At 45.4% G+C, this 144,179-nt stretch overlaps 1 protein-coding gene across 10 annotated transcripts; it reads left to right on the top strand.

The window, feature by feature from the left end:
* Positions 1-46,530: 46,530 nt before the first annotated feature.
* BCL11A (BCL11 transcription factor A) lies at positions 46,531-143,632 on the top strand (the record flags this gene model as incomplete). 10 transcript variants are annotated; one of them, XM_082851801.1, is made up of 6 exons in its annotated part: positions 46,531-46,585; positions 53,526-53,855; positions 128,418-128,519; positions 133,761-133,903; positions 134,441-135,503; positions 143,531-143,622. In XM_082851801.1, the coding sequence occupies 6 exons, from the start codon at positions 46,531-46,533 to the stop codon at positions 143,620-143,622; spliced, it is 1,785 nt and encodes a 594-aa protein (XP_082707927.1). The 10 variants fall into 10 exon arrangements, with proteins under 10 accessions (XP_082707927.1, XP_082707928.1, XP_082707921.1 ...); XM_082851802.1 differs by lacking the exon at positions 134,441-135,503 and having other exon boundaries at positions 143,531-143,632; XM_082851795.1 differs by having other exon boundaries at positions 133,761-135,655; positions 143,531-143,632.
* Between the last annotated feature and the right edge of the window lie 547 nt (positions 143,633-144,179).

Raw genomic sequence — 144,179 nt, 5'->3', positions numbered from 1 at the left:
CATTTCCCCTGCCATCAGTTAAACTTTGACATGCTTCAGAATTCCATCCTTGACCCCTTCTCATCTCACTCTACACTCTCCCTGGGTGGTCTCATTTATTTCCATGATTTCTATGGTGATTCTCGAATTTCTACTTCCGTCCTGCTTAAGACTGCTTAAGAGCACATCCAATCTGTCTCTGCTTCCTGCTGCCTCTAACTCTTTCACAACTCTAAATCCATTGGCTTCTCATCATCTGCACTGCCACTCTCCGATTTCCAACCACCACCATCCATCATCTCTTGCCTGAATTACCTCAAAGCCTCCTAACTGGTCTCCCTACCTCCAAACTTGCCTCTCTCAAATACACATAGTTTTCCCGAGAGATTTTCTACAGTGTGAATCTGATCATGGTGTCCCACACTTAACAACTGGTTTTCCAGTCACTTCAATGTGACTTCTCTTGCCCCAGGGTCACCATGCATGCTGCTCCTTCTGTTTGAATGTTCCTCTAAAGCCCCCTCCACACACCTGGTTGACTTGCCTCTCCTGTGTCAGCTTAGACATCACTTCTTCCAGTGAGCTTTGCTCTGCTTCCCTAAGCAGGGTGGGTAGCCCATGCAGCTGTTCCCAAGTGCCTTGTGGCTCTGCTCACACCTTAATTACCCATTCACCTTTCTGTGTCTCCCACCAGCATGCAAGCTCCCTGTGTGTTTGCTTGGCACACAGTAGACCCTCAATATACATTTGCTATATGAATTTGTGATAACTGTTATCTAGCAGAGAATTGGGGACTATCACTCTGGAACCTGATGGAGTAGACAAGGTTGGAGATTTAAATGGAAACTTGTTGAGAGAGTAACTGACATATATACACTACCAAATGTAAAATAGATAGCTAGTGGGAAGCAGCTGCATAGCACAGGGAGATAAGCTCTGTGCTTTGGGACCACCTAGAGGGGTGGGATAGGGAGCGGGGGGAGATGCAAGAGGGAGGGGATATGGGGATATACGTATATGTATAGCTGAACACTTTGTTATACAGCAGAAACTAACACAACATTGTAAAGCAATTATATTCCAAAAAAGATGTTAAAATAAATAAATAAATAAAGCATTAAAAACATCAAAAAAAATGGAAACGAGAATTAATTGCATGCAGGAGACAGTTGAAGCATTGAACTATATTTGATGTTTATTGAACGTGAATATATATCTTATTAAAAATAAGTATAGGGCTTCCCTGGTGGCGCAGTGGTTGAGAGTCTGCCTGCCGATGCTGGGTACACGGGTTCGTGCCCTGGTCTGGGAATATCCCACATGCCGCGGAGCGGCTGGGCCCGTGAGCCATGGCCGCTGAGTCTGCGCGTCTGGAGCCTGTGCTCCGCAACGGGAGAGGCCGCAACAGTGAGAGGCCCGCGTACCGCAAAAAAAAAAAAATAATAAGTATATACATATACTATTAGTATATATATTATTAGTATATAATGCATATACTATGCTTTAGTAGAGTATAAGCATATACTATAAGTATATAGGTATTAAAATAAGTATATATATGTCCTTATCACAAATCTGAATATATACTTACTATATTCAGATTTTAAAGGCAATTTCAAAGAATTCTCATCTGTCTGCCTTCAAAATTTCAATATTTGTGTTTTTAAGACCAGAGTCATTAACAACTATTTGGGCGGCTCTAGATAATCTCATTTTTGAGTTGAACTGCACAGACTTGGTCAGTGCTGCAGCTTGAGTCCCTTCGAGTCTGCTGCATGCTCTGCTAAATCACCTCTACCTGTTGTCCTCTTTCTCTCTCCTAAGGCACCTCTGGCTTCTGGAGGGAATGGAGCAATTTTCAAGTTGAATACTACCTGATTTCTTTGGATCACATGATCAGGAAACAGTTGAAGTTTTGGTTTCCAATTATTTCAAACTTACCCAAGGGTGAGCTTCTTAAACACAATCAGGGACCTGATGAATAGACTTGGGACGTAGTAATGACTGAGTATAATTTCCATAAAAGAATGTCTCCTTAAACATCTAGCCCCAAGAAGTATGATGATGGTGTTGTTAAGCACTCATTATGTATATTTAGTCTCCATGAATCATTTAGGCTTCACAACCACCCAAAGAGGTAGATCTCATGATGTCCATTTTACAGATGCAGCTACTGACAGAGGTTATGTGGTTGCCCAAGGTTAGTCAGCTTATGTAGTGAAGCCAGTATTCAACCCCAGGCTGGCCAGACTCAATGGCCAGGCTCCTAAGACTTATATTCAGCTTTGTTCCTGAAGCAAAGCCAGGTGCTTGGTGTCTGAAGTCGGCACAGATAAAACCGTACAATGGCAAACACATGGAAAATATAACACGCTCCTAATTCACGATAGCTTTCTACTTCCGTCACTGCTTTTCATCTTTCTAAGAACCCCAGGTGTGCGAGGACAGGGCCATTATCCCCATTTCAGAGATGAAGGGATTGAGGCACAGGCAGGTTAAGCGACTTGCCCATTGTCTCACAGCAAGGCAGCGGCTCAGCTGATATTAGAACCCAGGTCTCCCGGCTTTTAGTTAAAAAGCTTTTTTCCATTACGGCACAACCTCGTGGCCTTCAGCTTTCAGACTCCGATTGAACAGCAGCATGTGAATTAACTGAGGTTACTATATTATCTCCTAAAACGATGGCTTCCCATTAAAAAAAAAAAATGAACAGCAAAAAATTCACCAGTGGAACATGTGCAAAATACATTTTCCAAGGTTATTCTTACCCAGAGCTGTCTTAAAAAAATTATTATTCTCCATTTGGGCTTTTGGTCCATGATGCCAGGGTGTGGGTAGTTAAATGGTAATTTAAAAATTTAAACAAACAATTTTCAGAATTGATTTCTGGTTAATAGGCCTGATTTGGGAAGTTGGTGGATTTGGAAGATGCATGTTAAAAGGAACTGAGAAATTGGTTGACCAGCACAGTTAGGGAATTTAAAGATGTTGATTTGGATATGAACAACCCAAAGAGTTCTAGCAGCAATTGGGTTTGGTGGCCCGACAGGACAGCATGATCAGCTATGTGTTGGTAATGTGGCTTTCAAGGTACGTGCATGCATGATGGATTGTAATGGGGTTAACAACCGTTATTTGGTTATAAAGTACTACATATGCACACTTAGCACACTTGTTGGGATTTGTGTTGGCTTTACCTGTAAAATATTTTTGTTTGTGGAAAATATGTTTTTAAAACACCTACAGATATATGTATTAGGTTGTAATTCAACAGCTATTGATCGGGGCCCTACTCTGTTTGAAATGAGGTGCCTGCGAGGTCCTGAATCAGGATTTTTGATGCTACCTGAGTCTGTGAGCCTCAAGGAGGCAGGAGTGGTCCTGTGGCTGCCTGTGTCCTATCCTGCCCTCTGCTCTTCAGGGGAGCCCAAGTCCTCATTTCATCCATTCAGGTGCTTGGGGGATTCCCAGTTTCTGAGCTCCCAGCAATCCAAGAAGCAGATGTTGTGAGGAGGAAGCCCCACCTACCTTTCAGCTTTGTTCCCAGGCCAACTAAAACCAGAGAAGTCTTTCTATTTTGAGAAAAGCAATTTATTCTGGACTCATGTTTTCTCCCACACTTGGGCAGGTGAGATAATCTGAATACAGTTTTATCAGCCTTAACTCTTGAATTCTTGGCTGCTATACTTAAAAAAAACCTCAAAGAGGCATAAACCTTCCATTTCCATACCAAAGAGCACTAGGCTCTTCTTGGAAAACTTTATCTCTTTAGTGGCAGTGCTTGTCTCATATTCTGTCACAGGATGGTGAGAAAATCAGCTATAAGAAGGGGAAATACTGCGCTGGCAGAAACTTAAAACTAACTCGCTGATAACAATGAACCAGTAAGCATATGTTCTTTTCTCCCCTCTTTCTTAAGCAAATATGTTGAGAAGAAAAAATATCTTAACATAAAACAATCTTTCACATCTCCACACAACAAGACTCAAAAATGTATAGCCTTGACTTCACAATTTATAGATTCAGAGCTGCTTTTGTTTTCAAGCTTTTGCTTAAGTTCTTAAGGAATGCCTCTCACGACGGATTAAAATACAAAAACAAGAAAAATTAAAAGGTGCATATGAGAAAGTGGAACACAAACCGGGGTTCATCTCCAACCAGAAATACACGGGTTTTTGTGTGTGGTGGAAGTTTTATGGATGCTCTGAAGGTCACACAGATGTTGAGGGAACAATTACAATTTCACATCTGTGCTTATGTGCTCTATGATAAATCACATTTATCTCTCCAAACATTTCAGCCACTTGTTATCATTTTTCAATTATTTTTACTCTGTTCTAGGGGGCTTTCTCAGGGATAATTTGTCTCTTAAATCTCCTGTTTTTTATTTGCCCCCAGTGAGAGAAGCAGGAAGTACACAGCAGATCTTGGAAAGGAAGAAGTTGGCTGTTCCCCACAAAACTCTGAGTTGCTCTTAACCCCTCTCCCCGCAAGAGATTTTTTTTTTTAATTTAATGAAAGAATGGCCAAAAATTGAATGAATCAAAGGACAGGAATATAAGTTTAAAAACCAGGGAACCTTCCTGAAGAAAATAGTTTATACTTAGGGAAGAATCCAATATGCCCCCCAACCCCAAAATACAATAAAACAAAATCACATAAGAGCTTATTTAAAATTTATATTTATGATTTTCTATAGATTCACAAGATTTAATTTCTATTTTAAAATATTTAAACAAAACTCTTTCCTTTCCCTTTGATTTGTGAATATCAATATTGTCACACTTAATATGTAGCAGATTAGCCAACTTTATTGAAAGTGGTAAAGTAAGGATAAAAATAGGACCTCCACAGGGCTCTTGTGAGGCTTAAAGTATGTAAAGTGTTCATAACAGGGGAGCACAGAGTAAAATGTTTAATATTTGTTTATTATTATCATTATTATATTACATATAAGTGTATCTTTATTTTCCACACAATTGGGATCAAGTTATACATACTCTTTTGTCACCTACTATTTTTTAAACATAATAGCTTTCAGACACCTTTCCTTGTTAGTAACCATAAATTCATATTTTTTAAAAAAGAAAGAACAAAGAAGAAATCGGACTATATTGGATATTTGTTGGACTCAATCCGTCTTGAAAATAAATGCCACAAACCAGGTCCTTCTCCTGTAGATTCCCATCAAACGATTCAGTATTGTTAAAGAGAGCAAGGTAAATAACATCCAGGTCTGTGAGCTGACTTGGCAGCCAGACCCCAAGCAAGCAGAGGGCAGTTGGTCTCCAAGAGCGTCCAGGGGGCTCATATGCATTAGGGCGGGTTCAAACGCCCCCTGGAAGTCTAGTCATGTCCTAGGGTGACAACATGGTAGAATTACTTCTTAAGCAGAATCAATGCTTTATTATTGTTTGGGGACTTGAATGCCCAGCTGAAGTTTCATCTCCAGTTATAAGCTGATTCTGAGTTGTGGAACCAACATAGTCTGAAAGTCGGCTGGCCCTGCTGCCTGTCTAGCCCTTGACACGGGTTTTGATCTGAAAGGGCTTCTGGAGGGAGCCCACAGTGAGGAGAAAGGGCACAGACTTCATGCTTGGTGGTAGCCACCTTCTGCAGTGGGTTGAATGGTGTCCCCCCAAAGTTAGTTCATGTCCACCTGGAACCCATGAATGTGACCTTTTTAGGAAATAGAGTCTTTGCACATATAATCAAGTGGGTTGAATGGTGTCTGCAGTGGGTTGAATGGTGTCCCCCAAAAGTTAGTTCATGTCCACCTGGAACCCATGAATGCGACCTTTTTAGGAAATAGAGTCTTTGCAGATATAATCAAGTTAAAACGAGGTCATACCAGATTAGGTTGGGCCCTGAATCCAGAAGAGGGGAATTTGGACACAAGGAGGATACCATGTGAGAATGGAGGCACAAACCAAGGAATGCCAGGAATTACTGGCAACCACCTGAAGCTAGGAGAGAGGCAGTGAACGGATTCTCCCTCTGAGCCAGGAAGGAACCAACCATGCTGCACCTTGATTTAGGATATCTGGCCTTCAGAACTGCAAGAGAATGAATTTTCGTTGTTTTAAGCCACCAAATTTCTGGTAATTTGTTATAGCAGCCCTCTGAAACTAATACCCATTCCCACAAATATATGCAGACCAAAATGGAAATATGAAAAGTATACACCCGGAATAGATAGACAAATAAGAAAGGAAGGAAGGAAAGGAAAAAAGAAGGAAAGGTAGAGAAAGAACAAGTGTCTGGCTGGCCGATACTGTTTAATCAGAGGATGCCAGCTATCGCTTTGTTAAGGTGCTAAGTCTCATTAGCTCATCTAAGAATCTGGCCCTGAATCCACAGCTGATAGAACATACACACGGATGGAAACACTAGCCAGTGATAGTCAACATATCTGTATCTGTAAGCAGCGTGCTACTTAGATGCCATGTGGACGTCACTGTTACATTATTCACCCATGGTCCCCTCTCTTGAAGACCCAGGCCCAAGTCTAGTGGGCAGGAGGAGGATTTGAGTGTCCCCCGCAAGGTGCTGATTCTAAAATTACACGAAGCTATTCTCTTTTATGCAAACCTCCGTGACCTGACTGCTGGCGAGTGTGTTCTGGGGGACCTCAGCCGTCTTCGATGTGAGCCCTGCTGCTGATGCATGGAACCTGGGTGCGTGTAACTCATCCTTGCATAAGAACAGTTTAACCCCTGTTAGTTTATTCCCTGCAGTCCTAGGATTTAAATGTATTTGAATGAACCCCAGCCAGGGTCAAATGATCACACTGAAAGAGAAAGAAAGAGTTTTTGCTAAATGTATTTTGGAGTGTCTTTGCTTTACAATGAGGGTCACTGACTGTATTATCTTGCTAGTGCTACCATGACAAAATACCACAAACTGGGAGGCTTCAACAACAGAAATGTACTGTCTCACAGTTCTGGAGGCCAGAGTCTGAAATCAAGGTGTTGACAGGGTTGGTTCCTTCTGAGGGCTGTGAGGAAGAATCTGTTCCAGGCCTCTCTCCTTGGCTTATCGATGGCCATCTTCTCCCTGTGTCTCTTCATATAATCTTCCCTCTGTGCATGTCTGTCTCTGTGTCCAAATTTCCCCTTTTATAATGATACCCATCATATTGGATTAGGGTTCACCTTAATGACCTCACTTTAACTTGGTTACTTGTGTAAAGACCCTATCTCCCGGGCTTCCCTAGTGGCGCAGTGGTTAAGAAACTGCCTGCCAATGCATGGGACACGGGTTTGAGCCCTTGTCCGGGAAGATCCCACATGCCGCAGAGCAACTAAGCCCGTGGCCACAACTGCTGAGCCTGCACTCTAGGGCCCGTGAGCCACAACTACTGAAGCCCGCACGCCTAGAGCCCGTGCTCCGCAACAAGAGAAGCCACCACCATGAGAAGCCTGCGTACTGCAACGAAGAGTAGCCCCTGCTCGCCGTAACTAGAGAAAGCCTGCACGCAGCAACAAAGACCCAAGGCAGCCAAAAATAAATAAATAAATAAATTTATTAAAAAAAAAAAAAAGAAGAAGACCCTATCTCCAGTTAAAGACTCATTCTGAGATCCTGAGGGGTGGGCTCCAACATATCTGTTTTTTTGGGGGGTTGGATTTCAATTCAACCCATAACACTAACCAAGCCAAGCTAAGAGCCTGGACTCTGAGCCTCACTGCCCAAGTTCACATCCTGCCGCTGCTCTTTCCTCTGCACCTTGAGGCAAGTCATTTCACTGGGTCTCAGTTTCCTCACTGTAAATGGGAATGGTAGTAACAGAACCTCCCTCTTAGGGTGGCTGTGAAACCGTACACATGACTGTGCTTGTCACATGCTTAGCGCAGCGCTGGTAGCTAGTAGACTCCCAATAAATAGATAGCATTAGAGGCAGACCTTGTCTTATGGCGCTTCATTGTGTTCTGCACATATTGGAGTTTTTTACAAATTGAAGGTTTGTGGCAACCTGCATTGTCAAATGATGGTTAGGACTTTTAGCAATAAAGTATTTTAAAATTAAGGTATGTACATTTTTTTTTTTTTTTAGACACAATGCTATTGCAACCTTATAGACCACAGTGTAATGGAAACACAACTTTTATCTGCACTGGGAAACCAAGAAATTCACGGAACTTGCTTTATTGTGATATTTGCTTGATTACAGTGGTCTGGAGCCAAACCCGCAATAGCTCAGATCTGCCTGTACTATTATAAGGCAGGTGACGGACTGGTCTGAGGAGCAAGACATCAGGATGATGGTACTGGGCCAGCCTGATGCAAGCCGACCTACTGTGTGACTGGCGATCTCCTAAGAGGATGGACCTGCAGTGTCATCCTATCCTGGGGCTCTCATGGCCCCAAGCCCTCCTCCCCTCCACCACCACCCTGCCCCCCGTGCTCTCTGTGTTTTTGGAAGAATCCAGCAAACATTCATACTCACGTCTCTGAAGGTTTGACTGGAGTCCATGTCTAGGCTTTGGGCTGCCATTGGCTGCCTCGAAGAACTAAAATCCCCATCAAAGTCAACAGGTTCTTTGGAGAAATAGTTATGTGTGTGCGTTTGTTCCTCTTCCTTCTCCAGAAAATGGCAGGTGCCCTGCATGGAAGTTAGAAGAGCCTTTTCTACATTGCAGCCCCACAAGGCACTCACTCCACTTGCCACTCCTCCATTTCTTTAACAATATGTATAAACAGATATAGATGCCAGGAAATGATGTGACCTAGAAAGTGAGATGACAGATAAAATGAGGGAAGGATCTCCAGGAACACAATCTTGTCGAGGTGGATCTTGTCAGAGCAGATTTTCTGTGACCATAATAAAGGCTTTTAACATGAGCTGGGTTGCCTCATTTCCGAGGAGTAGGAGCTAGAGAGATTCTTTTTTTTTTTTTTTTTTTTTGCAGTACACGGGCCTCTCACTGTTGTGGCCTCTCCTGTTGCGGAACACAGGCTCCGGACGCGCAGGCTCAGCAGCCATTGCTTACGGGCCCAGCGGCTCTGTGGCATGTGGGATCCTCCCGGACCGGGGCACGAACCCATGTCTCCTACATCGGCAGGTGGACTCTCAACCACTGAGCCACCAGGGAGGCCCTAGCGAGATTCTTAAAAAGGAAAAATAAATATTGCTCTAATTGGGGCCAGAGGTGAGGCAGGGTGGGACAATGAGTGAGCAAAGACTATTTATGTTGGAAAAAGGGAAGCATTACAAACAATTTAGCTGAGAAATTCAGGAAGATTAAGGGCTTGGTTCAAAACCAAAGCAGACCCTCTTGTTTGAGAAGAAAGGACAGAGTCTAGGAATGAAGAGGAAGATTCAAATTATAGGGCAGTGAATATAAGCTAAATGAAAAGAGAAACCACTGTTTCCTGCAGGTATTAAAGCCGGGAAATTCAGTGTTAGGACAGGTATGCTGGCTGTATCTCAAAAGACTTGGGAAAATTTCTTGCTAATGAAAAATATTCATGGTTGGTCAAGATTAGTTAACAGTGACTTGAGCAGAGACTGGGGGATATTTACAAAGATCATTATAGACAATAGTGTCCCCAAACTGACACTAGAAATTTCTAGAAAGTTGATCCAATGTCCTATATTTTCCTTTTGTATTTCTCCATTAGTGCCTGGCTCATTGGTCATGGTTACCCTTTTTTTTGAGCAGATAGTTTACATATTTCTTATACTTTACATGTTTATTTATACATAAACATTTACATTTATTTATACATACATACTTATACTTTACATATAAAAAGGTTACCCATGACCCCCTTTTACAGTTGAGGAGACTGAGGCTCACAGACCCAAAATGAGTTACTCAAGGTCATTGGAAGGCAGAACTGAGATTCACACCCAGGTCTGCCTTAAGTATGAATGAGCACAATTTCTCAGTACATTTCATGGGACTCAGAGAACTTGAGACATGAAGTAGAAATTAAAAACCATACAATCTGACCACCTTTTCTCTTACGCTTACAAATGAAGATACTAGGTCCAAAGGTGGGGAGGGATTTGTCCAAGGTCCCATAGGAGATGGCAGAGTAGCTTGAACAATCCACATCTGGGCAAAGTATATGCTCCTTTTTTTTTTTTTTTTTTGGTGGTACGCGGGCCTCTCACTGTTGTGGCCTCTCCCGTTGCGGAGCACAGGCTCCGGACGCGCAGGCTCAGCGGCCATGGCTCACGGGCCCAGCCGCTCCGCGGCTTGTGGGATCTTCCCGGACCGGGGCACGAACCTGTGTCCCCTGCATCGGCAGGCGGACTCTCAACCACTGCACCACCAGGGAAGCCCACTCCTATTTTTAACAAATCTCAAATAATAGCATTGGAGGAAGTAAAATTTTTCTTATTAACCTTTCTGCTTCTGCTTAGTCTCAGTTTACCAGGGTTCAACTTATATCAAGATTACTCTTGGGAGTAGAACCAGATTAATAATGGCATCTTTAGTCAAACAAAAGTGTGAATGATAGAAATTTTGAAAATGTTCAACAGTTGGAATCTCACTCAACCAACACTTGGTTACCAACGACTCTGCGTGTCCTGCTAGGTGGTGGGGATACTAAGTGGAATAGAAGAAGATTTCAGTCTTCAAAGATCTTATAGCTTAATGGAGAGACAGACATACAAAGATATGTCATCACACGGTCTGAAAAGTGTTATAAAAGAAACAGAATATACACAGATAAGAATTTAACTTGGTAGAGGTCCTCAGGGAATCTGTCAAATTAATAATAAATATAATTCATAATTAGTAAATCCGTGTTATAAATTAGTGTTCCAGAAGTTCTTCAACTGTATTTGAAAATTTGTGACCCACCCTACTCCAGTATGACCTCAACTAGTTACATCTGCAATGACCCTGTTTCCAAATAAGGTCATAGTCTGAAGTTCTGGGGGTTAGGACTTCACATGAATTTGTGGGGCGGCGGGGGAACACAATTCAACCCATAGCACCCCAGTGTAGATTCAGATTTTCTCCTGAGTTTCTTCTTGCACCAACCATATCGCAGGACACTACTCTTTGGGCAGCCCATTCCCTTTGACTTCAGATAAATTTCAAAGGAAGTGATGAGGAAATGGGAATTTTGCACGTGATGGGTCACCCTCACAAGGCTTATCTCCTGTCCTTGGGCTACTGTAAACACACATCACGGAATTAACAATATGAATTAATCTGCATAGTTACGGTAATCATGTTAGTTTGGAATTACTCAATGACACTTTTCCTTCCCTGCACAAAGAAAGAGTGCAGCCACCACTCTGCCCAGCCTGTCCAAAGAGACGCTGTTTCCAGAGTAGAATGCTGAGCAGCTTGGTTGAGGCACGAATATTCAGCTGCTTGTTTGCTTATCTCTCCTCTCTGCTTAGTCTGCTAGGGACTGACCGAAAGAGGTACTGATAAAACACCTTGGGGGATATGGGGAGGGGGAAGGGTAAGCTGTGACAAAGTGAGAGAGTGGCATGGACATATATACACTACCAAACGTAAAATAGATAGCTAGTGGGAAGCAGCCGCATAGCACAGGGAGATCAGCTCAGTGCTTTGTGACCACCTAGAGGGGTGGGATAGGGAGGGTGGGAGGGAAGGAGACGCAAGAGGGAGGAGAGATGGGGATATATGTATATGTATAGCTGATTCACTTTGTTATAAAGCAGAAACTAACACGCCATTGTAAAGCAATTATACTCCAATAAAGATGTTAAAAAAAAAAACACCAAAAACCCACCTTGTGGGGCCTGATAGCCTTTATGCCTTGCAAGAGCCTCAGGCAGACTGCAAGTAGCTGTTGTGGAAGGAGGCACAGCATGGCCAAATCATGAGGCCTTTTCAAGCGGCCCTTCAATGTGGTAGGGCTCCAGCAGCTCCTGCTCAGATGTCAAAGGCATGAGGACATCAGGTCCACGACGGTGTCTCAGAGAACGGGTTCTCTGTGAACACAGGAGCTCCCAAAACAGAGTAGCAGCTCTTCTCCCCACTCCTGATCAGCTCCGCTTTGCTGCCTCTATTCGGCAAACAGTGTTTTGAAGGACTTTATGATGATCTCATAGCCATGTGTTGAAGTCTGTAAGACAGAATACTTCTGCTGGTACATTGTATGCAGTTGGGCAATGATTTGAGTAGCGTAAGCCAGAAATCTTCGCTTTCAATCACGATGCTTTTGCCCTGAGTCGTCTGGAGAGTGCCCAAGTGCTTAGCTCTCCACCCTCTGTTTCTGTTTTATAAACCAGAACACAAGCGGCATTACGGGGACTAGAGAAGCAGGTTCCAAAAGGGTGGCCCACACCTCAGGTGCTGGCACTGTCCATGAGAGTAGGCATTGACTGAGGGTTCCAGCAGTTCTTGTGAACGTGAGGGAGGAAGTGGGACTTGCAGAATCTACTAAGCAACAGCAAAAGGACCCTGTCCAGTCTAGGCAGAAGGAAAGGAGGAAATAAAAGTCTGCATGGATACAAGCGATCGTATAAAAGAAGTCGGGCACACCGGCAGTCTCTGGAGTCCCGTGGTGCTCTCCACTCCTTGCTGATTTATCCCAGGCCTCTTCTTACATCTACGTGTTCCAGATGGCCCGTACTCATTTTAGAGTCACAGGAACTGAGGTCCACAAAACGCCAGTGGCCCAGAGTTACACAGCTAGTTAGCAACCACATCAAACACCTCTGAAAACTCAAGCAGGATGAAGACCATGTCAATATGACTCTCCAAAGGTATCATCCAAGTGCTACCGAGGATGTTATCTGCCATGGTCTGTCTGTTTGTGTCCCCTCCAAACTCCTATGCTGAAATCCTAACCCCCAAAGATGATGGCATTAAAAGGTGGGACTTTAGGAGGTGTTTAAGTCGTGAGGTGGAGCCCTCATGAATGGAATTAATGTATTATAAAAGAGGCTCCAGAGAGCTCCCTAGCCCCCTTCCACGTGAGGACTCAGGGAGGAGATGCCAGCTAGGAACCAGGAACCTTCACTAGTACTCGACCTTGCTGGCATCTTATCTTGGAGTCCTCGGCCTCCAGAACTGTGAGAGTAGATTGCTGTGGTACCCAGTCTGTGGTATTTTGTTGTAGCAGCCCAAATGGACTGTACAAATCCAGTACTGAATAAAGGGACCAGGAGAAGGATCGGTCCACACTGATCCTTGAGTGATTGGGGAAGACCTCAGAAACCAGCTGCTGTTTAAGAAGGGCTCTGAATGTCAGGTGGAATCGAGCATCTGTGATGAATGGGATCTGCAGGGGCTTGTTCATCTCTAAACATTTTTCAAGAGCCACTTAAAAGTCACAAATCCCTAACCATTTCCCAACAACCCACACAGAGACCTCTCAGCCTCCTATGCACATCTAAGAATAGCCCACTTGGCTGCAGTTGGCCTGAAATTCTTGCTTTTTGCGTCAAAACACTTGGCCACTATTTTCAGGCTGACGCTCCCTTCTACAAATGAGAAGAGGTGCCACTGCTCATTGGAAGAGTTCTCACTTATTTGCTGCTGGCAAAGGAACGTGTCAGAACCTGGACAGTAAGTCAAAGAGTTTGCTGAGAGGAATCGCTTTGGTTCTCTGCCTGTGGGAGACTCTTGATTTCAGTGGCTCAAAACAGGCGGAAGCAGGATTAAAGGATTAAAAAAAAAACTTTTAGTTTATTTAGCTTCCAAGTAATCCAGAAATCTCCAAGGGGGCTTCTCCAACAAAAGGAATCCTCACTTATAAATGTGGAAACACCATTAATTTTGGGGAAAGCCCATTTCTGTACAACAGAAGACAGTATGAAAAAAGAATGAGGCATACCCGGCCTCTCTTATTATAAATAAGTCACTTGGATGTATTCTGACAAATAAATTTAGCTCAGTTTTAAATTCTATTTAAAAAGATTGGTTTTTGAAGGATTTACAATAAGCAGCCAAAATGGTTGTTTCAAGATTGGTGGTCAAATGGATTGTTTAGTTCTGCATCAGATCTGTGCTTTCTTATCCTTCCAGAACTGCTAAAAGAGAGGGCTCTTCACGACCATCGCTACTTGAAGCAGGGTCGAGTCGTGGCTTTCGTGAGCCCTCAGCACTTTTGCCTTCGTGGGGCTCTTCCTCCATAAAAAAAATTCTGTTTCACCACTGCATTGGTATAAAGATGGCTATATTAAGTGTATATGTTAAGACATTTTCTTTAACCTAAAAATTCATATTTTTTCCTTCTGAAAAGAAATTAAAACATTTTTGTGTGCCCCCTGTTAGCTTCCTATGGCTGCCGTAACAAATTACCATAGAATTAGCAGCTTCAAATACCACAAATTTATCATCTTACGGTTCTGGAGGTCAGAAGCCCAAAATCTGTCTCACTGGGCTGAAATCAAGGTGTTGGCAGGTCTGGTTCCTCCCGGAGGCTCTAGGGGAGAATCACTTTCAGCCTTGTTGAGCTTCTAGAGGCTGCCCCCATTCCTTTGCTTGTGGTTCCTTCTTCTGTCCTCAAAGCCATCAGATTCACATCTTCAGACCTCTCTCTGGCTTTCTGAACTCTGCTGCCCTCATCTCATCTCCTTCTCTGACCCTTTTCCTCCTGCTTCCCTCTGATAAGGACCCTTGTGATTATTTTGGGCCCACCCAGGTGATCCAGGATAAATTCCCCATCTCAAGATCCTTAGTGTAATTACATATGCAAAGTCCCTTTTGCCATGTAATGTCCACGGGTTCTGGGAATTAGGATGTGGACATCTTGGGGGAGGACATTATTCAGCCCACCACAGTCCCTAAGCATTGCGGGGCTGAGGCACCATGCCTCCCATGACTAGTAGATAAGTTGGTCCCGACTCAAAGTGCCACTCCAGGAAGTGTTTGCACCAGAATGTAAAATGCACTGCTTCCTTCATTGAGAAAGTCTTGTTCTGAAAGAACTGTGCTTCGCGACACAGTCTATTTCCCTTTCAGTGCAAGCTCTCTTAGCAGACCAGTAACGGACAGTTAGGGGACCGGCAGAACTGCAGTAAGTTGATGAGGTCTGTGTAAAATGGCTACAAGAATCTTTCCATTATTTCACTTGTTCTCTTTTTTGATGTTGGTTCGGGCTATTCTTGGGTGCTCCTATGAGCATGCTCTGTCTTCTCCAAAGCAGATTGTGTTGGTGATAACCCAGAAGGTTGAGGAGCCGGCCTGGTCTCTGGTCAGTGCTGGCCACTCAGTGGGGCTTCCACGGAGGCTTGTTGAGTCGATGAATGGATGAGTGACTTAATTCAAATTTAATTGACTTCAAATATTGAGTGACTCTGGGCCCACCAAATAAGTGCTCTGTTTATAAGTTGGTCAACAGTGGTCTTTAAAGAGAGTAAACAAGTGAAAAGCTCTGAGCAAACGCCTTAGGAGCCCCGTGTGGTGGGAGAGGGCGATCTTGGTGATCTCCTGGTTCAGAATCCTCCGTGGGGTGGTGCCAATGTCCCTGCAGCTCCATTGTCTCCTGGGTTCTTTCTCCACATGCCCGGCAAGGGGCTCCCCAGATTCCCGAGGCGAGTGGTGGCGGCCTGGGAGGTGGTGGAGAGCAGGAAGCAGACGGCTCCACGGCGGTGGCGGTAACAAACGCGTAATTTTCTTCTCACTTCACTCATCCCTCTCCATCTGACGTGGCAGGTGTGCTGAGAAGGAACGGTGTGTGAATCGATTTGGAGAGGTTCAGTGACACAACAGCGAGCCGGGGCCGCGCCCCGGGCCATTGATCGCCTCCAAATCAATTTGCACACCGCTCCCACGTAGGTCACCTGCCATTTCAGACAGGGAAGGGAACAGTGAAGTGAGAAGGAAATTACGCCGGGAAGTCTGGGGACCCTCTCTCAAGAACGTGGGGGTCAGCCTTCAGCTGCCCTCGCATCTGCAGGCTTTGGAGGGGATGCCGCTCCCAGCCCAGCGCAGGCCCCTCTCCGACTGGCTCACCTTCAGGGAGGGGAGGCGGGAAGGCTGTAGCAAAACAGGGCCACTCTGAAAATCTATCAGCCTTGAGCTCACCTCTGGGGTTTGGGCTGCCACAGTCATAATCCTAAGAGCTATTTCAGAAAACCCAAATTGCCAACAGTAATAATCTCTCCGCCGCAGGACTGGTTTTCATTTGTGCCTCTCAATGCACTTTACAATTAATTCTCACCAACCTCTGCGTCCCACGAGCCAGGAGCCCAAGGGGAGCCCAAAGCAAGGCTTGGAAGCTTCATGGCTCCCCCATGGAGAGGGCAAAGGGCTTCCCCACTGGGAAGACAGGCACCGAGGCCCAAGTCTTCCTCAAGGAACCAACGGCAACAGTCTTCCTTTCTGAGAGGAGAGACGGGAAGGCCATATACGGTGGTTAAGGAGCTAGCTGGAGAACGTCTCTGACTCCTGACATGTTCCATCAGCTTCAGCTGAGGCAAGAGGCATCTTAACCACTTACCGAGGCTGAAGACCTGACGAGTGAACGATTTCCAAGGATGCTGTCCATCCAAACACTGATCGTGCTGTGGAACTGCTGTCTTCTTTGGAGCTGTGGAGAGAGTGGGGTTCACTGCCACCCTTGTTAGGTCAGAGGGATCCCAACAAAACGAGATGGAAGCTCACACCTGCTGGCAAGTGCCCAGCACAGTGCAGGGCCCTGAGCGGGTGCTCGAGAAATGAACCTCACTCTGAACCCACTGCGGGTGGACTTGGCCCCTTTCCCAAGTGGAGGGTTTCAATTGTAAGTGCATCCCAGTTGGCTGGGCAGATTTTCCAGGCAGTGGGCTCCTTACTGTCACGAATTTATTTTGTCTCCCCCACCAGAAGCAGGACCAAGGAAGGTCCAAGAGATACCTGGCGGCTGGAGCACAGGAAAGATGCTCCCATCCTGAGTTCTAAAGAGACAACGGAAAAACCAACGTGCTCACCTCCTGCCTCATGCCCTTCTCAGACTCAGCCACAGTGCCTTCCCTCACCGTGAAGGAAATGCTGACCAGGTTCTCACTGTCCTGCCAAGCCCCCCTCCCTTACTCCCACCTGTGCTTAGGAGATTCATCAGAGCTCCAGGAGAGGGCCAGGGGTTAGATTTTGCAATTTTTGGAACTTGTATCTGGGGAATGGAAACAAAGCCACAGAGACAATGACTCGAGAAGCTCTCACTCACCTGCTCCTCCAATCAGCCCATCTGCTCCAAGCAGGTGGGCAAAGCGGGGCTCCTGAATGCTCACTGCCTAAACCCAAGCACACACGCATGCCCATGCCCACACATACACATGCACACACACACCTGTACACACATATTCCCCTCTGCCCAGCCCAGCTAGATTCCCTCCCAGGTGAGGCCTTCCTGGCTCTGCTCTCCCTGCTCTCAGGTCTCCAGCCGATCCCATTTAGCATGCAGTTTAAGTCTTCTTTATGATCAGGAGAGACTCGGTCAGGCCCTACAGCCAGCCCTGCTGCCCACACTCCTTCCACCCCAACTGCAGGGATGCCAATCTGGCTGTCCCATCACTTTCTGTGAGCCCACAGAGCACTTCCAGGGTAAATGAAGAATCAACTTAGAGTTCAGTTCAGCAAAGTTGAAGGATGATGACATTGTCTCTGCCTGGAGGAGCCCCAGGCCTGGTGCACATGCCTTGGCTCCTTGGCTAGATTTAATGCTCTCAGGGGCCAGGAATGACTGGGTTCATCTCACAAGACCCAATTCTGCAAATATGTCACAGAGTCAAGGCTATGGGGAGTAGAAGTAGCTTAAGCGTAACCAGTTCTACCTTGGCAAGTGGCCTCAGGTTAAATTTGTTGGAATCCATACTGGAAGATGGGGTTAGATGGTTAGGAGAGAAGACTGGGTTGGAGGGAGATAGAGTATCATTTCTGAGAGCTTCAACTCTACTCCTGCCTTCTAAAATAAGCCAGAGGGTAACTGTTCCTTTTCTGCTAAATCTTCCCCATTTTCTGAGACAAAAGCCATGTAAGAGGAGTTTAGTCAACAAAGTAAGGGACAACAGACACACTTTGTATCCTCACTAAGACTGCAAGAGCCTCACGTGCTGAACAGGGTCTTTCAAGCTGGGAAAACCTGTACTTGATCACGCATCATTGAAAATGATGGTTAATTCCATTTCTGGGACTTGCTGGGTTTTCCCTGTAGACCCAGGGTCCCCAGAGGGCCGGGACACGGAATGTTTAATGACTGTATGTATTTACTTCTCTTTGGCTCCACCAACATTTGCACATGATACATACCACAGACACAGTCTATCAGACATATCTTTATATTATTAAATGCTTTGGTTTTGAACAGGAAATATGTGCACACAGTCCAAAAGTCCAAAGAATCAGAAGCCACCCTCTCACACTCATCCCCTAGACACACCGGCCCCTTAGGTCAGCAGGGCAAGTACTGTAACCAGTTTCTTTTGTGACATTCCAGAGATAGTCCACACGTATGCGAGCAACTATATTAATAAATATTTTTGATCATAGCTACTGGGTATTTTTGTTCGTTATACATAGACAAGTGTGTCCACTTCCCTCTACTTTTTCTGCTGGCAGTGGCTCAGCTGCCTTTATCAGGAGTGGTAATGTGTTTCCCTAACACACAGCATATCTAATAGTACGCACCGTAGCAATTCAGGCAGTCGCCTCCGCTGTGACACCGCGGTCCCCGCGAGGATTCCGTCCAAGCTCGGTGGTTCTGGCCGCGCTAGGGTCGCGCCGCGCCTCCCGGGGCGCAGTGCCCGGCTCCGGCCGCACGATGGCGCCCGCTTCCTGCGGACCCGTCCCTCGGCGGCGGCGCAGACAAAGGCGGGCGCTTGGCCTCCCTCGCGGGGCCGCGGAGGCGGTGGGCGCCCGGGGTGGCCGCGGCCGCCCCTGCGCGCCGAACCTGGCAGCTAACGCTTGCTAGAGCCTTTGTCCTGCTCTGCCCGCCCTTGTGCTAAAGGACAAGACGAGAGGATGCCGGGCGCAAGCGGCGCCAGCCGGGCATCCACCGGAGTCCCGACTCGGCCCCGACACCCCACAGCTCGGCCCCATGTGAGCTTGGGTCATGGTCAAGAAGCTGGAAGCGCCCGAGTGCGAACGGCCTCCAAACGCCTGCCCAGGAAGCTTCCTTTCCCTTCCACCCGTAGCAAAGAATTTGCCCCAGAATTCCGCACTGTGGAGGTTTTTCACCACTGCCCTGACCCGCCTCCCGGGTTGAAATGCTATAGGACCTGGGTGTCACGTCTGCAGAGGAGACACTGGCATTTAGATTTGAGTGGAAATCAGGAGTGACTGGGCCTAGGTCGCCCAACCTCGTCTCTGCAGGGTCCGGGAAAACTTCTTTCCACTCCTGTCATCACACCCTTTAGTCCTGCAGCCCAGTAGAACTTTCTGTGATATCGGAAATGTTCCACATCTTCCCTGTCCAGTATTTGGTAGCCATTAGTCACATGTAACGACTGCGTGCCTGAAGTGTGGCTGAAGAACTGAATTTTTAATTATATTTAATTTTAACAAACTTAAATATATGTAGCCACCTGTGCTCACATGTGTGTAGGTCTATGGCTACCCTCTTCGACATGCAGCTTTAAGATCTCAAGTTGATCTGGGCAGTTGAATATGCAGTTATGTTGTTAGCAGCAGAACTTTATAAAAATACAGATAAAGCATGGAGTGTATGCCTGTTGCACCTGAAAAGATGCCCCATAGTAGCTGGTGGGGAGAAAGAGACAGTGGTGTCAGCTGAATTTATTTTGGCTTTTTGGGGAGATGCTTTTAGAGGGCGAACTGTCTGTGGTAAGGTGACATGGCAAAGAAGGTGAAGAGGAAATGAATCCTTATAATGTCTTTCTGGTCTTGCAAATGGGACTGTCTCAGCTTTGAGCTATGTTTAGAGAAAATTGCGGGGGGGGGCATAATCACCATCATGTATTAAGTGGCTAAATATAGACATCCCACATGCTGGGCTTCCTGGGACAAGATGGTCAGACCCAGAAACAACCTTGACAGAACTTGGGTTCTTCTGTGGTCCTGGGTGCTTGCGATGAGTGCAGAGGAGGGCCTGGGTCTGCATCACCACTGGCCAGTGATGACAGTGCCTTGTGGGTCAGGAGGATGTATATCTGTGGGATGCAAGACAATCCCGGATAGGAAACCAGAGGATTAGAAGGGCTTCTTCATGAGCAGAATGTCTTAGGTTACAAGCCATCTTCTTACTCATCATCAGAGCACAGTTAAATGTAAAACTTAGAAGTTACCTGCAGCAGCAGTCAGCAGGGTTCTGGTACCTCAAGACTGACTAATCACCTGTCTCTTCCAAGACTGTTAACCAATCAGCAACTTCATTTATTTTTTATTGAAAATAAACATGTACACCTGTGTAGGTTCCCTGGTCTAGCTGATTGAATGTTTCCAATAAGCAATCCAATGATGTGACTGTTCTAAAATCTGAGGTGGATGCTCCCTTTGATCGTCTAAGTAACATTTTTGTGTGCGTGTGTATGTCTGTGTGTATGTGGGAGTGGGGTGGAGGCAAATGGAAGGAAGGGGGCAAAAATCGACCAAAAAAGCTTGTATTATCTTTGGGGATCAGTGTGCCTTTTAACCTATTCTAAAGTATCCAGAAATAGACCTGCAAACACTGATGGTTCGTTTGAACTAAAGCTGACGGAGGTGTCCTGGCAGAGCTCCTTACCCACAGTAGGCATTCAATAAATATTTGGTGAATTTTTAGCGAGAAGGGAAAACGGGCCATGATTCTATATCCAAATGATCTTTGCGGGTTGTCCATCCCTTTTTGTTTTGTTTTGCTTTTTTTCTCCTGGAGATGTTCCCGACCACAAATAAAGGACAAGGGGGAAAGTAGTTAAGCACACCTAGAGCTGCGTCCAAACAAAAGAGGAAAGAGACTAAACAAACCCAAGGTTTTCTATTTCTCCCTGAGCCAAGTAATCCCTTTGATTACATCTAATACCTGCCAAAACCCAGATGGTGTGCCCACCCATCTCCCGTGTGATAATGCCACATTGTGAAATCTACCCATTAATATTAATTGTCAGCTAGAGAATCTGTCTGAACTACTAAAGCTTGAGATTGCCTTGAGAAAGCAGGCCCTGCTTTAACAGGGATTTTAAGATAATTCTCATTCTTTCATTCTGTATCTCACATATGTAGAATGTTAAATAATAGCCCGAGAATGCTTTTCTAATTTCAGCACATGTCTGCCTCTCACAATCCAGGTCTTAAGCCACTCCACTGTTCATTTGGGGTCTACACCTGTTGACCAAAATATTACCTTAAACTGCTGTCGGCTTGCCAGCAACATGTAGGAACCCACTGTTCACCCTATAGAGAGAATTGCAACTCCCCGGGAGCTGTTTGAATTGAATGTGCCCTAGCATGCGACGCTCAACTATTTCCCTTTTATTTTTCTCCCTCTCGGTAATTGACTTGGTAATCCTTGAAAAGTCTTACAAAATCTCAGTTTTTTTCAATTATTGTGCAGGCCTTGCTGAGGAAGGAAGGCAGGGGCAGAAGAGAAGGCCTGGGAAGAGAACTTGAGGTCCAGGCATGTTTGGGGTGCCGCTCCTGCCTGATGATCCCATTGGCAGCATTTGATTTGAACTCTGATCGTGAACATACACCCAGGTAGGCTCCACAGTCCGATCTGTGCTTCCAGGTCTCCATGCTGAACTGTCTCAGCATTGCGGTTTCTGCTGTGTTCACTGAACTTTTTTTCTTAAGCCACAAAATTTTAGAATCCATTTATGCCTGAAATAGATATGAAAATTTAGTAAGTGTGAGATTGAGTTTTTCCTCGGGGGTCGCCCCTCTTATCCTCATGGGTTATGGTACAATCGCCTTTTGACAGTCATTCTTAAAGCCAACACCTTAAACTTTATGAGTACACGCAGAATCCAGCCCACACACTGTCTTTGTTTTTGCCGGGAGCATACAGGGCTGGTAAAACGAATGAATTCAATATTCTATGTCCCACGTTTCAGGAGGCAGCTCTCTGTCACCCTGAGCTTGATGTCCAGCTCTGGCCAGAGCTGCAGCCACTCAGAGTTGCTGACTGACTGGGGCAGAAGGACACCACACAAATGAAAACTGGAAACAGTCTGTTCTTTTGGGTCCATAAATGAATGTTTACTTCAAAGTCCTGACAGTTCTTTTATTAGCAAATAGTAATTTCAACTGAAAGAAAACCAGAAGACCTTCCTGGAGCAGCATGTCTAAATAGATATTGAGATAATTTTAAAAACACCTATTGGTATGTAAAGCAAACTTCCTCATGAAAAGAAGTAACTGCACAAGTGGCAGAAGCCAGTTTACACAGCTAAATATTTTGATTATTTAATTTATTGCCATTATTTTACAAAATGGAAAAAAAGCAATTGAATTGCAATTTTGTTCCCATTCCTGGCCAACTCTGCAATTCTATTTTATATGAATGCTGCTTTTGGAAAGAGATGAGGAATGAGACAGAAAATGGCTTTTTATAGAGCAAGGTGAGTCCCCTCACCTACTTAGCCCTCAGTGTGTATAGGGCTGGGGATGGTGCGTACAGGCCCCAGTGTGTGAGGAGGCCGGCCTTGCTGGGTGTTCCCTCAGAAGGAATTGTTAAACAGGGCTGCACCTCCCCTTCTGTCCCGCCTGCAGGGATTTTGCAGATCATTCTTCTGGGCCTCCTTCTTGGAAAACGTGCAAGCAGGGTGAGGGGGATGGCTCCCTCTATCCCCTCCGCCCCTCTCACTGGAAAGTTGCTTTCTGATGCCAAAGATTGGGACAAGTCGTTATAAAGGCACCCAGTGGGCAGAAATTAGCATTTTTAAACTGAAGGTGAACCACAAGGCCTACTTCTGCTGCAAGTGCTTCTGTTCAACCATTTAAAAAGACCAAAATTAACTTTTTTTTTAAACATCTTTATTGGAGTATAATTGCTTTACAACGGTGTGTTAGTCTCTGCTTCATAGCAAAGTGAATCAGCTATATGTATACATATATCCCCATATCTCCTCCCTCTTGCATCTCCCTCCCCCCCAAATTAACTTTTAAACACATCCATTCTTTACACAAATAAAAATGGGAAGTACACCCAGTCACTTTGTAAAACCCAAACGCTCTCTCGGAGAGTTTGTTTCACGTGTATATGTTTTTAAATGGCCAAAATTCAGGTTCTTATGGTGTTTAGAAGAATTCGCTCATAGGATCAGACCTGAACATTCCACGCTTAGCACTGAGCAGATTTTTATGACCTGCTTAGAGACCTTTGAAAAATACACTTAATTATCACAAGGCAGCATTATGCAAACATATCTGGGTGATGTTTACACTACCCCATTCTTGTCAGTTAGAAGAAATACAACAAAAATATTAAAGAGCAAATAAACCAAAATCAATGAGAAGAGAGATGAAAGTATGCCTAATTGAAAAAGAATGTATGCGAAAATACTGTAAAAATTGTGAAGTGTCACCACACATAAGGTAATAGCCTATCAGCAGAACTATCTCTAAGTCTTCAGAGGCGGTGCAGCCTTCCCAGCGTGCTGGGCTGTCTGATGGTCTGTATATTTATATATTTAAGTTGCGGTACGGTGAGCCATTTACACCTCTTTGTAAACCAGTTTGTACTTTCCTTTTATGCTGTGCCCCCTCAAAGGAATTTCTAGAAACCTTAGAACATTTCAGATGTTCCTCATGAGAACGCTGGATGGTAAACTCAAAATGGAAGCATAAGCAGTTCCAACTAAACCCTCCAGCAGATCTTGAGATGAGAAGGTCAGTTTGAAATCTGAGTCTATGGATGTCATTTAAAACCCCCTCATCACCCCCAGATCAGTTTGATTTCCTTTCTAGTGGTCATCTACCAAGGGGCTATGCTAACCTCTGCCCTCATCCACTCACTGTCCAGAAGCCAGAGCTGAAGGGGCACAATTCAAATGTCCTTGAGGCCTTGGGTCTTTAAAATGTATGCTTGCAGTTGCAGTCCCTCCTGTGGTTGGAACAGAACCCACCGAGGGCTTCTGAGCTGACACCCTAGGACTTCCAGGGGCTCCCCCTCTCCAGCACGGAGCTGCTGATATGTTCTTATAAACACAAATGAAATCTCTTTGGTGGCTAATCTGTAGTATCTAAAACCCAGTTTCCTTTTGCATGAATAAATCGAGGGATAAAAACTTTGAAAATAACCTACGCCCTCCCCAAACAGAAAAAACAGACGTGAAATAGGTGTCAATATCTCATCGCCCAGGACCTTGAAATTTTTAACTGGCTAGCAGAAAGTCATTTAAAAATAATGGGCAGGGCAAAATAAATAGGTAATTTGATAGTCCGTTAGCAACTCCTTTTACTTACCGCCTGCAGAACATTTTCTCATTTTCTCTTTGATTGTAAATAGAAATCTAGTTTATTAAGCAGAAACATAGATTATTAATAAATAAACCACTTGATGCCCATAGAGCACTTTGAGGGCGAAAAGCCTCTACTAAGTGGCACATGTTATTATTTTTATTGCAAGCTAAAGGGAGGAAAGTAAGCTAATGAATGCTTCCAGAGCTCCAAGTAGTTGTCATACCCAAATTGCCACATACTGTAAACTATTCAACTTGTTTCTTAGATGGAGATGCGTTTAGACTTTAAGTTGATGCTTTCTGATTTTTGCCAGCAATGAAAGGCAATGCTTATGGGTCTGTAATTTAAATAAGAATAACTAAAGGGATTAATCAGTTTTTACATTTAAATAGAAGTTGCCTAAAATATATAACACTTTTGAAAGTGCAGCTAGCAAAAAAGAAAGAGACAAGGCCAAGACTAATTTTCTGAGTTAAATCGTTGCCAAGGGATATAGCTTTTTATAAGTATCACTTCTTTTGAATATTATCATAGCCATATACTGATCTACATTAAAATCATACCCTAAACAGATAGAGTGAAACCTGATGTTTTAGGGTTCAGGCTGAATGCTTTCTTATGCTGTACTCTTTTGCCTTGACACTGTGGTATATATGATATGTAAGATGAATGAAGTCTTTTACTATCTGATATTTGAAGTAGGGAAACATATAAAAATAATACCAAGCCACAATGGCATAGTTAAGAATGGAATTATGGTGGTAAATCTGATTTTTGCAAGAATTTTTCTGAAGTCAGATCATAAGTGCTCACTTTTGATATTAAAGTGAACGCACTGTATACTTCTATATATTCTGTTAAATTTGCTGATACACATATGAATATGTGTTTACATACCTAGGGTCCGCACTTTTCGCTCATTCTTATTGAGAGTAGATTTAATTTAAACCAAAACAAATAATTTAACAGAGAAACAGATAATAATTGTAAATGTTACAATAGAAGCTACTTTGTTTGAATCTCCTACAAATATATATTTTGGCTAAATACTGTAGGAGAAATCCATGTGGGTTACTTGAGATTTTCCTCACTAAAAATGTCAAAGCAGTCTTCATTCTCAAGAGAATTAGGTTCTGCTCTAGGATCACAGCTAAGGTGTGCCGAAAGGAAAGCATTTAAAGACAATTTTCTTGTACTCTCCCCCCACCTCCACATACACACACTCCAGGCCTTTTAAAATGACACCATTATGCTCCATGTCCAAGACTGGAAAAAAAAGTCTCCTCCTGTTTGACAAGATTCAGCCTGCGGTGATTTTAGCAGCCAAAGTACGAGATTTTTAAATTAGGGCCTTCAGAATGGAATATTAGCAGACCCATATTAAAACAATGCTGTCAGCCCTTACGATCATACAGGGTAATTTTCTAATTAGCAGAAGGCTATTTGAAATGCAGCATGGTGTCCCATTTTTCATACTGTTATTTTCTACTGGGTAGAACTAGAGAAGTAAAACAAAAGCCATGAAACCTCTTAGTCAAATTTCTATAAATTGGTCTCTCCAGCCCCGTAAAGATCGAATCTAATTTTAAAGGGTTTTTAATTTACAGAACTTAGCTTTGCTGCACTAGGAGAGTTGTGCTAAAAACCAGATCACCATCCAAACCAGTTAACAGAGCACACTTGCTACTCTTCAGTTATTTGATTTTAGGTTATTTTTTAAAATTTATAAAAGCATGTATTATTCATCCTTGTTTTCTTAATATCTGTGTTTGGGTTCATTTTTCTGGAAGAAGATTCAGCAAAGGGATGTGCATATAGTAGATGCTGGATAATAAGAGGCTTAAATATCTTCAAACGTTTATTCTTAAGAGGTAGAAAAGAGGGGTTTCTTTCATGAGTTTGGGTCTTACCTTTTGGCATATTGGGTCAGGGGAAGAGGTAATGGTTGGAGGTAAAAATGTTTGGGATGCATCCAGGGAAAGACAAATTAGATTCTTAGAGATTTCAAATATAGAAGCATTCAATGAACAGATTTTTATATGTGAAGATTCCGAAAGTCAGTCATCCTGTGCATACAAATAGAGATCCCTGTTGAGAGCATCTTCTTCGGTTATGGAGGAGGAGGCAATGAATATTCCATCCCTAGTAAGGTTCAAGTCACGTCATTGTCATGCTGACCGCTTCTTCTACAGATTGGTGGACAGAAAAATAGGTTGATTGGCAGAGGACAACTTGCTTCAAGCCATCCTCTAAATTGCCTCCAGTTTTCATTTTTCCAAAGAGTGTGCTGTGTCACATGACTACTACTACTCAGAAACATCAAATGGTTTTCCACGGCTTGCAGAATTTGGTCAAGACTCTGAAGCCTGACTTTGGCACCCTTCCCAAACTTGCCCAGACTCTTTCCAGACAACTTTCTGCCACTCTGCTCTATGCTTTAGCTGCACCAGGAGACTTGTGGGCCCCCAAACTCACCAAGCCCGTTCGTGTGACTGGTCAGGTTGTTCCTTCCACCCTGAATGTTCCTCCCACATCTTCCCACCTAGCAAAGCCCGACTCATCCTTCTCCAGCAGTTGAGGAATCTCCTGCTTTGTGCTGGCTTCTTGATCTCCTCTTTATTTCCTAGCCCCAGTCTGATTGGTTTCGTAGCCAGGTGTGTATAAGCTCCCTAGAGCTTGAATGTGAACCACTTGAGAAGATGGGGACATGGAACTTTTTTTTTTTTTTTTTTTTTTTTTTTAGTTTAAGTCCCTTCCACACCTGGTAGAGGTCCCTGGGTGCGGTAGACACTCAAAAGTACCTGGCATTTCATTGACTCTAAATAAGAGGTCTGCCCATTTCACATTATGCACGGTATTCAGTATTCTCTAAATTAGAGAGATCGGCTGTGAATTAAAAGCAAAACAAAAAAACAACAGCTGCCACGTTCAAGGAATTACACTTTGAGTAGAAAGAGTGAAAGCAGCGGATGTCTAGGGTCAGCTGGAGGCATTTTTCAGCCATTTCTTCATTCCCTTCTACCCCATCCCAACATGATGAAAGCAACTTCCACATCCTTCCACATGACTTCCCTGGGGAGTCACACCCTAACTTTTACCTGCACTGAAACTGGACAGGGATAGTGGTGGGCATGGCATGAGAGCATGACATGATTTGGCCCACTCTTCCGTCTCCTTGGCATACATGATCTGTGAAGTTTCAGCTTTTTGATCATGTTGCAAATGTTTCTCTACCAAAAAAAAAAAAAAAAGGAACACCATTCCCCCCAAAACAGTTAAGCTTTTAAAAAAGAAAAAACAAAAAAGAAAGAAAAAAATGCATCATATTATTCTATGATTAACTGAATAGAATGGGATTTTTTTATTCTCAGGATGATTAAAAAGCAACATACTTATCTCTCCTGTCTAAGCCTAGGTTATGGTTTAAAAAGCAGTCTGTTTAACTTTGTATTGGATCTCTTGTTAGACTCCTCGCACTGATGACTCCTGGCTTCTTCCCTTCCTTGCTTGAATGCCAACAAGTTGGTACATCCTAGATGATTTTTCACTGTTTCTGCTGGTGGAATAGTAAATTCCACTGGGTCCTGTTTGCCAGGCCATCAGTAACTGTTTTTTTTTTGCGGTACGCGGGCCTCTCACTGCTGTGGCCTCTCACTGCTGTGGCCTCTCCCATTGCGGAGCACAGGCTCCGGATGCGCAGGCTCAGCGGTCATGGCTCACGGGCCCAGCCGCTCCGCGGCATGTGGGATCTTCCCGGACCGGGGCACGAACCCGCGTTCCCTGCATCGGCAGGCGGACTCTCAACCACTGCGCCACCAGGGAAGCCCAGTAACTGTTTTTAATAGCCATGGATGGAAGAGCTACCTACCCACTTTCTTTTTTTTTTTTCCCCCCACTTTCTTTCCCACACATGGTAAGCTAGCTTGTTTATCATACTTCTTTGTATCTAGGTATCTATTTGATGAGTTGTGCCTTTTCCTCCAAATCTGGGTTCATAGAAATGAAAAAATTTTCTCCCCACCTCCAGAGAGTACTCTGAGTGTTCTCTCGGGTCTCTGACATAGCTGGCACCTATGACCAAGTCGGGGTTACTGCACATTGCAGTCTACTTTATCATATCAATCCAGGGGCTTATAGTCTAGTAGATAGAACTAAACAGATTTGCACAATACACAGGAAAAGCACTAGAACCTGCATCTTCTGATAGAGCATATGTAAGTAATTAAGAAAAAAATAATTGCACGTTTGAGAAGGTGGACTCATCAAGCAGTTGTTGAACTATAAAAATGCGTTAAGTGCAGTCAGTTTCTTTTTTTAATTATTCAGGAATGTTGTTTATGTTATCATGAAAAAAAGAGGTGAGAAAATATATTCGGCAATTTTTGGTTTTCCCCCATTTGAGCAGATGGCGATTTGTCGTTCAAAATTTGTAACTCAAATTATTTCACATTTTTATTAATCAGTACAATATGTTTTTAAAACAACAAACTGCACTTAGAAATATCAGTGTAGGTCCCCCAATTTGCCTAGTTCCATCAGAGAGCAGTTTAAGAATTAGAAATTTTATTAGCAATATTGGGAAACATAGCGTTCTAGTTCAGCATTTCAATTGTCATTATTTTTATTCAAAGTATCTCATATGAGGGAGGGGCAGTTGAAAATAGTACAGAAAATTGCAGTGGGGAGCTGCAAAAAACTGGGAGAATCTGTTTCAAGAGGTTTGCTTTTTTGGTAGAACAAAAAGTGCATTTTGTTAGAGACAAATATTTTTGTGATAAAAAACATTTTATGTGAAATGTAGATTGGACTTTTAATATAAAAAAGAAATGTTAAGCCATTCTATTTTAAGAAGGTTTGGCATCTTAGAATGAAAGCTGTTAGAACTGCATATATTGGAATGTTCTCACAACTGTTGTCATCCTATGTTCCTCTGCAAACCTGTTAAATTACATGAGTGTAGAAATAAGGGAGCTTTTTTATTATTATTAATTGACACTCATTTTTAGCTGGCATGTGCTGGCAGGTCTTTCCAGACAAACCTCAGACCGTACAAGGCAGAGCTTCAATCTGAAAGTTTGGGGAGTATTCTAAAGCTCTGTAATATGGAAGCTAGGAAGTGTAATATTAAAGTGATAAACATCTTATATTCAGTGTAATTCACAGTTTCTTTCATTCTTTTTACTATCTATAGATCTAAATCAAAACAAATTCCATAAAAGAGGGGGTTATTTTCAAGCACATTTTCCTTCAGAGAGCTCTTGAATATTTTATCATATCTATTTCTATACATATGCTATACATTTCTAGATCCCTCTTGAACAAAATCCAAGGTGATGATTAAAAAAAAAACTATGACATTAGAATTCCTAGGAGATGGAAAGTTAGCCCTTGTAAATAAAATAAACTTTGTTTTTGGCAATTAAAGAATATACAGGGATATTAAGTCAAAGAACAGTATGTCTGAACTATTAAACTGTTTTTTCCAGGAGGTTATTAAAAATGTATTTCAAATTACCAGAGTGGCAGAAAAAAAATAAAAAATAATAACTTAAAAACAGTTACATTTTCCTGTGCTCTTGAGAAGGAACATTGGATTTCACACGATGTGATTTCCACGTAGAATTTTGCAAGCACCAAATATCCACTTTAGGACATGTGAGAGGTTCATCCTCCGTTCCCATAGTAAGACCTTTTGAGCTGTCACTGAAACAAACTGCGAATGGGTGGGCACTTCGATTGTCATCTGGTAATAGGAATCTATGGATTTTCTGGGTGTCCTTCGAATTGTGCTGAACCCCGGGATTTAGACAAGCTCTTCACGAGGTCAAACAAAAAACCAGACCCGGATCACGGTGCCGCCCAGGATCAAAAGGGGCAGGAAGTATGTATAAGCTTATGATGTGAGGTGGGAATCTCTGGTGTGTGAACAGCGTCTGCGTCCTCAAATGGTTAATTCCCCCAGGCTGTCATATTGCATAAACAGATCCTCCTTTAATAAAATTAATTAGGTTCCGAGCTATATAAGGTGATGCCCACTGACCCTTTACATGCCTATTGTTCCCAGATCCAAGCGAAAGAAAAAAAGAGAGGCTGCCCAGTCGACACAAGAGAGAACCAAGTTGAAAGATTAGAAATCTCAAGTAGGAGCAGGGAGAGGGGATGGAGGAAGCTAGGTAATGTTTGCTTCTGCACGGAACTTAAAAGCAAAAACAAAAATCAAAACCCCGCAGCGCGGTGATGGGGTTTTGTTAATTTCGCTTTTTGCACTCGCCACGAAATCCAGGCTCCGTGGAGCTCCTGAGAAACATCCAGAGTATTTGCAGATTTCAGGGACTCGCCGCTTTAGTTTAAAAAAAAAAACAAAAAAAGCCGAGGCACAGGGGCAGGGTTAGGTGGAGGGCACCAGAGGATCTGCAAAAGAAAAACAGCATCCCCGCAAACCCATTCAGATTCCCACTACGTCCCTCCCTTTTCCCTGGCTGTCCACCCAGCGCTATCCCGGGCATTTCATAACACGAGTTGCTTCTGATATTCTTTTAAGTTTGCTAAGGGAACTCCTCGAGGGTGGCAGCGGGAGCTGGGATGGGGAAAGGTGAAATGAGGACCGCGGTCTTTTTCTTTTTTCTACATCACAAGGGGCTTGAGTTCCCCTGTCCTAGGGATTAAGTGAGCGCATCCCGGGCGCCTCTGGTCGGAGGAAATCTGATGCACGCCAGCAAATGCTGCCCGATTTTGTAAGAAAAAAATTTTAAAGGGAAAGAAAAGAAAAGAATCGTTCTCGACCGGATGTTTCCAATTACAGGGTAGCCAGAGAACAGAAAGGGGGGGGGGCGTTTGGCGAGGCTGGGGCCAGATTCGGAGAGGGTGGGGGTCGGAGGTGGGAAGAGACACAGCACGGAAAAGGCAAGAAATGAGGCTTCTGTGAGGAGAAGAGGAAAATAGGAAAATGAAGCAGAACTAGAAAAATGACAGTGTTGAGTGCTGATTTATTGCAGAAGCCTCTGGTCATTTCCATATATTGAAATGCGCCCAAGCGGCCAGTCAGTCAATTTCTTTTGAGCTGCTGCCGCCGCTGCCCACGGGCTGCCCACGTGACTCCCCCTCAGTCAGCCTCTTTACCACCCAGCCCCAGAAACAGATAGAAGAGGAAAGAAAGAGTGTGAGGCACAGGAGGCATCTGTGTACTGTAGTGGGTGATTTGGAGAAGGAGACATTTGTGTGGGTCTTTGGGAAAGAAGGAATGTGGCCTGGGGAGGGGAGAGGTAGGTTTTCAAGCTCCATTCAAGTGTTACATCCAGTTACCTCTCTCTGGCATCTTTCCATCTCCTTCTTCTCTCTCTTCTTCCCTCCCTCTCCTCTCTTCCTCTTTATCTCTCCCTCTCTAGGCGGTTAAGAAAAGGGGACAGAATACAGAGATAGAAAAATCTATCTATGGATATATAATGGGGATGGTGTGGAGATGTAGGAGATTCAAGTCAGATTTTATTTTGGTGTCTTTGGTACTATCCATTGCTTTGGTAGATTTTTCTTAAAGAAAGGCACACACACACACACACACACACACACACACACACACACACACACACACACAGATCCTAGATAAAAGCCAGTGAGTTGTTAAAAATGAATTTGCAGCATTAGAGCTGTTAGCATCATTCAGCAAGCAGCAAGCTTGATAATTTCCAGGTGTTGGGGAAAGCCGTTGTCCGGGAGCTCTTACAGAGCTTATAAATCCCTGTTGGGAGGGAGGAAAAAAATCTTTGGAGGTGAATGAAATATCAAATCACAAGACTCCTATGTAGATTTATGATTGCATAAGAAGCTTGATCATTTCCATATACTGAAATGTGCTGTCCTCCTGAGCCTGCCCAGCCCTTCCAGGAGACGAGGCGCTCCGTTCTGCCTTGATCAATGTTGACTATGAAGCAAGAAAGGAGGGGGGGTGGTGGAAAGCAGGCTGGCACCAGATGGAGCGGGGTCTCGGGAAAGGTCAAGGTTAGCCCAGGCTGCTATTGAGTCGGTAGCAGCCTCACAGATAGATCTCTGCCTCGAAGGCACCCACTGGGGCTTCTCAAAATCAAATCTAATAGAAAAGGCAGTCACAGAATGAAATCGCTTCATCTGAATGCTAAAATTGTTATTAGGCTACATTAGAGAGATATCAGGCACGTGGTTACCAAAAAAGGGAGCATGCCTAGCAGTTTGTGTCTGAAAGAAAAGCTATGAATATGTTGATAACATCAGTAATGGGCAAGAAGAAGAGATGGATATCTTTTTTTTTTTTTTGTCTGAAGAGCAGATTAACATATTAAATGAACATGTTTTTCTCTTTTTAGCAGGTCTACCTTATATTTTGAATTGCTTGGAATTATTCTTTGGTGGGGGGAGTGAAAAAAATCACTCAATCCAGAAATAGGTGATCTTTATTGATCGAGAAGTTTGACTCACTTAAGGAATTTTGTTAGCATCTTTCACCAGGTATGTGCCTCTGGAAATTCATCCCTCAGGCATTACATTGGGGGTTGACACTGCCTTGGAAATCAGTCTTTCTGGCTCTGGACCCCTGGAAATCTGTCAGAGGCCTTGCTCTTTTCCCTCTTCTCCCCCCTCCTCTTTTTCCTTTTGCATTCTTTTTAGAGACAGAACTGTTTCTGGAATAAATTTCATCCCACTGGCAAATGCCAGCCTAGGAGAGTGCCTGGGACCAGACACATACGTACATCGCCTGTTAGGGTAGTCACACTAGCATTTTTCAGACAGTGTCCCCCCAGTTATCATAATGAAACTCACATTAGCTCTTTTTAACCTACAGCACAGCCATATCTTAAAGAAGGATTTAATCTTGTAAAATAAATGCGGGCTACACCAGATTAAACATGATGACTGCACTCCAAGGGTTAATAAATTTAGAATTAACAGATCATCTCAGCTTGATACAGCTACTATAGATGATTTAATATGCAGCCTAAGCAGGTTGACAGTCAGCTCACAGATGCAGATAAGATCAAACAGTCTCTTGATTCAATAGATTGAATGGTTGTACTGAGTGTCTAGAAGGTGAGTGACAGAACATATATGGCAGGGGTTCTGGTAAAACGGGGCTTCAATTCCCAACTGCTGTTTTGTGCACCCGTTTTCTTTTTGTAACAGTTCACCTTCTGTGGCAATGAAATCCAGAGTGCTGGGGGGGGGGGGTTTAAAAATTCTCATCATATAGAGTAATGGGGGACTTGTTTAACTTTGGAGTAAGGAAAAGATGGATACCTTTAATATCACGGTCTATTTCTAATTAGTTCTGCCTGGTAACTAGTATCTACCAGTCCCCTTGCCTCTCTCTCCTCACAGGCTCTCAGGTCAAGGCTCCACACACAGGATGCAAGATTCCTGGATGATGCAGATAAAGACAGGCTCATTGCTGAAATTATATAGGTAATTTCCTCAGTCCTCTAACTTTGCTCTAGCTGCGAAGATCTGAGTATGGAAATGAAGTGTGAAGCTAAGTTGGAATTCAAACTCTAGTACGTAGCCACTGTGAGATATTTACACTAGGGGAGAGCATACATTTCTGAAACTGATGTTAAAAAATGGCAAAACTGGGCAACTTGGGGCATTGGGTGAGATTGGGGAGGGTCCAACAGAAAAAGTTAGGAGTAGCTGTGCCGTCAGGCCTTGCTTTGGTGGCCCTATGTAAAGTTTCTAATACCTAACTGAGCTTTTTAAAAAAAGGTTTAATTTCCTTTATCTATTCAGACTCTAGTAGTATTTAAACAAGAAGACAAAAACAATTTTAATAGAAATGTATGTGATCTGATGTGATAGACAAGTTTATAAGTTTTTATGATTTGATCAAGAACAAGGGCTCCTCCTAAACCCATTAGATTCTGTCATGTGAATATATATTCAGGCAATTTAAAAATGCATATTATGCATTCAGTAGACCGGCACAGGTTTGAATTGTATCCTGTTATTCTATTCTATCGCCACCACTGCCCCCCTCCGCCCAAGTCTGAATATGGAAATCTGTAATGGAGTGACTTTAGAGCTACAGCAATCAGTTTTCCAATGTTCGTAACTTGGTGGTTTCACGTATTTATTTTATTTCATTTTCTTTTTTAATATCAAAATGTCCAGTCCACCCCATGAGCTAATGGGCCACAAAATTTTTCTTTAATAAATAAAGCCATTTAAAACTGAATAATAGCTCTACACGCTGTTAGCACTTTAACTTTTCCCTTCCTGCTCTAATGTCCTAGTGGGTAGCTGGATATGCTTCTAACTCAACATTTATTATAGTTAGGTAACCTCTAAAAAATTCTTAGAATATTCCACTCTTTTAAAGTGCTGTTTTGGGTCTTGATGTGCTGTGTTTTGTTTTGTTTTTTGAGAAATAAAATCTATCTCTATGTAACCTGCATATTTAAAGGTTTTGAGCTAAAAGCAGGTCTTCCCAATTTTAGGCTGAGCAAAGTGTTTAAAGTGAATTTGTGATGGGCAGGAGGAACTCTGAACTGGGTATGGCTGTTCCTGGAGCAGAGGTAGCGGGCATTTACTTCACATATTAACCAGATCTAAATGCTTCCGAATTTTATTCTCCCTTTCTTGGACAACCTGTGATTGCAGCAGGGGGCACTACCAACATATGAATTACTTGGAAGTAGGAAGCTCAGGTTCTCCTGTTTCCCTGACTACTTGGAGGCATAACCACTGAAAACAGTTATCTCTCAGAAATTTACATATTTATGGTGCCTCCTGCAGGTTCCTGTGATTGCTTTACAGTCAAGAAAGGTAACAGAAAAATATATATCCTCCTTTAACACAAGAAACAGGATCATATAGGAACCGTGACTCTAATAGGAGACTAATCCTTGCAAAGCCGGTAGCATGAAATTTGTTTCTGGAACATTTTTGTTTTGGTTTTGTTTTAGAATTTGAAGGGAATATTTTGGAAGTTACAGGACTAAGTCTCTGATTCCTTGAAAATAGATCTAGGAAAATACTTAACATTTTGAGAGAAAAAAAAATTAGCATAGATTTACTTATTCATTGAGTGAATGCCTCTAAAGAACAGAAAATTCCTTACAGACACGGAAAAGCCACCCAATGGATCACTTAAAAGCCTAGTTCCGTGGCACATATATTTTTTTAGTCCTAGTCATAAGCAATGAACAAATGTGCATTGTAGCTTTGGATATAAAAGGTAATTAGGTCTCAGAAGAGAATAGTTTCATTTTTATTGGCTCTGCGTTCCAGGGATACCTTTGATACACCTTTCCTCTCAGCCCCTTTTGACCTTCTTTGTGGAAACTGTACAGGGGCCAGACACTAGGGCTTGTTTGCTTGTGGATGCCAGATTTTTGTTACTCTGCTCACTGTCTTGAAAAGCATTCCACCAAAGTAAGCATCATAATTGAAATTACACCCAGAAAAATCTAGTCTTATCTCCACCTTAGGACCAAGGTGCAGTTAAACTCCAGTTTATCAGGGGTTTTAGTTCAGGGAGAGAGTTCACCCACTCTGCAGCTGGCAACACCTGAATGCAGGAATATGGGGGCTGAAGCTTTAATTCTAAGTGGTCCAGTTCCCTTGTGTCTTCATCAGAACCTCATCCTTATTTGATCACAAGTCTATTGTACTTAATTTCCTTCCCTCCTAAAAGGCCAGTGTACAGTGCTTATAGCACTGTTACCAGCAATCATCAGCAGACATCCTGAGTGATGGTGGAACTCCACAATACACAGCCTTCTCTGTATTCCATCCTTTCTTTGGAAATGCCTATCAAAATCAAGGGGATGAAAATAATTTTTCCTGCAATTAGACGTTACATAATAAAGACACAGGGTAGTAAAAATAACATAGCTATCAATAATACGTGGTGACATAAATGCCCAAATTGTGAGCAGAGGATTCTCTTATCACACATTAGTCACCACAGCAGTATGTGTACTTATGCACTACCTTTCAGTGTAACATTAGGCAATATATCTGTTTGTTATTTTGGCTAGGGAGATTCTCATTAAAATAATTACTGCCATCATCTTATTATTTCAGTGCAATGTTTAGGCCTTTGGTATCATGTTGGAAAAAATATATAATTCAGGATTAATGTTTGTTTATTTCCTTGCTGCTGGTCAATCCCTTGCTCCTAATAAAATGAAGATACCACCTGAAATCAGGGGCTCTTTTGTCCCCTTCATCTCCCATAATGAAAAGCTTCTTCCTTCTAGAATATTTAAAAATTGAAAGTAATGAATCACAACTTTTTAGTATTGTCAGAAATGTATTAATTTTGAACGCTTCTACAAACCAGATATCATGTCAATCTTACTGAGGGTAAAATATCTGAAAACACAGGCCTGGGCTCAGCATTTAACATTTTCTCTTTGTCACATTAATTTTAAGAGATTGAAACCCTTAAATATGAAGATCAGTGGAAATACAACAATCCAGCTTGGAATTCTAAAGATGTTACTATAGCTAAAGTCTTATCAATTAAAAAAAAAAAAAACAGTTCCTTTTTAGTTTGAGGTTGCTTTTCAGTTTGATTTATTTATGCTAACATAAAAGAAAAAAATGAGAGTTGCAAGTTCCCATTAAGGAGAGCTTACTTCCTGTAAAACATATGTTTTAAAATGAGCATATTTTTAATTTTCTAGAATCTTTAAATCAACGAACGCAAAAGATCTACAGTCTTTAGCAAAACCCCTTTATGTGCTTAATATTCGAATAATTAACATATTTGCCTTTTCCCCCCTCATATGTTTACTTTCATAAACTGAGTTTATTTTGAAAATCCACTAATCTTGAATTTTCTCCTACTAATTAAGCTCAGAGTTCAAGATTCAATCTTTTGAGAAGAGAGGGTCGGGATTCCCTTTCCATCATATTTGAAGAGCACATACTGATATTTCCCTTGTTCCCTGAGCAAGGCCACAGAAATCACTGTTTGGGGATGGGTGGGAGAGCAGTTGCCATTATGAGGCTCTGTGAGCCTTGCCTCTTTCAAATGAGAACCAGCTAGAACAGGCCTTGATATTTAAAGAAGGTAGTATCTGGAGAATCAGGCTTCAGAAGTAATCTCTCAGAGTTACTCTGTGTTGTAATGTACTTGGATTTTGGCTGTTTGAATATTTTATTGCTTTTCAAAATCTGAGAATTGAGAACAATAAAAAAAAATTTTATCTATGGTAGAAAGGATTTTGAAGTTCCCAGGAATCTAAGTGGTCTACTTCATAAGTCTTTATTCATGTACCAGACATTTCCTAAGGTCCTACTCTGTGCTGAGGGGTAAAAAGATGAAAAGTATGGAGGCTCTGCCCTATAAGAACTGACAACCCAGGACTTGTCAGGTGATAGCTTTTATGACATAAGTTACTATATGAAATATACACAGAGAAACATGCAATTGTTTCCACCTGACACAAATGGGCTTGCGGTTTATAATGTATAGTTAGATAGCTGTGCAAATGGCCCATACTTCTTAACTATTTAAAAAGTGAAATAATGTAATTTTCCACTATATGCACATTTAATTTCTTAGTGAGCAGACACAAATACCTGTGTCTTTTTCACCTGCAGCAGCAACAGAAAATGCATTTGTAGAATTCATTCCTTGATTTAACAGTGTTAAATGCCTACTATGTGTTAGGGAAGTGAAATGATACATTCACAATTGCATGTTAGAAATAGTCTCTAAAATTGCCTACAAAACAAATGTAATACGGAAAGCTCATTTCTCAAGAGTAGTTAAGATATTTAATGTCATAAAACAATAGAATTATCACAGATATACCCATGACCAAACCTCATTATTTACCATTTTCATTTCTGAGAAACCAAGTTCTTTCTCCAACTGGTGTCAGAAGTAACTAGAGCTGTGTCCCCTCAAACTGGTCCTTGCTAAAGGCTTAGAACAGTTCAAATCAGCAATGTGAAGCCAGGGCTACCCAAAGCAAGGATAATAGTGTGCATCAGTATGGCTTTGGCATGTGTGACTTGTGAACTTTATACGATGGGCTTGTGCCTGTGTATGTGTATCTTAGTGCCTTAAAAATGAAAGCCATCCAAGAGCAGAAGCCATGTGTCATGTCTGTTCAGTGCAGTGCTCCATAAAGAAAGAAAGAATAACAGTTCTTAGGACTAGATTCTTCATTTTATAGGAATCTGGAGGCTTAGGTAACTGACCTTGTGCAAAGGATTTTTTTTTTTTAAGAGAAAAAGAAAACAGGCAAATTGTATACAATCAGGAATGGGAGACCAGAGAGATTTGTTTATCTTCTACCAAGCTGCCAAAGAAGATGAAATAGAGACAGGCTTTTTCTACCAGAAAAGTTTCCTTTGCTGGTTTTGGCAGGAAAAAAATACTGATGATTAACTATCAGGGAAAAAAAGGTGTCTTAAATTCTGGAAAAGGGACCAGAATAGCCGCAGCTCTTCAGTAATCTCTGGGAATGATTGGCGCACATCTGGAATGGTTGTGGGCCTAGGCATTTGTGGGGTTTATGAGAAACTGGCAGAAAAGGAACTTGAGCCTGGTGATGTGTTTTGATGACTGCTTCTCTTTTGTCACCTAGCTAATTCGAGAGGATACCAACCAAAGCTATTGTGAAGTGAGAATGATCAAGGCCCTATGGTCCTTGATGGCCTGATTTGGTGGTGGTCTGATTTCAGACAGAGAGAACAGAGAAAAGGGACTGTTCTTCTGAAAGTGAGAAGGTTTCTAAATGCAGATATGTTTGCTGCATAGTTCTTGGTGGGTCTTTTTTCTGTATGAAGTCAGTGGCCTTAGGGCCTGCCAGAAACACCCACCCAGGGCCACGTCTTGCTGGGCAGGGGAGGGACATAGAGCAGTGTGCATTTGAAAACTTCGTTTTAACTCATCGAGCACCTCATCTTTATGGAATGGCTTTTCTGAAGGGTCAAGAGGTGGAGAAGCAAAGGTTTGAGCTTTTTAGCTTCATCTTTCATCCTATTTCTACTGCACTCTTATGGACGTGTTAACTAGGGAAACCACCCCCCTCCATCTCCAACCCCTACCATCACTACCATCTCCACCATTGTCACCTCCATTAACACAACTACCATCACCATGATCACCACCACCATCTTTGTTTTCCTTATGATAGAATCAGTATCAGCCATATCCTCGCTAACAAACATACATTATGGTGATGGTATATCAGGTTAATAGAACATATTTCAAAATTCTGGTCCATTAGATAATCCAAGATAAATTCTTCATCAAACTGTCAATATTCAAAGTCCAGCAGAGACATACATGGTGTTTGTGTAGAGTCCTTGGATAGTCTAGTGCTGACTGCACAGTGCTAGCTGTTGCTTTTCTGAACAAACCAAATGATAACAGGAAAGCTACAAATTTTTGAAATAAGATGGTAATACTTCTCTTGTTTTTACTACACAGTTGATAGACAAGATAAAGATTTCAATAAAGAAGATTTCAAGCACTTTATTTCTCCTCTTCAGTAAATTTATACTTTTTCATCAGAATGTATACCTCTGCGTATGTGTATGAGGTTGCATTCCTTGACATACAGTCTTGATTTTTTTTTGGTTTGTGTGTGTGTGTTGTCTGTATGTATTCCAGGATAATAACATAGTAAAAAATTATAATAATGGCAAAGAGTACTTGTCCAAATAAAGGACTAGCTGCCTATAAATTTTCCTTTTAGACAGTGAGTGAATTCATAGCTGGAAGTTGGCAATAAGACCATCTGAAACCAGTAAAAATCATTTCTGTGATGTGTAAGGAGGGGAGGGAGGAAGGGAAGGTGGGAGGGAGGGAAGAAGGTGGGGGGAGGAGGGAGAGAGAGAGAAAGGGAGAGAGAGAGGAAATATCTCCGAAAGCTCTTCCTCTACTGAGTTATTCTTTTATAAAACAACTTCACATCTGGACTGATAACTTGAATTCCACCCAGTGCCATTTAAATAGCCCAAGTTATAAACCTCTTAAACTTGGGGTTTATAATAGAAACACTGACAGACCCCTAACTATAGTGCCTCTGCAGTAATGAAAGCACAACTATTTCATTATAGCAGTGTCTGGCAGGGCTGCTATAATTAAGAGTCTGTCAGTGTTTCCATTATAAACCCAAATTTTAAGAGGTTTTTAACTCACATTGTTTTAAATCACATTGGGCTGAAACTTGCTGTACAAAATGTCAGACCAGATGTGTGTGTGTGTGTGTGTTGCTTTTCCTCTTATTTACCCTCTCCCCACAAAAAAAGGGAAATAGGTGAAGCTTGTTTTTAAGACTGGGTGTGAAAAACATGTATTTAAAAAAATTATTCCCTTGTTAAAAGCAAAAGATTTATTGGGGGAGGGTGCACAGAAAATGAAGTTTGAGATATTTTTCATTTTTGTTTTTTCTGATTGTATTTTTTCCTTTAGAAGGGCTCTCATTTGGGAAACCAGATTTGAACATATCCAAAAAGCAATGTTACAAAAGTGAATCTTATGATACCCGGTTCTTGACACTGATTTATTTGGAAGATAATTGATTATGTAGGCTGCTGGAGGTGATGAAAATATCTTGCATTGTATTCTTAAGTGTTCAGCCGTTTTGATCTTTGGGGTAATCTTTTGGAGCTCACCATCCTTGGTGGGAATCACTTTTAGGCTAAAATGTACTCTTGTAACAGAGTTGCCTGATGAAAGCCTTATTGGCTCTGGGGGAAACTAATAGAATTTGTATGGTTATGTTGGTTTCATTTATGTGGTGTTAGGATTTATTCACTTATTCACTCAAAAACCATTTATTGAGAATCTACTGTGTGCTAAGCATTGCATTTGGACGTTTCTAATGCGGTCCATCGGACTGGTTTCACTGCCCAGCAAGTATGTGTCTTTGATGTCAGTGTTAGGGAGCTAAATTTCAGTGTTCTAACCAGAACTCCTTGCTGTCTTCAAAGGAGCCTCTTACTTAAGTGGTGAGACTGCTGCCCACGCCCCCGTCCACACACACATTGTTGACTCAGCACACAGCAGCCCAGTCTAGAGGTAAGTATAGACTTATTTAGAGCAGATTCAGCTTTTGACTTCCTACTTTCCCTCCCTTCCTCCCTCCCTTCCTTCTTTCCTTCCTTCCCTTCTTTCCTCCTTTCTTTATTTTTTTGAGGGGCTCCATCCAGGTATGTGAAGTAGCCTGCCAGTCAGCTAAAGGCCCAGGGAGCCTCTGGAGAAATGCCATACTAACCGTTCCCCCGGAACCCCACTGGAGGAAGTCTGCCTTTTCAGGTGTAGACACTGCCCTCCAGGGGCCTCCTTAGGTCCCAGGCTCTGGATCACACTGTGAGCAGAGGAGGAAGAAATGTTATAGGGGGGTCAGGGCTGAGGAAGGCTGGGGAGAAGAGGGGACTGTGGCCCTCATGCTCACCTTTCAATTTGGGGCCCCCACACAAAGCCCACCCCCTTCCTCAAGCACAACCTCCCTTCCTTTTTAAAATTAATTTTCCTTTGTCTTAACAACACCCTAGCACTCCCACCCTTAAGAACCCCAAAACCTATGCCAAGTGATGAACCCAAACCTAAGTTTTATTTTTATCAAGATGACTGCCCATTCTTTATTTTCTGAAATTACATTAGGAAGAAAAAAAAGAATGAAGTAAAAGCAAGGTGGGAGCGATTGTATTAACCATTCATTCAGTCATTCATTTATTTATCTTTAAGGCTATAAAGGTGTTTCCTGCTAAAGGCAGACAGTGAATATTTTATTTGAATCTTGTAGTTTCCATCAGACCTTTTAACCCTTCATTCTCCAGCTCAGCCCGAGTCCCCCGTGCCAGGCGATCCTCCACACGAGGGCTGGGACTGTATTAAGTCTCCCTCTTGGAGCTGTTTGTTGACCACATTCACGTTCAGAGCCCTGGAGCTAAAAGCACTTTACACCATAAAATAAAAGCACTGTCTTTTTTTCTAAAAGGTTACGTCTGGAGGCCACGCGGCTCATACTTCATACCGAAAACTACTGAAAGGACTATGAAATCCTCTATGATTTACAGTCTCTCACTGCATTAGGGTATAGATCTACTCGACTCTAAAAATACGGTGGGTTTCTAACCGACGTGAATATATGTGCATTATTTCAGAAAGTCTGTTAGAAAACTTGTCAACACATTATAAAGCATAAAACAGGACTTGGCTATTAAGTACGAGATCAGAGGCAGAATATATACTGCAGGAAGTCCTGGGGAGTCTCCTCCGCGGGCAAGATAGAAAGGGGGAGGAGGGGAGGGGAGGGGTCGTCTGTTGGCCTGGAGTTTACACGCAGTGTCGTCACCAAAGGTTTGGGAAAGAGCCCACAGAGCGTATTAGCTCCTCAGTGGAATCAGCAAAGGTTCTACAGCTCCAAATGAAGTTAACCGAACGGCCATAAAATAATTTTAACGTTGTCATAATTTATTATTTTCTGAAAGCTACTTTTGGAAAGTAAATATACTTATTGTGTATCCAAGTGTGCGCGTTTAAAGTGACCTTTCACCCCTCTACAAACCCACCTGCATCATTAATCAATACTTACGTAATATTTTCAAAGCTCTTAAAACAACACATTTTTATTTCTTTAAACACACATACAAACGTTCCCCCTCCCCCAGTTTTGGGCGCTTTAGCGAGCATCCAGTAGCAATGAGGGAGGGGGCGTCACTCGTAGGGGCGAGCAGGAGGGACCGCGAGTGGGGGTCCGCGACGAGGAGGGAATCAAATGCCGATACACAGCCCTGGTTTTCTGGACTGGGTGAAATCAGGCTGGGGGAGGGGCGGGAGTGGAGGGCAGTTCCTATTTCACTCTGGGCATTTTATGATGGTGAAATTAAATATATGTTAATGGTGGAAACGTCGCTACTTACCTCTCCATGGGTACCCAGGGAAAGCAGCTGCAAAACTGGGTTTTAAATGTTATGTTTTAACATGTGGTTTCGGAAGGAACCCCCTGGAATCTGAAACAAGTGCAGGAACATAGCAGACCTACTTGTAACTAAGTGCCTAATTTGCTATGATTTTTTTAAAAAAGAAAATCAATAAAATGTTGCCAGTTATTTATTGGAAATAACCACAGATAGCGGCCCTGATAGGGTGCCGGTTTTAGAGAGCACACAATTGTGTAATGAATTGTAATTCAGAAGACTGTTAAATGTGAACCACAGAACCTTTCAGAGGTAATAAAGTCATTACTTTTTACACTACAGCCAACCCTGAAAAGCTTCATACACACCATTATATATAAATCATACATATATATTTCCAGAACACACATTCACCCATTTATATACCTTTTCTATATATGGACTTTTATGGAGGGATGGGAAAAATATTTAAATTTGAAAAGCTCGGTTCCGAAAGAATCTGACTCACTATTGTTACCTGAAGGGGCTTTTATTTTATTTATTTTTCAAAGGCCTCCAGTTGTACTTTTTTTCTCCCTCTCCTCACCTTCCCTCCAACCATTCTCCTCCACGTCCCGCTCCCCCCACCCCTGCCCTGCAATAACATTCTTTTGGTCGCTCCAAGGCTAGTGGAACAAGACAAAAAAATAGACAGTAGTGGAAAAGAGATGCTGACCTGCTCTGAAGAACTCGTGAAAAAGGGGAAATGGTGAAACGCACACGCTACCGTGCTTTACTGCAAGTGAATCTTCCTGCTTCTTAAACAGGGTTTTAGTTTCTCCCCCCTTAAACTGGAGGAAAACAATAACAACAAACCATATTTACACAAACCCAGTCCAGCCCACATCTCTCCTAATGTTGAGCATCAAAACCTCCTTTTCTTCCTTAGAGGGGCCCGAAGCTTCGCCGAGCTAGGCAAATCAGTTATTTTCTAATGGGTTTGAAACTTTATGAAGGCAACATATGAATAAACAGCCGCTGGCCGGCGCGGCTCGGAGATGGGTGCGCGCATGCAAGCCCGGGGCCCTAGCTTAAAACAATAAAGCCCCGCGCCGGGTAGGTGAATTTACGAAAACGACGTCCCTTAGACTGAGGAGGGGGAAGAGAAGACACAAGGGGTTGTGGAGCCGCTTGGAGGAGAGCGAAGGAAGGCTCCTCGCTCTGCAGACACACACTCACACACGTCCACCTGCAGCTCGGAGTGTCGCGGGCCGCGGCTCTCCGCCTCCACCCTGCACCCTCCGCGCCTCCCTTGGACCTGAGTCCATTTTCCTCTCCCCCAGTGCCCTTCCGGATCTGGAATCGCAGCGCGGTCTCGGCGTCGGCGTCGGCTGAGGCTACAGGGTGGCGCAGGCAGGCGGGGAGGCTGGGAGGCGGGGGACGCCGGGGGACTTTGCGGGCACGTTTCTGAATAAACTTTCCAATCGCAGGGGGTGCTGTTGCTGTACATTTTACGTAAAACTGAAAGTATCCCACGCCAGAGTGAAGCCCGCTTTTTGACAGCAGTAGCGCGCGCGCGCGCGCATTAAAGAGACAGGGGTTTATTTCCAACAGGTCTTCCCTAATTTCCTGGGAACGTCTGCAGAAAGGCCAGAAGGGGGGCTGTGGGCTCCGGGGTGTGCGGCTCCGCCCGGGGCGTCCGGGGAGCGTGGCGCTGACCCGGGGCTGTCACCCCATCACTGTGGCTTCCCCGCTGCTCCCGCGAGCCAGTCGCTCTTTCTTCATTCCCCATTTTCTTTCCCCGGGTAACAGCACTGGACTAGTTGTGCTCTGCCTGTAAGAAACACTTTCTTGCCATTCCTCGGTGCTTTTGCAGTAGCTCTGGAGTGGGAGGGGGTGTGTCTTTCCTTGGGACCTGGCTTGGGGACCTCCCGCGGCCCCGGGAGCAAGTTCCCAGGGACTGGCACTCCCGGGACTGCCCGGGCTTTGTCCTCTGGCCGGCAGCAGCTCCGTTGAGGTGGACGCCTCGGCGGCTCCCTCGCCCTGGGTCCGGGCACTCCACTCCCGGGGCGGGAACCTGCCCCGAGTCCGGCTCCCTGTTTTTTATTCCTCGGCCTTTCTCTCCCTTTCCGCGACCGTTGAGAGCCTCGACTCCCTGCTCCCAGTTGCATTCAGACCCTATCGTTTGTCGGGACGTTCAGATCCCCGGCCCCCCTGCTTGGCCTGGGGGGCGCCCTCCCGGCCCTTCGGCCCTGGTCTGCACCGCTTCCCTCGCCCTTGCCCCCTCTCTCCAGGCCGCTCGGGCTCCCGGAGGCCCCGGCGCTGCCCTTCCGGACCCGCAACCCTCCAAACTTGAGCTGGACTCTGCTTCGCCGCGCGCTCCTTCCCGCCTCCCCTTGCCTGCCGCGTAGCTGTAAGTTGGAGGCTCAGCTCTCAACTTCGGGTGATTTTTCTTTGCCATTCTCTCCTCGGGCAAAGTTTCCCGAGCGCAGCCGCGGCCTCAAGGCTTTTGCTTCGGCCCCTGGCGTCCGCACGCGGGGTGCGAGCGCGGCGGCGGCGGAGAGGGGAAGTGGGTGTGCGCACGCAGGAGGGTGTCCGGGAGCAACTCTACCTGGCTTCCCTCCGCCCGCGCTTCCCCGGCCCCTGCAGCCTCCCCGTACACTCTGTTTTTGTTTGTTTGTTTGTTTTGTTTTTTAAATTTTAAATAATCTTTCATTTTAGGGTCCGCATGCGGGGGTGGGGAGCAGGGCGCACGTCTTGCTCCCCACCCCCTCAGCCCCCGCCACCCCTTTCTTCTCTCCCGGCCACGCCGCTGCCTCGGCGCTTGCTGCGGCCACTGGTGAGCCCGCGGCCCCAGCGCCCCCTCCCCTCGGCCCGCCCCTCCCACGGGGGCCGCGTCTGGCGTCTGCGGAGCCCCCCGCCCCGCACCTCCCCCGCCCCGCACTGGCCATTGGCTTGTCCTGGTCTCTTTTTCATGTCCAGCCCCTGATGTGTGTCCATTGGTGTGAGCTTCCCCTTCCCTCCTCCCCTTCTCTCCTGCTCGCCCTGCCCATGTTTTGTGTGTCTCTGTCCATCCAGACTCCTGACGTTCAAGTTCGCAGGGACGTCACGTCCGCACTTGAACTTGCAGCTCAGGGGGGCTTTTGCCATTTTTTTCATCTCTCTCTCTTTCTCTCTCTCTCCCCCTCTATCTCTCCTCTCTCTCTCTCTCTCTCTCTTTTTTTTTTTTTGCTTAAAAAAAAAAAGCCATGACGGCTCTCCCACAATTCATCTTCCCTGCGCCATCTTTGTATTATTTCTAATTTATTTTGGATGTCAAAAGGCACTGATGAAGATATTTTCTCTGGAGTCTCCTTCTTTCTAACCCGGCTCTCCCGATGTGAACCGAGCCGTCGTCCGCCCGCCGCCGCCGCCGCCGCCGCCGCCGCCCGCCCCGCAGTCCACCATGTCTCGCCGCAAGCAAGGCAAACCCCAGCACTTAAGCAAACGGGAATTCTCGCGTAAGTAACCCAATAATAGTAATAATAATTATTAATAATCACAAGAGCGCGCAGGACGAGAAGCAAGAGAGAGGGGGAGAGAGGGGTGTGTGCATGCATTTAAAATTTTTTTCACGAGAAAAAACCTCCGAGCGTCGGGATAAAAGAGATTAAAGGGAGAGGGGGAAAAAAAAACCCAGTCTCATCCCATCCCGAACCATAGCCTTATGTACACTTTTGGGATAGCACGAACCTTTTAATTTTATTTAATTTTACAACAATTTGACTGCTCCTCTTTCCTGCTTTCCTCTGCTTTATTTCGCTTTTCGAAAAGGAATGCAATGATTTCCCCTCCAGTTTTGCAAAATAATGGACAATGCTGTGGATGCTAACAACTCTCATGCAAACCTAGGGGAGGGAACTGAAGGGGAAAGGGGGGTTGCTTCCACTCGCCGTAGGAAGAAAAACGGGGGGGTGGGGAGCCCAAGTCTAAAAAAAACAATTCCCAGGGAGAAAAGAGGTGAGACTGGCCCTCGGACATCAGCGCGCTCACGGTCAAGTGTGCACCGGGAGGAAAGTAGTCATCTCCACAATAGTGAGAAAGTGGGATTCTGGGAGGGGGCCCCCGGCGTTCTGGAGTCTCCCGAGTCTGGAGAGGGGCCGCGGCGGCAGGGAGAGCTTGGGCAACCGGGAAGGATGGGAGCAGCGGCCGGCGCTGCCGCCTTTTGTTCCGGCCCGAGGTGGGTGTTTGTCCCGCTGCCTTTTGTGCCGGCTCCTCGCGCTTGCCCTCCCGCGCCGCCGCCGCCGCCGCCGCCGCCGCCGCCGAAGGGCAGGAGCAAGGGACGGGGGCGAGCGGGAGAGGGAGGGAGGGCGCTCTGGCCGCTGCCGCCCGGTTGCCGCTGCCCGCCCCTCCCGGCCGAACCTCAGTGGCGGCGAGAAAACGTGAAAAATAAATAAAATAAAACAGGGCAAAATTTCTTGCCCCACAACAGAAGCCTAACGCTCCGCCGGCCGTTTTCTGCCACGCTCTCCTCTTTGGCTCCCCCATCGCCCCCCTCCCCGCAAAAATCTCACAGTCTCTAATAGAGGGGATAAAATACAATTATCCCCTTCACCAAAACCTCTTTAGTTGCAAACTTAGAGCGCCGGCGGCACAGAGAGGGAGCGAGGAACTCCCTCCTCTTACTATTTTTTGGAAGATTTTCAAAAAAAGTGGAAGTGGATTTTGATTGGGAAAAATCTCGTGTCTGAATGTTTACAAGCACCGCGTGTGCGGGAGCCTCCTGCCAACAAACAGACAGAGGACCGAGCGCGGCGCGGCAGCCCGGGAGCGGGCGGCGGCTGCGGCCGGGCCTCGCCGGGGCCTCGCCGGGCCTCGCCGCGCCCCCGCCCCGCCCGGGATCGCCCACCCGGCGCCCGCCGCCCGCCCGCTGGCACAGCGGCAGGCCGTGCAGCGACTCAGCGCCAGCCGGGTCGAGGGTCCTCTCTGACCCCCCAGCATAATGCCCAGACCTCCTCCCTGCCAACCCTACTGCGAAATCGGCTGGGGAGAAACTCGGCTTTGCAAAGCATTTTTATTTTGCAGAGCAGCCGTAAAAGCGAGTTCTGTCCGCCCCCTACCCCCGACGCCTCTAGCCCCCAGCTCGGGGAGGCGGAGAGGTCACCACGTGCTTTCCTTGCCCCCCTCCCACCGGGACAGGCCACCAGCCCCCAGCTCCTGAGCGCGGCCAAGCCAGGTGGGGGTGGGTGGTAGGTGGTACGGGAGTAGTATGTTCGAGTATGCTTTTGGGGAGTGTTCGACCCTGGGACTCCACGCACCCCTCCCTTGAGTTCTTGTCCTCTACCACGGGCCTGTGTCGGTCAGGGGACCCTTGTGAGTCTATATTGGGGGTGGGGGTGGGTGGGTAAGTGGGTTGCTGTCTCTTGGCTAACAGAATGCGCCTGGAAAGGCAGGCGGTGGGCACTTAGGAAAGTTTGGCTGCAAGGGAAAGAAAGGAATGAGAGGGCCCACCTCCTTCCCCCTCCTCATTCATGACCCTTATTTTAATTTTTGCTGCAATTTTAAAGGACCACCCTATACCCAGTTCTGTATTTTTTTAAAGGGGTGTGTGTGTTTGAGGGGGGTGCGCAGAGGGAATTGAATTTTTCACTGGGCCCTGGAACTTGTCACACACTTCGAAAGCTCCCCCGCCCGGGCACGTTGCGGGGCCCTCCCTCTCCCCACCCCCGCGCATCCCTCCCTCGCCGCTCTCCCCCGCCCCCAACTCCCCCGGCCGCGCCGGATGCGGAGCAGACGCGGCGCGCGGCGGTGTGAAGTTACAGCCCGGCCAGGTACCGGCGGGAAGGAAGGGCAGTGTTCGCAGCACTCGGGAAAGCTGGGCCCTTCTTCGGAAGGATGCATTGGGGGCTCAAAGGATGGACTAAGGCGTGCAGTCCGGGCTGCTCCCCCGTCCCCCACCCACCCTGGGCCCATCCGGAGGTATCCCAGGCTGGGTGGGTTATCCCCCTCTCGCCGTGTCTCAGGGCTGGCTTTGCGTTGAGGAACCAGTTTGAAGGGCGTGCGGTCGTCTGTCCTTTCTAATTTTCTGGGTGCGCAGGGGGGAGCGGGAGCCATTCCGGTCTTCAGGACCCCCTTCCCCTCCCCGCCCCCATCCTCCGCTTCTTGGGCTGGCTGAGCCATTCGGTCGCTAGGAGGCAGAACAAGATCAAGAAAGCTCAGCGAACTTGAACCTGTACCAGAGCCTCCCCCACCCCCGCTCTGCATTTCTCGGCCGGGAGGGAAGAGCTTTGCGAGGGTGGGGGTGGGGGAAACGGACGGTTAGGCAGAATTCCCTTTCTCCCCCCTCCCTCCCATCACCTCTTATGTCTTTGTTCTTCATTTTGACTTTAAAAATGCTTCTTGCCAGGGCTGCAGAGAAGCGCGCGGCCGACACCCCCGGGCTCCGGGAGTGGAGCGGGGTGCAGTTTTCGTTCTCTTTCGGGCGGGCATTTTTGGTAGGGAGGAAAGGGGAGTGCGCGCTCTCCAGCTTCGGGGCAAGGCCAAAAGGGCGGGATCCGGCAAGTTTGCACTTAGTCTCCAGGTTCACTTCTTCCACCCCCTCACCCCCATGCAAAGCACGGACCGAGGCGGCCACTGCGGGCTTGCAGGGCTGCTCTGCAGCCCGACCCCCCCCCCCCCAACCGGCTCCTCCGCCTCCTGCAGCTCTCGCCTTGAAGCCCGAAATCACAACAATAGTAATAGTTATCATCATAATGATGCGGGCAAGCGGCGTCATTAATAATGAATAACCGCAGCAGCCGACGCCGCGCTGCGCACACCGGTGCCGGGAATTGCGGGAGAAAGGCATTTGCAGAGATCCCTCAAAGTAAAAAGTGTGAGCCTCTGGACACAGAATGAATTTCAGGACCCGCGCTTTTGGTGTGTGCGTTGATACCGAGACAGCACCAGGTTAACCTGCCGAGTTTTCCAAGCCTCACTTCCCAGTTCTCCAACTGGTGGTCCTGGGGAACCGTCGTCACCCCGCGGCTACGCAGGACCGCCGTGGAGGCAGCAATCGGGTCCCCAGGCTGCCCGCCGCCTCCCGCCCCGGGTTCCCGGCCCCACGGCCCCGCGGCAGCCGCTGCACGTGTTCCCAGCGAGCGCGGCCGGAGCCTGCGGCCAGCACGCTGCTCGCTTTGTGCCTCAGAGTCCCGGCGCCCAACTTCACTTTCCGCACTGCCCACCCCCGCCGGCCCCCCTGCCCCCGGCCTGTCGCCCCTGCCTTCGCTTTTGTTTCTTTGCTTTTTTCCCTCTGCATTTCAGCCTCGGTTTGCTTCCTTACCCTGTTAAGACAATCAAAGGGAAGGACTTGGAAAGCAAACTTGAAGGCAGAGCTCTCTTTCCCCCTCCCCCTCCCCCTCCCCAGCAGCCCTCGTTTCGCTAGCTCCTTCCTCCTTCCCTACATTTCTTCTAAGGCTTTTTTTTTTTTTTTTTTTTTAATTTATTCCTTTGCAACTGCAGAGAGAGGAAGGAGATCTCAGTCAGCCGCTGGGGCATTGAGACGTTTCAGTCAGTCTTGCTGTTTGAACGCAGAAGCATTTTATTTTCAATTTCTTTTTCCCCTTGTAGAGAATTCGCGGCTAATTATTATGATTATTTGCCCACTCCTTTCCACTTCAATCCTGGACTCCCCGCTTTGTAGCCAGAGCTTAGGCCGGAGCTTAGAAACGGTGGTTGTGTGGGAGTGAAGGAGGATGGAATTGAATTGAGGGAGGGGGTAAAATGGCTGAGGCTAGGAATGTTTTTAGGGAAAGGGGAATTTGCATTAAAATACAGAGAAATTATCAGAGCCCAGAAAGGAAATGTTGATTGCCACTGAGAAAAGATGTCAATGCAAATCAGTAGACTACAGCAAGAGAATTGTATTTTCATATTTTCTTTGTGCCCCACTTCGTCTGATTTTTAATAATATAGTAGCAATGATAAAACATTTTGGTATTTCTCTGAACATCACTAGCCAAATGTTTAGCAGGGAGCCTGATGTTAACCGTATTTCATACATTAGGATATAATTCTTGTTAATTAGCAATAATTTATGTTAAGAGCATAGAAAATGTTGAGGTTATAGGTTTTATATCTGTACATTTGATCATCTTGTTATTTTCAAGAACTTTGCCTCCTATAAAATTAATTAGGTGAAATGTGGAGGTGTAATCAGCAACCTCTGAATTACCACTTCATTTCCTGGTTTTGATTGTAAATCAGTTCAGTCACTACATTTAGAAGACTTTAACCAAGTCTGTTTTGTACCACATTACCTTTAACTGTTTGATAACTAGGGGAATATCTCCTTTTGCTCCCAAATAATATTTCCATTTTCAGAAATGTGTCAGGGCTTGGGAATAAAAAACAAATCTTAACGGTGAAGTTTAAAAACATGTTTTTGTGCAAAGGTTCTATGTACTACTAACTTTAATAAAATGAAGTATTTTTCCGGAGTCTTTCTTCAATCTGTAAACCTCAGAACTTGTAGTTAATGCTGAACAACAACAACAAAAGCCACATTTGTTAATGTGTACTTAAAATTCTTAATTCACATAGGCGGGATCTTGGAGAATGACTTCCTTATTCAGTTCCTCACTTGGTCACAATGAAAGCAAATAGGAGAAAAATGATATAGAAGCACAATGCAAAAGCTTTCTGTTTGTCTCCTTTTATTTGAAACGTATGCATGTGTATTTATCTTTTGGTCAGTATGTTGGGCACAGAAATATAAGTGCTTACTTTGCTGTCTTTATTAGTAGGAATATAACCTTCATATTCCTGTGGTGACCTTATGTTAAATTAGGAGGAGTACCAGAGGCTAGAAATTATGACATGTCCTACTTGAGCACAGGTGCAGCTAGGCAGGGCTCTCTCAATATTATTTCACCCAGCACATCTGGGAGTTACTCCAGATCTTCCCCCTCAATATTCAGTCTGGATAGGGTTGAAATAAATTTAACCTGAGTTCACTGGATTTTTGCACTTTATCAAAATCTGTTCCAATATTCTACACTCAAATTAAAATCTATTTTTTGATTCTCTGTGGCTTTAAGTTCATTAAATGTGAAATTGGCAGCTTGCTAAAGAAGGTCAGACTGATTAACTGTTTAAGACTTGTACATTATCTGCTTCAGTTTTATTAACTGGCAGCATCCTGGATATGTTTCATATTTTGTAATTTTGTGTGTGTGTGATAGAGTAAGCATAAGGTTTCAGGAGCAGAGACTTACCAACTCTCTTTTCCCCTTTGGAAGTTTAAAAAAATGATAGAAGCTGTTCAAATAGATGCTGGAGTATTTTGGTGCACGGTTTAAAAAAAAAAAAAAGGAAACAGGAATGAAAGACATATCTACCTTGTTATACCATCCGCTGGTGATTATGTGTGCAGAAATAGTCCCATAATGAAGCGTTCTGGAGCTCATTCAGAAAATTAGACAACTTTGACAACATTAGGCAAAGTATTTCAAGTCTAAAGAAAGGACTTCTCAGCCTTGATCTGAAATGTGGCATTTGCTTGACCATTCTGATTTTTACGTGATGGGGGCCACCAACTGCAAACATGTTTAGAATATTTTAGACATTCCTTTCTTCAGAATGAAAAAATGACTAATTGGCTTATTTTCTTAAGTACTCAAAAGTATCCCATTTAGCTAATGTGTCTGAGAAGAATTGCCAGTGAATTTGGTATTTCTTTGATTTTGTGGCACTGCTGAGAGTGAGATCAGAAAGGTTTTTGGCACTGTGAATTATGCTGCGTTATGATTATTATTTAGATCTGTTTCACAGGTGAATGCAGTCTTTTTCTTATTACGGCAGTGTAAATGTGGCACATTTTCTGTGTGATGTAGTAGCTTTCTAATTTATGAAGCCATGTCTCTGTATATTTAGAGTATATATGTTCACACACAAAGGGTGTGTGTGTGTGTGTGTGTGTGTGTGTGTGTGTTTATTCACCTCTCCTTTTATTCTTGGGCACAATAGACAACTTACTCTATACGAAAAAGAAACAAATTTGGTTTCAATCCATGTTTTTACCAGGTTTTTGGGGGGGTAGTTATTATTTAAGCTTACTTTATGTTGCCGCATTAACTATTTATTTAACAGTCACATTCTTTCTAAACTTACAAACCAGACACATTTGGGGTGTGTGTGTGTGTGTGTGTATGTGTATGTGTGTGTGTTTTCTCTGGAAGTATGCAAGTCAGGCAGTTTTCTTTAAATATATGATGATTTGCCTCATTGATAAATTTGCTTTCTTGTTGACAGTTTCCACATCCGTGTACATTTTATACGCTCACATTTTTCTGGGCATTAAATGGAGGAGGCTAGAAACCCTTTACATAATGTGCTGGGATGGAATGGGGTTGAGAATGTATTTCCCCGTATTCTTTCCTTTCTGGCACTCTAATAATTGTGCTTTTGTTTCTTCAACCACAGCCGAACCTCTTGAAGCCATTCTTACAGATGATGAACCAGACCACGGCCCTTTGGGAGCTCCAGAAGGGGACCATGACCTCCTCACGTGTGGGCAGTGCCAGATGAACTTCCCATTGGGGGACATTCTTATTTTTATCGAGCACAAACGGAAACAATGCAATGGCAGCCTCTGCTTAGAAAAAGCTGTGGATAAGCCACCTTCCCCTTCACCAATCGAGATGAAAAAAGCATCCAATCCCGTGGAGGTTGGCATCCAGGTCACGCCAGAGGATGACGATTGTTTATCAACGTCATCTAGAGGAATTTGCCCCAAACAGGAACACATAGCAGGTAAATGAGAAGCAAGGAGAAAAGCTGTTTGCATGTTTTCTTTTCATTTTCAGAGGCGCTGTAGCCAAGCACTAAGGAGTGGTGAAGTGCTTTCTGTATTTCTCCATGTGACTGTCCATGACAGCCCTGTAATGTTAAAATAAGCATTCTTATTGCTTATGTCCAGAACACATAAAAATAAATATTTTCCACTTCACCGAATCAAATGTAGGCAGAATAGGTTACGCACACCTGATACCCTCTCTCTGGATCTGCTGATTCTGAATTTCTTTCCTTTTCTCTCCCCTTCTCATTTTTAAGTGTTGAACCTTACTACACCTAGCCCAGTTTCCAAGGTCCATTTCCAGCCTTGGTGACAAGTCAGAAGCAAAGTGGCTGTATAGGCATTTGTAGTTCAGCCAGTGACCTGTTTGAGTCAGAATACCTGATCAGACCTCCCTAGGGGTGCAGTTTGTTCTCGATGTTTCCATGAAGTTGGGTGGGCTGGAAGGGCATTTTGGAGGGGCTGGAAAGAGTTAACTGAGTTTCAGGGCTAGCCTTGGATCCATATTGGCTGTCAGCCCGTATGGGGCTGTAATTAAACACAGCCCCGTGGTGGGATGACACCGTGACCTTGACTTTAAGATGCCATTTTCGACTGGCCAGGCCAGAGTAGAGAGGGCAGTTGCTGAAGCGCACAGACATGCTTACTCGAAAAGTTTAAGGGCATGTTGGAAATTTCAAAAGGTTGGTTTGACAGGAACGGCTGCTCCCTGCAGCCTGCCTCCTCAGCTAAATGATAAATGCTTCTCTGTGCTCTCTCTTGTCTCTGATGTGGTTTTGACAGATGTATCTTGATTTTGTTTGTGGTTTACACAACCACATGTCACCCTTACAAATGTCCAGTGCAGACTTCCACTGTTTCTGCTATAACATAATGTAAAAATTCTCTTGGAAAAATATATACACACGTTGAACAGCTCTGCTTCCTTTGGTTAATTTTAGCAGAAAGGTAGCTAGGGGTGTGGGTTTCTCAACAGCTCAAGGGAAAAGGAATTAATGGCTAACAGAGGGACTTAAATCCCCACTCTAAGTGATAAACAGCAACACTATACAGCGACCCTTAAAACATTTTTAAAAATGAAACAACGGTGATTTAATGTCCAAGATGAAGTGAATGCAGATTCTGTGGTAACAAAACCGGCATGCCTGTCGGTTGGTCACTCCCCTCTATTTCCCCTGCTGCTGCCCCCAAAAGGCAGAGGGTTTGTTCAGTTTTAGGAAGGGTAGTGCATAGAATCAATTGATTCATTGGAACTTGTCCCTTCAACCTAGTTTGACCACAGAGTTGAACTGTAGTGGGTCAGTAGTCCAGAGGGGATTAAATGTCGTATTATTTCTCCTCCCCCCCTCTGGAATTTGATCATTAAAATCAAACGTGGCATTTTTTCTTTCTCTTTTTTTTTTTTTTTTTAATGCTGCCTGCAACAACACTCAGATACTTTTCCTTTAGTGTAATGAGAAATCTGCTGCCAGGGAAGGTGCATTCACAAAATATTTTTCTCGAATCCACCACATGTAGCTTATATGACATGCAGGTTAAGATTTTATCCACCCCTCCCTGCCCCCCAGCAGGATATGGCAATGACCATTTCCATGTGCTGTCTTGTGACTGGAAGGAAAATGAACAGAAGTGTAAGGCATGATTAATGAAGCAAGAGCAAGCGGAAGGGGATTTGTCGTCTTAGGAGATCCAAAGCCTTTCTAAATCACCAAATATGGAGTAACACTTGCGTGATGTAACATCGTATTTACATATCGAGCTGCTCGTTTAAAAGACAAAACACAGTGTCTGTCAAGCAAGAATTAAAACCACACTCCTTACTGAGGTCCCAAGTAGGTTACTCAGTCTCAGATTAACTAGCTTGAAAATTCTGTGCCTCTGTACTTAGAGGAGAAATCTAAAAGCTGGGGGGAAGGCTCTCTAGTGAAGGCTTTTCACTGTCCCAGTTGTAAATCTACGTAGGGAAGAAGAAGAGATATTTTCCTTAACTCTCTGGTTGTCATAAAGGTTTTTTTTTTTAAGGACTAGTGCAGTAAGAGAGCTCAAAGAAGCCCCCCCAAAAAGCACATTTAAAATATGTTTTATAGGGCTAATGCTAAGTAATTACACCGAGATGAAGAGCTACTTAAGCTATCTGAGATATTCAGTGGGTGCACCAGTGCTGCGACCCAGGTGAGGTAAACCTTTCATTCACGAATAATTACAAAGTCTTGATTCCTTTCATTGTGTGTAATCACCTGTTCCCACCCTGGAACTGGCTGAACGTAAATAGCGTGGTCGCATCGCAAAGCGAGATGTCAGTAACTAGAGTCACGACTTTTCATAATTCACGGTAATGAATTAAGGAGTTTCCTATGGTGAAATTAACGTTCTGCCATCGCACGTAAATTAAGATGCCCTGGCCCTTAGGTGCCTCTGAAGCGAAGTTCTGGAAGACGGCTGTGTATTCCCAGCCCATTTCTCTAGAGCACGTCTTCACAACTCCCAAGTCTGCTTTTCTTTTTACGGTGAGGAGGGAAACAATAAGAGTAATCATTCAGTAGATATTTGAATTGTGTCACAAGAAGAAAGGAGGAGCAATGCTCTGTGTTAGGAAAGAGGTATATTGATGAATCTCTAGAAGAATATGTTTGGCAGCCATATAAGAGGTAGTTATTTAAATACGCTGTGTAGGAAAGGCCTTATTAAAGTGCTGTAAGTTGGATGTGAGCTTACTGTGTGCTCTGTGCTGTTTTATAGGCAGGAAGCTGGAATCAAACAGTGACAGATCTTCTTCCTGAGATAAATAAAGCTTAGAATTTGGGGCTTTCACACAGGAGATTGAGTGTCCTTTAAAACTTCAGTAAGATGGTGTGGGTTTGGGCTGTACAGAGGCCTCTCAAAGCCGAGTATTTTTTAGAAAGGATGATTTTTACCTGATTGAATACACACGTATATGTTGATCAGGTTTTTTTTTTTTCATTTCATTCAAAATATTGTGTGACTGTGATCCACTGAGACCACTGAAGTCGTACTGATTTAACTGGAAATGGGCAGGTTATATTGTGCAGGGCCCAGTTCATCAATGTTATGTGTCAGATATCCACCATCAGATATCAGCAGCCTTTGACTGGCAGTCAGGGCTTTTAATTAGGGTTTTGTTTTGTTTTCTAGACTCCTGTTTTATGAGGGGGAAATATTCACTGAAATTAGTGACTGTGGAGCTGCTGTTCACTTATAGAAAAGGCCAAAAAATATTATCCCACAGTGTCAGCTTTGAGGTTTTGGCTGTTGCACATAGAAATCTTTAAATTAGGGTTGGGCTGTCATAAAGTTAGCTTTTTGAGAGAATGGGAGAAAATATGATTAGTCCTGTAAAGTGTAGTGAAGTCTCTTGCTATTGATATATAACATTTTTTCTCTTTAAAATCATGAACATAGACATTGATGTCAGGGCATTGAAAAATTATTTGCCTAGACAATACACCTCATACCCAGATAATAATATGTAAGCCAGAAGCTCTGTGAGAGGAGAAATACTAATTCAATCCAGAAATATATAAGCATGTTACTTAAAGGTAAATCAAGTATAACATACTCATGCTTTTTAGAATTTAGAAACTCAACTTGCCTTTTCTTTTTGTACCCATTTGAATTCTTTCTTATCTCAGACTGAACTGGAAGATGTACTTTATGGTATAATTGTAAATGAGACTATAAATTATAGTATCCTATTATAACCTCTTATTTTTCATTTCTCTTTATTTGTGTGATTCTGAATAAAAACCACTGACTTCTGAAGTGAATTTTTAGCATGGCAGCTAAAACAAACAAACAAACAAACAAAACCCCAGTTTACTGGTGAACATTTTATTTAACCTTCACATCCAGAGACTAAAGAATATTGTTTCCTAATAAATACCTAGGATTTTCATTGGGAGCCTGTGTTTGTGGGACCATTACCCAAAGGCTCATGTTCATGAGACTGGGAGTCCTATATACAAGATGTATTTGTAAATAAGACAGAGAAAGGTTGTGAACTGGCAGCTTGGATGTTTTGTCAAAGTACAATGTGAGAGAAACTCTTTCTAAGACAAATTGTAAATAGAACTGTCACAGCGATTGCATGATTGAGCCGCAGAAGTGTCTTACAATTGTTGGCATTGTCAGAGGACTTTTGAAAGCTTAATTAAACACAGTGGCCCGCATGGCTGCTAAATTTACTTCGGCAAGCCAAAAAGAAAAAAAAATCTACAATGTGGAAGATCCCAAAGATCCCAAAGTTCTTCCGACGTTACCCTTTCCGTGACACAGAAAAGATGCATTGTGCATTTTCCTAGTTGTCTTTTATAAATAGTTTTGAGAATAGGGCCACGTGATATGAAGATCGTCCTGTGTGTGATGTGGAGATTGTGTTAGTTTTTCTGTCTCCTGCTGTTACAGACAGTTAATGTAAAAATGGCCTTCTATTGGAAACACAAATATGTATTCACTTCAAGAACAGGAGCAGAGGGGGAAAGTTTCCCTCCCATTCTCTGTGTTTATTCTAGGAAAGCTTAAAAAACAGTGCTGTAGTTTCTCAAATCACCCAGTTCCTCGTTGTATTGCAAGTTGTGCCTTTTACTTTTAAAGGATCTGAAATCTGTTTTGCACACCTTTCTCCTGGTGAATGTGGCATTTAATTGTGGAGCTGCCCATGGGCTGGAAAATGCAAGTGAGTATAGACACGTGCAGGCAGCGTCAGGACAGCAAACTTTAAGCTCAGGGAAGAGGTGAATTGGATGCATATTAATGGCACATTTTAGAATCCTGGAAAATCATTGTTGTCACACTGCAGCCTTAGTGCAGTTTGGCTAATGTGTGTGTGTGGGGGGGTACTAAATTGAAGTATGTAACAAACGTGCAAATCCTAGGGAAGCATTTTTCAGAATTTTGTGATTTCTTAGTGAAAGTATTTCAAAAAGGAGAATAGGTGAATGGTGGCCTTGTACACTAGTCAGTGAAAAAAAGAAGATAGTTCGGCTTTCGTTTGGGGGGAAAATATGAAATTTTAACTGAAGTAGCACAGCTAGGGAGATGCACCGAGATTGCGTCACTTGATGTTAATTTAATCTACTCCGGTTGCTCTGTTCACACCCTTATTGCACAAAGAAATCATTTGACAAAATTTACCCGAAGCCCAAATCTGTTTTTACATACAGTAGTACCAGCTTTGTGCAATAAAAGTCACTTAGCATCAAACTGGACCCAGCCTGGCACCTTGCCACTTTTTTAGCAAGAGATTTAATCACCAAGGATCTTTAGTACCTTTCTGCTTGTTCAGATTTCATTTGGGTCATGGTTATGTCAGCAGTGTTGTTATTACAAGGATTAAAAAAAAAAAAGATTTAAACGTAGGGCCCATTTTTAACACTATCTCAAATCGAACAGGTTTTAATTTTATGTGTCAATTTGGAGGATATTAATAAAGTTCATAAAATATATTCAGACTGTATAATTTAATGGATAATGACTAGTATTTTTATTTGTAATACCAATAGAAAATTGGCATCGTATCCCTCCCTCCTCTGTTCTGTCCTCCTACCCAGGTAAATAAGCATCCTTAAACTGCTTCTCCCCTTTACTCCCAGGGGTTAGAACTCTGGCCAATATCAGTAAATTTACCTTTGTAATTTGCCATGTAGTTTTTACAACAATGACCTAATTAATTTGAGCACGGACCATATTATTGCTAGTAGAGTCATTTTCTGTCACAAACTTAATTTCTAGGAAATGTAACCTGATGAATAAGAATGCTTGAGCTCTCCACATGTGCTCCTAAAGACCAAAGGCAGATTTAAAATAATAATTAAAAAAATGCCAGCATTATTAAAGCTAGTATGCTTGATGCCAAACTCAATTTGAAGCCAGTAAACATCAGACTGTATTTCTAATCAGTTTTAGAATGTAACGTATTCCATATTGGGTTCACTGGAATTTGTCTCTCTGCTTTTTACTGGCCAGCTGCACTCCCTATGCATTTTTAAAACATTTCAGCAAAGGCTTTTGCTGTTCTTAGCAGGGTTAGTAACTTAGGGTCTATTTCTGAGCTCATTCGTCATTCTGCGATGGCATTGAGTTAGGTTGGCAAGGGAAGGATTGGAGGCATGGGGGGGTGGTGAGGTCACTTGTGACCCCAGCAGGGAATAGGTGAGCTTCATTTGCCTTTACAATAGGCGCACAGCTACTGCACCTTGGAAGATCTCTCTCAGGTGCCGCTCAGATGGGCGCATGTAAATGCCCTGTCAGATGCGGAGCTGGAATATTAATGCTTCTTCCACCAGCGCACCATAATAAAGCTGTACACAGCCAGCTTAGTATGCAGCTAGTCTGGGGAATTGTGTAAACTTAGATAGCCCAGTGTGAAAGACAGCAATGTAAAAATGCTGGATATGCCACAGTTTCCATTCTTGTTCTCCTTTGATCTATAGCAAAATGAAAACATCATCCTTTCCTCCTCTTGGAGTTGTCTCCCCGACTCTGCCACCTCCCAATCCCCCACCCGAATTTTTTTTGCATGTTCTGGTATGGAGAAATGTGACATAATTTGTTTCATATGGTTAATTACAGGCATTTGAATATTTAAAATTTTAAATAGCCACAGTTCCAGGTTTTCCTGTTAAAAGTATGTGATTTGAACAAAGGGAGTACAGTGTAAATATTTGTGGTGATTTGCAACACCCCTCTTTCCCCATTAAACACACACACGCACACGCGCACACACAGACATTCAGTTTAAATCTAGCGCTGACTTAAAGGACCTCTGTACCTTCATTTGTACTTTTTTTTTTTTTAACCAACTCTCAACTGGAACTCCATTAAAATATTTTACCATTATTTTTGAGTCCACTGTTGCTTGAGGTTTTAAAGAGGATTTTTATAATGTGTTCATTTAAGAGTATCAACAGCTGTCAGAACCAGTTGTGGTAAATCCACAAAACATACAAAGAAAAATACACACGTTTCCTGAAACAAAACACTCTGGAAAAATAAGCCGCCAAGAACTGGCGAATGAGAAGTTTGCAGACAGGGCACCGGAGCGTTTCACCTCTCGGTTCACCCTGGAGACTGATGTGATCGGATCTGATGCAATGCCGCTGGAAGTCTTACCTGCACAGGTTGCTGCTCTGAGCTAGCACCCTGCACAGGGGCTAGGCCAGGCCACAGCTTGCTCCCACTCTGCCCTCCTTTTTTCTTTTTGATCTCTTTAGATAGATAAAATACCAAGTTCTTGGTGTGCTAAACAGCAAATTATACCCACTGAAGGTGAGATGATTAGGTTTAAACTTCCTCTAAAAGAGGCGAGAAGACGCCGTGCACACCCTTTTCCAGATAGGGTTGTCAGCCTGTTATTCAGAATTTAATCGGCCCCGCCAGGGAATTCCCAGTGGGGACCTGGAGCAGGCATGTTGGTGAAGGGGATACCTGGGGACCTGTGGTCACTCACAATGAGTTTCTGTGTGTATCTTTGCTGTTGTTAGCATTGGCAATGAACAATTACACCTACCATTTGATTTTAGTTTTAGATAGAGGTGAGTCCACTGATTAAAAACTACCATTAAAATGAAGAATGGAATTATTGTGAAACCTGCAAAGGTGCTTTCAAAAAGAACACAGGTGCTGTGGTGTCCCCCCTTTCTCCACTTTCTATTTTATTTTGGAACTTTCTAAAAAACACAGGGAAGCCTTTTGCCGAGCATGGGGGCATTTACATTTATATTCATCAGTTCATCTTCTTGATATGTAATGATGCATAAAAAGCTGCAGAAAAAAAAATCACATCTGTCAATTTTTAGGGAAATAAGGTGTAGCTTGGATTCTTACCTTAACTGGAGCACAGGGTACTACATGCCACGTCTGCTTTTTAGGTTTTAAATATGGAGTTTCTCTTTGGGTCAAAAAAAAAAAAAATATGTGAAGCATTTCCTTTCACCGACTCAGGGGATACCACGATTTCGTGATTTATTTACATTTCGGGGCAGCTTACAGTGAGCCATTTACTGCTCATTTTAGCCCCCTCTCCCGAGTCTTTGAGTTCATCGTTAAAACAATGCATTACCCAATGTTAAATTTTAAATTTCATGAGTTTCTCTCTCCTACTCCATCCCATTCTAAGATTTAAAAAAATTATTCTTTTACATTTAAAAGTGAACACTGGCTACTGAAGAACGATTTAAAGGCTGAGAAAAATTTTAATAATAAATCGTAACCTTCTCACGTTATGTTTTTGTTATGTTGAGGGGAAAAAATCAATAAGGAAAAATTTAATTCTGATAAAGATACTCTTGGATCTTTGAAAACAACTGCTGTCCTTTTAACTAAAACATTTGAGCAGCTTCAAAGACTATGTATTTCTTCTGATCTTAGAGCTGTGTGACTGGTAGCAAGAAAGAAAAAAAAAATCTTATTCTACATACAAGTGGATTGCTTAACAAGTCTGCACAGACACGTACTTGTTTGTACAATAGAGATAAAAATTCCTGTATAAAAATAATTCAGCTGCTGACAGCAGGCATTGTTGTTGGACCTGTCTTTTGTGCTTGTCCCAGCTCCGGGCCCCCTCCTCCACTATCTGCTTGGGGCAACTTGCTGCCTGCAGACTCCTGACCAGAAGTTAATTGCTAAGTATTAAATATATGAGTATTGTATCTAAAGAGGAACGTCTCAAGCCTTCCTATATGCATTCCACTCTACTTTCTGCTGTGACTGAGGCACTGCCAGCAGAGGGGTGGCAGGCAAACGCTCTAATAGGGAAAATGACTTGAAGGCAGTTAGGGGAAATTTGGCCTTCAAGTCCCATTTGCTCTGCAGTGTAGCATCGGTTTCTAAACTTTTGTTTTTAATCTAGTTCTGATTTACTCTGTCACATCCCATATCAACCCTCATTGAACTCTACTCATGTAGAGTAACATTAGTGTCAGATGGAATTGGTCAGGACTGCAGACCTGTGGTTCCTACAGATGGTCGTGAATGTGGGTTCTGTGCAGCTTTGCATCCTGTTCTTTCTAACAAACGTTAAAATGTGGCACATTTCTGAGCAGGTCCCATGGGTAAGACAGTCAAGGAATCGGGGATAGTACCTGAGGTTTTCTCCCTTCCCTCTCCTCCTCTTTCCCACTTCCTTGATATACGTACATTTTGGGTAAGATCAACTCCAGGCAAACACCTGAGGCTGGGGCGGTGGAGAAAGGGGGAGAAGGGTGGCAGAGAGAAGCTACGGGAATATTTTCAGTGGGGGTTCAGACACAGTCACCAAAGCAGAGAGCCCTTTGGGTCCGGCTTTGGAGCAATAAGCATGGGCGCGTGGCCCTCTCAAAGCTGTTGTTCTCAGTCTGACCTGTCCGCCATCTGAGAAAGGGTTTACATATCACCTCCGTGCTTTGACCTGGATTGAGTGTTTGGGATGGCAGTGGGGGGGGACTTTCACTGGGAATGCTGTCACTAGAATTTCTTGAATGTCCTGAGGGTAGTAAGGTATGTGTTAGCATTCAAGGTGTGAGTTAGTTAGGTTCTTCTCCAGACTGGTAACTGGGAAGCGTGAAAATCCAAATTCCCACGATGCTCTCTGACGACTGGGGGTGGGGGGTGGGGTGGACACCCTAACTTTCTGAATGTCAGCTGATGTCTGTCTGACCTGTTCCTCTTGGGTTAAATGCTGCCAGTGCAGGAGGGGGGAACCCCCAGGAAGACACATACCCAACGACAAGATTTTCACTCCTCAGAAGTAAACCAGATCTCGTTCCTCTGCCTCATACCCTCTCCCTTGCTCTTTTCTCTTTGGAAGCAGAAACTTCTAAAATGAATGCCACTCCAAGCCGATGAAAAAGCTGTTTTTATACCATAGTGGATGTTTACACAGGAGACTCAACTTGAGGGGAAAAAGGCTTTTTGGGAGGGTGGTGGGACTTGCGTTAATCTGTTTTGTTGGAGGACTGTGCAGTATTGCCTAGGAGCAACTCTGGGCTGTTTTTGATAAATTACCATGTTTAGAGATAGGTTTGGCTCTTAAGGGCTTAGTTTTATGAACAAAGTCCGTAACGATGTTTGCAGCCTCTGTTTGTCTCTTAGCCCCTTGGCTTCACTAGAAGCTCAATGTTTAGTTTAAGCTCAGTCTGGAAGATATAACAATTTTGCATTTAAAAAATGAGGAAATCATAGGAAGAAAAACCCTTTGCTTTTTGGATGAATCTTACTGATAATTTGCTAAAGCTCATTTGAATTTTAAGCACTTCTTTAATCTTCAAAGGCTAAATTGCTTTATGAATATGCATGGTGTGGGCAGACTTCAGTTCATTACCTAGTTGTAAATTCTAATGACCATTAGGTCCTTCCAGTAATTGCGAATTGTTTTGCATTTTTGATTGGCCTATTAACATGTACATTCGGTGCACATCAGGCTGGCCTGTCAGCCTGCTGAAGGAGAAAAAAAGGTGAAAATTGTTTATAGCACCAAGATTCTTAGATTTTCAATCTTGCAAAATTGATGATGTAAAAAAATTAAAGCCGTGTTTTTTCTTCTCAAGATTGAAAGTTCACCAAGAGATTTGACATATTTAATTTACATGATGACTTTGCACTCCTTCATTAATGCAATTTGCATATGAAGCTGTTGTTAATCACTTTTGATCATGTTTTGTGTATTAGCTGCCTCAGTGGCTCTCCTCCTCAGATGCCCCAGTAGAAAGGAGCAAAATGATGCATCTTCTTGCCAAGTTTCCTTTAGTGAATTGAGGAATTAGATGTCTAACCTTGAGTAATTACATATGTTTTATCCGTTTTCTTTTAACGTTAAGTACAGTTTGTGGAAGTGTTGGCTGGAAGTCGTTCTCATTTGGGGAGAAGACTATAAAATTTAGGTGTATGATTGAGGCACATCCAGATACGTACAGAGATATGTATGTCCCTGTTCCCTCATGCAAGTTGTCGGGCAGTTTCACTGTTAGCAGTTTGATGGCGGAGAGACTTGACTATTCCAGTGTGTATTAAGACATCAGGCTCTTTTGGAAGAGAGACGCCTACAAACTACAGACCTTTCTAACAATGCTTTGGGTCTCTGCTTTGAATAGATGGCTCTTGCACCTCCACGTCTTGGGCCTGGGTTTGCCTGACTTCTTTATCTCTTAGCTCAAGTAAGTTTTCCTGGGGCCTTCTGCTCTCAGCTGCTCTCTCTGTGTCCTCCCCTCGTCACTAAAGTAAATCGTGGTCTCTGGGCTACCGGGTACCTCCCTCAAGGTACACAAGTGCCCTGGCTGTGAAAACAAGGTGCTAACGAACGGTTTCCGATTTTTGAGAGCCTGTGATTTTGGTGTTTGCCTTTGCTGTTGAATAGCCTGTGCTGTATTATTGATGTTCGTCTTTGGTTTAGCAGTTTATCACTGGTTAACAAGCAGAATCAGAACATTGAAACTGATATTCTGATTAAAAGGAATGTTTAATGAAAGAAAATAAATTGTGATGGAAAATGAACAGTGTGTAAGAAACATAACTACAGTTTTAACCTCCGAGGGACCCTAGCACTGCCCTACCGTGACTTCTAGCCATACCATGCTAAAAGCATGCTTCAGTTCAAAGTTGTTAATATTCAGCTGGGAAACAGTATCCAGAACACAAATAAATTATTAAGTGCATGAACTTTTTAGGCAGTAAGATGAACTGATGGGGTCCATCTGTGAGATCCAGGGGCTTTTTATTTGTGTGTGTCGAGCGATTCTGCCCTCTCCGACTTCACAGCCTTTGGTCTCCGGCCAACTGCATGCATAATTGATTCCACACGCACTATCATTTTCTTGATGTAATTGCTTTACTAAGATATGATGAAATCTAATGGATAATTTGCTATTTGAAAATGGGCAAAAAAATGTTCATATTTTTTATTGGAGGGAAGGTAGTAGACAAGGGGGTTTTCAAATGACCCGGTATTTAAGAAAACAAAACAAATCGAAAAAGGCAAAGCTAACTTAGGCAGGCTGCTTCGTTCTCGTGGGTTGTGGGTAGGAAGGTCTTTGTGACATATGGAAGCCAGTGTGTAAATCTCTCTCTTTCTATCATATCACACCCCGACCCCCATTCCTCCTCTCTCTGTCTCTCCCCCAAACTTTACAAGAAAGGGATCCTAACAAGGTAAAAAGTAAACAATTTAGTCATCACAAGCCTTATTATTCAGTCTATCCAGGAGTTTTGCCATGTCGGTTTATTTAACTTCCAGGAATGTAAACACTGACACAGCCCTAGAAGCAGCAAGAAAGATTACAGTATTAGAGTTAAAAACCCTGAGCATGGAGTAGCTGTGCTTTATACTCAGCTATAATAACACTTTACATTGAAACATAATGGTAAGTCAAAACCGACTGGAAACTTCTGCTTATATGGAGTACAAATTTCATTCTAGTAGATTGGCATCATCTAGTGTACCCAGAGTAGATTGTTATATAATGGAGAGACTGTATAAATGTCAAGTACACAAATAACCCTAGAGGAAGTCAATGAAAAGTATTAGAATTTCTTAAATCACCATTAAATTTTGTTGGTGGGACAATCTCATTAGCTTCTTCAAAATCATGTGTGGCTTTGTCTAAGTCTTTTAAAAATGTATTTTGAGGGAATTTACAGACATTGAAACATTGTTTTAATCCAAACCAGTTCAGGCTTTAGATGTACCTTAAAAAAAGTATACTGGTTTTCAAAGTACTTAAAGGGAGTGGAGGGGTAGAGAGCATATAAAGGGAATCCATCTCACTGTGGTAAACTGTTTTTCAAGCAAAGTCATAATAATGAACAACACATGATCTGAAATTTGATCAGCAAACATACACTTATGCCAAGGAATTTTCTTTCTTTTTTTCCTTTTCTTTTCTTTCTTTCTTTTTTTTTTTTTTTTTTTTTTTTTTTTGCCGTTCACATACCAAGGTTCTGTAAATCAGTAAACCAGGCAAAGAGTAACTATTGTAAGGGGGTGACCAAATCGTAATATACAGAATGGCACAGCTAAGCTGTCTTTTTGGAAGAAACATGAACATCATCACCACTAACAACAATGACAAAAAAAAAAAACAAAAAAAAAACAACCCTTTTTACAAAACTGGAAATGACAGAATAGTTTTAAAAGGAAAAAATTTAAAAAACCCACCCTACCTTCTGATGCTCAAAACTTCAAACTATTAATAGACCACCAGTGAGATAGACTGTCTTTGTGCCTTGAAATGCAAAATGAGGGAAATAATTAGCAGAGGAACAAAATTCTCAAAATTTGAAGAACTTCTGTGATTACTGGGGGTACAGTGAAAAGAAAATGCAAATTTTCTCCTGATCTTAATTAGATTCGATTGTGTGGTGGGTGTGTTGGATTTGGGGGGAAGGGAGGGGGCAGGGCGTGCTGGGGGTGAAGCGAGGGGCTTCGGGATGTGGAGATAGGTTAGCAGGGGCCTGGTGGTGTGGCAGCAAGGCAGCTAACAGCGCTGGTGCAGTAAATGGTGCTGATGGGGGCACGAATCCTAAGCCCTTAATTTAGCAGGGCTCATTTCTCTCTGGGTCTAGAGGATTTCGTTTGTCCTTCCAGGGGAGGAGTGGGCACTGAAGTAACAGCTTGGGCTGCCTTAGGAAGGGGAAGCAGCCTGTGGGTAACTTTTCCCAGCCACACGGGAAAGCTGTGTGAGATGTCATGGGCCGTGCTTTGTGCACTGTGGCCATCAATCGGCCTCTCAAGGTGGCATCTGCACAAAACCCCCAGCACCAGGGCACTGCTGTAATTCCCCCCCACCCCGCCCTGCAGCCAAACATGCTCTTTAGAGTTCGGTGGTGATGGTTGGCCAGAGTCCTGCCAAAGTATGTGTAGCAAGTTTCACTGGCTGGATTTCCCCTTGTGTGAAATAATAAAAGCCCTGGCTAAGGCTTCTGAATCTATTTTTGTTTCATTAATATTATTTATTATGTATTTTATTAATATTTTTAGGAGGGACTGTGCTCTCATTTGACCATTTGTAGTTGTAATTAATACATTCAGTACCGGTTGTAAAAAGTGTACTTGCATTTAATTGCGAGTCAGGATAAATTAATGGATATGATTTGAAACAAAATTCACTTAAAATGTTCTTGCAGGGAGCAAAAGAAGGGGCAGTCCCTGAATTTCATTTATTTTCTGGGTGTCTGTGCTGAGAGGGTCCAAAGGATTGTGTGGGTCTAACGGGATGCATGTATGTGTCCAAGGGAAGAGGGGGCCACAGGGGGAGCAGGAAAACCTGGGCAGGAGGAGGGGCAGCCAGGAGCTCCATTCTTTTCTTTAATTTCTGAGGTTACCGGGACGGCCTTAAGCAAAGTGGTCAAGTCCATATGCTCCCGAGAAGGTGGTAAAGAAAAGAGGTTAGTAGCAAGAGGGAAGGAGCACAAAGGGAAAATTGTACATTGGGAGCATTGCTCTCCTGGCTGTGGTGTAGCCAGACTGGTTTAGCAGACAGAATGATAGATTGTTTTGTCAAGGGTCCCAGGGTGTGCCCTGAACTTGAAGCACTTTGTTTATCTTGAATAGAAAGGGAAAAGTGCAGACATAATCGATGTCTAGTTTTTAGGAGCTCGAAAGAGGTAGGAGAACAGAGAAGAGTCGGGGAGGTGGGGGAGGTGCAGGCCTTGGTTGTGGCTGTCCATTAACAGATGAACTTGGCCGAGGGCCAAGCTTTAGATGAGAGCGTGTCAGGGCCCCAGTGCAGCCAGGCCTTTTCAGTGGTGGGTTTTTTTTTTTTTTTCCTTTTCTTTCTTTCTTTCTTTTTTTTTAAATACCTGCCGACTGTACATCAAATGCTCCCAGGTCTTTGGCTAAAGGCAAGAAAAAAAAAACATACACAGCTCAATTTTTTTTCCCTCTGAACCAGTTGAGGCTAGTCTTTTGGCTACATACACAGCTTCTATCATCTTTCCTGGCTTGCCGTTGGGAAAAAAAGAGTTGTGATAACGCCAGTCACCCAAGGGCTGGGGATCGGAAGGGTTGGTGTGTTCAGGAGACCAGAGTGTGTGAGTGCATGTGCCGGAGTATCTGTGTGCCGAGCCAGAGAGGGGCATGGCAGGTGGGCCTGCGTGTGCAGGTAGGAAATCGGTGGGAACCCATTTTTTTAAATGGCTGCAGTTAAACTCCTCGTTGGAAAGGACCTGTGAGCTGATCTGTTGGTGGCTGAGCAATATCATATGCAAGCAAGGCCCAGGAAAGGCCAGGATTGGGGGAAAAAATGCCCTGTTGGAAGCACAGCATTTCCCAAGCAGGGCTGATGGCAAACCCATGTGTCTGGGCTTGTTTTGTTCTCGATCATCTTATCTTCTTTGGTGTGTTTCTGTGTTTTTTAGTTTATTGTGACACTATGTATTCACTTATGAGAGTTGGCAAGCAAGAGTCATCAGCCCAATAACTTCCTGACATTTTTGGCTCTTTTAATGTGCATCTTTGCCCTCTTGCCGCAAGTGGCGAGGTAATTGAATTTCCCTGTTACTCACGGGCAGGAGGCATGTTCTGGCTCCCAGCAGAGGGGCTGCTGGGGCTAACGCTGGGTCCGGAGAATTCCACGAAGGGGACACTGGGGTTTTCAAGTGGTCTGGAGGCCTGTCCAAAGTGCAGTTCACACAATAAAAAATATTTTTTCCCATCATGGACTTGAAAAGGCACCATCGTGAACATCCACGTAAAATATGATAAAATCATGTTTACTTCCCCAGGCTGAAGCCTCACGAGGTGGATTTTCTTCCCCGTCTTCATCTGGGAACCTATAGAAACTGGGAAAATTTGGAGGTCCCTGGGCTCATCCCACAGATAACCCCCAAAACTCAGCCAAGCCCTTAGATGCTATCTTCTCTCTCACCGAGGTTGTCTTTGTAACCTGCGTGGTAAGAAAAGGAAGAGGGCCTGAGTGAGGGGAAATAAACTCTTAAAAATATGTGTATGTCCTTTTTTTTTTTTTTTTTTTCCCTTTTTAGCCTCTGTGAGTACATAGAATAAAGTGGCAAAAAAGTGCTGCCATTTCTGGTTGTGTGAGCTTGGGCACATTTCTTCATCTTTCCAAGCTCCGGTTTCCTCATCTGTAAATGGAGGCGGGGGCGGGGGGTGCGTGTCACAGGACCCACCTCATGGGACGTTGTGAGCATTATATGAGGATGCTTGCCTGTTTCCCCAAGTGAACACTTGAGGAAAGCTAGTTACTATTATGATTATGACTCATGGCTTACAACTTTTTTCTCCTTTAAGGACTGGGATCTCGATGTAGTTTCTCCCTGTGTGGGGAGAGCAGGTTGGGATGAGAGAACAGGGCAGGGAAGTTTCTAAAGCGCTCACAGCCTCTTTCTGCCTCAAGGTAGGCTCCTGTGGGAAAGGGCCCTTGGGTGGAGAAAGCTCAGGAACCCTTGCAGATCTGGTGTGGTGGGGGTGATTGGTGTGGGGGGGGGGCTTCTCTCCATCGGCAGGTCCCTCAATGCTTGGCCTTTCTCTCTGCAGACATGTGCTGCCTCACCAGGAGAATGTGCCTGGGTGTCTGACATAGTTGCTGTGGGTTCAGTGTCCTGCTTCACCACTGACTGGTCAGGAGGGTTTGGGTGAAGCACTTAACCTCTGTGAAATGAAGACCACTCAGAGAACCTCCCTGCCAGGGTCTGTGCAAGGGGTAAATGAGAGAAAGCATAAATACACAGGATGCACACCGAGAGTTGCCAGTGCCACACCGTGGATCCAACACATTGTTACTCTACCCCGTAGCAACCCCAGAAGGGAAGTCCTGTTAGCCCCATTTGATGGAGGAGGAAATCGAGGCTCACCAAGGGTTAAGTAACTTCCCTCCTTAAGGGCTCACGGTATTAAGGGTTCTGTCCTTTAGCCTCTAGTCATTACCGTCGGCCACCTCCTCACGAGGTCTGCCGCTTTCTGCAGTGGTGCTGGGGCACCAACTGGGCGGGAAGCTCTGGTGCTGGACGGTTCGCCCTCATGTGGGTTCTGTGGTTGAGTTTTTCAGTCTTCTGGGAAGGAGAAGAATGTTCCCATCCAGTCCCTGGGCGGCTGTCCTGGGCGTATTGGAGGAGTCTTCGAGCTAGCTGTTGGGAAGAGCAGTAATGTAAGGAATTCTGCTTTGCAAGTAGCCACTTCTCCATCTGTCCAGAGTGATGCGCAAGTGGGGCGAGGGTCCTGAGAAGGTGAGGGAGGGGGTTTTACTATGTGTGTGTGACTTGGTTAGGAGACACTAGAAGGCTTACCAAGAAACCCAGCTAGCGCTCTTAAGGAAGGGCTGGTGGAGTCTGGCTTTCAGCAGTTCTGTTCTGTTGTCTCTTTGGCATTCTCTTCACTCACTGCACCTTTAAAGGGTCCGGAGAGTCAGAGTTACACTGTGAGGGAGAGAGTGCGTGTGCGTGTGCGTGTGCGTGTGTGTGTAGGAGGTCCTGAGCGGTAATAATCTGCTTCAAGGCGGTTTTCATTTCTGGCCAAACAAGCGCTGTGGTAAGGCGAGTCCGGAAAGCAGGCAAGGAGACTTGAGGGAATTTTTGAATGGAAACTGCAGTCAACAACCCCATATGATCCACATGTGGCTTTCCCCGAGGCAAGTTTTCAGCTGCATGGTGGCCTCCCCCAGTCACTCCGCAGGCTACTCTGACACCATTAATATTTGCTGAAGCAAGACCTGAGGTTCGTTGCAGAGGGATTACATAATGTATTCCAAAGCCAAATGGCAGGGGTTTCCTTTTATTACCCATCCTTTCAGATTGGCTGGGCCACCAGAGACCACCATTTATATAATTTTAGAGTCGTGGGGTAGTCAGGAGGTGCCTACTGTGTGCGGAGGCCCCATGGTGGAGCTGAAGTGTTGGCCTCGGCACCGACAGGTGTCACCTGGGACCTCTGCTCACTCGGTAACCGTTCTCTTGGAGCCGAGGCAGGCTGTTTAGGTAGACCCACCACCAAGAGGTTGCCGTTGGCATGGATGCAGGCGGTCTTCTGAGTGGGCAGTGGGGACGGAGGTGGCTGCTGAGAATACACGTGGGTGGAGAGCTGCAAGCCTTACATTTCAGTTCTTACTCAGCCCTGGGACGAGATCCGTGCTTCCTTCCTTCCCCCTCACCTCTTCTTCGCCTGGCTCCCCACATCTCTACATGGCCCAGGTTGAGGACTGAGCACCCCAGAAGAGAAGCTCTGAGTTTTGTTGACTGGGACCCCTAGACTGAAAATCTGAAGTAATGAAAGAAAATACCATTGCTTTAGAGCCCCTAATTCCCCCCCACCCCAGTTTTCTCTCCATTCTCTTGAAAATCAGGCCAGCTCTCTGACGGTGGCCTTTTGTTTCTTTTTCTTTTTTGGCTCTGCCTCCGTTAAGGTAAGCACGAATTTAATGTCCCAAGAGGCAGGCCGGTGACCTTTCAGGCCAAGTGCCTGGATGTGGCAACGCTATAATAAATATTGAATGGTGAGAGCAATGGAAATTTAACAAAGCCATAACTGAGGAGACCGCAGAGGGGCAGCGGACTGGTTAAGAGGCTGTTGGATGAGCTGGGTAGTATTTCTACTACAACCTGATTGAAATGTCGACTAAAAATCAATGCTGTTGACTAGTGATAATTTACTGCGTTCCCGGTGCTAAGTAGTTCCCCGCTTAAGAATGTGTTGGCTGGGCAGAGATTAGTGCAGGGAGTTGTGTGTGTCACAATGAATCAGACGCATTATAGGTCAGCCCTTTATTTGTTTCATCATGACTTTTACACAGTTGTCATGTAATTTATGGCTGCTTTCACATTGTCAAACATTCTCATTGCATCTTCTTCCTTAACACGCTCCTGACACAGACGCGCTGTCTTGGAAGGCTTGGTGTTATTTCCTAATCTGAGAGGAGGCCTATGAACCATCAAATTACACTATCTTTGGGCTAATCTAAATGCGCTGCAGATTAAAATCAGAGCTCATTTGTCCCTGATGCAAATTATTAAGTTCTAATTATAAATATCCATTTAATTACCCCATACATTTTTATTTTGCGGACCCTTTTGAGCACTGCTGTCTGCAACGGAGGGGGAGATGCATAGGAGACAGTCTGCGATAATTAATGTACACTCCCCAAATGGTAAAGGATAAACATATGCTGCTTTGTTTGTCTTATTTATTGATTGATTAGATGTATAGAGATTTTGGCATCGGCACAATTCGAAGTTGAAATCCTTTTAAAAATGAAAACTATTTAAAAATCTTTGGGGAAAGAAAAAACACAATATAGCCAACCCAGAGCTTTCAGTTAGAACACATTGTCCTAAAATATGGGATTTTAACCAGATTCTAAATTTGATCCAGTCTAGATTTTGCAGGAGTTAAGAGTGAGAGAAACCATACCTGTTTTGCACCTAGAATGTGAAATCACTGTTATAGAAAAAACTGTAATCTTAAAAAAAAAAACCCAAAAACAATATTCTGGTTTCCAGCCCTGCCACTATTTGCTACTAGGAAACTACAGTACCTGCCTGTGAGAGGAAGACAGTTCAGTTGAGAGCGTTGTGATGAACCGTTTTCAATTACCAAACAAGAAAGTAAAAACAAAAAGAGAGTGATAAAATAGAAGTTTGTACTAGACATTTACTCTTCCATGAAGGCAATGGAAAAATGACCAAGACTGGTTTGGGGGATGGTGAGGATTCAGGTCTTTGGGGATTTTTCTAGAACCAAACTTGGACTTTTAATGATAGTAGAAAGACACTGGTCTGGCAACCAGTATGCCTGGCTTCTGACCCTGAGCTGTGAGACCTTGGGTTCCCTTCATTTCTTGGTGTTTTAGTTTCCTCATCTGTAAAATGGGTAGTCTGGACCAGCTGGGTCTTTAAGCCCCTGTCATATACTAGCATATACTCTGAACACCACAGGCAGATTCCCAACTTCCTCTCCTTCCTGCTCTTTTTGGAATCTGGCTGCTGAATGGGGCTCACCTGCAAAGAGGCCAGAATATTTTCTTGATTTGCCTCAAAGTTGGAAGCGACATTGGAGATGAAGGCTTGGGTTCATGATCCCTCGGCAGAAAGCTTAAGAGCAACTTTCCAATTGCTGGAAGCAAAATGGAAGCATGGTATAATGGAATGGTGATAATTCACAGAAGTTTCCAGCCTTACAAGATTTCTCCATCTTTTAATTATAGCAAGCTGTTTTTTTTGATAAACTCTAAAGAGTGTAATGTGTATTTTCTCCAAGTTTGCTTTTTTGGGCAACTGTAGCTGTGTCAAAATAGAAATACGTTTGACAAAGAAATCAGTTGAATTCAAACAACCAGGTATTTTAAATTCAATTAACTGACTGAATTCAGGGATCTTTTCCTCCTTCCTCCCCCCAGAGCTGATTTCTCTGTACGGACATAGCCTACATATGCTGAGTTCTTGGAGTTACAAATTCTTGCTTGTTAAAGGCATCCGATGCAACATGTTTAGAAGAACTCTCCCTCTGTTAGTGTTGAAGACAGCATAAATTGAAGGAAAAATGTTCTTTTTTTATTCATCATGTAGGTAAAAGCATATGGCTGCTTCTGGGACATGTGATCTTTGCAATCCATTTTCTAAACTTGGTGTTTACCATTGACTTTAGCATGGATGTTTCCGTTTTCCAGGCTGTCCAGCAAATACCATTGATACGTGGCATTAAATTAGATGTAAAATGATGTTTTCAGAAGCATGCTGAAAGCCAACATTCAAAGTTAACCCTTGGATAATGATTATCTGACACTTTCTTTTATTATCCCACGTGCTAAGAATAAGGGGGAAATGAACCAGTTGTGAAATACGTGTTTTTGGTAGGACACAGGCACTCTTGAGATCTATAGCTTCAATAAAAAAGTGGTTTATTTAAATTACTGCCTCTTTAATTTATAATCTTTTAGGGATTTTTTTTATTAGGAGTGCTCTGTTAGGGTGCTGATAATCAGCTATTTCAGATTTTGTATGCTCTTCTGTCTCTGGTTAAAAAAAAAAAAAAAAAAATGTTGGGGAAAAAAACCCCAACAGTGAAAAGGAAAAAATTTAGCTCTAACTTAAGCCAAATGAATATAACGGACGGATCGAATGAATGGCAACCACCTAGAGGCCCTATTTTCCCCTTCGGTTATTACCTGAAGAGAAAGCACGATAACGTTCATGCCAAAGAGATAGGCGACAAAATATGTATTCAGATATGAAGTTTAGGATTTCATAGCCCGATAGTCTCTCTTTCTCTCCCCCCTCCAATTGTATTGTGCAAATGTATCAGCTGTTGTATTGTTAATGTCTGATAGGATGCTGCTGCTAGGACAGTCTTGGCTTACTAATGGGGTCAGCTGTGTCACAACGTGATATATGGATTATGTTTACCGTGGCATATTTTGTTTGCGAGCTGGGCTGTGAGATGGGAGCAGATGATAAATGAAGATACCCTACAGTTTTCACACTAGTTCCTGTGGTCCCGAGTCTCCAAGACAATCTCAAGCAGTGCTGACAATGGAGAAGTATTTATGGGGGCATAATTGACTTCAGAGTTTCACATCTCTGGCTGAAGTTTAAGATGTGATAGTCCATTATGTTAATGTCTTTATTTAAAGGTCCTATTTGACTTCAGGGTTTTGTTGCTAAAACCTTGGTAAATTCATGAATCTTTGGGCTATAGTTAAATGACTTTCCAGTGGCTTTCTGTGCCTGGATGATTCATTTGCTTTGGCTCCTGTGTGTATGTATGATTTCTAAGTTTATTTCTCAAGTTTCACTGGCAATGAATGATTTTTCTTACTGGAGTCTTGGGTGGTACACCTATAAAAGACTTGTGATGCCTTTTGAAAAAAAATTCCCCAATACAGCAACACTATCGTCATGAGACATAGCATATATATACACATACACACATTTATACCTACATACAAGCTACATGAATACACGTATACATACATTACATGTATATACTGTGTGTATATATAGTGTGTGTATATACAGTGTGCGTGTATGTATATATATATACACGCACACATACTCTATATATACATATAGAGAGAGAAACATTGAGAAAGTAGGAAGATCTTTAGATTTACCATGATTCCATTAAGTTAGTATAAAAGTTTTAAAAAATCGTTCATGTGAATACCTCTTTTCATCGAATTCTGATTTAGGCAAATGGCATCCTCATACTATTTGTCTTTGAGGGTCTGTTATTCACATAGCCCCGGATTGAAGGGCATAGTTGCAAATTTAGGGACAATAATCTCAAGCTGAACTCACGTATGGCCGCCTGTACCTTTTGCCTTCGCTGAGTTGAGAAGGCTGGTTTTTCTCTTGCTCGCTGGCTGTTAACACTTGTTGCCTGAAAGTCCCTTCTTCAGAGTTCTGCCAGGAGTATATTTCCCCTGACCTGCCTCTGCATCTGGTTAAATGGACTTCAGTAATCTGTACAGTTACTTCTTACTTATTTTATATCCTGAAAGATATTAAGTCCAACAAGCTTTTACTCACCGAGTCTATAGAGAAAACGGCCAGGCAATTTTTGTTTCAATCTCCGTGTCTCTCTGGAGCAGTAGTTCCAGAGGCTGATCAATAGGTTTTATTGTAGACCTTACTGTCTTTAAAAGCACTGTGACCTTATCCTGTCTAAAAATAGTATTTGCTCTTGCCTGTGGAACCTTGACCTGTGAAAACCCATTTGGAACATAAGTGACATATCTAGTCAGCTGTATATCCAAGACATGCTCTGTGAATGAATTCTGTGCAGAACTGTCCAAGAGAACACTTTCTTCAACGAAAAATAAATACCGGTTCTGAACACTGGGAGTGCACCTGCCTGCCCGACGCGGTGATGAGCCACCTGGTGGGGAGTAAGGGAGACTCAGGGGCTGGTGGGCATTGAGAGGGGTGAGGACCCTCACAGAGGACTTTCTCGGAGCGTGCGTTTGACCCCCAGTAGGGCAAGGAACTGCAAGGGGCGGGAGTTTGGGCTGAAGTGCAAGATAGCTTTAAACAAAGTCTGTCACCCTTTTTAGAGAGTGTGATTCTCCCAATGCTTTCCTTGGCGGCTTCAGTCTCGAACCCTGGTGAAAGGGATTCTCCCAAGCATAACCTAGATGGAAGGAAATATTTCAGAGTCTAAAGTAACTTGCCTATTTAATGATAAGAAATTACTTTCACTTTATTTGTTTTTTGGTGTGATAATGGTTTTGTGGGGTTTTTTTTAAAAAAAGAATCTTTATCTTTTAAAAATACATACTGACGTATTTACTGATGAAATGATAGGATGTCTGGAATCAATGTAAATAATCAGTGGGCAGGGTTGGCGATAGTTAAAACAACACTGGCCGCGAGGTGCTAGTGGTTGAAGTTGGATGATGCGTACCCGCGAGCTGATTTATCGTTCTGTCTGCTTCGGTATATATGTGAGATGTTCCCGAAAATAAAGGCGCTGCCTGAGTGGTAAAGAGCAAAATGGCCTTGTTTGGTGGGTATTGTTTCTTCACCAAGGGTTTGGCTCAGAGGCAGGGAAGAGGCAGGGGTCCTGTGGTGAAGAAATCACCTGTGAGCCCAAATCTTGCATCTGGAAGGTTTGCTGTTAAGGGGGTCGTCTTAGCATCTGCACTGTGCTCCATGCTCCTGGAAGAAAAGAGAGCCCATGGGTTTTTTGGTGCACGAAGAAGAGTTGGAGGTGGAGTTTGACCAAGTTTCAGCACCGGTGCCTCTTCTCATCCTGGTGGGTGTTAGGAAGAAGGAGGTGGGCAGTGGCCACTCCCCTGATAGTGTTGAGGAAGACAAGGCTCTTGGGCCTTCCTGTGGCCGTTGGAGCCCTGGCTGTTAGAGAAGCGTGGTTTGCCTGACAGGAGGCTGACCACACTCTAAGGAAGAAGGGGACAAAAAGTGCTAGTCAAGGGAGGACTGGGGCACAGCCCCCGACAGATGAAAGGCAGGGGTGCAGTGATTGCACAGTCATAAAGGGGCCTCGCGTTCTCCTGTGTAGCAACAGCCGGGACGGTCACCTGCCTCCTGGAAGCTGAGACCAGCCTCTCTGAGCCATCCCCAGGCCCGGGTTCCCCTGGTTTCACAAGATGTCTGCTCCTGCTTGCTTCATGTGGAGGCTATTATTAGCAAGTGTCACTCAGTTATCTTGAGAGTGGCGCTTTTAGCTGCCATCTAAGTGGCAGCTTGGGTTTATAGCAGATTAAATTAAATTTTAGGCTGGTTTGGCTTCACTGGCAGTAGACAATAGGAGCAGCTGTTGTAGAAATGTATCCTGGCACCCTCCAGGACCGGTGTGTGCGTGTGCACGTGCGCACGTGCTCAGAGGCGCACCTGTGGGAGTTCCGAGCATGCAGGTGACTCTTGGGTGATTCGGGACCTGATAGGCCATCGTTGAGGGAATGGGGAAGGTGCCATTGTCTGGGGCTGACTGCTGGGCTACACCTCCTTTTTCTCTTCTCCCCATTTCATTCCTTCTTCAAAAAAATGTTCAGACAGATAGTTTCTCCAACTTGGTTTGATTGTGCCTGGTTAGCAAAGGAAGTGCACAAAGCTGGAATAATCTTTCTACTGTTTGCACATCCATGTCAGTGTTTTTCTGCAAAGAAGGGGCTAAGCTTGCATAAAAACACCAGTGGAAACAAGCAGAGAAGGGTGTGGATGACTTCTGGCTTATTGCAGCATGGGGACCAAGTTGATCTGATGGGTGATGTAGGCAGAATGTCTGGCTGCCCCCTGTCCTGCTTTATGTCTCGGATTCCTGTAGGTCCAGCAGGCAGACCCGCATGGGAGTGGGAGGAAGGTTTTGGCTCTTTTAGACGCAAAGATCTTCTCCTTGTTGCTTGTGCCTGGTGTGGCTGTGCCTGTGAATTGAGGACCTTTATGCCTTGTACTGTTGAGTCAGAGCGAAGCAGTGCACATCAACATCGCTTTTAAAAAATGCTTCCGAAAACTCTGTGGGGATAATTTCTCTTTCTTAGAAGCAGAATGCAAATGTGTACGTTATTCCACAGAAGGGCAATGCTCTTTACTTTTATCATCTCGATTTAAAAAATTCTGTGGCACTTGAGTTCAGTTCCTCAGACTCCAGAATTTATACTCACTGATTAGTAATACATTATGCAAATAACTCAGTTTACATATCCAAATACTGTTTGCATCATTCACACCTCATGTCTTGGAAAAAAAAAAGTGAAATGTTTCCTCAAAATAAACAAAACCTGCAGAAGAGTTTATTGTAAGGGTGAAAATTAAAGAGGCACCCATTTGCCTGGGAACTTTTGAGGAAAATTTTAATGATACTCCTGCATAAATCATTTTGCAAGGGTTTTTTATTTATTTATTTTTGGCTTTTGCCCATAGGCCATGCCTTTCAAGGTATAGTACGTTATCTTTGGCTTTCTGCAGTTTTCAATTTTTGGAAAAAAGAAGCCATAACACCATTACGCATTTGTGCATAAATACATCAGCTGTAAGTGAAAATTCAAGCTGAATTATTTGAAGGAGGTACAATAATTGCTTACCAGTGACATGAGTTTTCTGCCAGAGAGAGGGGAGAGTAAGTAGATGCAAACTTTTATGCTCTTTGTCAAGAGACAGTTAAGTAAGCATGGCCATGAGTGCTTAAGTTATAGGTTGGCAAATGGCAGTGCCAAACGAAAGTGTCTTTTAGCAGCCAGTGGGTTTCTGTTGTCACTAGAGTAATTCAGGAGAACACTGGATGTGACCTGGAGCCCCTGTCTGAATAAGCACATTCCCGTGGCCACGTGAATGTCTAAACCAGTGGCTTTGACCTCACGTGTCAGAACAGAATTGGCCTCAGCCATCTGCCCAGGATTTCAGCGGTTCCAACCTCACCCTCTGGAGTAGTTCACTTAATGCTGTTGCAGAGTATGTCAGATTTGGGGAGAAATTTCCTTGAGAAGGCAGGAAGGATGGCAGGAAGGGAAGAAAGCAAGGGGGGACCTTATTTTCTCTCTGCGGCGTGAATGCTGTCATCTTTCTCGGACGATGCTCCACAGCCATCCCTCCTAAAAGGGTATAGACACGTTTTGGGCACCACGTGAAGCCAGCGTTCCAACATGTTTTTGATCTTTAACTTGCACATCGCTAGAAGTCTGATGTACTGACTTTCAGCTGCCTGGAGATAGTTCAGGGCACAGCACCTGACAGGTGTAATGTTTTGTGTTTTATGTCTGAAAAATGCCTTAAAGATGTCGATACCCACATTCTGAACTTGCATGGTCCTCCTTGCTCCACTTTTACACCTACTTTTTTTTGCAGCCTGTGTCTGATAGGGCCCTTGGTGTATTTGGGAGACAAGAATCTTCTTGGCCTGGCATTACCTACCAGAGTGTCAGGATTGGGAAATCCCAGGACTCTTCATTTTCTCTCCCGGGTTGAGAGATGTCTGCCATAGCTCGCATTTTGCTGTGGACTGTGGGGAGACAGATGTGGTGGGTGCTGTGGCTTCAGGTCTCAACTTGAATGACGGAAGGTCAGCAACAAGCAGCCCCCTGAACTGCCGCCGTGAACAACTGTGTCGATTTTTTGCCAGGAAGCATGTTCATGGGGTCCATCCAGCTCGACTTGAGCCTGAGGAGTCATTGCTGGGTCCTCAGGATGCCCTGCGGCACCCCATCTCACGTCTGGCTCTGGATGGACTTTTAAGGGAACTCAGGCTCTTAATATTTCCTCAGTATTCTCTGGTGGGCTGTTCCCCACCCTAACCCCTGCCCCCGCCAGCGTGTGGCGATTCTCAGGTGGAACGCGATGCTCCTCACCTTGTCCGCCAGGTCCGTGTGTGTGAGAAACTGACATTTTCACGTGCGATGTCCTCCCAGGCTGGGCCCCACCTCTTGCTCTCCACTTGAGTAAGTGTATTGAAATTCAGGTGAGTTGGAATGCCATTTTACAGGCACAATCTTGAGTCTACTCTAACGCAGACACTTCCAAAGTAAATACATTTTATTAGTAATAAGTGGTAACATTTCTCTGGACTCACTTCACTACCGGCTGCAGCACAGCCATGCGGAACCGAGAGTCTGATCCACGCCGCCTTCACCTCCAGTGCCTTAGGCAAAGGGGGAGCGGATGCTGGTGGAGGGAAGAACCAGGCAAGGTGATGTCAGGCCCAGCGTTGTCGGGGGGAGTTTGGGCCTGATTTTGTCTTTTTAAATTAAGATAGCGGAATCTCAGTAATTAAAGTGTTTTTAAAAAATTTTTTCTCTCCCTAAAATTGACTTTCAGGGCAAGGCTTCTTGTTTCTCATTGACCAGAGTAGCTGCAGAATCACAGATGACAGTACAAGTCTTTGGGCATGGACATTTTCCTTCGTGCAAGGGGGAAGTAAATACTTACTGAGCATCTTCTGTGTAGATGTAGAATTGTGAAGTCCTGTTGTTTCCTGTGTCTTTTATAGATGAGGCATGTTGAGGCTGAGCGGGGAGTCAGGTGCCTAAGTCTACTCACCAGGCAGTGATAGAACTGACAGAGCCCGGGGCCTCACACTTTCATCCCTGGCTTCATCCCTGGCCCTCTGTCCCAACTCTCCTGGCCCAGCGGGACCCAGGGTGGCCCTCCTGCACTTCTTCTCAGAGACCCGTGCTACTCCCAACGCTGTTAGGTATGACAGCTGCAGTGGTTTTCAGAACTGGAGCTTTTGCTGGGGGAAGATCCCGGAGCTCTCTGGGCAATGCTAACCTAGGGATCCCGCGGTTAAAACCCAAACAACAAGCACCCAACCGCCCGGGCCATTGCAGAGGGTGGTCGTGTTGCTTTGCCTGGTTCCTTTCCACGTCCTCTGCCCGGTTTTGAGTGGGCCTTCCCGCTCCGTTTCCTGATAGGGCTCCCGTGCTGTGGCAGTTCTGAAGTTTGCACCGGGTGCGCGTGGAACAGCTTGGCGTTGTATCCAGATCACAGGACAGATGGGGTAGATGGAGTTGGGGTGGTGGTGCCCCTCTCCGTGCAGATGGGTCCTGAGAAGTGGTCGGTCCAGCCTCTTCCTCCACCAGGGCTCTATTTTTAAAGACACCTCTCCTTATCTGGAAATCCTTCCTTTCATCTGCCTTAAATCCCTTATGCTTCAGTTTAAACCCATTTCCTCTTCATTCCAGAGAAGACAGAGGATCTCATCACCAGCTCTGGGCTGAAACCCCTCATAGTTTAGAATTCTTTGCTCTACTCCCTGCCACAGACTCCTTCCTGAGTAATCTCTAGTCCCTAAACTTGAACTCATAGATCTATTATTTTTAAACCCATTTATTATTTTTGTCCCTCTCTTTAGAACTTCCTGGTCTCCCAGATCTTTTACTCACACGTTAGTCTAATTACTGCTGAGTGCAATGACAAGATGCCTTAGTTCTCCACATTCCTTACTCCTACAGCTGCACTCAGGTATCTTTGCTTGTTTTTAAAAGACCAGCGCTTCATTGATGACTCATGCACAGCTTGATCTAGGAACCCTAGATCTTTGGCAGCCATCTTTTTTTTTTTTTTTTTTGCGGTACGCGGGCCTCTCACTGCTGTGGCCTCTCCCGTTGCGGAGCACAGGCTCCGGACGCGCAGGCTCAGCGGCCACGGCTTACAGGCCCAGCCGCTCCGCGGCACGTGGGATCTTCCCGGACCAGGGCACGAACCCATGTCCCCTGCATCGGCAGGCGGACACTCAACCACTGCGCCACCAGGGAAGCCCGGCAGCCATCTTTAAGTGCAGTTAAACTTTCACTCAACCGTGTGGATGCCACACCTGTCCCTTGCCAGACGCCCTTCTCTGTCCTTGTCTACACTGAACTTGGTTCTCCCCTCCTGTCCCAAGTTCCCTGGCCACCTTTCTGCTTCACCAGGTGATGGAGAGTTATGATCCTGTCTCTGGAGGGACCTCCTCCCTCTTGGTTCCTCTCCCACTGACAACTTCACGGAGGCTGAGAAATACAGTGAGTGGCTTTTCTTGCCTCGCTCGCTGCTGGAGAGAGAGCTGTTCATAACTTTCCTCTGACATCTGGAGAGCATAGGTTTTGGAGGAGCAGAGCCCAGATTCCCCACGAGCCGGCAGAGCCAAGTCTTTTTTGAGTTTCCAGCACAACCTGTGTTAAAATAATAGGAGTTGGTCCTTGTGTTTAATAGTAGAACAGAGTCTAAGGGCACATCATAAGCACATCTTTTCTGTGTGCTGGGGTGAGTGGAGGTGACCGTGAGTGTGTAGGATGATATGAAGAGCATTACAGACATGGGAAAGCATTTCAGAGCACACAAACATGGCATGAGTAATCGCAGGCTTATAGCCACAAGGCTGCATTTTCAGTCCCTGCCTCCCTTTTTTGTACCCCAGTTCAATCAGTTAAGATGGAAAAAACGTGATGAGAAGAGGGGCCACTCGCCCTTCGGACTCCAGTGTGTTTGTAGCCCAGGACACCTGCATGAGTGGGGACCCAGCAGAGCCCGGAGAACATGCCCTGCTTGGCACTTTCTGGGACTGACTGGCTCACTTCCCGTTCTGCCTAGCCCAGAGGTGACTCGGTAATCCCCGCAGTGTATGACCGCACGGTGAGCTACATGGTCTGGGAACTTCTGCCTCCAGTCTCAAGTCAGGAGCATCTGGGAAGCTGGGTGATCAGAAGTCGGCTGGAAACGCCTGTGTCCGTGTCAGACCCCTCCGTGCACTGCCATGTTCTCCTTTCCTGAAAGCACTGGGCTGTGTTTCAGGGAAGAGGGAGGGAGCCAAACCCCACATACATGCACTGAAGGCTTGTTTCTGTGTTGTCTACCCCCTGGGCTGGAGCTCCAAGGCCCTTTCTGCAGGTAACTAAGAACGTGTGAGCCTGGACCTGGCACAGCCCTGACGGTCGCTTTCTTTGGAGAAGGGGTCGCTCTGGGATTAGTGAGAAGGCATCCGTAGTATCCATGTTGCCTCGTGGGTTTGGTGTTTTCTCCTCCCCAGACTATAAGCTTTTTGAGAGCAGGGATCGTGTTTTGTTTTTTGTGTTTTCGTGCCCCACATAATGCTGGTTCATCATGGGATTTAATTCATACTTCGTTCTGGCTGACTGATTGGAAATGGAAAGGCCAGGCTTTGGATCGGATGCTTCGGCTCCCCGAAGTGGAAAGGTGCCGAGGCTGGACAAGTTTGTTTTCCTCCTTGTTCCCCGGGGAGGAGATGAGAGAGCTTGGGGTTGGGGTGAGGGATGGCATCTTTGCCGCTTTCACTCTGTGCTCGCCTTTTCTCTTGGCCAAGCAGTAAGGTCTCTGCTTGTAGTTCCTGCCCCTTCTCACCTGAAAGTGGGTGCGGGGAGGCTCCTCAGGGCTGGGCAAACACGGGGAGGGCAGCTAGGGGTTCCCCTGGGGATGTGGGAAGCTGGGAGCCGCGTCCTGCAGACAGCCTGGGGCTTACCAGAAGGGAGTACGACTGTGCTCAGAGGGACTGAGTACTGCTGTCCTCCTGGCAGCTCTGGCTAACGCTGGGTTGTCTTTGGGTGATTCTCTCTTTTTTTGGTGTATGTGTATGCAAGACCTTTGATATTTGAGTAGGGAAATTCTCGCTTCGTGTTACCCTCTTCAGTGTGTTGGGAAGAGAGTCATCCAGACCAGCTAGATTTCTTTCATAATAAGAAAGAACCTCAACTGAATGCTATGTTTAGGTGGCTTGTTCTCCAAGTCCCAGGACTGTCCAGAAATGGGTTCCTCAGAAGGACCAGTCTCAGGACTCCTGTCCCATCAGTGGCCAGGGAAGCCCACAGCCTTCTAGTTGAGCTGTGATCTTTCTTGTGGTACTTCTTTACCTGTTCCTACCTGCAGGAGGTGGCCAAGCATGAAAGCTTTCCCCTTGGAGAGCGGTTAGAGCACTGCTGGCTGGCAGTGCTCCAAAGTATTGGTAGCCCGGGACCCCTTTGTAGGTGTTGACCCAGCTGTGCTCCATTCTAGAGCTGGGTCTCGCTTCTAATTTCCTGATAATGGTGCTATGGGGGTATTATTTGCTGTGGGAGCCCTTTTCCCATCCTGGCCAGGGTGGCTTCTGCTGTGGGTGAGAGTGGGCAGCCAGTCCTTTGAGGTTGGGGGAAAGGAGAGGGCCGGACAGGGAAGATCCCGGCAGGACTTGAAGATGCGCTCCAACAAAAGAGAAGCAGGAGTTCTTGCCGGAAGCTGGCCCAGTCCCCACGCCTGCCGAAGGCGCTGGCAGGGGTGGTGTGGCTTCCGGGCATTGGGCGGTGGCTTCTGCTGCAGAGTTGGGGGGGCACAGAAGCAGCATCTCCCTCACCATCTGGCAGTGAACACCACTGAGGAGTGGGCCCCCGGAGGCAGGAACTCCACCTAGAGCCCCTCCGAGGACCAAATTCCTGGTCCCCTCCTTCTCCCACATTCCCCCATCGTGGAGCGGGGTTGACTGCATGGATTGGATACTGGGACAGTATTGGGATGTGCCTCAAACCTACTTAGCATGTGAGCCCCTTGCTCTGAGCATCCCCCTCCCAGGCGAGGCCCTTTCAAAGAGTAGTGCTGGATGAGAAAGTCATTCACCACCCTTCAGAGACTCTCCATGCATTTTGGTGGGGGGTGGGGCGAGTCCTCAAAACTCTCCCCGAAATGGGAGTGTTCTGTGGGCTGTCCTTTCTCTGCCTGTCTCGGGGGTAACCAGGGGTGGTGGTGTGGTCAGATGTGACGTGTCGGCTTTTGCCCTGGGTGTTCTTTTTTGGGTGAGATTCGTCGCTGAGACGGCTCACAGGTGAAAGTCCTTTCTCCTTGTGTCACTGAGTGGCTTCCATGTGGGTTGGCAGTGTGGTCAGGTGTCCTCCTTCACCGTGGGTGTGCACTTCAGTAAAACCTGCCTGTTCTACCCCTGGTTAAAGGTGACTCATAGTTGAGAAACTGAAAGAAAATAAACCGACTTCACCAGACTGTGAACCTCTCCAGGCTCTGAACCAACTTTCAGCAACCTAGGGACGTCCTGGTACCTACCTCATGGAAGCCTCTTAAATGAGATGAGCAATGTGAAGTTACTGGAGGCTTTCATTTCCACAGGATCAAAGAATTAGAGCTGAGAGGTGAAGCTGCCATCTAATCTCACTGTTAAAATTCAACATGTGTTCATTGAGCGCTTACTTTAATGCCTGGCACTGTGTTGGGTGCTGGAGATGGCAGAGGTAAACAAGACCAGGCAAGCTCCCGCTCGTGAAGCATTCTCATTTAGGAGAAGGGGTGTGTGTGTGGGGGGTGCAAATCCCTTCTACCCGAGAGCCAGACACGCAGCCCGAAAACCTAAAGGACCCAGGCCAAGAGAGGTGAAGTGACTTGCCCAGGCCACCCAGCTACCTAGCAGAGCTCAGCCACAGCCCGAATAGGTTTTTCTGAGTCCCCAATCCATGGTTTCTCTAGCACGTCATGCAGCCCGCTTTAGCGACTCCACAGAGTTAGATGTGGGGTCTAGGTGCCTTCTGAATCACCCCCTTAAAGCATCCCAGGTGAGCAGGCTTCCTCTTCTAACAGCCCTCCAGGGAAGCTGCATACAAAGCTTCCTTTGCAACTCCCAAAGCCAGTGCTTCTTACCCTTCCAAGTTGTTTGGATAAAGTTGCAGGCCCAGATGGCTGCATACTTCTTTTGGAGTCACTGAGATACTCGTATTTCTTGGGAAGAGTTACTGTGTCTTTGGCCCAGTAGTAAGTACTGAACCCATTCTTTTGCCTTTGAACACGCCTCCCGTTACTGGAAGGACAACTTGGTGAGTTGGGTGTAGCAGATGAAGCACCTCACATTCTTATTTATTTGTGTGTTTGTTTGGAAAGAGAAAATAAATTCCCATTTACTTTACTATCCCTCTTCCTCCTGGAGACAGAGTGCACAAAGCTTAGAGGAGAATCAAAGGCACCCTCCCTGGAACCATGTCTAACATTACAAGCTGCTTCTATGCCTACTGTATTTTCAACTTATTACAGCTTTTCTGTGGCTCGGAAAAACCCTTGACTGAGTGATGATTGTTTTCATGAAGTGGTGCAACATGTAAAGCTACGGTTGTCATTAATAGTGCAGTTATGTAGAGTGTAGCTCTTTAAGCCTTCAGTTTCAAATCAGATTAGCGCTCTGTTAACTTAAAATAGCCCCCAAAAAGAAGAAAGAAAGAAAGAAAAAAAGGAGCTGTCGGAAATCAGAGGGAAATATTAACATTATGAAACATGTTAACAAGTGGCCATTAGCACTTTATGTCTGCATGAATAGCATCTTTAAGTGTTTTATCGGTAACAGAGTAGAGTGGAGTCACAGAGAATGGCATTACTTTTCAAATTGGCAAGTTCTTTAAATTCAGACTTCTCGTTATTGCCTGCCGGGGAGCATTTATTCACCTGTCAAAATGTGCGCCAGGGTGGGAAAAGGTACTTTAGCTCTCTGGCTGATCCCGGGCTCTCAGGTGTGAGGGATTTGTCCCTTCACTGTGGCCCCCTCCACACCCTCCCCAGCAGGAGGAGGGAGAGCCTGAAAGCACAGATGGAGGAAGAGTAACGCCGTGCAGGAAGCTGGCTTCTCCGGGCTCCGCGCCTGGCCCAGGGCCCCTGCACTGCGCTGATGTGCATGCCCACGTCTCTGTATGCCTCGATGGGTGGCTGGCTGCCAGGAGTGTATGGGGACCACTGAGTGGAGGTGGTGGAGAGCTCTGAAGGTTGGCACCTCCCCAGGCTCGAAGCCTCTTCTCCTTCTAGTGAGTCCTCAGAAGCCTTAGGGAAAAGACTCTAATTTGGTCTTGACAGGCCCCTCTTGAGTCCCCCCCCCCCATTCTTCTTTTCCCCAAGCCAGCTGAACCCCTCCATTTATATTCTAATGCAAGACGCTCTTCCCCCTGGGCTTCAGGGCCTGTGTGCGCTCTGGGGGGAGAATAGAATTTGCCTCACACTCAGACTGCAAAGCCCAAGTGCACCCAGATCGGGCTGCCTGGGTTGAGTTAGAATTCTGGAGGTTCACTCATTCATTTTTCAAGACTTTTTTTGAACACTTGCCACGTGCCAGGAGCCGTTCTTGGTGTTGGACATATAGTGATGGTCAAAGCATTCAAATGTCGCTGCTCTTGTGGGACATTCTCGCTGGGGAGACGGACAATAAATGAATAAACAGGTGAGTTACAGAACATGTCAGAAGATGGCCAGACTGCTTCCCTATTCCAAAATAGGGAATGTGTGGTGAACATGCTTTTAACAGGGTGGTTAGGGACCGCCACTCTGGGAAGCAAAGGCTCCCAGGAAGTGAGGCAGTCGCCATGTGGGTTTCTGGGGGAAGAGGGTTCCAGGCTGAGCGAACAGCAGATGTGAAGGCCTGTGCATAGCCTGCCTGGCTGTAGAGCAGGAGGGGTCCGGCGGTCAGAGTTGAAGGAGTCAGGGAGGCGGGTGGAGGAGACCAGCCAGCGCCCGCCTGTAGGCCGTTGTGAGGACTCCGGTTTTGACCCCACGGGAGATGGAAGCCACTGGAGGAGTGGCATCGTGTGGCTTAGTTTCCAGAAGGTCCTTTGGCTGCTGTTGAGGCAGAATCAGTCAGGAGACTGTCGCCACAATCCAGGCAAGACGGTGGCAGCTGGGATCAGGGGCCCAGGGATGTGAGAAAGGGTTGGATTCTGGACATATTTTGAAGGTGAAACCAACAGGATTTGCTGACAAGTTGAACGTGGAAGAGAGGCGTTAAGGTGGACCCTAAGATGTTTGGTCTGGTGCCTGGAAGGGTAGAGTTGCTGTTTTCCGAGATGGGGAAGGCATTGGGGGTGCTCGGGAGGATGGGATGCCCAGTGCGAGCTGTGGGCGGCTCCTCTCCCTCCTCTCCCCAACTTCTCCCCTTCATCCTCCTCTTCTTCCCCTTCCTCCTCTCCTTAGGGCCCTGGGTGAGGGTTAGACTTACCCTGTTCAGGAAGGCTTGCCCCTTTTGGGGCAGTTAGGAGAGCTCTAGCAGACGGCCTGTAGCCAAGATGACTCATGTCAAACTCTAACTGTAGTTTTTTAGGGAAGGTGTTTCTCTGAACTTTTATTTATTTATTTATTTATTTTGCCGTACGCGGGCCTCTCACTGTTGTGGCCTCTCCCGTTGCGGAGCACAGGCTCCGGACGCGCAGGCTCAGCGGCCATGGTTCACGGGCCCAGCCGCTCCGCGGCATGTGGGATCTTCCCAGACCGGGGCATGAACCCGTGTCCCCTGCATCGGCAGGCGGACTCTCAATCACTGCGCCACCAGGGAAGCCCTTCTGAACTTTTTACTCAGTTTCCTTCTCTATTTTTCTTTAGCTACCAGACACAACCTTTGGACTTTGTTTCTTGCATTTCTTTCCCTGAGCTTGTTTTCTCAGAGTTCAGGTAAACCATCAGGGGCTGCTGGAGAACCATGGGATTTGGAAATGGGTATATAAGCTCTTGCCCCGGACAGCACCCTCTTCAGATGCCTGAGGCTTTTTAGGAATCCACTGCTGCGTCTTGTACCTCCAGAGAGTTCTTTTGCGAAGAAGCCTTTGTGGCTCTGCTGTGCTTAGATCTGCTGGTCAGCCCCGGGTATGGAATTTCTTATGGAAACCCGTTGTTCTCCTTTCCCCTGGTCCGCCTCCTCCCTTTCCCCATTCCTGGAAAGAAGCTGGCTGGCCGATAGAGTGTTTTTCCTTGAAAGGAGAGTGGAGAGCCCTCTAATGGAAAAGTAAAATCATTCTTGGAATCCTCGTAACAGCCAAACTGGCCAAAGCTAAGACCAAGGAAATTATTTGGGGGTAATTTGCAAGGACCTGAATCAAAATCAATTGCTTTCTTGTCCTGGCCTCAGTTTGAATCTTTAGTCCAGAAGCCGGTGATTTTAGCAGTCTGATAAGAAATGAGAGCCAGCATTTCTGTCTGAGCCAACTTTGTTTTGAGGGTGTCTTTGAGGTTTTAGGGCTCACAGGTGAGCATCTTTTGTCAGCAACAGGTTCCTTATCATAGGAGGAGTGCCTTTGCCCTCAAATCTCAATAAAGATCTTAAATGACAGCATTTAGAGCATGAGTTTAACATCCCTCAAGTCAGACCTTAGTTTTCCATCTCCTTTATGGTGCTAGCTTTGCTACACGTAGAACAAATTATCTGGAATCATAGGTGACTCAAGGGAGAGCTCATGGAAGAGTCTAGGCTGCCAGCCTGGAGGTCGAGCCCTGCCTTCGAAGAGATTCTCAGGGACATCCAAAAGCCTCTAGCCGCTCCCACGGTCCCAGATATGTGAGCGCCAGCCTCCTCCTGAAGCTGCTCATAGCCACACCCCTCTTGGGCCAGTTTGCCCAAGTGGGAGTTCCCGAGACCCATTTCTGTCCTTGCCCATCAATCATATCCTTGCCATCCTGGAGGAAAGGAAAGTCCTCTTGAGAAAGGGAAGAATCCAGCACAGTTCCACACTGGCTGTTCCATACCTTACCTCCACATTCCTTTAGAAATGTGTCTTGAGGTGTTTGTCTCCCAGCAACTGACAACCTCCTCGTTTTTGTAAATGTCATACTCAGTAACTGGGCTGCATGTGGCCCCTTTCACCACTGCAGGGAGAGTGGCCTGGGCGGAATTCTGTGTCTCCAGCAAGCTTTTCCTGGGCTCCTCTTTCACATCAAGCCTTCTCCGCCACGTTCTAGGGCAAGTGTGGCCGAGTTTGCGTTTCCTCCTATTCTCTCTCTCTTTCTTTCTTTTCTCCTCTTCTTTATTTATATAATTTTTTGCACTTGTTTGGAGGAGGGGGTAGACAACCCTGGGGCAGTCAGCATGTTAGTTTGGCCCTTTGAGATGAATAACTACTTAGCTGTTGCTCAACTACTTTTGTTTGCGACGTAAAGGCCAGTAAGCACCATGACATGAGAGAATTTCGGGTTTATTGTGGTTTCTTTTTTGTGTCTGCATCTGTCCTGCTCCATTAGGGCATTACCTCGTAACTCCATAGGAACCAACACCGAAGACCGTATGATTTTCAAGCTTTAAAAATCTGCGTGTGTAATAGGTCTTTTGTGAATTTTTTTGTCCTTTTGCTTTAGAAACTGTAATAATAATCCATAGTAATTAGCCCATAGTGTGCTGCCCTTTGGTACAGGAGCACTGGGTTAGAGTGGAAACGTGCCCTGTGTGCGGCTTCAACAGCTTGATTTTGCTTTTTCCTCCCCCTCCACCCCCCTTTTCTGTCTTGTGCTATTTGGAAGACAATTTCCACATTTCTGCCATATGTCTTAGAAAAGCTCGGGACTCAGAGGCAGTAGCAGACTCAGGACAGCAAGCTTAGTTCAGGTGGGGAGGTGGCCCTGCGTAACAGACTATTATGCAGACAGTGAGCTGTTCAAACAGCTGCATTTGGGTGCTTCCCCCTTGCCCGCCCTCTCTTCTTGAGAGACTCCAAAACATCTGAAAATGCAAAAGCACTTCACCAGGTTTTAACTTTTCTGGCTTGCACAGAAGCAAATCAGCATGAGCACAGCAGTCTTTGTATGTTTTGTACACATTTTTTCAGCTTTTCAAGAAGGACAAGCCTTTTTTTTCTTTCTCTCTCTCTTCCTCCTTCTCTTTCTTTCTTCCTTTTTTTCTTCCTTCCTTTCCTTCCTTCCCTTCCCTCCCTCCCTTCCTTCCATCCTTCCTTCCTCCCTTTCCTCCTTCCCTTCCTTCTTTCCTTTCTTCCTTTCTTCTCTTTTCCCTTGTTTTGCATTCTGTTGAACTGGAAGAGCATTTAATCCTTGGCCTCCTGTCTGTTGAGATATTACGTTTTTTTAATAGTGCTTGTTTATGACTAAGGTCAAAGACAGTATTTCAGAACAAAAATTAGAGTTAGTTCATAATTGAGTACATATGTATGTAACTGTTTATTTTTATAGTTTGCTAATTTATTTTTAAACAGCTCAGTTATGCCAACATGTTTATAGCTCCGTTCATCACATGCCTTACCAGTCAGGGTGTTAAAAGGCACGTGCTTTTCAATAGTTTGGATCCCAAGTTAAATTAGATAATGCCATCAGGTAGCAATTTAATTACATTAATTGAATGTTTAGGCGGAAAGGTAGTCTTGCAGAAGCTATAATGAAATAACATTTGTAAGTACACATGTATAAATCTCAGCATTATAGGCATTATTTGAAGTGGCTGACAGGAAAATGGATACGTATCAGGCATTTAGAAGGAAACATGAGGGGGCTCCCTCATCAGTGGTAGACACTGCCTTCGCAGTTTAGGAGGCTGCTGGGCACGGCCATTTCCTCCGTGCGCCGCATTTATCGTTAGTCCTCTGAGCAGAGACGCACAAAGGCACTTGGGTCATTTTGTATGTAAGCAAGCCAGGGCTTTCCTGGGAGGCAGCTGGCCAGCCTGGGCCAGCTCTCTGAGCCTGAAAAGGCGAGACACACTCTTGTGAGGTCTTTGTCACCTTGGACGGCCGAGGCTTGGCACTCTTGGATCTCTTTCCCTGGCACTACAAGCCAGCTCTGTCCAGAATCCGAGGAGGGCTGTCTCAGGGTTCCAAGGGACTTTACAGCCCAGGATGGAAGCCGCTGCCAGAGCCTTGGGGCATAAGATGTGGCATGTTCACCCACAGCTCTTGCCAGTGAAGGTGACTTTCTGTGCTGCAGAGGGACTTAAATGAGGGCCCAGAGCCCCAGCCCCTGGTCAGCTGCCCTCCCTCCATGGCCTTGGACAAAATGGGAGCGCCAGCATGTGGCTAATAAGTCAGGCTCTTTGGGCCCGTGATGTAGTGTGGTGGGTATCAAATGAGGGCTAGCAAAAGGGGGTTTTTAGGTGTGCCAAGAACTGATCCTTTGCCTGTGAGTAACTCACTGTCTTCTGACACCATCTGGTTTCACCCAGGCTGTGAAGCCCGGTGTGGTGTCCCATACCCTGGAACACCCTACGTGGGTTATTCACCAAATGTCCCACGCCTCCCGGGCAGCGACTGGGAGGTCTGCTGCGACTCCTGGGTGTTTGTTTCCTGGGTGCAAATTCTTCTGCCCGTGTTTGATTTGGGGATACTGACCCCCTCCCTCAGGTAAGATTGTTCCTGGCCGTATCTGTAATTGGCTCGTTCCCCTTAGGAGTCAGTCATGAATGACTTGGTCTGAAATTAAAGGCCCAGAGGGAGGATTACCATCCTCATCACAGAGCGAGCCGCCTTGTGTCCTGCGTCCTGGGAGGTGGGACGGGCGGCTGGGGTTCCGATTTTACCGCAGTCTTGCCTTGGTGGCCTGAAGGTCTCTGTTCCTTGAGGGAGCGTTGAGGGACCTGGAAGGAAGGGTGGGAGGTGTGCCTTTGAGGGGAAGGAGGCCTGCTGGTTGGGACAAGAAGGGAAAGGAGGGTGGGTTTGGCCCCCAAGGGAAGGACAGGAAGGCTCTCATTCCCGCTGTGGTTGCAGTGTTTGTTCAGCTGAAAGCAGCCCCACTCGGTTGACTACCTGATGAGTGATTGTCCCCAAGCTGACAGCTGCTCCAACACATTTCACCTACAAGTCCTGACAAAGCGGGGTGTTCTTTTGGGGCTGTTGTTGCTGCAGCAGGCGTTTGGAAGAATCTGGAAGAAAGGGGCTGCAAAGGACGACCTCGAAGCAATCTCCCCGTCTCTGTGCCTTCCCTCTTGCCAACCCTCTAGCTCTTTGGGTTTGTGAGAAATTGGGCCCCTCCCTTTCAAACATCCATTGTGCTCTCAAAAAGGGGACTGGAAATAAAATCATGGTGTGTGTTTATGGTTCTGGAAGAATCCTTGGAATGAGCATCGTCATGTTTGAGCCTCCCCTCGCGAATAACCTTGTGAAGAGCCAGGGGAGGGGGTATCTGAAACCCAGAGTGCTAAAGGGCGCGTCTGGTCTCACACAGCTTCAGGGGTAAACTTCGGATTTGCACCCAGGCCTCGCAGTCCTGGCCCTCCTCCCATCCACAGCCCGCCCACAGGGCAGACAGCGGGGCTTGGGAGGCGCTGGGGCAGGGAAGCTGTGTGCCATTGCTCACTGGTAGGGGAAGCAGGTGATAGGGATTAGTTTGATCTTTGAGAGTTTGCAGGGACCAAAACGTGCCAGACATTCAGCTTTTGTATATAATTTCAGGAATTTATTGCCATAGTCCCAAAGCACCAGGGGCAGTGTTAACTTGGAGGAGCTTCTCAGTAAATACCTCAGGTACGTTTCCCAGGGAGCAGCAGTACCTGTTTCTTGCGTTTATCCCTCAAAGCTGAGTGAAGGCTTTGAGGAGGAGGGCTTGGGGCAGACAGGCATGGAGAACTCTTTTTTTTTTTTTGCGGTACGCGGGCCTCTCACTGCTGTGGCCTCTCCCGTTGCGGAACACAGGCTCCGGACGCGCAGGCTCAGCGGCCATGGCTCACGGGCCCAGCCGCTCTGCGGCATGTGGGATCCTCCCGGACCGGGGCATGAACCCACGTCCCCTGCATCGGCAGGCGGGCTCTCAACCACTGCGCCACCAGGGAAGCCAAGCACTCTTGACTTTCTGTTTGCCTTTTGCTTTAGACTCTATTCTTTTCCTAGGTTCCGGGATGCTGAGCTCCCATTTCAAGAAGAAAATTAGTGTAAAACTCAGGTAGTCAGAGGGTGACTTCTTTGTTTTATTCTACCTTCCCCTCTGGGAGAGTGGGCTGGCAGGGTGAAGGGTTCAGGCGTGTATAACGTGCTGGCATTCAGGTTGGTGGCCTCCTTTGCCTTTGCAGTAGGTGGCTGGGCTGGGTGAGCCCCGAGGAGGCTTAGAAAGGGAAGGGTAGACCCCGCAGGGCTCGGGAAGACTGTGCCGCTTCATCCTTGCTCCTGCATGCGTGCCAGCCGGCGACCGTGCCTGGATGGCTGGGGAGACCACCATGCGGTGTGAGCCCCAGGCGCTGGGTCTTTTTGTGCGAAGACCCCCTTCTGTTTTGTTGGGGGGGAGTCCTGCCAGGCAAGTGCGAGTCAAAAATGAGACCAGGGCCCTGTGGCTGAGAGGTGGTGAAGGCTCAGTGATGCTTTCAGAGTTGTCAGACTGTGCCACCCAAAGCCGCGCATGCTTCCAGCAGGCAGTGAGGAACACGAGGTTTTGGTCTGGTTGGGCCTTGAGGCTCAGTGTCTTTCACTTCCTCCCTCTCTCCCTCCTCTCCTTCCCCTCCCTCCCTCCCTCCTCTCCTTCCCCTCCCTCCCTCCCTCCCTCCCTTCCTTCCTTCCTTCCTTCCTTTTTTAGTTTGGTTGAGCCTTGACACTCAGTGTCTTTCATTCCCTCTCTCCTTTCCTTCCTTCTTTCTTTCCTTTTAAAAAAAATCAATAAAACAGTCGATCAATTTTCAGAAGATTTACAGGAATGCAAATGATTGTTTAATTTTTAAAAGTTTACAAAAAGAATTAAACTCTGATAAATCAAAGAGCCAGAATACCATCCCCCTCCATGAGCATTGGATTTATATCTTGTCTCCCAAATCTTTGGGTTGGGTTAATTTAGCCCTCCCAAAATGTCACATTTTCCTGGCAGGGCCATCTGGGTATTTGATGAAGGCTTTCCGGTGCTGGGTAGGAACTGCTGGGTGTGGAAACCACCAACTGTGAACCGTGAGACAGTCACTGGTGTTGGAGTTTGGACAGCGCTCAGGCCTGAGCACCACAGATTCCTTCCTGGCCTTGGGTAGTGCATGGCGAGTCTGGCTGGTAGGTGGGAGGCTCGCACCCCATCCTGGGGATAGTGGAGGAACCGGTAGAGAGGAAATCGTGTTGTCGTGCAAAGGAAGCAAGAGCCAGCTGTCTCACAGGGAGAAGTCTGTGTCCTGGAACGCCTGGCCGGTTGGCGGTGGGTGGCGTGGGTGAGGGTTTTAATAAGAAGTCGAAGTCCCTGGAGAAGTGAGGTTCCTTTGCAGCCTCCCCCCTTTTCTGTCTTGGGTCTCCTGGTTGGACCTCAGTCTGCCCTTCCACCCGCTTGGAGACCGCTGGGGCTTCAGAATGGGGCCGACATGATCAGGGGTTGTGGGCCCCCCCTCCTGCGACGGGGGGGGGGTGACCTGGTTTGTAGGAGGTGGCCTCCTCCCCTACTCCCACCCCTAAGGCAGATGCAGTGAGTGGAGCTCGGTCTGCTCCCTTCCCCACAGATACCTTCCTGACTGGCTTTGATGCTTATTTAAACACATTCCCTGCGTATTAAGATGACAGACACACTGGTTTTGCTCCAGGTGAGTAGCCATGCACCCTGGATGGGCCCCGGGCCCCAGCGCAGGTAGGTGTTTGGAAGGGAGTAAGCGACAAGCCTCACTGTTTCTTCTGGGAGCCCTGGATGGGCCAGTGTCCTCTCAGTCTCGCTCACCCCTTCCCCTGTCTCATTTTACCCATGAGACACTTGGATCTCTTAGAGATGAAGTGCCCCGTCCTGGTCGCATAGCCTCTCACTGACAGGACTTAGGGCTTTCGGGTACCAGCTAAGTGCTTTTTTCTGCTCTACTGTATATTACCATCATCAGGGCCAAATTGGTTTTCTTTGATTGGTATCATTTAAAGGCATATTTTATTATTAGAAAGCATGGGATTGGGTGTGAATGATACCTTCTGACGTAGGAGGGAGATGAAGGGAGGAAGCCGACTGGGGACAATTCCAGAGCAATACCTGAGAGCCAGGAGTTGTGATCACGGCAGAGCATAAACATGTGCTAGCAAGGACCCACTGTGCTACCCTTCTGAATTCCACGAAGAAGTCATTCTGTCTATGTAATTTTATTAGGCCGAGACTTTTTCCGATGGTTTATTTTTCCGTTTGCTCACAGCCCATAGAAGTGAGCCAGGGAGGGAAGCCAACATGCTTGCACTATTTACCTACTCTCTGACTTTGGAACTTAGCAAATCTGCTGTGTGTGGCTTTGTTTCGCCGACTTTTGCAAATCAAGACCATAAACTGTAAGCACATCAGCTCACTTCGAGGGACCTGATAGCTGATTGTTGCTTTGATAAGTGTCTGTACAAATATTTATATGTTTCTGATAGTCTTAAGTTGCGTGGTTGCAACATGCAAAGCTGTCAGGTTTCCAGGACTTCTGGTGGTTAAAGCTTCTCCATGGAGTGACGCTTATTTTCAATCTGGCTTTTCCTCCCTGAAACCTTGCTAGCCTGCGATTTCACCTAATGCAGCACAAGTTGTGGAAAAAGAAACAGAATATTACCCCATTCCATCATTCACTAGTAAAATAACTAGAAGAAGAGGCCATTCTGGAATGCAGAGAGGCTGGTATAACTTCTCAGAATGTGTTTTCCTGATCCCCCTTCTTAAATTTTCATGTGAGACGAGCACATTGCTGTAATTAAGGAAGCAGTGTGGTCTTTTGGAAAGGTCTTTATCTCCTGCCACTCAGGTGGGCACCTAAAGAGAACCTGTAAACCATTTGGAAGTGACTAATCCTATTACAAAGGTGTCCTTCATTTCCCTGAAGGACCCACGGCTTCCCGGGACTCTTACATGTCTATTTACAGATCATTAAGGATTAGAGCTGCTAGACTGTGAGCTCCTTGAAGCCAAGGAATGAGGTTCATTTCATTTAATTCTCCCCACCATTAACAATACATGTTTAGAACAAATGAAAGAAATTGGGTGCCATTACATATCAAGTGGAATGAAGGTAGTATTTCTGGAATGAGAATGTAAATAAGTGCAAAATTGGATATTCACTGACTCCTCTCCGGAAACAGCTCTCGTTTGGGAGAGGCTCCTGAGGTGGCCGGAGACCTCCGTTGTTGACTGGGACAAGCAGTTAAGGCTTTTCCTATATTACAGATGAGGACTTGAAGACCCAGGAGTGCTTGTGAGCCCTCAGGGCAAGGTTACTGAGTCCTAGCAGGTCTTGAGTTCCTGCTCTGGGCTGAGTGTTTCGCAGACACTATTCTAATCAGTTTCCACAGCAACCCCAGGAGGCTGGCAATACAATACTATCATGCGCATTTTCCTGGTGAAAAAAAAATGAGGCTCAGAGAGGTGAAAGAGCTGCACTGGGTCACACAGCCAGGAAGTGGTGGTAGATGAAGATGCCAGTATCTAATTTGGGAGCTTGAGTGCCCGCTCTGCTGACCCACCAGGCCTTGAGCTCACATACCCCACTCTGAGCTCTGGGTTTGCAGTTCCAGACCTGCCAGCCTTGTACCTGGCCTGCTGGCAGGTGCTATCTCTAGAAGGTAGCAGCCTCCAGTCTGGCTCTGGACGTGGTCCCTAGGGGTTGGGAGGAGTGGAGTGCCCTTAGTACACTTAGTCCTTTCCACTCTTTCCCCGTCTTTCACAGGGCCTCACTTTCCTTCCCTACTAGAGGCGCTGTCTGCCCGCTCCGGTGTGCATTCCTGCCAGGGGTTATCGCTCTGGCCAGGCCGCGACTGCTCTCCGTCCCGTGCTCTGTCAGCCTGCAGGGTGTCCTTTGGGGGTGGAGAAGTCAGAGGTGGCTCAGCCTGAGGGGACTAGTCCCAGGGAAGCCCACCTGTCCCCTCTCTCCTTCCCACCTCTCTGGACTGGGGGAGTTACACTCTTAGGATCGCCTCTCTAAACGCAGCCCCTCTGCTGCCCCAGGTGCTACCCTCAGACCTTTTCAGGCCTCTGGGTTTCCTATCCTGGTCAGAGAAGCAGGACTGTGGGAGTCCCAACCCTCAGCGCCCTGGGCAGAGCCCTGACATGCAATCGCTCTGGCAAGCAGCCTTTGGCAGGCCTGGGCAGAGGACGCAAAGGAGGAGAAGGAGAAGGGAGAGCTGCAGCAGACCCGGCGAGAGACAGAAGCCAGCTCTCGCGCCAGCCGCCGGCCGGGCAGTGCAGTGGGCGCCCCGGAGGGAGGGGCTGGCCCGCTGGGGAGGAGTCAGGTTGGCGCCTGCTCCCTCAAGAGTCTGAGTCCTGTTGGGGGCCGGTCAGCTGCTGGACTGGGTGTGGGGCAGTGGGTCTTGAAGGTTATGGGCTGGGAGGGGAAGAGGGAGAACTGAGCTGGCAGAGCACCAGACAGCGCTGGCCTCTGCCCCCTTCCCCACTGCACACTGTGGCCCACGTGTTGTCCCCTAGAGCTGTTTCACAGTAGCCTCTCCCCTCGAGGCCGAGCGGTTTTCTTCACTATAGTCCGCACTTCGGTCCTGGGGGTCTCGTGGTCCCTGGCTGGTGGGTAGGTGCAGGGCAGTTGGCAAACATTGTCTTGAGAAGGCAGCCCTTTGAAAGGCGGTAAAGCCAGGTACATCTGAGTTCCTTCAGCCGTTGGCTGGGTGGCCTGAAAGAGTTGACCCACCCCATTGAGCCTCAGGCTTCTCACCTGTAAAATGGAGCTAATTACCTTTCCTGTCCACTGGGAAGAAATGTTCCGCTCAACTCTCATTCACTCAGAGGTGTGACGGAATGTACATCTTCTCCCAGAGGTATTGCTCCGGAAGCATAAGGCATGGTGGTCTTTTGGCTTGAGCCTCAGCACTGTGGGCTGGAAGTGTGGCAGGGGAAGAGGTGTGCCTGGGCCCCGGTGGCCTACTGAAGGGCGCTGTCTGCTGACCTTGCCCAGCACGTGTGGCTGGCCTGAGCTCCCCCTGGCCTCCCCAGCCTCTGTGGCCAGACATTGTCCTCCAGCTTGGCTTGGGCCCAAAGATGGGAAAAGGTGATGGCAGCCCTAGGAACCTGAGATCCAGGGGATGTGTCCTGGGGTCATCTCCCAGATGGGTTGCCACTGTGGCGTCCTTCCCTTTCAATGCCCGTGTGCAGAGAGAGTCAGAGGAAGGGAAAATGGGGAGGAGCTGCTGCCCCTGCGTCACAACCCTCACCCTACTTGCTTCCTGTTCTGTTAGAGAAATGTGGTTTCTCCATGAGTTGGACAATCATCTAAGGCTGATCAAGGTGTATGGGTGATTCAAATATGAGTATATGGTCCCTATGTCTTAGTACACAAATCCAAGAGGTTTCCCTTAGCAACAAAGTCTCCAGGCTCCTCGGAGAACCAGCAGCCTGGCAAACGATGGGGGTGAGTCCAGGCTGACCTTGGACCTACAGGTGACCTCGGTAATGCTGCTGGCTTCTGGTCTCCTTTTCCCTCTTCCCCCATCCCTCATCAGCCTGCTTCCCTCTTTCCTGATTGTACGTGTTGGTGAGTAGATGGGTGGATCAGATCACCCCTGCCCACATCTCTCCAGCACACTAAACCTGTTAGCCATTAACATTTTTAAGACAAACCCAAGTGCCAGAGGTGGCCGTGTTAGGAATGTCCCAGACCACTTCTAGGAAGGAAAGTGGGCATGGGGCAGCCCAGTGCTTCGTGGTGCCTCCCTGGTACCAGCACGATGCAATGCTTGCAGGCTGTCACCTCCCCACCTCCTAAGTGCACGCCCTGCAACCTTGCAAGGACCCCTGCATCCAGCCCATCCTGGGTGTACATCTTGCATGCTTGGTCGGCACTGATAGGGGTCACCAGTGGGGAGGGGTTCTCCTAGGAGCACACTGCTGCATGTCCCGTGAGCTGTCTCGGAGGCTGTGCCCAGCCAGCAGTGTCCAGGGCCTCTTCTTCCAGGGCCCTGCTGGTTATCACCATGGGCATTATCTCCACTCACCACCTCTGTGCCCAGGGCTGTGGTGTCCCCTTGAAGAACCACACACCCATCTACGCAGAGTCCCTTCTGGCTTAGAGTCTGACCCAATCCCCACCCCTCGCCCCCACTTCCAGGGACTTTTGACTCACCCCGGCCTTGCTCAAAGCAATGTCCTTCCTCCCCAGAGGACCCAACCTGGCTCTCTAGGGGCTGCCCTGGGGGTCCGGGCCATCTCAGCAACGCCCAGAAGTCTTGTGGTGGCCCTCGGCTGGTGAAGTGGTTTCATTTAGGACCAAGCACAGGACCCTTTTGAACATTTCTGTACTAGACCATTGTCCTGTCATTGGCAAAGAAATAAATGGGACAAAAGAGGTCACGGAGTCCTCTAGGGGAAATGTGTGCTGAAGATAAGGTGGTAGCACAGAGAAAGAGGGAGTAGAAGACTGGTCTAGAAGGCCTTCCAAGGAAGAACAGTTTGTTCAATTGCTCTGTAAGCTGCAAAGTGCTAGTCAGTGACATCTATTGTTATTAACGATCATCATCATGGCCATTATCATCACCATTAGAGGATATGGCAATGAAGTAGGGGGTAACTGTAAGCACTGATTGAGTTTCCAGTTGATTTCCTGATATTAGAGGCCATGAATTTGTCTACCTGGAACATGCCAATTCAATTCAGGAGTTGAGTTTTGAGTCTAGACTTCAAAGCTCTCTGATAGTTCCCTGGCTAGTTTCTAGGGTTTGACTTGAATACTTGTCCATATTGTGAAAAATCTGAATTTATCAAACAGAGCAGTAAAAAGGTGAGGCTTCATTTTACAAAAGGTTGTTTTTCACTTTACAAAAGGATCCTCAGTGGTATTCCTTTTCAATGGAATGTTTGTCTAGCTCAGTAAGTGTTTACAGGTCATTAACTACTCCATGGAAGGATTTTGGTAGAGAAAAGGAAACCTGCAAGGAAATAGACTCACAGCTCTAGCTTAGAGGATGCTAAAGAGAATTAGACTCTGTTGGCTGACAGGTGTCTGCTAAGCGATCTGTGTGTCCAACGCTGGGAGAGGAGTAGGCGGCATGCTTCATTCCTCGGAGAACTGGTAGTCTCTTTGGAAGCAAGACTTCTCATGAAATAATTGGGAAGACAGTATGGTGAAGACAGAAATTAAAGTGCTGAGTTGTGTTCACCCATCTCTTATGATTTATTAATGGGAGAATGGGCTTTGCTTTACAAAGATGCAGTTTACGTACTGCTTTTTAGGAATCCTGTTGTGGCGCACAGTGAGGGAGACTGGAGGAAGGAGTTGGCCTAAGACTCCTCTTGGGAGCACGGAGAGAGCTTGTGATGGAATGGAGAGGGTTGGCTGTCCTGGAATTTAATTCTGCGTGATCAGAGTTTGCCTCCCAGAAGTGACCCAGGCCCCCGCTGGATGCCGGGGGAGAGACATCTGTAAGGCAAGAGGTTTGTACACGGGGGAGAAATGTACTCATCAGACTTCCCGGAGGGGTAACTGGCTCGAATCCGAGTCGCAGACTAGCGGCAAAGTGGAAGATGGACGTCATCCTTCTTTCCTCCCGGGCTCCTGATGGCTGCTGCTCTGAGCGCACTTTTGCCGCGTGTCAGAGGTGACCAGAGGACTAGGCAGACCTATCATCAGACGGTCAGCACCAGCTCTGTCTCTGCTGGGAAATAGAGAACCACAAACCTCCTGGTTCTGGCCTGGACTCCTGCCTCAGAAGGCTAGGCACTTGCCCCTTTAGTAACACCTTTGGGATGGTCAGCTCTCACCCTTCCCCGTCTGTGGCAGCCTGTCCCACCTCTTTGGGCCAGGCATTCTGTAAAAGGGTTTATTGGGCTTCCGGTGTATAGATCCTAATTTGTTTTTCCAGCTTCGGGGGACCCTCCTTGGTCCTAGCATTCTGGGATTTCAAGAGCAAATCCATGTTGCCCTAATCCATTTCCTCCGTATATGCAGAGCTTTCCATCATCCCCCTTCTTCTTTTTTTTTTTTTTTTTGCGGTACGTGGGCCTCTCACTGTTGTGGCCTCTCCCGTTGCGGAGCACAGGCTCCGGACGCGCAGGCTCAGCGGCCATGGCTCACGGGCCCAGGCGCTCCGCGGCATGTGGGATCCTCCCGGACCGGGGCACGAACCCGTGTCCCCTGCATCGGCAGGAGGACTCTCAACCACTGCGCCACCAGGGAAGCCCCATCCCCCTTCTTGTTATCCTAAAAAGCTTTATCATGAATTGAGTTTTCACAGGAGAGTGGCCCTGGTCGATTTAGTTTGTGCCCCCCTTTTCTGGCAATCTTTCCAAGATTTGTAGATTGTTTCCTAGGTGTTTTTAAAAATATTCTAATAAGAATGAAAATATCCTTGCAATTTTAGAGACTCTCAGAGAAACGGGAGCGCCGTTTAGAACCCTGAGTTGCTGTCTGCCCTAAGTGTGCCGTCTCCCTCTGCCCCAGGCTCCCACGGTGGCAGTGGGTTTGGGCTGGTAGGAGTCTTGGAGTGCCTGTGTCTGAGCAGGAAGGAAGTCTGCCAAATGTCCTTTATGTATCTGTACCTTTTGGGAAGTCCCAAGCTCTCAAACCACGGGCACCATAAAAATTTCTGCACCCCAACCTGGAATACAACCTAACTACCTCCACTTGCCAAGCTGGGCTCATTTCTAGGGGGTTCCGCCCTGATTTGCCGATGGACCCCGAAGCTAGGCAGGACTTGGAAGTTATCCAGAGTGATACGGCGGAAGAGAGATACAGGGCTGGTCTGTGCCCAGGTGTGCACAAGTGTGAGCAGGTTGCTGACTCCAGTGCAGAGCCCCAAACTGGCGGAAAGGAGCTACAGCACCTCCTCTTAGCCATGACCCACCAGGGTCAACATACCTTGAAAAGTTGGTCTGGAGCAAACCAACAGTTGCTTTTATCGAAGTCCCCGTGGAAGGGTTTGGCCTTTGATTGGGGTGGGGGTGAGGGTAGGCTGGAAGAGGAGTGAGAGCTCCAGGTCCGTGGCCTTTCGCTTAGGTGGCCTCTTTCAAAAGGGTCTCTTGTCGGTGGAGAATTTGATTTGATGACTCAATGGGAAGAAAACGATTTGTATGCCATGGCAGGTGGACTAGATCACCCCTCCCCCAATTGTGAAGGAGGTGAGGGCTCCCCTGTCTGCACTCCCCCCACCTCATCGCTATCCATCCATTTTTCATCTGTCCATCTGTCCATCCATTGGTCGCATACAGGCACCTATCAGCACAGTAGCTTAGAATCTGCATTCCCAATTGACCCCCCTCCCCCCAGCCTCACGTTCCTTGATCTGTTCTCTCCCCCTTTCCTTTTCTACTGATCCCAACTTCCTCTTGGGAAAGGGGCTGATGACCTCATTTCTGCTGAGGTGTAACTAATAAATACCAGGAGGCATGTGTTTCATTTCACAACAAAATGTACGTACTTACTCTGTTCTAAGTACGTTACAAATATTAAGTCATTTTACTTTCATAACAACCCTATTAAGCAGATACTATTATTCTTCCCATTTTACAGATGAGTCAATTATTTAATTCCAGCTAAAGAAATAAAGTTTGGTGGTGAAACATTAGGAGTGAGCCAGGAGTATTTGTCATCACAGAAGCAGTCTGTATCTCCCCCAGGCTGGCTTTGCCAACTGGAGATTAGGTAGTTAGAATGAATACTCTTCCTCCCCGTTGCTATTTCATCTCAGCCAGCTCTGGGCCATTTCCACTTTCCTCTCCCCGTACTCCCATCTCTGCAAAAATGGCACAAGATTTATAAGACATTAGGGAATTAGAGATAATTTATTCTAACTTCCTTGTTTACCGTGGGGCAACTGAGGTCCACAGAGGTGACGAGACCCAACATGGTCACCGGGCCAGGTGGTGGCAATGCACAGGCGAGAAGCCAGGGCCCTCAGCTCCCAGCCTCACATCTTCCCACGCTCCTGTGCTGCTGTCAGCACCACCCTCCCCCTGCCTCATGCTTCCTTAGTCTATATAGCTAAGGGATCTGTTGCCCCAGGAGTACAGGTCTACTCAGGCGTCTTAAGTGATGTAGGCATGCCTCACTCACGGAGCTTCACTTTCTCAGTTTATTGCCAGTAGTAGTCTCTGTTCTGTTTCTTTCAGCTTCTTCCCCTTGAGTTGTTGTCTTTCTATTTAAGGTGGCTGCCCCCTCTTTTTTCCACTCTCCCTCCACTCACTGTGTCTTCCCTCAATCTGCCTCTGCCACTTCCTGGGGCCACTGCAGCTCCAGTCTCAAGGCTCCAGTTCCTTCACAGATCCTTCTGCTTCCTGGTCACCTGTTGACCCCCAGCCCTGCCCTGTCACAGCCAGTGAGGGTCAGGGAGGGAAGGCAAGGGGAATCTTCACGTCTTCCCCTGATTCTCTGCTGTCCACAGCACTGGCCAGCAGCTGGGGGCCCTTCTGAGGGAGGCCTTGGTGTAGTCTAACTTCCCAAGGCCTTTTGGCAAGTTAGAAGTTATCTCCAGGACCCTTGGCTGCTGTACAACTAGTAGGTCAACCACCCTGCCTTCTGACCTAGGAGGGCTCTTAGGGCTCTCAACACCACATTTAATAGTTACCCCTGACTCAGTAGGGGGTCTCAGTCCAAATGAATGTCCGTTATAAAAATCTTTTGGGGTCACTTCCCATCACTCCCTTAGAATAGTGGCGAGGTTTCTGCTTGGAATAAGATGACATTTGGTAATTGAACCAAACAGGTGGCTGCGATACGGGCTTTGGAGCTGTACTCCTCGGGGAATGGGGTGGAGATGGGGCAGGCTGTAGGGTGACAAAATGGGGACTCCCTGGACTCTCAAACTCAAACCCTTTTCTGTGTTCTCAAAACTTGGGTTGCTCTAGATATTTATCTAAGGGAAATGAAGACATGCATTCATACAAACACATATACACAAATGTTCATTGTGGCATTGTTCCCAATAGTCAAAAAGTGGTAACAACTCAAAGTCAATCAATAGGTGCATGGATAAACAAAATGTAGTACAGCCATACAATGGAATATTCAATATAAGAATGAAATAGTAATACACCCAACAACGTGGATGACTCTCAAAATCATTCTGCTCAGTGAAAGAAATTAAGAAAAGATTTAATGCTGTGTGATTCCATTTATGTAAGATTCTGGAAAAATCAAAACTAGAGTGATGGGTAGTAGATATATGATTAAATGGGGTCAGAGGATTAGGGGAGGGGACTGACTGCAAAGGGGCATGGGAAAACTCTTTAGAGTGACGGAAATGTTCTCTACCTGATTTTGGTGGAGGTTATACCACTGTATACAATTAGCAGAATTCATAAAACTGTACCCTTAAGTTGGTGACTTTTATTGTATGTGAATTATGCCTCAATAAAGCTAAAAAATGAAAACCAACCACTTGAGTTGGACTATCATGGAAGGCTGTCTGTCTGTCTCTAGCCTTTAACTGTCTGCGTCATCTCAAGACTCCAGCCGTCTCTGAAGGGGGTGGGGGGGACACTAAAGTACATTTCAGGGAACTCAGAATGCTCTTTGAATTCGGAGATTTCATGGAAGTTGGTTAATGTCTGGGAGAGAGACAGAAGCAGACTGAGGTGATGTTTTCCACCACCAGCAGAGCACGTGTACTTATGTGAAAGATGCGTGAGCACTTGTGAGTGTTTGAGGCGAGAGACAGTAAGAGGAGGGGTTTATTTCATAGAATTCTAGAGGGCTTTAAAAGATGAAAGGGGAGAACATGCCTGAGTCAGTCTTACTCATTGATATATCTCCTCCTTGGGTGGAGATCCCAACTGTGTGACTGTCCGGTGAATTCCTGTAAAGTGAAAGTTTTTGTTTGTTTTTAACATCCATCTTCCTCTCCAAATTGTCTCTCATGCAGTTTCCAAGGTAGTCAGCATTCATGTGATATCTGAACTTTCCTCATTCATCTGGCAGATGTGGGGAGAAGGCCTTTTCTGAACCCAGATCTGTGCTAAGGCTGCATAGATTTAAGTCCTTACGTGGAAGACTTCCTGTGCATGTGTCGTGTTGGGTTGCATCTGGCCACACGGCCTTATTCTGGGACTTGATTGTTAGGGGGCTTTGATATGAACAGTCAGCCCAGGCTAGAGCATTGAAGGTAACATTTCAAATAATAGTTACATTAGCTGCTGCCTTCGTTTTTGCGGGGCCTTCCCTTTACCACACCCAATAGATAAGGTGGCCAAGAACATTCATGTTTCCTGCTCGCTGGCATCAAAGCGAAGTCCTTTTTTAGTGGTGCTGGATTCAAAAGAGTATTAAAAATATGTGTTTAGAGCTTAGTGTTTTGCATTCAGGGTGTGCTTCTGCTGAGCTTAACTTCTTTGCAGCTGACCAAGGTTGAAATAGAGCTAGAGGGTTGTACAAGCTTAAAGATGGGTTTCCCATAAAGATGTTATTTTTTGGTAACTGACAGCCAGACTCAATCAACCTTGCACACATTCTGGCTGGTGCATGTGCTTCACTTCTGCTCTTCCCTAGGGTGTGGGGTGGCTGTTTAAGGAGGGTGGATATTAATGCTAATCTTTGTGTAGCATAACAGGTTACTGCCACTTGCCTTTTTTTATCTGGAAATTCAAGCAGATGTCAGAAGGGAACTGTTTGTGGCTACAGAGATGGTTAAAATTGTCATTATGGACAGAAAAGATACTTGGAAAAATAATTTTCCTCTTAGGAAGGCAAATCAGTCATTTAACCACTATTTGTTGAGTTCCTAGGATATAGGTATATCATATATCATGTGCTACGCTGGATCCTTTGAAGTAAAACAAAAATAAGTAGAAGACGGAGTCCCCACACTTAAGAAGCACACTGGAAAGACGTAGAATTAAGTAGAGGCACAGAGAGGTAACCAGTGATGTAAGGACTGGTTATAAGTCCAGGTGATGCAGGGAATGAGTGCTCCTTAAGGTTGGGAAAGGAAGAGATTGATTCTTTATGCTAAGGTGACTAGTAGACCTTTAGCTGGGACTTGAAGTATGAACAGGATTCCAGGAAGTTGAAGAGGAAGAAGAAAAGCCTGAAAGGGAATGAGAAAGGAAGGGATTTTTACTTGAGCAGAGTATTTTCCTTGGTGCATAGAGGGAGCTAAGCCTGGAACAAAAATTTAGGGAGGGACTATGGAGCTCTGGAATGGACGCTTAAGGCGTTGGACCATATCCTGTAGACCATGGGAGGCTGTCAATGTTCTGAGCAAAGAACGAAGGCTGCGTTCTAGGGTGACATAAATTAAGGACTCTGTCCAGAGGAAGGATGGGGCCAGTTGTTGGGATTCTCTCTTTAATGTCCTTCATGCTGAGTTCTCCCCTTTGACAGATATGTTCTAGAGGATGGAATGGTTGACTGTAGGGTTTTCACAAGCAGAATGGAACCAAACATTGCAGGAGACTAGCAAATCAGTCTGTTATTAGTGTAGAGTCTCGGAAAGTTTTCATTTCACCCCTATTGTGAGTGGGGAGTGGACAGGAATGAAGTTTGGAATCAGGAGCCAATTGGGTTCCCAGTGGACCCTTGTCCCTCTCCTCCAGGCCAGCCATGTGGAGAATTGCTCAGGGCATGGTTAGTTTTTCATGATGGCATTTATCATTCAGGTGGTGTGTGATGAAATAAGGCAGGCACCAAATTCACATCCTTATGAACTCTCTTTAATAGCACCCTCCTACTTCGGGGATTTTTAAAGCTAGCCTGAATTTGAATGAACCTTTGTGGATGATGTAAGAGGAGAGTTGATAAAAGGAGTATTAGATAGGCATTTGGGAGGGGAAAGGAGGTCTAGGGGCTCATGAGATTAGCCAGGGACACACAGAAAGTCAAAAGGAAAGCAGAGATCCTAGTGGACCCAGAATGTTCTAGAGGAGGACTAGCCTCTGTTAGGATTTGAAATGGTCAGAACATCTTTTCAGCCTCCTTCATGGGACTTCCTCCTCTAGCCAGAATTTTCTTTTGTGACAGGTGTTGGTCAGACAAGTGTTTTTTGTTTTGTTTTGTTTTGGGTTTTTTTTTGCAGTACGTGGGCCTCTCACTGCTGTGGCCTCTCCTGTTGCGGAGCACAGGCTCCGGATGCGCAGGCTCAGCGGCCATGGCTCACGGGCCCAGCCGGTCCGTGGCATGTGGGATCTTCCCGAACCGGAGCACGAACCCGCGTCCCCTGCATCGGCAGGCGGACTCTTAACCACTGAGCCACCAGGGAAGCCCCAGACAAGTGTTTTTGTTTGTGGTTTGTGTCTTGGCATACAGCATGGCTCCTTGTCCTGGACAACGAGGAGGTCATTTTAGCAGCAGGCAGGGTAGCTCTGTGCACTGCAAAGGAATATCAGCTTCTAGGAGACTTGGTGGCTTTGAAGAAAAGCTCACAGTGGCAGAAATTAATTAGAAAGTAGAGTAGAACCGACTTCCAAAAGCTGGTATTATGTGGATCTGGATGTGCTGTGGGCCAAATGACAGAAAGGAAATGGAATGAGAAATGGTGTAAATGACTAAGAAGGACCCTGTTGGCAGGGGCACTGCTGTTGACCAGCTCCCCGAAGTGAATGTAGTTAGGTGTTTCCACTTTATCTTCCCCAAACTCTCTGAAGCAACAGTTTCATTAGGGTCTAAGACTTCTTCAGGAACCTCTTGGTCACCTATTGTTTATGATCAACAGCAATGTTTTCTTTCTTTCTTTCAAGATAAATTAATTTGGGGTGGTGGTGATTTCAGGCTGATTTTGACTCTTTGGCTATTGGTTTGAATTTTTTTTTTGTTATTATTTTCACATCGACCAAAGCTAGAAAAGTTTCACTGACTCCCCCTGCAATATAAATGTTTCCTTTCATCGGGGAAGCCAACTATTTACAGCCATAACAAGGTTTACCCTGAATTGTATAATTGATACTGACTTCTGTGTCAGCAAAAAAATGAAACAAAAGCTGATCATAGATGACGTTACCTAAATGACGGTACCTACGTGTGTCCTTCCTTTCACATTTGCTGTAATCTTGTTACGGCATTGTCCTATTACCTCAAATACTGTCATCTTTAAATGCTGTCAGATCATAACTGGATTGCCAAGGACAGAGGACAGGAATCAGCGAGAAGTCAATGGCGTTTCCCAGCACACCCCAGAGACGGGCTTCTTTCCCCTCGCATAGGTTGAATTCTTGGAGAAATTGTTTAGTTAAAATGATGACTCAGGTGTCTTTTACAGGCTTTGATGAAATAGCCAAGTTCACTCCTTGTGTTCCTAGACAGAAAGAAAGAAACAATCTCTTCCAACAGCCAATGAGACAGACTCTTCCAGGATAATGTTAATGTTTCTGCACAATGAGAATGCATTATAAGTATTATTATTGTGTTTTCTTAAAACCAGCTCAAAAGTAATAGCAAAGAGAGGTCTCTATGTGAGAGTTGAACATCCAATTATTCTTTATAATGTTTCCCCAGATTTGGTTAGGGGACTCCATTTTAGAGATGGGAAAACTGAGTCATAAGACGCTTAGAGGTAGACATCATTGGACAGCTGGAGTCGGGAACATTCCTGTCTTATGTTTATGCCATATGTCCATGTTCCTCTCATATATTTAGACCCAATTCTTATCCAGATTTCTCATAAAGTGTTCATAAATTTCCAGTCTTCACTTTTCTGCAGCTTCCTTAGTTAGAATGGCTGATAGAGAAATGGCTGCATTGAAATTAATCCCCTTGCTTTTTGCATTCCGTTGCTCATAAATAAGGGAGTGAGAAACGGTTACTTTGAACGCCCTTATTAAGGCAGGTTTGGCTGCCAGAGAGTAGGGCAAACTGAAGGGGATGGGCTAAGACATCTTTTTCATGCCTCTTTTTTTTTTTTTAACTTTGGCTTTTATAATGGTATAATTTAGTTTTTCCTTAATCTGATTCTGTATTCATTTTTTAATATATAATGTTGATTAGTATGTTCTATTATTTATAGCCCTCCAGAAGGATCCCAAGGGAAGGTAATCTCCATTTGAGAAGACGATTTCCCAATTTCCATACAGATGACGAAAAAGTCACTGCCCACTGCATGCCACCCACCCCTCGCCCCCTGCTGAGTTTTCTTCTTACCCTCTCAGTGTGGGGCATTGTGGGCCGCAGATACCCGAAAGCCTGACTGGAGATGCAACATGGGATGTGCTGACATTAACGCAAAAGGACTGCCTAATTGACTTGCAAAATATAGGTTAGGGAGTTTTATGGGATATCAAATTATCTTATTCTTTCTCTGATTAAAGACAAAATATTATATTAAGTAGATCATTGACATGGGTAAAAGGTTAGAACTTCGCACACTTAGAGGTGTAGCCTGGCTTTCCCCGTCCTGCGTGTGGCAGAGGCTCGTGGTGAGTAACTGATCGAAGGCGGGCAGATGCCCTGTTTGTAGAACTCTGAACTGTCTGAATAGTCAAGTTAGATTTATAGGAGGGACGTTTGCCTTAGCTTTGAATTTCCTGAGTCCTTTTAATTCTGATAGAATAGTCATCTTAAAATTAAATTTTAATTTGTTCTGATTCCATTTCTTTTAGCAGGGAAAGGGATGAATACCTGAAAGGGGGAATACAGGGTGAGAGCAGTGGCCAAGTTTGAGAGATGAGTGGCTTCACAGGGTTTTGGGCAGAAATGCCACTCCCTGTAGGGGTGTGGTCATGTTGAGACTATGGGCTGCTTCTCTGTCATACCATGATGCCTTGGTCCACCACCTAATGCTTTTAATGATGCCTTGGTCAACAGTCTAATGCTATAAAGGTCTTCCTGAAAGACATTCCAGACCCAGTCGTGTTGTCGAGTTGGAGCTTCCACGTATCTGATAATAACCTACCAGCTAATCCATCATGCTGCCCACTTCCGTGCAAAATGTGTGTGTGTGAGTGTGCACATGAGCGTGCGTGTGTAGTCTAAGCATAGCTTTCTTGAATTTCTCACTCACTTCCGTACTTAACGATACATATGTCCATAAAGTGGACTTTCAGCATTTGGCCACTGCGTTCTCTCTCATTGTGTGGGAAGAAGGCACGGGTGCCCAACTGGAGGTGGGTCAAGGTGGGCTGGCAGAGCTGTGATTGATGTCTCCATTTGATGTGTAGGGGAGAGAGCGAGTCACAAGGCATTCTCTGCAAATGAGCCATGGTCCACCTGCAGAGCTGTAACCCTGAAAGCCCCAGGACTGACCTCCCCAGGAGGTCTTGAGTTCCAGCAGCCTTTCAGTCTAATCCACTTCGGAATGGAGAACAGCTTGCCACTATCCTTTACTCTTGATCTGCTGACAAAGCAATGGTATTAGAAACTTGGGTAGGTATGGAAATAGATCCCTATATATACTAAACATCTTGTGTGTGTGTGTGTGTGTGCGCGCGCGCGCGCACGCATGCACATGCGTGTGTGAGCACATGTGGGTGTGTGGAAGGAGAGAACCAGAGCAGAGGGTTGGAGAAAGAAAGTAGGGAAAGTAACACTAAAATGTGCAGTTTCATTCCCCAACCTCCCGAAAATGGGGATCTGATGTAGCAATATGTATTTCTAAGAGAAGACAAAGCCATCTATTGGGTGAAGGGGTTTGTCTGGGGGGACCTGGAATTGCTGTGTGACCTCAGGGAAATACTTGCCTTCTCTGGGTTGAGCTCAGCCCATTGTTCAGAAGGGGCAGTGCTGGTATTTATAGACCATGTTTGACTGTCCCGAGTGAAAGACAGCTTCACTTCTCACCTCAGAATAGCAAGCGTTGTTTCTCATATCTAGGTTGCTGGGACAGTTTCCTAGGAACCTAATGTTCGGCAGCTTTGTGACGTTGGAGGGAGGGTTTTTCTTTTTAAATGACTTGATTGGTTTTTGCCACTTTTCACATTACTTCCCAGGTCTGGGGTTTGTCTTATTTTCCCTCACAGGCAGAATCTAAATGATCCTGGTTTTGTATTGTTTTTTTTCAGTTAGCTTAAAGGTACCAAGGGCTTTCCTGGGACTGGTGTCTGGAGGCCAACGGCCAAGCTGACAGCAGCATGATGTTGGTGGAAGCCTGGGGTTAGCTGCCCACTGTACCTGTTGAGGAGGCTGGCTTTGGGATTCTTGCTGGGGTTACCTTGCTCCACCCTGCCTGGTTGCTGTGACTTTAGCTCATTCTGGGTTTGTGTGAATTCATCAGTCTGACCTATGGCATCCCACCCCATTCCATCCCATTGCATTCCATAAGTCAGCAACTGCAAGACCAGGCTCCCAATACCCTCAGCTTCCTGCATTTGTGTGCAGGTCTGCTTAGGGAATTGGGCTTTGACCTTGAGATCAGTCCATTTGGGAACTATGGTGGCAAGGGGTAGCTGTTCTTCCGGGCTGTCCCTTGTTGTTTGGGGGTGGGGGGGTGTGCACATAATTTTTATATTTCCTATTTTGATTCAAATACTGGTCTCTTTTTTTGGCCGAGTCTTAGGCAGATGCCACAGAGGGTTTCTTTTTGGCTTGAACCCGATGAGATTGAGATGAACTTGCTGAATGCAAATTTATGCACACGTGGTCATGGACAGATCACCACCTCTCCCTCCCCCCACCAGCACATAATGAGCTATTCCTAAGTAAGACTTCCTAAATTTTGAGGTGTCACTTTGCATGGTGATAAGTGCAGAAGACCTCAGCCCCATATGCATTTTGGCTTGAGTTGTTAACCTTTCCTTCCTTCCTCCTCCTTTTCTCTCCCCCTACAAGGTCTTCCTTCCCTTAAGAAAAAACGTGTGAGCCATGCCGGGAGTATAGACTTGACTTCCACCTCACCAGGTGCAGCTGCTGACCAGCGCAAAAAAAAAATAGGAAATACGTATTTTTTTTGGGGGGGGTGGTTTCTGTTCCACAATCACTGCTGTTTCAATAAAAAGCAACCTGGTTTATCTGTAAAACCTACTTCCCTTTCTGGTGAGTGGGACCAGTTTGAATGGCAGAGGACTCCTTTGGAAGAGAAAAGGGAGGGGAGATAAGAGAAGGGAGATGTAGAAACAGAGGTGGAAAGGAGAAGAAAAATGGGAAGAGAGAAGGAAAGAGGGAGCGGGGGAAAGAGGAGTGACATTTGGGCTATTTTTAGCTGGACTCCAATGCAGATTTCATCAGGCTCATTGGCTGTGGGGAAACCGACTGTACGGTCAGTCGCCGTGCCTGTAACTTACTGTGAAGCGGCTGTGGTGACTGAATTTTCTGACACTCCTGGAAGGAGAGCCTTACAACTGTCGCAGGCGAAGCATCAGAGGCACGCGCTGTCGATAGTGACCTGCATTTGCAGAAACTCTGAGGGCTTTCTAATTAATGGAGGAGATCCAAATTAGAGGAAAGCTGTTCGACAAGCCCCCTCACATGCACTAAGTGTCATGGCGCAGATAATCATTACATCTAACAAGCTCCTGATTTTTAACAGAAGCTGTGAGATGAACTGTCCTATAACGGTTCAGTTTCAAGGGGAAAAAAAAAAGCACACCCTAGACCCCCGTCTGAAAAAGAAGAAAGAAAGAAGGAAGGGAATAAAGAAAGAACAAGAAGAAGAAAAGAAAATAGGGGAAAAAATAGGAAAAATGGGGGGGAAAATGAACAAGAGGTTCTCATGCTAGTGCTTTGGGCAAATGTTCAGACCCCATCCCTGAATTCTTGCCTTTGTCACTGGCTGGAACAATCAGATACATCTTCTGTTTTAGATTTTCCTTACTGTAATCTATGTCTGCTAATACGCCAGCTCGTTCATTTGATGTTTCCCGGAGACGAGCCTCCTCCGTGAGTTATTTCTGACCATCGCAGCATTCCACAGGGTCTGAATTGTTGAAAGCAGTGACCCAAAGCATAACAACTTGAATATTACAATGGAAACGTGATGTAGACAACAGTTGATTTGGGGCTCAACCTTGGATGGAGAAACAGACTGGGGGCTGAAGGGGACCTCATCTGTCCCTGGAGACTTGCCTGAGATCCCTTGGGGATCTGTCTGAGCTTAGGCCTCCTGACCCCATCCAGGGCTCTGTGCGCAGGGCAGGGGAATTTAAGTCCTGGTTTGAGTCATTGATTTAAACCAGCTTTCAAAGGCCTGTGTGGAGCCCATCATTTGCGTGCCTTCCTTTCTGGGTGTTCCCCTTGTCAAAACCATTTCTCTACATGGGACACACATCAGAGGGGGACAGGGCTGTAAACCTTGAGGGTTGGCTGACGTCGTTCAGGAAGTGCAGTATTAAGAGCAGCACTTCTCTTGTCCGCGTTGATTCTCCCCAACTACCCATACTATCCTTGTAGTTATTCATGGGAGATAATATAAATCACGCTGCCTGATTCTTCTCAAACGGCTCACAAAGTAATCACAGGCTGAAATGCAGGTTTTCTTTCCGTATCTTTGTCAGTAAATCAGATTTTGAACATTTATCAGCAAAAGTTAGATTTAAGCATCATTCCTGTAATGTTTGAAAGAAAGATTTGTTTTGGTAGGGACTCTGCCAATCAGTGAGCTTCCAGCTTGACTCTGCTATCAATTATTGCTGCAATTATTTGTCTAGTTGGATATTTAAAATGTCATCAGAAAGAGATGATTACATATTACAGAAAGCAAGGCACTGTATAATCAGATGAACTGAATCCAGTTAAATGTAGTGTGCTACCAACCTGTCCTTCAAAGTAGAATTCTTGAGCTACCACCTAAGCAGCAGCCTTCTGCCCGGTTTTTAGGAAGCTGATCTTAACCTTGGGCTGCAGCGTGTTGCTGAGGTCGGGTGATACTCAATTATGGGAAACTTTCCAAGTCTGAAAATGGAATTGCTCCTTCAGATACATGAGAAATGCATTTTGGTTATCTCATTCAATTCATCTGCAAATCTATAAATAAGATGTCCCTCTATTCTTCTTGCTTCCTGTGGATTTAAATGCCAAATCCTGATTTGTGGCAAAGTTGTCACATGTCCCTTTTCCCACTCTCTCTGCCTGGTGCCCAGGATCTAAGCAGTGGCAGTAGAAATTACAACTGTTTGGAGGCCAAGAAAAATCTCCATTTCTCGCTTTTCTCCAATTCCGGGTATTCTCGGCCCTGCTCCATCCACCAGCCTTCCCCCCCACACACACCTCCTCCAGCACACACCCTCCTTCTGTCCGCACCACCAACAGGAAACAAATACAGCTCCAATTTTTTTTTTTTTTTTTATGGAGGAAAAGAAACCACAACCTGAACAAAAACTCCAGCCAAACCTAACTCTCTACAAAGAGCGATCCCAAATGTTCTAAACGTATAGAAATCCCCCCTTTAACAGGTCTGCCCCCCTCTCTGGGCATCAGGAGTGCCCCTGAAGAACAGGATGTTAGATCTGAAAGTGATAGCCAAGCCCTCAGCCGGGAAACAGTCCATCCCCATTCTTTTATTTATTTATTTATTTATTTATTTATTTATTTATTTATTTATTTATTTATTTATTTTGCGGTACGCGGGCTTCTCTCTGCTGTGGCCTCTCCCGTTGCGGAGCATAGGCTCCGGACGCGCAGGCTCAGTGGCCATGGCTCACGAGTCCAGCCGCTCCGCGGCATGTGGGATCCTCCCGGACCGGGGCACGAACCCGCGTCCCCTGCATCGGCAGGCGGACTCTCAACCACTGCGCCACCAGGGAAGCCCCATCCCCATTCTTTTGACACCAAGATTAGAACTGACGGGAGGTTCTGGAGATGTTTTCTGTATCTAAGGTGGGTTTCATGAATTTGAGAATTTTCTGTGGGGCTTTTCCCAATTCACTTTCCAGAGATCATGCTTAGCTCTTATGCTTCCAGAACACCACGATGATCAAAAGACTTTCCCACCATAACATAAAATTTGGGGGTGGGGAATCTGTTAGAAAATTAATCTCATCTGTGGGGCAGGGATGGGGGAGAGGGGGTGGGAGAAGACCTTTTAAAACACAGGAGCCCTGGGTTGTGTGTGCGCTGGAGCATGTGGGAGAGAGAAAGGTGTAGAGGGTGGAGCACCCAAAAAATGACTTAAAAAAAGAGAAACTCATTGAAATGGAGAAAAAATATTGTCTCTGCTGCAGTTACCTCCTGTCACCTTTGTCCCTCTCCTCTTTCACCGGCTGTGCTCAAGGACATTCACGTCTTGCCTGGGTTTCCCTGCCAGGCCCTGCAGCTTGGGATGATCCGGGTCAGCTGACCACACTGCCCTACTGGGGGGCAGAAATTGCTTTGAGCCTTGAAAGCAGGTTATGTGCTTGTGCTGGGTGGGGTGTGTGTGTGAAGACCACAAAACAAGAGGAGTGAAGGGCCAAGTTTAGCTCTTAGGAAGCAGACAGGAGGCCCAGGGTTCTGAACGTTTTTGCTTTTCCTGGGATCCCTGCCTCATTTTAGTTTTCCGGGTGTACGTGTTTCTCTCATGTTCTCCGGCGCATCCCAAACAGAGGCAGGGGCTGGGCTTATGCCTGGAGCTCTGGCTGGGCAGGGACATGCCAGTCGTTTGGCTGGGAAGCCCCAGCCAGCACTCCAGGGTTTTGCACTCTCTTCTCTGGGCCTCCACGGGGCTGTGCCAGGATCTGGTGCAACTTGGGGCATGAGCTGTGGGCTGCTGCAGGCGTTCTCCTGCATTGGAGGCAGGGAGGCAGATGAGGTCATCCAGACAGCCTTCCAAGGCTAGCCTTATTTAGTGGAGCAAAACTATGTGTTCTAAATAGGATTGCTTGAACTGCAGGACTTCACACTGTTCTTTCTCTCGGGGCAGAAAGATAGGGGTGTAGGTGGGGAATGAGAATAGAGAAAAGTGTGGGAGATTACTAAAAAAAAAAAAAAAAAAAAATTGAGAGAGGGAGAGGAAAGGGACCCAAACTAGGTAATTGGGACCAATACATCAGAAGTCTTAAGGAAATTTGACATCTATGTAACTCTTCTAACTGTATAATTACACAGCATTTGGAAAGTGAATTATTAACTTGATTGTCCATAACGACCATTGAGTAAATATACAATCACAGGTTGTCAAAATTATACAGTGAACCGATGGGCCTGCAGCCACTTTCAAGGGACTGTAATCATCTCCCAGGTCAAGGCTGACCTGGAGGCTCCTTGGTTAGTGAATCATTTATGGGAGAGACCTCAGCGACTCCGGGAAGGCAAGGTTCCCCCGGTCCCTGCCGGGTCCTTGGCAGCTCCTTCCAGCCAGGTCATTTAGAATCGCCCTCCGGGAAGACAAGTTCACTGAACAGCACTTGATTTACGAGTATTGATTCAGGGGCTGCTCTTTGCCCCGAATGGTGCCAGGCGAGGAGAGGTGGACAGCACGCTGTTGCTTCTCAGAAGGCTTGGACTTCAGTTGGGACCAGTGGTGGTGGATGCATAATGATCGCGTGGAGCCCTGGACCCAAACATAGTGTAAGGCTGGGGACCAGGTGTGGGGTAGCCTTCACTGGCCTCGCCTTTGTCTAACCAGGGGCCTTGGTGCCCCTCGCCCCCTGAGCCAAGATGCTCCCGCCCTGGGTGCAGGCGGGCACGTAATCTCAGTGGGGCCTCCTCCCGGGGAAGTCCGCAGCCTGCTCCACACTGGAGGAGCGGCCGTGTCAGCCAAGAGCCGCAGGCCATAAATGCAAAGTATGGTTTAACAAAAGCAGCTTTTGAGTGAGAAAGCTGAGTGGAGTTGTCCCAACCTGTCAACTTCAGATTTCTTTCCTCCTCCCCATAAATCAAAAAACGGTTGGTGGAAGGGAGGGACAGGAGCGTTTCATTTTCAGATTTTGTAAGAAAATAAAATCAAATCAAAGGAACCTGTCCCACGCTGATACCTTACATGCCAGGTTTGAGCCCGAGGCAAATTCTTGTGGCCATGTAATAAGCCTCTTTAAAATGGTGACAGACCCTTGACTCTGCCTTGAATTACACTGATAGAAGACATTTTATTGCGTTAGAGCCAGGGCAGGAGTACAGGATGGTTCTTGCCTGGTCGGCCTCTTTGAACACACCCGCCCTGCTGTCCACACTCCCACCACCTGACAGGGCTGGGCCGTGATGGTGGCGGAGATCTGTGGGCCGGTGACAGAGGGGGCTTTCTACCCAGCAGTGCAAAGTTGAGGCTCTGGAAGCAAAAGGATTTCAGCCTGAGGGGCCTGTTAGGGAGAGGGGAGTGTCTCTGTTCCTAGTGGACCTGGGAGACCTTGACACGGGCGGCTCCGGGTCAGTCTCACTGCTGGTGCTGCATGGAAATAGAGTATAGCTGAGGCCTCATTGCCCAGGCAGTCTTAGATTCAAAACAGGAAATGATACTGGGGACTCCCCTGTGGGGGGGGGGGGGGGCGGAGGAGGGCCCTTGACGTCTATGGAGACGGGAAAGGGGACGGTGGCCTCAGGGTCCAAAGAGGTCAGGTCTCCACAAGCTGAGTTCCCAAGTGGACCTGGCCAGTGGGCGGAAGGGATGGTGTGTTCTTGGTTTGAGGAGCTTGGAGGAGGCTGATAACTTTGGGTGTTGCCCCCGTTGTATCAACGGAACTAGTAAGCCCGAGCACGGCCAGCAGCACCCACCCTGCGGCTGGACTGGGGCCCCTCGGATGGCTACAGATGATACACGTGCGCATGTCCATTTTTATTCAGGAAATTCTTTCCAATTTGGTCAGTGGGATAAATGAAGGATTCGGAATTGGGTAAAAAGCCAGGAAAATATCTCTGAAGCCAAGAAAATAGGCCACCAGTCAGTAGGCTGTGTCTGCCTCGCCTTTGTTCTGTAGGGCTGTCAGAGAGGTTGGGTCTGAGGCCAGGGCTCGGAGGAGGAAGGTGCTGAGGGACTGAGCAGATGGTAGCAGAAGCTGGAGGAGCGTGTGGGCGGGCAGAGGCCTGTTTCTGAAAGAAGGACTCTCTGCCATGGGACGAGGCCTGGCCTCGAAGCCCCAGAACCCTCCTTGATTCAATCTCACCTCAGGCAAGAGGGCAGCCTAGTTTTGTTCCTGAAGAAATGTCAGAGCCTGACCTGCTAGACCATTTTTTTTTTTAAAGTTTGTAGAGCTTTGAAGCCTTAAATTAGTTCTCATAATTTCTGAGCAGTTCTGTATTAACCACAGGACATAATAGGTTTTAATTCTGGAGAATGGCCAGTTCTGGTTCTAAGAATCTCTTGGCCAAGATTGTCACAGAACATTAGGCCCATAGAGTGTGCCTTCCCCATTTCCCTGGACACGCACACCCTATTTTATCATCCCAGGAAGGCAAGTGATTGCCTGCAAGTGGCTGTAAGACTAGTGCCCGGACACTCTGCCTCACCCCACCCGGAGGTGGGGTGAGTGAGGTGAGTGAGTGGTGATGAGGGGCAAAGGTTGGTCCCCAAGTCAGTGGACAGGACTCTGAGTTCCAGCTCTGCTCTCACTGCCTGCAGCAGGGTGCCTCTGAGATCTTCTGTCACCTGGGGAGGTGAGGATAACACCTTCCCTCATCCCACAGGATTACTGTGGGGTCAGAATGTGAGGAGAAGGCTTTGGGAAGAAGATAAAACCCTCCACAGCGGCCACAACATACTTTCTCAAAAAGGGCCAGGCTTGGAGGCTACCCGTGCTTCTGGGCCCGTTTCCTTTAAAGGTTGCACACATCAGTCCTGGAAGATAAAACCAGAAAACTCTCCAGCTCTCTGGGCCTGCTCACATCTACCAACCATGCCTCTCCCCTCCAGCAGCATCACTGCCCACATCCCACAAACGTCCTCCTCTGCAAGGCCCAGGGACACCTGAAAATAACAGGGGTCTTCTTATAAGTGCCAAGCTTGGTTTTCTTAAACTTATTCTGGTATTTTCTTAGACTGATGAAAATGGAGATAGGGAGGCAATAAATTACGTTTGGTAGTTGACACAGATAAAAAGGCTCGGGGTGGCCTCTTCAGAGGAATTTGGGAGTTGCATGTTCTGCTTGCTTTGATAGAGAAGTCCTTCTCTGCCCTGGCTGGTGTTATCAGAATTAAACGTTTGCTGAGCAAATGGTCAGTCTCACTGGATCCACCTTTACAGCCCAAAGGCCTTCCTCCCCTCAGTTGAAAATGCTCCTTCCCCCAGACATCGAATCCTTAAATCATGGAACACACGTGTAGTTTTCAAGGCTTTCCAGGTGCTGGGGCTATGATTTTCCATCCTTTTCTTCCTTTCGCTGTGCGGTGAGTGGGGTCTGCGAATACATTTGCGTGAGACTGGATGATCTGGGCAAAAGAAACACGTTCAGGACTTCACCTTCTTTCCTTCCTCACCCCTTCTTCTAACCACAAAGGTACTGCAGTTGAGCCCCACTTTAAGAAAGCCCAATACACACCAAATCTCATCAATGGAAACTGATAAATTAGAGGGTGATTTTTCACATTACAGAAAGATTGTTAACTTTTCAAAAGGTTGCCCCGCAGGGTTCCTTTAAATAGTGAGCTCCCCCACTGAATTTAAAGTGTTTGTTTACAGATCATTAACTACTTGACGGAGAGGTTGGGGAGCGGGTGGAGGAAGAAGCACTTAAAGGTAGAAGTGTCAGAAGCCCTGCCAGCCTGGAAGGGTGATGAAACACCCCTGGAAGTACCTCCCTTAGCAAATGTGGTTCAGTTGACAGAAATTCAGTTGACACATGGCTTTCCAGGAACCCTTCAGGTTGGCTGGGGCAGGGACCACAGGACGCTGGGGCCTTGCCCCTCTGGTCTGGGGCGGCTGGGAGAGGATTCTGGCTTTTCTTAGAGTGCTGTGCGTGCCCTCGTGTGCAGTGGGTACCAGGCTCTGACATGAGGCCGAGCTTCGCCACTGGCCTTCGGGCACGGGCAACAGAGACCTTTCCCCTTGACGTTTAGCCTGAGTCTGTGGGAAGTTTCTTCCTGGTTCTCTCTGACCTTCAGTCTCTGTGGCTCAGGACCCACCTAGGTTTCCTGCTTGAAACTTAGACAGGTAAGCTTTGCGCGACTGTGCCCCAGGAGGTTGAAAACCACCACCAGGCCTACTCTCTGAGTCTAAGAATTAGCCTGGGGACCAGACCCAGCCCACAGAGGCCTGTAGGTTTTTTTCTCATCCCTGCAAGTTCATAAGGGGCATAGGCCCATCCTGGCCAGCTTCTAGGATGGCCCATAGTAGGTCTCTTAACTGCATCCAAGACTCCTGCCCTTGATCTGGTCTCAAGGAGACTCAAGACTGGCCTGGGAGAAAGAACTCATCCATCTTAATCCAGTCTTCTCTTTTTAAAGATGGGAAAACTTAGGGCCAGAAAGGGGAAGGGATTTACTCAAAGTCATGCTTAGCTGGGAATGGCAGAGTTGGCATTGAAGAACTTAAATTCCTGATTTTGTTCTAGCAGCTCTCTCCAGAGGAATGAGTCCCTAACGTCCTGAAGGAAGAAAGGAATCCGGAGAGAGTTTCAGTGGGACCCATGAAGGAATAGATTGGGCAAGGCCTCTTTAAAAGTAGTTCCCCAATTCCCCCAAATAACCTGAAAAATAACCTCAGGTAGACGCAAGGCTGTGCCCACACATGTACACTCCCTCACACCCCACCACACACAAACAAAGTCCTCCAGGGAGGACTCATAGCGGGAGTAAGGTTACCCCCGCTCTTCCCGTGGCTCTGAAGAGAAGAAAGGGGGGAAATTTGGAGGGAAGGTCAAGGTGATGATTGAAGAGACACAGAGAAGTATAGGAAAATCTCCACCTTTCTTGCCCAGTCATTTGTTGAAGATGTGTCAGCAAGTACAAGCCCATGTGAAACTGGCAGTGCTACATCTGAAATAGATTATTTAAACCGGGGAGGCAGGGTTGCAGGAAGAACATGGCTATCAACACTTGTTTGTCTGACTCAGAGGAATAGAACACAGTGAATTCTGCCTTGGTAGACCACTCACCACTCATCAGGGGGCAAAACAATCAGGGTGGGGGGAAACAAAACAGGACAGATGACCTTTCATAGTTTCACCAGCGTCCACGTGGCCGCATCCATTATTGTAAGAAAGTGTGGTGTTTGAAAATAAGAAGTTGTGGAAGGTGAATCCTTCACAAAAGCCCTCAGAGGGTTTATTTAGATGACCATATCCTCTGTTATCAACAGGATGGATTGGTGAGTAATATTTTGATTTAAATGTACTACCTGTTGGGCCCCATTTGCTCTGGGTACACCTCGAGCTTTGCTTCTCTTGGAGCATCAATACCTGCTTTTTTCTTTTGTCCAGAAAGTCCTTCCTCTTGGCTCTCCAGGTCCAGTTCCTAAGTTCCCTTTTGCCTAAAGCCACTCTCCTCCCTTACAAATGGAAGTTATTTGTGTCTTTTGAATTTCCGTTCAGTTTATCTGTGCCTCTCTTATGACACACTTTTTACTTTGGAGCAGAGCGATTCCTTTCCAGGCTTATCTTCTCTACTAGATGGAGGTTCCTGTAGGGAAGTCTGTGTCTGACTTTTCTTTGCGTTGCCCACAGAGGTAGTCCATTGCTTGGGGCAGTATAATCGTTCACTGAGTTCGGGCACTCAGTAAATAGTTGTTGAATGAATGCGTGAAAGAATGAATGAATGGAATTTATCCTGGGTACACACGTCTTGCAGAGTGAGGTACACAGTTAAACAAAGGAAAAAAAAAGACTGTCCTAAAACAATTTGTCTTCTTATGAGCTGCCCTTCCAGTCTCCTCGAGAAGTTCCACCATTCTAAGGCAAGAGCTTAAAATGTAATAAAAATTTATCTAATTCATGATCAAGTGAAAATACTTAGGGCCCAGAGCCAAAAAATATTATTGGAATGAACTTTTTTCAACACCCTAAATTTAACCAGTTGGAATTCTTCTTTTTTGAGTACCATCCTATTCAACCTTTTGAAATGAAGGATTTGCCTTTTAGTGGGAAAGCTGCATTTCAACACAAAGATGGAACACAATGTCTTTGGCTTATTCTTCAGAAAAGCAAGTTCCTCTTTTTTTGAATTATATGCTTTGCTTATGTTAAAGACACAGATTGCAGAAAATTTTGTTTAGGCCTGACAGATTGGTGGCTTGCATTTGTATAGGTAAAGGGGCATGAAAGATGTCATCTCTCCTCCTCACTCATAGAGTGGATACCTAGGGTGAGAACTCTTAAAAGGTGAAATTAGTAATGTGTTGTTAGGTAATCAAGGCTCTGAGGTGATAGGCTTGGTCAAAAAAGAAAAAAAAAGTTTTTCAATGAGTGATTGATGAGATGAAAGTCATTGGTGAAGTCTCTATGAATATAAGGACCATAAACAAGTTTCAGCAAAGAAATTCTATAGTGTGATGTCTGAAGAATTCTTGCTTGCTTTGTATATACAGAGCATCACGATTCCGTAAAATCTTAGCTAGTGAAAAAGCATAGTGATGGGGAAAACACTCATGTAAATGCTCATTTCTAGAACAAAAGGGAATGCGATTTTGACAATATCAGAAGGTTAATTAAGAAGTCTGTGAGCAGTGATAAAGCTGGCACATTTTCAGTTCAGATTGACACAACTCAAGACACAGGCATTGCTAATGTTGGCTCTATAATACTCTAAAAAGTCACAGGATCTGAGAGCTGGGGGCTGGTATCTGCCTTAAATGGAGGGTCAGGAGCTAGAAGGAGATTTAGTGGATTTGCTTTCCAGTTAGATATAGAAGCCTCTCTCCTAGACTAGCTACACTGTAGTTATTTTTGTGATTTAGATCCAGTAATAATTGATAGAACGGGAATTGGTTCGTTCAGGGAACTTTACAAACTTTCGGGATGCATTTTAAGTGTAGTCTGTAAGTTGGCTACTGGCTGAGGGCAGAGAGGGGACTTGAGAATGTTGGAGCTAGAAGGGGCGGTAAGTGTCCTTTATTTTGGCCTGTCACCAATATAGAGATCCCTCCCCATCATGGTGGGTTGTCATCTTCTCTTATTTTGAAGACGCAAGGTGAGTGGGAGGTCACGCTTCACAGGGTAACCCTTCCTCTTGGGGATGGCTCTACTTCTTTGGTGCCCCATCTTGCTGGGAAAATAGGGAAGTTATCTAGAAACATATGGTTAAGAAAAGAAATGCATAAATGCACATATACGTTTTCGTGAACGGCAAACATCTATACGTGTATCTACTCCTCTAGAGAGGCCTGGGTTTTTAATTCCTATAAAAGTCAGCACCCGGAGCAGTCGTTCAGTGTTTTGGAAATAATGCCTTGCGCTCAGCTGTTTCAGCACGTTTGTAGATCAGCGGTATTACTTGTTGACTGGTAGACAGTGATGTGGCTATATGACACACCCAGTGATTAGTTTCAGAAACAAGTAACAGGTCAGTAGTAAAGGCAGCTTTGAGATGTTCTTGGGGTAACCTAAAACTTGATTTAATGATCTTCAATTCCAGGGACATCCCACCTGGTTTATAGAGCTCTGTGTCAAAAGTTGGTCCCGATGCATATAGAAATCTAAAGTGACCGATGCATAACATTCAATCAAAACCATTCCCAATTTGTGGCAGATTTTTTAATGAGACCTGAAAGATAAGATTCATTATTTGTTACTCAGCCGTAAGGAAACATTGCAACCTAATAATACATAAGGCATTTCTGAGGCCCTAAAGTGGAAATGCTGGGTCTGGAGAGACTTTTATGAAACAGAACAGGTTAAAATGCTTTTCACCAGAGGAGTACAAGGCATTTGAAAAGATTAATTCAGAAGAGGGCAACACACTGGAGAGTCCAGAAAGGGAAACAGGAGTCCAGTGCTTACTGCATCCGTGCGGCGTGCCATAGCTGCATTTGCAAACATTTCCGCATTTATGGAAGCAGTGAGGACACCATCTGCCTGACATAAGCTGGTTTGGATGTTATGCAAAGAGCGTTCCCTATTTGAGTCTGGGCCTGTTCCGTGTCCTGGTCAGTGAGGGAGGGTGGAACCTTGGATTCCACATGGAGGGATCCTTAGGAATTTCCCAGGCTTGCTCTGGTCCTAAAGGAGGTGAGTCCCAGACAGAAGGGATGAGAGCCTCATAGCCAGGGGATCTCTGGCTGCCAGGAGAACATCAAAGCTTCCAGCTTCCATTCCTCCCCTCATGCTAAGACAGCCCTTATGAAACTGGATTGTGCGTACGAATCACCTGGAGTGCTTGCTAAACATAGATTCTTATACTCTACATCCACTTCCCCAATCCCAGTTTTTGATTCAATAATTCTGAGGAAGGGCCTGAGACATTGCATTTCCAACAAGCTCCCAGGTGATGCTGATGCTGGGCCTGGGTCTACACTTTGAGAACCACTGCCCTGAGAGAACCACCAAGGAAATAAAGAGAGCATAGCTAGACCGCCCACTTCCCTGCCAGCCACCGGAGCCCACCTCTCCCTCAGTCAAGGAGAACGAAATGCAGGTGGGAGGAGAAGAGGCCCTCAGTCAAGGGCAGCCTGGGAAGGCAGAGCTGCTGATTGAGGGTGATGCTTAGAAGCATTAATTGTGAGACTCTACTCTGCCTAAACTGTGATGGAATAATTGAAAGCATCATAGCAAGAAGTTAAACCCTAGGGAAGCTATTAACAATTCAGCATTTCCAGTTCCTGTGGGAATGTTGATTCTACTTACCAATGAGAACGTGTTCAGAGATGTGTTTGGCGGGAGAGGCTGCAGAATCAGCTGGGGTCCCCATTGTCTTTGGTTTGACACTCTTCATGGAGGAAGAGAAATGCAAGTATGAGTCTCTCTCACAAAGACAGTGTCAGTAGCTTGTTAGGCTGATAGGAATGGTTTGTTTCTCTTCAGCTGGCTGATTCTGCAGGGGAAGCAGAAGTAGAGGATGAAAACAGTGGGGGGTGAGGCAAGGTGCAGGAAGTAGATCAGGTGTTTTCCAATTTTGAAACCAAGTCAGTTCATTTGGACCTTTTGAAAGGTCCACTCAGCACCTCTGGGCTGGACTCTTCCCCAAGAGAGGTTCTTCCTCCGAATGGGTCAAGAGAAAGAGATCCCTTCTCACCGGTACTTCTTGAGCAGTACAGACCAGGGTGGGAACGACAGAGGGGAGGAGAGAGATGGATATCCCAGAAAAGAGCACTGGACTGGGGAGTCAGTGCTGTTCTTCACTTTTGTGGTTAACCATCATTATAGCTGTGAGCCAGTCAGTTAATTTCCCAAAGCCTCAGTTTCCCCACCTGTAAAATGAAGGCATTAGACTTGATGATCTCTAAGGTTTTTTACAACTCAAAACCAAACCCCAAACCAAATAATGGGGGCAGATACTCAGACACTCTCCTTGATGAGCCCTCACGTCGCCTTGTGGCCTAGTGCTGTGGGGAACTGGGCCAGGCTGCTACCCCCAGAAACTCAGCTTGCTCTAGGCCAATGGCTTAGTAGATGAGTTTGCCAACAGGAGATGCGTGCAAGTGGTCAGGCCTGGACCAGGTTAACGGTTCTCCCATTGCTTGCTGGGGGTCTATCTGAGGCACCTCAGGGTCTTCCCAGAGTAAGTGGCAGGGAATATGAAATGAGTCTTTCCCAGTGTGAGGGTCCAAGGACCTTGTTGCTTTTCTGCTGGGGTCACAGTACTCTGTTGTACGGGTCTCCTAAGAAACAGACTTCAGTCTTGGCGACAAACAAACTTATTAAATAGCTGAGGCAAGAACAAGTGCAAAAATGGATCCTCAGATTTCTCGTTGAAAAACACTATGACTAAATCTGTAGTTAATTTTACCCCTTGCCTCTCAATTCATAGAACGTAAGCAGTTAGATGAAGACGTGCTTGCTTTTTAAGTCTAGTCTTCCTGCTTTTGCGGGTTCATTTTGTGGCATTTGTTTTGTTTGGGGTCAGGGAGGAGGACATGCTCTGTAGATGGTCTTGGGCTAGGTGGAGCCTTCGTGGCAGCCTCCCTGGGCAGGCCCAGTAACGACAGATTTATGCTTCTGTGTAAGAGCTTCCACGAGCAACACGCCATTGTTACCCATCAGGCTCCTCATGAAAGGAAACCTTGTGCTGACTGCCCTGGCTGTTCTTGGCAGCATGATCTATAGAAGGAGAACAGGATGTATTTTACACTTGAGACCTGCTATCCTAGAGTATAACAACAACTCTTCTAAGTGCTCTTAATATTAAGCTAATGGAAAACATACTCTGTTTACTCACCATCAAAGTCTGTTTTTCTTCTCTCCCGCCTCCCCCAATCATCACAGACTCCAAGCCTCTAGGACACACGGAGTGTCCCTGCTCCATCTCTCCTCCACTCTGTCTCAAGGTTGACCTCTCCATGCTTGGTTAGCTCAAGGTGGACTTGGAAAAGCTAGGAACTCACCACATAAACCGTACAATCCCCAGGTTGCACAAACCGAATATTTCCTTTCTCACAAAGATCTCACTGCTAGAACGGCTTGATTTACGGCTAGGTTTCTGTTTATCAGTGTGAGAAGTCATTTTTCCTCACCAGAGTGCAAGCCAGTGCAGTAGAATAGGGAAGGTGGGCCACGTTTTTCAGGGTGTTGCTATTTTTGGAAAGCTGCTTCGCTCCTTGTCATTGAACGGTAGGATTCCTTACCCTTAACGTGAGGACTTGGCCAAAGTTATCTTAACCCCAGAAGTCTAATCTTTATTGCCCACTGCTTTGTGCTGTAAGAAGCCATGTCTACATGGGGTACTCCACGGATAGAATTCCAGGTCCTGAGGTGCCCAAGGTTTCCCTATCATTGAAGGTGCTGTCATAAAGACAGAATGGGAAGAGTGGGACAGGAAAGGCCGAGTGGGACTCTGTTCTAGAAGAAAAGATTCACAAATCTACTCATTTCCTGTTACCATATTGTTTTTTGCTTGAGCTTGTCTATAAGTAAAGTAAATGTATGCATGTCAACCAGCCTTGCAGATAAATCCCCCCATTTTACCAGGCTGCCAGTCATATTACCAATTTCCCCTTTGCTATTTACACATCTCTTATTGTAAGACAATAATCAGACAATAACAAACAAACAAATGAACCAAAGAACCCCCGCCCCCCTGCTGCCCCATACCTAAAACAAACTCCCTTCCCTTTTGTCAAAAAAGACCAAAATTAAAAACAAAGCGGAACTGTGGGAAAGAACTCATCACTCTTCTTTTGATACAGGCCTTGGGCCTGTTAACTATCTGCAAGGCTGTTGTAATGATGTTAATCTATTTTAATGGAATTGAAATGTGATAGCCTGTGGTTTAAGATGCACATTGTTTATAGCTTTAGTGCTTGATTTTGGGTTTCTTTCACAGATAAACTTCTGCACTGGAGGGGCCTCTCCTCCCCTCGTTCTACACACGGAGCTCTAATCCCCACGCCTGGGATGAGTGCAGACTATGCCCCGCAGGGTATTTGTAAGTTGAGCATTATTTCTTCTACAAACGTCCATGTGTGTAGAGATGAGAGTTTCTGGAAATTACCCTTACTTTTTAAGTACTGAAAGGAGTTATTTCCAAAATACATTGGCATCTGCATATGTATATTCCATTACTCACTTGGCACCCAGCTCCCCCAATCCATTCAGCCCTAAGTGGCTTTTTTCCCTCCCCTTTTTCTCTCTCTCCTTACTGAAGGCATGGGGCTGAAAGCAGCTCATCCCTGCGGGTCTCCTCCCCAGGGTCTTGTGTGGCTCCATGGCTGGTGACTGCGTACATCTGTGTGTTCAGGGCCCATTGTATTGCTGTCCATTTACTCCCATGGCCTCATTTAGGACTTTGGATTTACTCCATGGCATATGTCTTTAGCAGAGGCCAGAACTGAAAGGAGTCAGTTCACAGTTACTCTAGAGTTATCCTCATGCATGTTATATATGCATTTACGTGTGTATTTAAACATGGTATATTTTTATATATGCATCGTACATTATATATGTGCAGACATATATGATTTCTATTTGTTTTTCTCCTAGATTTAGAGAAAAATGCATAGCATTGTTGCTAAAAGTCAAAGATACCACACACACCCCTCCCGCCATCACTGCGACTACCACCATCCAGTTACTTGTTTAAGCCAACTTTCATAGTGGGGAACTTCTTATGAAATTTAGATTTGTATGTTTATAAAAATGTTTTTGGGAAAAAAATGTTTTTGAAAGATGTTGTTTTAGAAGGTAATACAGTTTGCTTCTCTCTGTAGGAATAACATGCATGGCTAAAAAGTCAGATGCGGGGGTAGGGGTAGGGGGCCGGGGGATTGATTCCACCCCAAACACAAAAAAGCAGGTTCAAGAAGAAAAGAAGTGTGGCATCTAATTTGTATTTAAGGAAAATATTTTTAAAGTAAATGAAAAAATAACCTTTTGTGGAAAGAAAAGAAGAAAGGGAATGATGTGTCGTGGAGAGGGAATAACAGACAGCAAAATGCAGGAGTTGGGGCCTTAAAGGTGACTGGTTTTCAGATGGGAGGTCAACTAGACCCAACCTTCTTGTGAATGGTGTCTGCAGGGCAGGGCCTGCGCCCTGAGATCAGACTGGAAACTAGTTGTTTATTTTTATTAACTCCTAGGTCTAGGTAACAAAGAGTTATTGTATGAATTTCACAAGCCCTCAGGTCCTGAGGGCTGGGTGGTGCAGGGGTTAAAAGCACCTCCCCGCCACGCACCGCCCACCCCCCGCCCCCCGGCCCCCACCCCCCGCCCCCCGTACCCACAAGCCTAGCTGGGCAGAAGCCTGGGTTAGGTCACCGATTGTACAGAGTTCAGGGGTTTGGACTCATGGTTTCAAGTCCCTACATGCTGACTGGGTGGGGAGAACTCGCCTCGTTTTGCTGGGGGTGCCTGGGGCCCTTACTTGGCGGTGGGAACAGAGCCACCCTTGGAGGGAAGGGGTGGGAAGGGAGTGAGTTCTCTCTCTTGCTCTGGATCCTCCTGAGGGCAGGGAGTTTGATCTAGGGGGTGGGAAACCAGTAGCCTGATAAGGAGCCCCTGCCTTCTCCCTGCTTCCGGCAATGGGAGGGAGCCTAGTTTGCTGGCGCCCCATGCCGGCAGGACCAGTTTAGGAGTGACCAGAACAAGGTATGTGGAAATGGGTGGTAGGGGACCTGCACCCCACTCAGCTGCCTTAACCAGTGCCCTTGGCTTTCAGAGCATTTAGCACTGACCTTGTGGCCTCCCTGCTGGGTGGACCATGGGCAAGGGCCTTAAAAATCACCCCCTCTTGCTTTCTTCTAACCAGGGCCTCCCCTTGGCCTGGGAAAGCCCGGATTCTGGATTCCAGTCTTTCCTCCAGAAGCCCCTGTGGTGTGTAACGTGTGGTTAGTCATCATTCGTGGTAACTAATCAGGCCTGGTAATAATGAAAACTCACATTCATGTTGGACCTGATAGATTACAGAGAGCTTTTATATATGTTTGTCATTCGAGCCTCACAATTCTTTAAGGTACTGTTTCTTACGCTCATTTTCCAGATAGGAAACCTAAGACTCGGAGAAATTAAATGACTGTCCCAGAGCTACCAGCTAGTAAACAGTAGAGCCAGGGGTCCCTCATAAGACATCACTCTTCTAAATCATGACTCTTGAGCCTTGGTGACAAACCAGGAATGGGGTTATTCCTTTCCATACAATAAAATGAAATAAAGTAAAAGCTGTAGGTGAGCTCATAGCGGAGTTGAACCGTTTTGATGCCTCAAGTTCCCATGCTCGGGGCCAGGTCTCCGTTTATTGCTCTAAATCAAAACAATCCCAGTGAATGCCCAATGAGCCTCTCAAATTGAGAAGCTGATTTTCATCAGAGTAAATGAAGAATATTATTATATTTTACACGTCAATAAATCAATGTAGCCCTAATTTTGCCACACAGGAAATCAATTCTGGTCTTTCTAAACCATCAAAGATGTTATGAACAAAGTAATTTCACAAATTACAGCAAGTAACACATTTATTGATGACTGCAGTTTAGGAATTTAGAATCTGTGAGCACTGTAACATAATATGGTGCACTGGCATGAGCTGAGTGAAATACAGATTATATGGTGAAACTGTAATGCATCATTTGCTATTAGTGGACTGGTAATAATTACCAGTTTCAAAGCAGCTCTTTCCATGTAATCTTTAGTCTCAATCGTAACAGCCCTTCTCATTGACATTATGATTACACTAGCTGCCCTCATGATCTAGAATATCTAGTTGATGGGAATACTAAAATGCGGTAGTGAAAACTGTATGTTGTATGCTCATTATAAGATAAAATGCCATTTTCTCTAACCTGATGTATGAGAGAGAGGGGAGGGTAACAGCACAGTGTTAACATATTGTAGCATGATCACATAGCTTTGAAAACAAAATTTTAGGAAGCTCAGTGCAGCAAAATAAAATGGACTTTTCTCATTTAAGCCTTTTTAAAAGGATCCAGATGAGACCCTTGATGTAGCGCTATATAGATTTCGGCATCTATCAATGACTGCATTCATGGTGCATGCAAAACCAGCATCGCTAATTATGGGTCCAGTCCTGGGTTTCAATAGAATATTATAAGGTAAAATATGATTTAAAGGCATTTGCAGTGATGAAAGTGTTAACGACTTGCTTCAGCTGACAAATCTCCTTTTTACTTACCCAATTCAGATTGTCAGGCTAAATGTATGATAATAACACAGAGTCCTAGAGAGGCAAAGGAGAAAGCCACAGAGGGTCACGGTAGTTGGAACTAGATAGTTTTTTTCCTGCCTATTTAGGACCCAAGTCATTGTTCAACAACAACAAAAAATTTATGAAAATACTCTCAATGATGCTTTTTATTTCCCTTTGAAGAGAGAAGGCAAACAAAAATAGGCAGATAATGTGATACTAATGTCAGCGGTTTTCTTTCAAAATCTTTCTGCCTTTTTTTTTCCCCCTACACATTAGCAAATGTTTGAAACCTAATTTTGGTATCTTATCATCTAATCTTGTTAAAGAGATTTACCCAGGAGTGGGATATATTGAGTGAGATTATAAATGCATTGTAAAGTAAATTACAAGGTCAGGGCAGGGAGTCCATTATTCAGACAAGTGCTTGAGTGAGGCTGGCTTGTTTTGGAATATGAGTGTTTGGGGCTCCTGAGAAGATGCTGCCAGCTTTTCTGACTTGCTAAATGGAAGAATCATAATTGATTAATTCCTCATTCCCACTCTTTAACTCCATGGTGAATTTTTTCCTTTTTCAAGAGTTACTGACAAATACTATCTGTGGCCTTAAGGAACTCCTCTTAAAAAGGGGGACTAAAGTGTATTTCTCATTTGTGCTTTATACAGTGTCTTTTTTGGAATTCCTGGGAAGTTACTGATTTTTCTCATCCTAGTCCTTTGGCCACCAGCATCTGAGCCCTTTTTAATGCTGAGTTGACTGGTAAACTGTTAGTTACTCCCTTGTTATATGTGTTTTTTAGTTTAGCTATCACCGAAAAGGAATGATTGGGAAGTCAAGCTGGCCCCTCTTTGCCACAGCGGCATTTCCCACTCTCGGGTTCTTTTCAGCGAGAGAGAAATAATGTGACTTAAGCAGGGCCCCTCTCCAGACGGCTTGGCTACTGGCCAAAGAGTTGACTAGCTGAACTGTATCTTTCTGTTTCTTTCTCAACTGGAGCTGAGGCTCAGCTGAGGGCGCAGGATGTTGTGTAATTTGGTTCACGTTGTTAGCCTCTCAAAATAATGAGGAGGAGGCTAGTGTAGCATTTCTCAGCCTGCTGCCCTTCATGGTGCTGGCTGCTTTAACTGTTCTTAAACTAGGATGCTGTGTCTGCTTAAGTTGGCACTAGACACTCCACCTGACTTCTCTAGACTCCCATTTGTTTGACTGGGGTGGACAACTCCTAAAGATTTGATATGGCCTGTTGGTTAAATCTGAATTAAATTTCTCTATTGAGATTTTTTGTAACAGCCCTTGAGATAAAAATGGGAATCCCCGTGGGGTGTTGTGGAATCAGAACTGGGACTAACTGACCCTCACACAGGCTGGGGTTGTGAGGATGTCGCTAGTCTCTCTTCCACGTAATTATTTCATGAGTACCTTCTCATTTTTAACAATATCAACAATTAGTGTGTTTCAGGCTAAGATTAAACGCATCTCTAGGGCCACAGAGAATTGTAATGAGTTGACCTTCTCTTTTTTCATATCTCCATGAAATGATTGCCTGTTTAGACAGTTCACCTGCCACCCAGGGGGATTTAGGAAAGCAGGAAAGTTTCCCTTAGGCCAGCCTGTCCAAATCCCTCACTTAACGGACCAGGAAAACAGAGGCACAGAGATGAAATGGCTTGCCCCAAAACACAGCTGGTGAAAGACTGGAAAGTTCAGAAGATGTTTGCTGAATTTCTCTAGAATGTAGGGATCCTCATCCTCAAGCTTGAATCGATCTAGATCTTTCTACTTTGAAGACTGGATTTAAAATTCTTAGAACTGAGTCAAATGGCAGGAAGACTGATTTGACAAATTTTTATTGGGCACCAACCTCCAGATGTGCCAGCACCATCTAGGCACAGGGGATAAGGTCAGTGAGGGCTTAGGCCGTGGGGTTGAGGGCTGGGGGCAGGGAAGGCTGGAGGTGGAACATAAATAAGCAATTGCTGATGCCCTCCTTGGTGATTAAACATTGATGTTGGTGTTGTATTATTTTGCAGGTAAAGATGAGCCCAGCAGCTACACATGTACAACTTGCAAACAGCCATTCACCAGTGCATGGTTTCTCTTGCAACACGCACAGAACACTCATGGATTAAGAATCTACTTAGAAAGCGAACACGGAAGTCCCCTGACCCCGCGGGTTGGTATCCCTTCAGGACTAGGTGCAGAATGTCCTTCCCAGCCACCTCTCCATGGGATTCATATTGCAGACAATAACCCCTTTAACCTGCTAAGAATACCAGGATCAGTATCCAGAGAGGCTTCCGGCCTGGCAGAAGGGCGCTTTCCACCCACTCCCCCCCTGTTTAGTCCACCACCAAGACATCACTTGGACCCCCACCGCATAGAGCGCCTGGGGGCGGAAGAGATGGCCCTGGCCACCCATCACCCGAGTGCCTTTGACAGGGTGCTGCGGTTGAATCCAATGGCTATGGAGCCTCCCGCCATGGATTTCTCTAGGAGACTTAGAGAGCTGGCAGGGAACACGTCTAGCCCACCGCTGTCCCCAGGCCGGCCCAGCCCTATGCAAAGGTTACTGCAACCATTCCAGCCAGGTAGCAAGCCGCCCTTCCTGGCGACGCCCCCACTCCCTCCTCTGCAATCCGCCCCTCCTCCCTCCCAGCCCCCGGTCAAGTCCAAGTCATGCGAGTTCTGCGGCAAGACGTTCAAATTTCAGAGCAACCTGGTGGTGCATCGGCGCAGCCACACGGGCGAGAAGCCCTACAAGTGCAACCTGTGCGACCACGCGTGCACACAGGCCAGCAAGCTGAAGCGCCACATGAAGACGCACATGCACAAGTCGTCCCCCATGACGGTCAAGTCCGACGACGGCCTCTCCACCGCCAGCTCCCCGGAACCCGGCACCAGCGACCTGGTGGGCAGCGCCAGCAGCGCGCTCAAGTCCGTGGTGGCCAAGTTCAAGAGCGAGAACGACCCCAACTTGATCCCGGAGAATGGGGACGAGGAGGAAGAGGAGGACGACGAGGAAGAGGAAGAAGAGGAGGAAGAGGAGGAGGAGGAGCTGACGGAGAGCGAGAGGGTGGACTACGGCTTCGGGCTGAGCCTGGAGGCGGCGCGCCACCACGAGAACAGCTCGCGGGGCGCGGTGGTGGGCGTGGGCGACGAGGGCCGTGCCCTGCCCGACGTCATGCAGGGCATGGTGCTCAGCTCCATGCAGCACTTCAGCGAGGCCTTCCACCAGGTCCTGGGCGAGAAGCATAAGCGCGGCCACCTGGCCGAGGCCGAGGGCCACAGGGACACATGCGACGAAGACTCGGTGGCCGGCGAGTCGGACCGCATAGACGATGGCACTGTTAACGGCCGCGGCTGCTCCCCGGGCGAGTCGGCCTCGGGGGGCCTGTCCAAAAAGCTGCTGCTGGGCAGCCCCAGCTCGCTGAGCCCCTTCTCCAAGCGCATCAAGCTCGAGAAGGAGTTCGACCTGCCCCCGGCCGCGATGCCCAACACGGAGAATGTGTACTCGCAGTGGCTCGCCGGCTACGCGGCCTCCAGGCAGCTCAAAGATCCCTTCCTTAGCTTCGGAGACTCCAGACAATCGCCTTTCGCCTCCTCGTCGGAGCACTCCTCGGAGAACGGAAGCTTGCGCTTCTCCACGCCGCCCGGGGAGCTGGACGGAGGGATCTCGGGGCGCAGCGGCACGGGAAGTGGAGGGAGCACGCCCCATATTAGTGGTCCGGGCCCGGGCAGGCCCAGCTCAAAAGAGGGCAGACGCAGCGACACTTGTGAGTACTGTGGGAAAGTCTTCAAGAACTGTAGCAATCTCACTGTCCACAGGAGAAGCCACACGGGCGAAAGGCCTTATAAATGCGAGCTGTGCAACTATGCCTGTGCCCAGAGTAGCAAGCTCACCAGGCACATGAAAACGCATGGCCAGGTGGGGAAGGACGTTTACAAATGTGAAATTTGTAAGATGCCTTTTAGCGTGTACAGTACCCTGGAGAAACACATGAAAAAATGGCACAGTGATCGAGTGTTGAATAATGATATAAAAACTGAATAGAGGTATATTAATACCCCTCCCTCACTCCCACCTGCCACCTCCTTTTTTCATCACCCTCCCCTTTCCCCATCGCCCTCCAGCCCCACACCCTGTAGGATTTTTTTCTAGTCCCATGTGATTTAAACATACAAACAAACAAACAGAAGTAACGGAAGCTAAGAATATGAGAGTGCTTGTCACCAGCACACCTGTTTTGTTTTGTTTTTTTTTCTTTTTCTTTTTCTTTTTTTCCTTTATGTTCTCACCGTTTGAATGCATGATCTGTATGGGGCAATACTATTGCATTTTACGCAAACTTTGAGCCTTTCTCTTGTGCAATAATTTACATGTTGTGTATGTTGTTTTTTTTTTTTTAAACTTAGACAGCATGTATGGTATGTTATGGCTATTTTAAATTGTCCCCGATTCGTTGCTGAGAAAACATGTTGCTGTTTCCAGTTCCGTTCTGAGAGAAAAAGAGAGAGAGAGAGAAAAAGACCATGCTGCATACATTCTGTAATACATATCATGTACAGTTTTCTTTTATAACATGAGGAGGGAAAACAGTCTTTGGATTAACCCTCTATAGACAGAATAGATGGCACTGAAAGCAAATCTCTACAAGCTAAATGTCTGTCTCTAAAGGGTTAAATATATCAATTGGAGATGAAGGAAAGGCCTTGAATTGACAAATTAACAGAAAAATAAAACAAGTTTATTCTATCATTTGGTTTTAAAATATGAGTGCCTTGGATCTATTAAAACCACATTGATGGTTCTTTCTACTTGTTATAAACTTGTAGCTTAATTCAGCATTGGGTGAGGTGATAAACCTTAGGACCTAGAGTATAATTCTATATTGTATTTCTCACAACAATGGCTACCTAAAAATATGACCCATTATGTCCTAGTTAATCATCATTTTTCCCTTTCGTTTAATCTTGTAAGCAAAACTGATTATACCAGTATAAAAGCTATTTTGCTCCTGATGAGAGCTTAAAAGAAATGGGCTCTTTTGCCCAAAGTTTTATTTTTTTTAAATGATGATTAAATTGAACGTGCAACGTGCAAAAGCTCTGGAACACGATGAAATACATTAGTAAGGGATTCATTTTATGAAGATAACTTGTTTTAAATAATGTCTTTGGAAAAAAATTCTGGCACCAGAAGAAATAGATCCAGATCTACTTGGTTGTCAAATGGACAATCAAACGATAAACTTTAAGACCTCGAATAGCATGTTGAAAAGAAGAGACTGACAATAAGGTTTGACAGAGGGTAACAGAGGAAAAAAAAATGTGATTTATTAGCACAATGTGGTACTATTTGCCATTTTAAACTAGAACAGGTGTATAAGCTAATATTGATACAATGATGATTAACTATGAATTCTTAAGACTTGCGTTTAAATGTGACATTCTTAAAAAAGAAGAGAAAGAATTTTAAGAGTAGCAGTATATATGTCTGTGCTCCCTAAAATTTGTACTTCATTTCTTTTCCATACACTGTGTGCTATTTGTGTTAACATGAAAGAGGATTCATTGTTTTTATTTTATTTTTTTAATTTTTTCTTTTTTATTAAGCTAGCATCTGCCCCAGTTGGTGTTCAAATAGCACTTGACTCTGCCTGTAATATCTGTATCTTTTCTCTAATCAGAGATACAGAGGTTGAGTATAAAATAAACCTGCTCAGATAGGACAATTAAGTGCACTGTACAATTTTCCCAGTTTACAGGTCTATACTTAAGGGAAAAGTTGCAAGAATGCTGAAAAAAATAATTTGAACACAATCTCATTGATGAGCATTTAAAAAAAAAAAACTAAAAAAAAAACTTTGCCCGCCATTTACTTGACTAATGAGCTTACTTACTCGGACTCAACATTGCAAGCGCTGTGAATGGAAAACAGAATACACTTAACATAGAAATGAATGATTGCTTTCGCTTCTACAGTGCAAGGATTTTTTTGTACAAAACTTTTTTAAATATAAATGTTAAGAAAAAAAGAATTTTTTAAAAAAACACTTCATTATGTTTAGGGGGGAACTGCATTTTAGGGTTCCATTGTCTTGGTGGTGTTACAAGACTTGTTATCCATTTAAAAATGGTAGTGGAAATTCTATGCCTTGGATACACACCGCTCTTCAGGTTGTAAAAAAAAAAAACATACATTGGGGAAAGGTTTAAGATTATATAGTACTTAAATATAGGAAAATGCACACTCATGTTGATTCCTATGCTAAAACACATTTATGGTCTTTTTTCTGTATTTCTAGAATGGTATTTGAATTAAATGTTCATCTAGTGTTAGGCACTATAGTATTTATATTGAAGCTTGTATTTTTAACTGTTGCTTGTTCTCTTAAAAGGTATCAATGTACCTTTTTTGGTAGTGGAAAAAAAAAAAGACAGGCTGCCACAGTATATTTTTTTAATTTGGCAGGATAATATAGTGCAAATTATTTGTATGCTTCAAAAAAAAAAAAGAGAAAAAAGTGTGACATTGTACAGATGAGAAGCCATATAATGGCGGTTTGGGGGAGCCTGCTAGAATGTCACACGGATGGCTGTCATAGGGGTTGTACATATCCTTTTTTGTTCCTTTTTCCTGCTGCCATGCTGTATGCAGTACTGCAAGCTAATAACGTTGGTTTGTTATGTAGTGTGCTTTTTGTCCCTTTCCTTCTATCACCCTACATTCCAGCATCTTACCTTCATATGCAGTAAAGAAAGAAAGAAAAAAAAAAAGGAAAAAAAAAAAAACCAATGTTTTGCAGTTTTTTTCATTGCCAAAAACTAAATGGTGCTTTATATTTAGATTGGAAAGAATTTCATATGCAAAGCATATTAAAGAGAAAGCCCGCTTTAGTCAATACTTTTTTGTAAATGGCAATGCAGAATATTTTGTTATTGGCCTTTTCTATTCCTGTAATGAAAGCTGTTTGTCGTAACTTGAAATTTTATCTTTTACTATGGGAGTCACTATTTATTATTGCTTATGTGCCCTGTTCAAAACAGAGGCACTTAATTTGATCTTTTATTTTTCTTTGTTTTTATTTTTTTTTTATTTGGATGACCAAAGGTCATTACAACCTGGCTTTTTATTGTATTTGTTTCTGGTCTTTGTTAAGTTCTATTGGAAAAACCACTGTCTGTGTTTTTTTGGCAGTTGTCTGCATTAACCTGTTCATACACCCATTTTGTCCCTTTATTGAAAAAAATAAAAAAATTAAAGTACACAATGTAAGCTTCTTGTGTCCTCATTTGACACACTCTGTAAATTACTTTCAAGAAAATAACAGGTTTTAAGAGAAGGCCAGTCAGTCTTTTTCAAGATTATTTCTATGGGCATTTTGATGCGTGTATTATACCCTAAAGGAACATAAAATACTTACTATATTAAAATAGACATATCTCAAGCCATGGAAATAGTTTAGACTTTATAATTCTAGAATAATTTTCGAGAAATGGAAAGTGTTTTCAGTATGATGTTAAAAACGTCCCCTCCATCTCTTAGCAGTAATCCATTCAGATATAAATGAAAAACTTCCTGATAATAGCATCTTAAACCTTTATTCCCTTTGGATTTTTTTTGTGTTCTTGTTGTCTAAAAGTTCTTTTCTCTTCTCCCATCATGCCCTATCTTAGAACATAATGTTAAAAAGTTGTTTTTTTTTTTAATCAGCTCTTTTGTTTCCAAATAAGAGTCTTTCCTCATACCAAAAATAATCCCACCCCTCAAATCTAAAAATCCAGAAACAAAAGCATCAGGTAAAAGAGAGAGGGGGGAAAAGAAAAGAAAGCAAGTAAGCAAGTAAGCAGTAACTAGGAGTTTAGCCAGCTTTGGCCAAACCTGTGGAATCAGCCACTAATTTCCTGAGATATATGGTGGTTTGCTTTGTGATTCTGAGATCCTAGGGACCCTAGTTGGGACAGATGTTGTAGCTGTTTTTATAGGGTCTTCCTGGTTGATAGCAAATGAGGGTGGGAATACCCTTCAATTATCTTTTGGCCAACCAACAGATTTATAAAATGAAACAACGTCTTTGAAAAGCAAGTTAGGTCTGTTTTAAAAACCCCTACTTAGAAATCTGTGTTGTCAGTTTTACAAATACTGCATGTTGCAGCATCTATTTGCTTTATTAAACACATACCTCTGTGACACTGTCTCCCTGTTCCCAGTGTAGATGAATGGATACGACATTGTTCTTCTTTTTGTAAAAAACAAAGCAAAAACCGTTCTGTTGTCTTGTGGTAGCATTTCTGTTGCTCAGTTCTTATGCCCTGGTGCCTTGTGAGGTGGCCTTTTCACAGAATGCCTTTTATCTGAGGCAAGAATTGTTTTATCTTTCTAAAATATAGAGAAAGTAAGTGTATTTTTTAAAAGTCTGTTTGGGTGGGAAGCGGAGAGTGGAGGCAGAGAGGAATCTGGTAAGAGATGATTTGGGAGAGCATAAATGGTACAGGAGCTGGGATGGAATGAGGGGGTACTTGCAGAACTTGATAATTGGCAGTGAAGTGAGGGGTGATATATGTGTTTTAGATGAGTTTAACTTCACAAGTGAATCCAGAATGCTGTTCAAGACAGATAGAAATATTCTTCAAGTGCCATGCCAGTTTCAGACATGGTGACTTTGCTCCACCATATTAAATGTCCATAAAACCGCTGTGTATTCCTATTACTCTTTTATTAGGCGCTCTGAGTACAGCTGTGCAGGTTTTATATACAGTATTCATTTAAATTTCTCAGTATATGATGCTCTTAGTGTAATTAGGTTTTGCATCCTGACAGACAGAATTAATGGTGGATACTGTATGCTTGTATGCTCAAATTTCTTAAATGGGGAATGGGGAGGGTGCAAACATCTGGTGATAAATCACAGATTATGTTTGATTTACATGGTCCCGAAGTTAAATAAATTTATTGGGAGACAGGTTCTTCAGGGTTCTCAGTCTCCTGACTTATTGAAGCCCTCTTATAAAATATTATTTCTGAAGCTGCATGAACAATAGAAGCCTGAAAACCTAGGCAACAAGAATATAACTTATAAATGACATCTTGTATCTGGAACCCTAACATTAAAAATCTTAATATAAAATAACAAAAACCATTTCCAACAGTAGGATGAAGTCATGATAAAGCTTTAAAACGAGGAACTGCTAAGGACATGAACACATTTCAAAATTCTCAACTTAAGTTTATGTGACACCCCTGATGTGTTGAATGCAATGTTCTCTACATACTTGAACTCCTAAAGCTTAACATGTTCCTTTTTATCTTCATTTTGAGAACAATTTAATAAACAGTAATACAGTAAATACTATTTCTCACAGATTTTAACCCAGACACTCTCCAGCACATGTACTACCTTCATCCTGAAACCAGTAACTCTCCTCTCTCTGCTTAGGACCTACAAAAAGAGTGAGACGAACATATTTTAAAGGTTGCTAAGAAGTGAGGTGAACGCTTGGGTCTTCGTTTGTACCAGCAATGGCAGGAAGTGTGAAGTAGCTGAGCTTTTCCCAGGGCATTCTGTGATAGAACTGTTTATTTAAATACCATTTTTGTATATGCAATAAGTTCATACTGTATATATTCACAATGCTTGAAGTGAGGACTTGAAAGGAAGTGGCGGCGGGGGCTAGATATCATTTCATTTGGAGAAATAAGGAAATGAGCTGGTTTATTCACAGACACTAAAAGTTTGTTAAAAGGTACTGGGATATTTCAGGCCTTCCTGGAAAGGAGTTGAGAAGCCTCAGGCCCCATTCTGTCCTGCTTCAAACACTTTACTCTCAGAGAGTGAGGGAGGAAATAGCAGTGTTTTCGTTTTTTAAACCCCTCCCCGGCTCCATACACACAAACATGATTTCTTATGACTGTGTTGTAGTCGTGTGTTCTTCATTATGATTCTGTTACTCCATTGTCCCTGGGCCTGGTGTGTTCAAGAATGTACACATCCTATGCTCTTTTTTTCAGACTACTTCCCATTTAAAAAAAAAAAAATTGTGGGACTTTTGCTGGTATGAGGATGGGATTAGCAGTGTTCTTTAAACCTGCTTGGAAAAGTGTTTTATAAAAGACTGTTAACTTTTAAAAGGCATTAGCCACTTAGCAAATTTTCCTAAGTGTCTCCTAAGGCCCTGCAGCTTTCCCAATTAACAATAAATGAACCCATTTTTAGAGACATGGACATCAGAACACATAGATGGAGCTGGGATTATGTACATTTATTCCAGGGTTGCTTTGGCTACAAATTGTAGACATGGGTTGGTGGGTCTGTTCTTTTGCTTGCTGTCATCTTGTTATCCCATTAGCCCGCTGTTTCATTTAGTAAAACACATGGCCAGTGAATCAGCCTTTAAGGGAATGGGCCTATTTCTCTCTCTCTCTCTATTTCCCAGTGTCATTCATGATCATGGGATGCGATCAATTCCTCCCTTTCACATGGGAAAGGAGACCGATACAGTTCACGTGGGTCCATTGTACTCAAGAACCTAAACTTGGCTGAAGGCAACTCAATGGTTGATCCAAATACTGTTTTCCCTTTCTGTAAAGTGATAAAGGGAGCATTTATCAGGTCTTTATGAGATGGCAGAAAAGGCAAATTAAGCCATTTCCCCGAAGTCTATCCTTTAAAGTAGGACCCCCAAACCCATGGGGGGGGGCTGTGCTTTTAAATTACAATGGATGTGGTACATGCCCATGCTAGCTATACTTTGTCTGTTAGGATTTTAAATATTGGTAGCAGGTCTGACAAAGGGGTTTGATGGGGGGGGGGGGGGCGGGTATCAGCGAAAGGGGCCTCGACGACAGTGACTTAGGGCTGGGCTGGGAATGGAATTCCCAAGAGCCCACCTGGACACAGCAGGCCCCTCAGCCCAGGTCTCCACTGCTCAGGGTGGGGGGATTCGAGAAAGCAGCTGAGCTCCAGACCCTGGGCCTCCTGCGGCGCCAAGTCAGGGGAGAGGAGGCCCCAGGCCCCTGCTTCGGGTCGCCATGGCAACGAGGCCTGGAATGCCACAGTCGTAGCCCTCTTCCTCGGCACATCCGGACTCCCAGTTCTGCTGCTTCGAGTCAATGTACAAAGCAAGGGAGGAACCCTGGAGGAAAATAACCACTCCCTTCTTCCCTTCACCACTGCCTTGTCCCCTTACAAAAAAGAAAAAAAAGAAAAGAAAACTGCATGTTTGAAAGAAACTACAGGCAGTTTTTGGTGCCATTTGGGAGCAACTATTTTGAGTTCTGGTTTCCTCTTCAGAGATTTGTTCGCCTCTTGTAAATCGTTGGCTGCTTTGACGTTGAACTTGATGACATTTCATGTTTTCGTTGTGCTGCTTTTACATCAATTTTGAGTTTTTTGTTTCTTTATAATTTTATTATTATTTTAAGGAAATGTCCCCCTCCCTCCTCCTTCCCCTGTTCTCCTCAACCAAAGGACTGTTTCCTACTCAGTTTTCTCAGTCATAAGGGAAAGTGTTTCCTTCCAGGTGTGTCCCCAGCTTATTAGGACTGTCCTATGATCGGGGAGGGTGTCCGGGTCCTTTGGGGGAAGGCGGGGAGGGAGGCATGGGGAAGGCACTCAGAGGTCAGAGATTTGGGGGAGGTGGGGGCGATTGAGTTTGAAATCATGTTTAAGATGCCGGTGGCTCAACCTGTGCTTGATTTAAGTTATAATTTTAAAAAGCTAGTTAGAGAACAGAAAATGACTGGGCCAAGTCACACCTGTACTTTTTTTTTCCCCCTCCTCTGTCTCCAACCTCTTTCTAGGTTCTTCACACACCCCCGTTCGGCGTAGTACCCAGAGAGCTCAAGATGTGTGGCAGTTTTCGGATGGAAGCTCGAGAGCCCTTAAGTTCTGAGAAAATTTGAACCCCCAGGGGCGGGGTGGACGCGTGCCGCCCAGCCGACATCTGCGTGGTCTGTCATCCTGCTAGTTTGTGATGTTTTCTGACAGTAGCCTCCAAGAAGCCGTTGTGCGAAGACAGAGTCCTGCAGTGTCCTTCCTGCCTGGGCCTGCAGTGCCATTTTATTTATATTTTTTAATAAAAAGTAAAAACAAAAAAACAGACCCACATTGGAACAGTGAATCAGTCCCATATTGAGGGCCCATGGACCATCGCTGTCCTGAGTGCCGTCCTGGCCCTTCTGAGACCAGCCAACCTAATTCCCCGTATTGTGGAAATGAGCATGAGTCCCCCAGACCCCTTGTTTCTATACATTCTATGTTGTCTTTTAAAAAGTGTGCTTAACATTGACACAATAAATGTTGGAGCTTTAGGTGGTGTTTGCTTGTTCTTTAATTATTAATGCTTATAAGACAATGCAGCCGCTTAAGACTGTATTTCTGTACCCGTTTTTGCAGACACCCATCGGGTGGGAAGGAGGAACAGATTTGAGGAATGGGTAGGAGGCGTAG

This window comes from Leucopleurus acutus, assembly GCF_964270905.1.
Source record: "Leucopleurus acutus genome assembly, chromosome: 12".
NCBI classification, from domain to species: domain Eukaryota; kingdom Metazoa; phylum Chordata; class Mammalia; order Artiodactyla; family Delphinidae; genus Leucopleurus; species Leucopleurus acutus.
Note: the sequence above shows the minus strand (reverse complement) of the source record. Positions and strands in the feature narration are given on the sequence as shown.